This window comes from Lynx rufus, unplaced genomic scaffold, assembly GCF_022079265.1.
Source record: "Lynx rufus isolate CCGP_SWC_20201006 ecotype Redwood Valley unplaced genomic scaffold, mLynRuf1.p SCAF_1, whole genome shotgun sequence".
Classification (NCBI taxonomy): Eukaryota; Metazoa; Chordata; class Mammalia; order Carnivora; family Felidae; genus Lynx; species Lynx rufus.
In genome coordinates, this window is record NW_025814823.1 from 49,996,860 (window position 1) to 50,118,755 (window position 121,896).

General features: G+C 38.0%; 2 protein-coding genes across 3 annotated transcripts; one reads left to right on the forward strand and one right to left on the reverse strand.

The window, feature by feature from the left end:
• Window positions 1-49,291: 49,291 nt before the first annotated feature.
• Window positions 49,292-67,595, reverse strand: COMMD6 (COMM domain containing 6). Its single transcript, XM_047080701.1, has 4 exons — window positions 67,506-67,595; window positions 67,405-67,416; window positions 51,303-51,455; window positions 49,292-49,499 (listed from the first exon to the last, which is right to left on the reverse strand). Exons 1-4 carry the CDS (start codon window positions 67,545-67,547, stop codon window positions 49,449-49,451), a joined length of 258 nt encoding a protein of 85 aa, XP_046936657.1. The 5' UTR covers window positions 67,548-67,595; the 3' UTR covers window positions 49,292-49,448.
• An 11,039-nt stretch (window positions 67,596-78,634) lies between these two features.
• Window positions 78,635-121,109, forward strand: UCHL3 (ubiquitin C-terminal hydrolase L3). Of its 2 annotated transcripts, XM_047080713.1 has the most exons (10): window positions 78,635-78,727; window positions 78,845-78,856; window positions 86,331-86,459; window positions 90,720-90,876; window positions 91,275-91,360; window positions 93,185-93,232; window positions 110,254-110,445; window positions 114,731-114,806; window positions 120,275-120,333; window positions 120,898-121,109. In XM_047080713.1, the coding sequence occupies exons 1-10, from the start codon at window positions 78,686-78,688 to the stop codon at window positions 120,979-120,981; spliced, it is 885 nt and encodes a 294-aa protein (XP_046936669.1). In that variant the 5' UTR covers window positions 78,635-78,685; the 3' UTR covers window positions 120,982-121,109. The 2 variants fall into 2 exon arrangements, with proteins under 2 accessions (XP_046936669.1, XP_046936677.1); XM_047080721.1 differs by lacking the exon at window positions 110,254-110,445.
• Window positions 121,110-121,896: the final 787 nt, after the last annotated feature.

Below are 121,896 nucleotides of genomic sequence, written 5' to 3' on the forward strand. Positions count from 1 at the left end.
GAATATCCAAATAGCCAGTTGAGTTACACAAAAAGGTGCACATCATTAGTCATCTTAGAAATGCAAATTCAAGGGCACTCGGGTGCCCTTAACTCAGTCAGTTAAGTGTTCAACTTTGGCTCAGGTCATGATCTCACGGTTTGTGAGTTGGAGCTCTGTGTCAGGCTCAGTGCTGACAGCTCAGAGCCTGGACGCTGCTTCAGATTCTGTGTCTCCCTCTCTCTCTGCCCCTCCCTTGCTCAGGCTCTGTCTCTCAAAATTGAATAAACATTAAAATTTTTTTAAATAAAAAGGAAATGCAAATTCAAACCTCCATGAGATAATACTACACTCCCACAAAAATGGCTAAAATGTAAAAATGACAATCTCAGACACTAGGGAGGAAGCAGAAATACTAGAAAGGACACCCACTGCTGGTGGAATCTGACTCTCTGGAAACCTGTTTGGCAGCATCTACTAAGGCCAAACAAACCCTATGGAAGATCCAACAATTCATTCCTAGAAATATACACGAGAGAAATGATTGCCTATATCCACCAAAAGACATATACAAGCATATCCACAGAAGCTTTAATCACAATAGCCCCAAACTGGAAGCAACACGTGGCTGTCAGCAGTAAAATGGATAACTAAATTGTGGCATACATACTACAGCATAAAAAAGGACAAACTTCTGCTTTATGCAACAAGAACCTATCTCCCAGGAATAACGTTGAACAAAAGAAGCCAGACACAGGAATACATACTGTATGATTCTATTTATATAAAGTTTAGGCACAAACAAAACTCTTCAATGGAGACAGAAATCAGAATGATTTCTAAAGGGGAAATGGGTATCTATTGGAAGAGGGTACAAAATACCATTCTGTATAGTGTTAGAAATGTTCTACATCTTGGGGTGCCTGGCTGGCTTAGTCAGAAGAGAATGTGATTCTTGATTTTGGGGTTGTGAGTTCAAGCCCCACATCGGGTGTAGAGATTACTACAAAAAATAAACTTAAAAAAATGTTCTACATCTTAATATGGAAGGTGGTCACATGGGATAGATATTATATCTCAATTTAAGACTTAATAAGCTATTTATCAATTAATACAGACAGACATACCTTAAGGGCTAATCAGGGTTTCTAAACCTTGACACTATTGATTATTGGGGCCAGAATAATTCTGTTTGTGTGAAGTTGTCCTATGCACTATAGAATATTAAGCATTCTGGCATCTCTATCCCCTAGATGCTTGTAATACCCACAGTGCCAGTATGGCAGCCAAAAAGCTCTCCAAATAACACCAAATGTCCCCTGGAGATAAAAATCCATGGCCCTCACCACTTGAGAACCAAGGGTTAAACTCCTGGATTAACTAGGAGAATACTGTAAACATTGCTGATGACATCTCAAAGTCTGAATCAAAATACAATCAGACCATAACTTACAAATTAAATACTAGAATCCTTGATCTACAAGGATAGAAAGATTTAGAAGTCCTTCATTTGACAAAAGCAATATTTAACCAAGTTGCCTGATCATAAGAAGTACCTAGGATGTTTATAAACATGAATTGCCAGGTGCCTTCCATAGAAATTCAGTAAGTGTGGGTGAGGTCTAGAAATCTATTGTCTAACAAGCACCTGAGGGAATTTTTATAAACATGTTAGTCTGAGAACAGCACTCTAAGACAACTATATTTAACGTCTACAACACAGGTAGCAAATCTTTTGACTAGGGGTGCCTGGGTGGCTCAGTTGGTTGGGTCTGACTTCGTCTCAGATCATGATCTCACGTCTCCTCAGTTTGAGCCCCACACTGGGCTCTGTGGTGACGGTGTGGAGCCTGCTTGGGATTCTCTTTCCCTCTCTCCCTCTGTCTCTCCCCCACTCCTGTGCTCCCTCGAGCCCTCTCTCTCTCTCTCAGAATAAAGAAACTTAAAAAAAAAATCTTTTGGGACACCTGGGTGGCTCAGTCAGTTAAGACTCTGACTTCGGATCAGGTCATGATCTTATGGCTTGTGGGCTTGAACCCCATGTCGGGCTCTGTGCTAACAGCTCAGAGCCTGGAGCCTGCTTCAGATTCTGTCTGTCTGTCTGTCTCTCTCTCTCTCTGCCCCTACCCCACTCATGCTCTGTCTCTCTCTCTCTCAAAAATAAATTAAAAACATTAAAAAATTTTTTTAATAAAAGAATCTTTTGGCTATATTAATGACAAAAACCCTCAGTGTTTTCATAAGCATAACAAATAAGGCTTTCTTTTTTTATCTCATGCTTACAAAATAATACAGTAAGATAAAAATCTACTGAAGTGGAGACACTGGACATAGGAACTGTCTAATATTTCGAGAAAGACGGGCCAAGCCAGTGGCTGTGGACTCCTCTAAAGGCCTCTGAGTTTGACACCATCTCTGGATTGCATGACCTTGCCTTTCAAACCTACAAGTACAAAGAGAAAGCACTATGTCAATTTAAACTGTGATCCTGTTTCCCATGAACTTTCTGCCATTCTTTTACCTCAACAATCTCCCTACTGACCTCCACGCTACCCTATCTCCTGTCACAATCTGCCCCTGCTGCAATTCCTCACTTTCCACACCTCCCCCTAATTACCAGCTTACCCATTCAGCACACCTGCTCTCACCAGCAGGCCCTGGGTTTGTCACACTCAGTGATTCCCCCCAGGCCCAGCAGGAAGCAGGGAAGGAGGGATAGAACTGCAGCCATGTTACAAAGTTTGGGGTAGAGCCAAATTCATGCCTTCAGTTTTTCGCCGGCCTAGGGTAAGCATTGCCTTAGCTTCAAGGCCATCTTCATTGCGCTAGTTCTCTGTGTCCAGTTCTCAACTGTAAATGTTTCTGCCTTTCTTTCCCATCCCCCAACACTGATCTGATCCCAGTTCATTCCCAGTTTCCTTTTCACTAATCTGATGTCCGATTCCTTACCTTTATCTTCTCCAAATGCATTTCTGATTGTTTGGTTTCACTCTCTACCAGTTCCCTCATGAAGGTGTGTGTTTATGCCTGCCCACCACAATGGAGTGATAACAACTTAATAATAATAATAGTAAGAGCAACAAATTATTATCTTGTGCTTCCTTTGTTGCATGCATTCAGCTTTTTTTGAATTATCTCACTTCTTTTTTCATAATCCTGTGAGATAGGTACTAACATTATTCCTACTTTATAGAAGAGGGGGAGAAACTTAGAGTAAGTTATTTGCAAATGCTTCCAATTCTATCTAGTCTTTACAGTCTGGCCCTGCTTCTTTTTTTTCTTGCTTTTCCTCCTCTGAAACACATGCATACACTCTATCTCACTTCCCTATATCTCTTCTCTTCTGTATAAATCTAGCATATTTCATCCAATTCTCTATTGACGACCTATATCCTTTCTCTGTGTTCTTTTTCTTAAAACAGTGGTAGAACCATTCCCTGTTTTTAATTATTTAACATTTTCCCTGCGTGTCTTTTCTCTTACAACTGCAATATAAACCTCTCAAGGTCCAGGTCAAATGTCACACTTCTTATATGCCTGGCCACATAGCACAGACCCACTCAGGAAGAAAATACTCAAAAGTAACAACAGCAACAGCAAATAAATAAATATATATTTGGCTGAAAATATTTCAACAAAGCCCATAATGAATGCCCCATACATATTAGTCATTGTGATAGATGCTAAAGATATAAAAATGACAACATCTCTACTTTCCATGAGCTTACAAACTAGGAGTGGAGAGAGGCTTGCAAATAAACAATAAGCATACTAGAGAACCACTGTAATAAAGTTATAAATAAGGAACATGGGAGAGCAGAATCAACTTTCAAATAGGGCATGGGGACTGACAGAGAAGATTTTATAGGAAAAGAAGTGACTTTTAAGGGGTGTTTGTAAAGATTAGGAGACCACACTGGCAGGATACTGGATAAAAGGATATTCCCAACAAAAAGACCAGTGTGAACACAAAGATGTGAAAGGCCAACTGGGCATGAGAAATCCTGAGAAGTTCAGAGAAGGCTGGAAGACAGAGCTGGCATGGAGGAAGGAGGGATAGAACTGCATGTTACAAAGTTTGGGGTAGAGCCAAATTCACGCCTTCAGTGACTATCGTCTTATAGACTGGACACCAGCATTATGCAATATTAAGTTGCAATGATTCATGTTCCCATGAATAGCCAATATGATTTTTCATCATCATCTTCAATACCACCATGATTACTTAAGCCACCACCTTACAAGCGTGCATCTAATACCGTACTATATATTTGGGGGCAAGTGTGTGTCTGTACCACAGGAAGTAAGCAGTAAAGTGATCAGGAGCTCATATCCAGTTTACCACTTTTTTTTTTCTTTTTTTTTTTTTTTTTTTTTTTTTTTTTTTAAGTAGGCTCCATGCCCAGAGTGGAGCCCAATGCTGGGCTTGAACTCACAATCCCAAGATCAAGACCTGAGCTGAGATCAAGAGTCAGACTCTCTACTGACTGAGCCACCCAGGCACCCCTCATTTTACCACTTTTTAAAACTATTTTTCCCCACACCTGTTAGAATCTATGATACACAATGGCATAAAGAAATGCAAATAATGGCTAAAAAGAATAAAAGGTTTAAAGACCATGTTTATTTGTTCTTCACCATATCCCAGAAAGGACTCCAACTGAAGGAATATCTGTGGATTTCAATTACTATATGTTCTCAAACTCCCATTTCCACATATAATGGAGCTGTAAATGTCTCTAATACTACACCTTCCAAAATTACTAGGTGCTGTAAACCTGCCAGCTCTACGAAGATGTTTCTTCAAAGTGGCATTATATTTCTGAGCAACTCGGAAATCACCATGGAACCATTTTTTTTAAATTAACTTGGCTAAATCCATGAATGCCATATCCTTTACAGGAATTTAAGAGTGACAGAAAAACCATTAAAATCTCCTAATCACTAAGTTCTTTATCTCCTACATACAAGTAGGTGTATTGATTTTAAAAAGTCAACAGATTGAGCAACACTTCATTAAAGAACAAAAACCTACAAAAACCATTAACTATCTATTATTTTCCTCTAAACTCTAGAACCAGGCCCTGAAGCTTCCACATTCCTGGAGACTAAGTCCAGATCTCATGTCAGGTAATATGAAGTGCCCCAGAAATGTATATTCTCTCAACAGCTTCCCCTCATAATTAACGCAAACTTCTGCTACTCCCACTGTTTAACCCTTTTTGTAGAAATCACTTAAACCTCTTTTTCCCCAGCTGCTAACTTGAGAATTTTACACTTGGTTGGCCTCAGACAATATTTGTTAATGGCCGTGGTGGAGCTGATAACAAAGGTGGTGAGAAGGAAATTCAAACACTGACAACTGCAAGATAGTCATGGCCTCCACTGCCTAACACACAACCAAAAATCGTCTTCTAAAAATCCTCTCTCACACCATTTTATTTTTTTTCTCAGATGAACAAATTTTTCAATAGAAAAGCCACTTCAATTGTGGACAGCAAATTGAATCAAAGGAACAAACGCAAATGTGTCCAGTGTTCTAAAGTTTAATATGATACCTCCAAAATAAATACGCAAAGAGAAGAATGCTATATTTACACCTTCCTTTCTTTCTGGGGAAGTCAACTCAGAAACCTATCTCTCTCCAGGTAAAAGAGTTAATTTGTTGCCTCCTTCCAGAACTTAATGTTCTCCTTCCCTCATTCATAAACCTATGAAGGTCCAGGGCTGGGGAAGGGAGGGAACATGAGGCAAAGCAGAACTCAGTTTCCCTCAAAATGCCTAAAGCATCATTTTCCAAAGCTGAGAGCATCATTACCACCTAGGGCAAATTGCCTGGCTGCCAATGCAACCCCAAATGACCATAAATAAAGCCTTAATTATATTAATTGGAGCAATTGCTTCCTGCTGAGCATCTCATTATTTGGGGGCCCTGTCTCAGCCTTGGAGCCAGTCCCCTCCCTCCTTGGCTCGCCCCAACACAGACATCTCACTTCCGCACTGCTTATAACACTGCTCCTAATTATGCTTCGGTATGTCCTTGGCCCATTTCTTCTCACTATCTGACAACAGATGTCATCTGCGGCTATTACCTAGCTTTGACAGAGCATGGGTAGTAATGTCCATGCAGTAACTCGAGAACATGACCTATGATTCCAGGCTGATCTACCACTTGATTGCTCATGGAATTTACCCAGCTCCTGACATGTAAAGTGATATTTTAACAGCTGTTTAAGTAACAGATGTTCTAATAACCACCAAACACCTAAACATTGTGTAACTGTTAAGACACTCTCAATATTGCCAATATGCCTCCAGTCACAGGCAGCGTTTGGCTCTCACTGTAGAAAGAAAACATGTAACGACGTGACCAGAGGTAGTATAAGAAGCCGTGGTTTCCCCATGGCAGCTGGGGCATTTTAACAACACCATGCTGTGGCTACTCCTATGGTTCGCGCGGTGTCCTGAGATTAAGTTAACGGACACTGGTTCCTGGAGTTGCTAATTAAAAGTCAGGTACAGGAAGGGGCGTTGCATCCCTGATTGCAGTGATTTCCCAAATTAGCTGCATGTAAGTGCCAGGCTGGTTCCCAGTTCTTCAACAGATCCCCCCATCTCACCCTAGAGACTCTGAGTCAACATATCTGATAAACATGTACACTTCTCTTAAACTCTGCACGACGCTCTGATGTGCAATTGGGTTGGAAAACACCCACAGAGCACCGTCTGCACCCCTGCTGAAGCTGTGGTTTCAATGGCCCCGTTGCTTGTAAAACTGGTTGGCAATGGTTTAGAAATCATAATTACTGATGGAAGGAAGTCATTTCTCTGAGTATATTCAGTCAGAAAAAGTGTGTAAATCACTGCTAACATCCGGCATTCTCAAATGAGAACTCCTGATTTTTACCCCTGAAACCTACTTCTCCCCCAGTCTTCCAACCAGCCTTCCTCATATCTACAAATGTTATCAAACCCACCCATCTGTAAAAGAAAGAAAGACAGGAAGGAAGGAAGGAAGGAAGGAAGGAAGGAAGGAAGGAAGGAAGGAAAGAAGGAAGGAAGGAAGGAAGGAAATCAGCAAACTTAGGAATCATCCTTAATAGTCATGTCCACAAGAAGCCTTCTCTGACTCATCTCTTACTTTTGGCTGTAAGAAGCAAAAAGCTCAACTCAACTCACATAAACTGAAAAAGTGTGCAGGCAGGTGCTAATCAGGTTGTTCATACCAGAGTTCAGATGCAGTTTTCCAGGCGTCTCCAGACTGCCCTCCTCAGTTTCTTTATCACTCTGGTAGTGAAATAACTGTAACAGTTTCAGGCTTTAACTCTACACACAACAACCAAGGAGAAAGCTTTCTTAGGAGTCCCAGGCAACTTTCTCTCCTCTTGCACTGTCACAAACTGACACGTTCCCTGGGACCACTAGATCTCCAGGTTCAAACTTATCAACTGGCTTGAGACTGGATTCTTGGACAAATCAGAAGCATTTCCCACCTTGGGGCTGGGACCAGCTTTCCTGTGGCATACGGGCTGACTGGCAGAGGGAGAGATAACTGAAGAAAATACAAGATTTTATTAAGTAAAGAGAGCTGGAGAATCTATTACACAACCCAATCTAGAGTTAAGTTTTCTCCTCTTATTCTCTCATATGACCACATTCTTTTTCATCATAGCCCTTATTACAATTCCAGGCAATATTTACAGAGTACTTATTTTATGGCACTGTTCTAAATGCTTTATTTGAATGGATTCACTTAATCCTCACAACAATGCTATCAGGCCCATATTACACATGAGGAGTTCAAGGTACAGAGGGGTACAAGAACTTGCCCTGGACCGTGGAGCCCACCCGTGGTACAGCTTTGGGTCCCAGAAGTGAGATTCTAGAACCCAGGCACTCAGAAATGACGCCGTGCAGTTCTTTTTACTTAGTTTTGTCTCACTCCTCCACAAAACTGTGAGATACATGAAGCAGGGAATGAATCTGTTTTACACACTACTCCGTATCGGTGTCCAGTGCAATACCAGGTGCACAGGGAACATTCGATTCATCTAATAACTGAACAAATGAATAAATAGGCAGTTGAAGGAATGAGTGAGTGAATGAATGAATGACTGAGGTAATGAACAAAGGAACAACTAGAAAAACCATGACCCAGACTAACAGCTTGTTCATATTGTACGATTAATTGCAGAAGAGTGGGGTCCAGACCTTCAATTTCCTGTGTCAAGTGTGGCTTCTCTAGCTGAATGCCTCTTATCTCTCTTCCACCTGGTCACACCTGCACAGCCAATAATAAATGGTCTTTTCTCCTTGGCAATGAAAACTCAAGCAGGAACCACTCACTTCTTTTGAGACAGATTACACATGAACATGTTCAAAACAGAGAATCATATAACAATGGGATTTTCCTGCATTTACCTTATCTGCAGTAGACAAACATTTTGTTCACTGAGGATAAGAATCAAAGCCTGAAAACATGCACAAAGCCCTTTACAGTACATCATCAGGTACTGAGGAAATGTAACAAATATTTTTCAAATCAACAATTTTTAGTAAACTCATCAGTTTGATAACTTATCACTTGATAAATGGAGATCTAAAGATATGTAAAGCGTTGCTGTGATTCTCTTTCATGATGGCAGCATGACATTTGAAAACAAATCATCTGGAAAATATAAGCAGCTAAGAAAAAATTACAGGGCATATGTATGTCAGTTCCCACTGTCCGGAATTAATTCTGCTCTCAGAAAAGAAAACAGCAAAATCATAGTAAACAAGGTTTCCAGAGAAACTATTAATTGGTACAATCAGATGCATACAAAAGCTGTTACACTGACTGGTTCCTAGGTAAATGGGGTAATGTATTGTGACTCAAATCCAGCACTAACAAATATCAGTTCCCATACTCAACACGTACAGTTCAGCTTCCCCCTCTACAGAAGTGACTTGCCAGTTCATCCTCCATTCCAGACGAAAAGAAAACCACCTTCCTAAGTGGGCAAACATGTTTACCTTTTGCCTAATAAGCAGCTATGACTACTGTTTCAGATAATGTGCACTTAGCAACATCCACATCTTCAATGGACATACTGATGGAAAGCAGGTTTTCAAAGATAATTTTTCATAAAAGACAACGATAAAACAGAGATGCTCATTTAAAAAACACAGGCTGGCTCATCACTGGAGCAAAATGGAATCTCTTACCCCATGCAAGGGACCAAAAGTTTAAGAAAAATCTGGAGATAAATAAAGTTCAAAGAAAGGCAGATTATGCCTAAAGGTAATGAAAGAGTGAGAAGAAAATACCCGCTTTGAGGAAGAGGCAGAGGGCCGATACTTATAAAGGCAAATAACTGGCACTTTTAATTCTTCCTGGAAAAATAAAGCCATCTTTCCTTTTGTTGTTTTCTTTAATTTTTTTAATGTTAATTTATTTTTGAGAAAGAGAGAGAGAGAGAGAGAGAGAGAGAGAGAGAGAGAGAGAGAGAACAAGCGGGGGGAGGGGCAGAGAGAAAGAAGGAGGCACAGAATCTGAAGCAGGCTCCAGGCTCCAAGCTTTCAGCACAGAGCCTGATGCGGGGCTCGACCTCACAGACTGCGAAATTATGACCTGAGCCAAAGTTGGAGGCTTAACCGACTGAGCCACCCAGGCACCCCTCCTTGTGTTGTTTAAACTAGAAGGCCAACCCATGGGAACACTGCAGAACATGAATACTATCTTACTGGTGGCTTGTTTCATGCCCCAGTGGCCACTGAAAACTATAATCAACCTATCAGTTGCTCTTATTATAAACATTACATAAAATGAATACAAGGTAAGTAATTACTCTGTCACAAGGGCATGCTGTTTAAGCAAAGAAATCCAGAATACAATCCTACATCTTATTATCGGTCAATAATTCACTATGGACATTGGCCATGGTTTTTTCATTCTCATCCCTGGCTTCACCCTGGTGGATCCCCTCTCCAGTTCCTCATTTCCCTTTCTGAATTAAAAAAAAAAATTTTTTTTTGAACACCTTTTAGGCCTTCGCGGTCCTTTCTAGGAGAAGGCTTAAAAATCAGGGCCTTCAAAATTGGCTAATTTTAGATTTGGAAGTAAAAACTTACAGAAGCCATCCAAAGTATTGTATAACCAAATAGCTTTCCAAATGAGATCATACTTCCACTGAGAAGCCTAAATAACTGAACTGAACCAAAACTGAAGAATAATCCGATTATTGCAAGGATGTATTCACAATACCACTCATGCTAATCATCTTCCAGCTTCCCAAAAGTTTGTCTCATGTCATTCAAAGAAAAGGTCATGGATACACCTGTTCTCATGATGGAAGCTTTAGTAAACTTCCCCTGTTTTGATACGGGGAAAAAAAGTCCATCTGAAATTAGTCTCCAATTTTTTTTCAAAAACTACACAACTTTCTTATTTTTTTTAAATGCCTTCTTTATAATTCCATTTAATATTATAAGCAGTATGAAGTCTCTAAAATTATAAACAATCATAACAAAAAATAAAACTGTGCAAACAATACAATCAATACTTGTTAAAGTTAACAACTAAAGGCAACATATATGGGAACGCACGCACATCCTTGCAAACAGACTTTAGACTCTCCGTGGCAGATCTGAATTCCTTGAGGGCAGGTACTGATTTCCTAATTTCAATCTGTTGAAATGAGTCTCTATTATAGAACTAGGTCCCGGGCACGCAACCATGAGCAGACAAAAGCTATCTCCCTATGAAGCTTACATTCTAGAGATGGAGACATACCTCCAGAAAGTGTTTTTTAAAATTAATTTAGGGGCGCCTGGCCAGCTCAGTCGGTAGAGCATGTGACTCTTGATCTCAGGGTCATGAGTTCAAGCCCCACATTGGGTGTGAAGCCTATTTAAAAAAACATGTAATGTGTTAGTGCCAAAAGGAAAACAAATAAAGGGCTGAGACAGAAGTGATAAACTGGGATGCCTATCTACTTTAGATAGAGAGAGGGTCATTAGAGGCCAATCTGACTTAGTGACGTTTGTGATTTAGGCAAAGAACTAAGACCCGAGAAAAAGCTAATCTAGCAAGAATAGGGACCACACATGCAAAGGCTTTTAAAGTGAGCCAGGAGTTAGGCTTGTTTAAGGACAGCTAAAGTGTGGAACAGGAGCTGGAGAGCAGCAGTCTGAGCTGGAAAGACTAACTGAACCTAAGGAGGAATTTGCATATTATTCTGAGCGCAAAGGGAACCTGATCAGGTTTGCATTTTACATGCACCATTCCTGCGGCTCCATGGAAGAAGCCTCTAACCAGAGAAAAAGAGCAGAGCAGGGAGAACAGCTGAGAGGAGAAAAGTCCCAGGGGGACACCCCAGAGATCACGGGGGTCTCTGCCACCTGTGTGGTGGCAGTAGTGATGGAGAGAGGTGACATACTAAAACTAAGTTTTAGAGGCAGAATCAACATGACGTCCTTCCAGTACTGTAACTGGGGAGTGAAAAAGAAGGACTCAAATATGATTCCCTGGTTTACCAGCATCAGCATCTACATGTTCAAGTGTGGATGTCAAGTAAGCATTTAGATACTGAAAAAAGCTGGAGCTCAGAGCAAGAGCTGGGCTATATCGATAAATGTGGGGGCCATCCATAAAAATTTATGAAGTAGGTTTTAGAAAATGCATGAAGTTTGGAATCCTAGACCTGCTACTTGCTAGCTTGTGTCCTTAGGAAGATTACAGACTTAGTTTTCTCACCTATAAAGTGGGGATTTAAAAAAAAAAAACTAGTTTAGAAGGATTGCCTAGAGCAGATGTCAGCAAACTTCATTTGCAAAGGGCTAAGTAATAAAGATTTTAAGTTTGGTGGCCATAGAGTCTCTGTCCAAAATACTCAATACTGCCACAGTAGCACAAAAGCAGCCACACACCATATGTAAACAGATGAGTGGAGATGTGTTAAAATAAAACTGTATTTACAAAACTAAGGCCAAAGTTTACCAACCCTTGGTCTAGAACAGTAGTTGTCAAAGGTAATCCTGTACCAGCAGTATCAACATCACCTGGGAACTTGTCAGAAACACAAATTCTGGACCTCACCCAAGGCTCACAACTCAGAACTCTGGGGGTGGGGATCCAGCAACCTGTCATTTTCACAAACCTTCCAGGTGATACATGCTAAGGTTTGAGACCCCATGGTCAAGAAATAGATAAATATATATTGGTTAGCACTATTATTATTATTGATAATATATATCAATTATTATTATTAACCTGGCTCCTAGAAGCTTAGAGTATAATTCCTGACACAGAACCAAATGCTGGATAATTGTGGTAGATCAAGCAAAAGAGAGACAACAAACTGTTAAGGTATAAGGTAGGCTTGGGACACCTGGGTGGCTCAGTTGGTTAAGCATCCACATTCAGCTCACATCACGATCTCGTGGTTCATGGGTTCAAGCCCCACATTGGGCTCTGTGCTGACAGCCCAGAGCCTGGAGCCTACTTCAGATTCTGTGTCTCTTTCTTTCTCTGCCCCTCTCCTGTTCTCTCTCTCTCTCTCTCTCTCTCTCTCTCTGTCTCTCAAAAATAAATAAACATTTTTTAAATTTTTTTAAAAAGATATAAGTTTGGCTTAGGTAAGAATACTTGGGAAATCAAAGACTTTTTATATATTCTTCATTCCAAAGAACTCCTATATTTTCTCATATATTAATTAGGGCACATATAATTTAGTCTTGCTCACAATCCACTTATCAAAATAAGTAATACAATTGCAAATATATATCTCCAACCTAACTTCCAATAGGAAAAAAAAGGGTTTAATGCTAATTAACTCCAAGATCCTTAGTGGCATATTACTAGCTATTAGTTTTTATTGCTATAACTAACACGCTGTACTTACATGAACATAGAATAAAAAATTTATCAAATGCCATTTATTATTTTAACAGAATAATCTGACCTTTGAAAAAGGTTTAGGATCAATGGGGAAGTTAAATATAAAGAGCTGTGTCAAAAAATAGAATATGGGGCGCCTGGGTGGCTCAGTCGGTTGAGCATCTGACTCTTGATTTCAGCTCAGGTCATGATTTAGCCTCAGGTCATGATCCCAGAGTTGTGGGATCCAGCCCAATGTCAGGCTCCATGCTGAGTGTGGAGCCCGCTTAAGACTCTCACTCTCCCTGCCCCTCTCTACGGTTCAAGCACTCTCCCTCTCTCTGAAAGAAAGAAAGAAAGAAAGAAAGAAAGAAAGAAAGAAAGAAAGAAAGAAATAGAATATGACACCATCCATTTTCCTATCGCTTTTAATATTTCCATTATAACCAGAGATATGCTTATATTGAGGCATACTGAACATGCCTCAAATTAGATAAAAGAATTATGGATGAGGGGTGCCCATCTGGCTCAGTCAGTAGAGCATGCAACTTTTGATCTTAGGGTCATGAGTTTGAGCTTCATGCCGGGTAAAGATTACTTAAAAAAATAATAAATAAACTTAAAAAAATATAAGTATTGGTGAACATAGAAGGGCCATGCCCACTACCACCACTAGGCTATGTTCATGTCACCAGGCTTTTCAAACTCCCAAGTGAAAACTAAAATAAAATTAGTACATAATGGTTAACTGCCTTGGAAGAAGCCAACAGGGAAGGGCAAGGACCAGGCACCAGATCATCTCTCAGAAGAGGGAAAACTAAATTCCACAATTGAAAAACAATTCAATCAAGCAGCCAGTGCACAATATTTAAAGAGTTGGGCAACAGGCACTGGCTGGTGTTCAGAGCGAGCAGCAGGACTGGGGAGGTCCAGCACAGAGTAACGAGGTACCCCAACAGGCACAGAGCATGCTACTATAGACCTGAGAGGAAGAAATATTTAGAAACCAAGCAAGAAGGCCATCAGTTTAATTTTAGGTATACTCAAGAAAATCTCTCGGGGTGCCCAGCTACTGAGAATTAAATGGCTGAAACCAGGGCAAGAGGTTAATTGAAAAAGCTGGGAGCCGTTTAGGGCCTGAAAACAAATTAGCTTATTGGTTTATAAAAGGTCTCGGTCATAAATGTAGTTTTCCAAATTATATAACCTATTACTGAAAATGTCTATGAAGATACAACTGTGAGAGGCAAAAGAATGCCCCATTTGCTCAATCAGAAGTACAGTTTGAGTTAGAAGCTAAAATTGATAATAAACTACTCAAAAGTTACATAAAATTGATAGTACAAAGTTCCATGGTTTTAACTTTGAGAACTTTAGAAATGCATGTAAAAATTCACAACAGTTTCAAAGTGGAAACTATTGAACTAGTTAACTAAAATAAAAGAACCGAAGCAGCAAATTTAGGCTTCTATATTTAGCCGGGAAAATCCCATTACTTGGAGATCCTCTTTCCAACCCAACCTCTTACAAGAAATTAAACTTGGAAGAGATCAGTAACTTAAAAAATAGTAACCCCCATATCCTTTTGGCAGGGCTGCCAAAACCTGTGTTAGATTATCTGAAATTAAACCTACCAAAATTTTAATCCCATATTTTTTCCCTTTCTATCTTGTGATTATGGATTATGAGGAATACATTAAATAACATCCAAAAGCTTTAACCTAGAGTTTTCCAAACTTAAGGGTTGTTCAAAATCAATTTTCAAAATCCCCATAAACACACGTATAAAGCCAGTAACATTTATATTAACATGTGAGGTGAAAGATATACTAATCAGCTTGATTATGGTAACCCATTTCATTTGATATAAAAACATCACATTGTCCCTTTAAATATACACAATTTTTATTTGTTAATTATACCTCAATAAAGCTGAAGAACAAAATAAAATAAAACTACTATATTTTTAAAAAGTGACAGTGTAAAAGTTTATAATACTAACAACTAAAAACTCATTTTTCAACAACTGAATTCTACAGTAAAAGGAAACAGGCTTTAGAATCTGCCTGGACTATTACAAACCTTGTGTCCTTGGGGTAACAATGTAACCTTTCTGTACCTCAGTTTTCTCATCTGTAAAACAGGAGGAATACTGGTACCTACTTGGCACAGTTACTGTAAAGATAAAATGTGAGGGGTGCCTGGGTGGCTCAGTCCATTAAGCACCTGACTCTTCATTTCAGCTCAGGTCATGATCTCACAGTTCATGGGTTCCAGACCTGCATTAGGCTCCACGCTGACCGTGTAGAGGCTGCTTGGGATTCTCTCTCCCTCTTTCTCTGCCCCTCCCCTGCTAAAGCTCTTCCACACGTGTTCTCTCTCTCTCTCTCTCTCTCTCTCGCTCTCGCTCTCTCTCTGTTGAAACAAATTAACTTAAAAAAATAAAAAAGATAAAATATGATAACCTGGGAAAAGCACTAAGGTAGCTACCATCACCGAGCAAGAGCTCAATAAACATTAGCTTTTAAGGAAATGCATTGAAAAGCTACTCAGATAGACATGGAATGATATATGTAGTATCACGTTATAACCTTAAAGTAACAAGCCAATGACATCCTTAGTTGATGCCCCCTAATGAGTTAATGTTATATAGACCATATTTCCAGCAAAATCTTTTTCTTGCTCAATAATTCTTAATATACTATTAAATTAAGTTATAATCGATCTGTCCCTCATCTTACAAGGGGCTACGTCTAAGTAAGTAAGTGCATGTTGACTTGGTTCATACATGTCAACATGGCCCAAATGAGATGGGACTCTAAAACAATCACCCTGATGATTTTAACAAAGTCCCTGGGATTGAAAACCAAAACTGAGTAAACATTGTTTGCAATAATTATTCAGTGTAGCCATCATCTTATTCACCAAACAGTCAACTCTATTTCTTTTTGCCTGGTTTTCTTAACAGCCAATATATCAAACATGCTGAATGCTGTTACTTCTCTGGATGCAAACAAATAAAACTTTAGTTTTTGCAAAATCTTATCATAATGTAACATTGGGATGTACTCCTAAAAAACTGTCTATTCCAGGAGCACCTGGGTGGCTCAGTTGGTTAAGTGTCCGACTTCAGCTCAGGTCTTGATCTCGTGATTCATGGATTGGAGCCCCGTGTCAGGCTCTGTGCTGACAGCTCAGAGTCACGAGCCTGCTTCGGATTCTGTGTCTCATTCTCTCTCTGCCCCTCCCCCACTTGTGCTCTGCCTCTCTCTCTCAAAAAATAAATAAATATAAAAAAACTTTTTTAATTGTTTATTCCATCTGCAGAACTTAAAACTTTGGCTTGAAAGGTAAAGTTTTCATTCAACATATGGATAGTCTGAGGATACCTGGCAGAATAATGTTTATCTTGGGCAGATATGCAAAGCTTTAAGCTAGACATTGAAGAGTTCCTTAAAAATCTGCTATAGTCAGATTTTATCCCTCCTCACACTCATCTTGAACTTTCAAGTCTGAGTACAACTGCAAAAATAACCAAGGAAACAGAAGTGGTCATATAACCCAACAAATGGATAAAATCTTTGAGGGCAGTGGATCCTCAAACTGTGGTCCCCAGGCCAGTAGACTGAGCATCACGTGGGAACTCGTTAGCATCAGAAAGTGAGTGCAGGGGTGCCTAGGTGGCTCAGTTGGTTAAGCATGTGACTTCGCCTCAGGTCATGATCTCACAGTCCATGAGTTTGAGCCCCGCTCTGTGAGTTCGAGTTCGGGCTCCGTGCTGACAGCTCAGAGCCTGGAGCCTGCTTCAGATTCTGTGTCTCCCTCTCTGACCCTCCCCCGTTCATGCTCTGTTCTCTCTGCCTCAAAAGTAAATAAACATTAAAAAAAATTAAAATTGAAAAAAAAAAGAAAGAAAGTGAATGCAGTGCTTTAACAAGCCTTCCAGGTAATTCTGATGCATACTCACGTTTGGGAACCAGAGCTCCGGCTTATGATAAACAAGTTCTGATACTGAACAGTCTCAATATTCATTATAACTAACACTCCCTCACAACTGGGAGGTTCTGGGCACACATTTTTACCTTTCCCCCAGATATCAAAGTCAAGACTCTACCATGGAGCCAGGGCAAATTAACCTCCAACTCAGATCAGGAGGAGGAGAAGGCGCACACACACACACACACACACACACACACACACACACACACAAAAAACTATAGCAAACACAAAAGGAGAGAGAGCTACCTGTCTAGAATGGCACAGTCTACTCAGGAGGCAAGGAGAAAAATATGAAAACTTCCAGATTTCTATTCCTCCAGTTTCCTGACTAGTATATTCCCATCCCTCAACTATGAGTAAGAATTTCTGAGAAATGACCTTTTGAAAAATACCAACAAAAGTAAATTGAAAATCGGTTACCTGAATAAAGCTCAGAAAATGCTAAGTGTTTAAGAACAACAACAACAAAAGTATAAATTTAAAGGACTTAGAGCTGGAAAAAACTGGTGGCAAGTTCTTTCTTTTTTTTAATGTTTATTTATTCTTGAGAGAGAGAGACAGAGGAGGAGCACAAGCAGGGAAGAGGCAGAGGGAAAGGGAGACACAGAATCTGAAGCAGGTTCCAGGCTCTGAGCTGTCAGCACAGAGCCTGACGTGGGGCTCAAACTCACAGACTGTGAGATCATGACCTGAGCTTAACCGACTGAGCCACCCAGGCACCTTGCTGGCAAGTTCATTTTTAAGAATTTTAAGAACACAATTTATAAAACCTCTTTGAAATTACATTATTTCAAACTTCAATAAATATGTACATTAAAAAATCAACAAAAATTAAAGTAATAAGGTTTTTGTTTTTAAATGGTTGCTCAGTCTATACTTAGGGAATATAATTTTCATGCAGAGTCTCATGCTAATGATAATTCACCTCTTTAATCTCTGACAATATTTATATAAACACTAACAACTGTTGATTTTTTTATATGGTAAAATAGGTATAACATGATACAATTTCTGCTTTTTAATTGGAAAGTTAAGATAATGCTATATAGTCTCTTTCTGAAAGTAGATAAAGATAAAAATTTGAAGAATATTAGGGACCTACCCTAGGTCTTAAAGAATCACATATTCTTAGTTCTTCAACCAGTTTTAAGTCTATAGCTCAATTTATTCCAATGGGAGTTTTAAACTAACATATAGTTAAGTACTTTTACTAGTTGAAATATCGAAATTTGGCCGAAATAAGGCTGACATTCCTCCTGTGCAAGACCACACAGGCTTGAATAAATGGGAACCAATCTGCACAGGCATATATTTGATCTAGAACTGGTTCATTTGCTCCTGACCTCCTCCTCTCTCTGCACCTGGGAGAAACAGTTCACTAGGCCATTCTGGCTGAGTGCTCCTTCAGACCCCACGTCCTTAAATTGACTCTGACCCACCAAGAAGGTGTGGAGACAGAGGGCACATCACTATGGCAACTCCCCACAACAGACCCAAGCTGCTAGCATAGGACTCCCATCTCAGAAGTCACATGTTGATCCATCCCCCAAAAGATATGTGAGCAGATACTCGGCAAAACCTTATCATTTTATATACGGAAACCACAATCTTCCATCTCAGTGGCTGGGCTTGAACACAAACCGCCATTTAGCTGTGGTCACCGTATATCCTGGTCTTCCCTACACAGTCCAGGTTTATACTTGTTATGTCTGTGTAATTATTAGTGGTACCTCCTTTCTCAATAAAAAACACTCTAGATTAAACAATGAATTTTATGGCCTCCTCCAGACAGGCCTATTTCAGGAAAGGGACAGGCATGAGAGACAAATGAGAGGCAAGTTTATTCATGGATGTTTGCAGGCCTACCGCTCTAGGCTACTTTCCATACTTTGTTCAGTGACTGGACACCTTTTAACAATGATCTTAAAGCCCAACTAAATAATTCTCCACTACAAATGTAGAACTCAGAGGGGGTGATGGGTGGCTCAGTCGGTTAAGCATCCGACTTCAGCTCAGGTCATGATCTCCCGATCTGTGAGTTCGAGCCCCACATTAGGCTCTGTGCTAACAGCTCAGAGCCTGGAGCCTGCTTCAGATTCTGTGTCTCCCTTGCTCTCTTCCCCTCCCCCACTCATTCTCTGTCTCTCTGTATCTCTCAAAAATGAATAAACATAAAAATATTATTACAAATGTAGAACTCAGATGCAAAACAAACAGTAGGTCTCTTTCCTTCTGATCTCAAAGGTGTCCAGAACCATCCAAAGCCTACTCTATGTGAGGCATACCACTAGATGATAATAATGCGAGGAATCCATCCCTTTAACCAGTTCAGCTGTAGAATCATCACTTCTGAGAATTTTACTTCTAAATTCTTCCCCCCAAATGGCCCTAACTCTCCCTACTATGAGAGCCATACCAAATGGATTCAGATGCTCACACGGAAATGTGGCAAAAAGCACACAGTGTCTGATGACTGCACTTGTCCATTTGACAAATGTTTATGAAAAAGATAGAAAGTGGCAGCCCTTAAATCTCTGAGGCCAAACCTCAGATGTGTTTTGTTTGGTCCAGATAGAAATCTTAAATGTTTAAAATAGTCGCTAATCCTTTAAAACATAAAGTCATATATAAAAATCCAGACTTCCACTCTTACGAAATCAGAAGCTCTGACAACACCAGGCCTGTATCTTTTTAATACAGTTTGCAACTGGTGCTGTGTAAGTAAGTCCTTAAGAAATGATGGCCACTGTCTAGGCCTCCACAGTCCTCACTCAACCATTCCCAGGCATTTGAGTTCGCAACCACTTACATACTGCTGGAGATAATCCTTAAAGGAACAACATCTGGCCTTTCAAATTAAGGATCCTCTGCCAGGATTCTCTATGTTCAGAGTAAACTGGAATCCATATCTTTAGATCAAAGACTTAACTGGGAAATGGCAATAAACAGGAAAAGTTTTTTTTTTTCTTTTATCAAAAGGACATATGGTTTCCACTGCTCCTACAGGATCAAAAGGGAGAAATGAGCCTAAGCATGTTATTATTTGTAAAATAATAGCACATTCAGCCTTAAACACCTAAATACATAATTAAGGTAAATAAAAGGGCATGTTTTTAATTGATCCCCTAACAATGAATCTGGGAGGGACTCAAAAGCCACAGTGAAGAATTCAAATTGCCATGACCCAACCCCCCCAACATAAATAAATTTCTACAATCAGTGAAATTAGCAATGATGTATCATGTATCACATCTGAACAAAATGACTTCAACATAAAGTACCAAAAATCATAAAACATTCCTCAAAGTCCTGGAAAATGCAACTTCTTCCTCCTTACTGACAGAACCAAAAAAATCTTAATAAAAATGGTGAGAACTTTCAGACACAAAGAACTGCTGCACTCCCATTTTGACAGGGGTGAAAGCTAAAAATAATCTTGGAACACATAAGCACAAAGTGATGTTCACTTTAATCATGGTTGGGATGTTTAGATTATCTGTAAAAAGGTATCTCAACATACATCTAACAGTGTCATATATGTTAAAACTGCTCACTTCATAATGGGAGCTCTGGATGTGGATATTAACCTAGTTTATAAAATAACTGATTAAATCTAAGACAATAAACTTTCATTTTCTTCAATTCAAAGGCTACAGGCCTTTGGTGAAAAATTACTGGTCTTTCACTTACAGTCACCAAAATAATGAACTAAGGGGAGTCCAACTCTGGATTTCCATTCAGGTCATGACCTCCGGGGTTTGTGAGATCCAGCCCTGCATCAGGCTCCACAATGACAGTGTAGAGTTGGCTTGGGATTCTCTCTCCTCTCTCTGCCTCTCCCATCCCATGCTCCTGCCCACTTTCTCTCTCTCAAATAAATACACGTGGAAAAAAATAACGAATTAAGGGCGGAAAAAGCCTTATTTATAGGATGTTTTTCTCCTTTGTTGTTAATTTCCCAGCTACCAAAGGAACTGCCACGTGTTGCAACTGAGACTATATTTAGATCTAGATAACATGACTTTTCTAAAGAATCTAAAGTACTTTGCAAACATCAAATAACTATTTTTAGAATAGCACTTTGGGGTTTATCATATAGTAAAAACGCTTTACACTTACTTTAAAACCAGTTTTCAAAGACATAATCACTGTCATAAGGTTTTGTTTAGATTCTTGTCGCCATTCAATAGAAAAGCGCGCCTGTTTTTAAGGAAGTAAAAAATGCACTGTTTGGTAACAGGGACCTCGATTTAGTAGACTTTGGGGAAATCTTAGAAAACAGATTTTGACCTCTTTTACGACACTGCTGTTTAAATCACCCAAGTTGATACTGATTCTGTCTCCAATGAGTGCATAAAAAATTGCAAAAGGAAAAAGTTTTCTTTCCACTCAACGAATCTAAACGCAGATTCCTATTCTGCTCGCTGATAATCTGACAGAGTCCGCTAACTTCTCCGCTCCGAAATAGCCTCCCAGCTCCCAGACCAGCAGGTGCTGTAGTAACTAGGACTCCATGGTCCAAGTGGGTTAAGGTGCAGAACTCGACCAAGACCGAGAGCGAGTACAGGGCCTGTGGGAACCCGACACTCTTCCTTGTTTTACACACACACACACACACACACACACACACACACACACACACACACACGGCCGGGTTTGCCATCTCCAGTCACACCCCAGACACCACGGTCCTCCCCAGACGCGCGCAGCTCGCTGCGTCCTCCTGTGGCGCGCACTCTCCACCATCCCGGGACCACTCTCCGCCTCCTCCCCTCTCCCCTGCTCCTGCAAGGGTTTCATTCCCGCCGTCCAGCCGGCCCGCTAGCCCCGCACCCAAGCTCCCGACTCCTGGTCCTTGGGGCAGGAGGAGTGGACGCTGGAGCGTGCCACGTGGAAGGCGCGCGCCAGGAGCCCTGACCACAGGTCCTTCCCGAGGGGTCCCAAAGCCTCCAGCCCTGCTCCTCCCCCCGGGTGTGCCAGACCCGCCCCCGCGCCTCCAGACGCAGTCTTGCCTGGTTGGGGTCTGTAGCGCGGAAAACGTGGCAGGCCATCTGCGACTCGGGGTCGTCTGGCTGCGCCTTGATCAGGTAGGCAAAGTAGGTGAGATCGTGGCTGTTGTGAATGAAGCGCGAGACGTGCTGTGCCTTGTGCTCGAAGATGAACACGGCCGGGTTGGGCTGCGCGGCCGCGGGGCCGACGCCCCCCGCGGCCCCGGCGGCGGGTGCGGGGACACAGCGCAGGAAGGGCGCGCTGAGCACCAGAAGCACCTCGCGGGCGGCCGGCGCCCCGCAGCCGCCCGCGTCGGGCTTCTGGCTGCGCCGCCGGATCTCGGCCATGAGCCAGGGCAGCATGGGCAGCGTGGTCCTGTGGTCCAGGCACGACCCCCCCACGTACCACAGACGGAACCGCTTGTCGCCCGGCTTCCCGGGGCCCGGCTGTGCAGGGGCGCCCGGTTCAGGCTCCAGGGGGTGCGGGAACGGCTCATCCTGAACGCAGCTGGGGGACTCCATAACTCGCGCCTCTCGAAGGCACCGAGGCGGCCGGGTAGGCGCGCCGCGCCCCCAACTCTCGCGCCGAAGGCGCCGCCGAAACTGTGCCAACTGCCGCACCGGCGCCCGCGCCCGCTTTTGGCACGGCGAGACACCGAACTCCGCGCTTCAGCGGCCCTGCCCCATGCGGCACTTCCCCGGGCGAGGCTCGGAGACTCGGGCGGCGGGCACGGCGGGAGCGCCCCGCGGCCGGACTGGCAGGAGAGGGCGGGTTAAATCGTCATCCTCCTTCCTCGGGCTAGCGCCGAGGGGCCGAACTTCCCCCTTCCTCCGCCGAGGGCCCCGCGCCGCCGCCGGCCGCCGCCTGCTCCAGCGCTGCAGAGCCGCTGCGGCCGCCGCGCTCGCCTCGGGCAGGCGGAGGGAGGCTGGCTGGGCGGGGAATGGGCTCTGGGAGGGCGGGGTGACTTGGGGCGGAGCTGACTCCTACCAGGGTGACCGGCTGTCACCTGGAAGGTCGGGGCCGCCGGGCTTCGGCGCGATCAGCCGTGCCTCAGGAAGGGCGTGCGAGAACTGTTCACTGGAAAATAACCAGACCCAAACGTGGCCACGCTGGGCCGCTCCCCCAGCCGTCGCCGCGGCCCAGCTCGCTGCTCCTCCTCCCGGCTGCTCCCGTCCCCGCCTCGCTCCTTCCTTCCTTCCAGGCTGCTACTTTAACCGAGCTGCTACCCCGCCTCCCGTCCAGCGGGCGGAGAGAGCCTGGCCCCTAAAAGCTTTTCGGTGAAGTCACCTCTCCGCCTCTTCCTCCGGCCCCTGTGCCAGCCCGCCCTTCCAATCCGCCCCTGGGGCAGCGACCCCGCTGCAGGCCCGGCCACTGCCGGGATCGACTCGCCCTCTCCTTGGTCCCCGACGTCTCGGTCCTCCCGCGCGTCTCTGCTGCCCCCTGGAGAGGGGGCCCCCTCTCAAGAGGGCGTTGGGATTTCTGTTTTTTTGAACAGCATTTATTTGCGTGGCTTCAATTCCTTCTCAAGCCTGCGTAATAAGTTCTGAATCTTATTCCAAACAATATCCAAAAGAATCCTATTTTATTCATTCTACATACCCAGCTCAGAGGTGTAGAGATTTCTCACTCTTTAATGTGCAGTAATCTGTAGTTCCACGGAACTCGAAAGACATTTAAGGGATAATTTGATCATTCTAACTTTAAACCAGAAAGAAAAGTATTATTTTTTTCATTTGAGCAAATTAGATTCTCGTTCTTTTTACTCTTACTGAATTGTAATGAATTCGATAAGAGGTAAACAAAATAAAAGGGAAAGACTCTGAATGTTCCCACCTCTCTCCAAAGTACTTACAGGAAGAATGAAAATCCGAAACCCAAAGGTTTCTCAGTGTTTTCAGTTTAATGATATTCTCACTTTCTATAAAGCCTTGGAACTATTTTTTATCCTATTTATGTAAGATGGCTATGGTCAATTGTCACTTTTCCTGTGTTCAATTTCTGGGTACATCCTGGTGATTTTATTGGAAATAAACATCCGAGCTCCAAGATGGAGACCTTATTAATTGTTTAGGTTTAGTCATTTGATTTAACCACTCTACCACTTTGTGCAAAATAGACCCATGTCCTCAAGAAGCAGTGAAAAGTTCTTGGAATGTAGATTGAAACCTTCTAGAACCTTACCAGTAACTCTCTTATTCAGATCCCATTTTCCTAGGCTACATATGTGGGATCCATAAAAGAGAGGGAAAAAAGAACAAAGATCTGGGGAGAGCATCGTTCCACCAAGTCAAACAGCTTGGGAGCTGGGATTGAGTTTGAAGTCCCAGCAGACCATTTCCTACTGGTCAAAGAAAGTGAAGCAATAAACTTGCACTCATTGATAGAAAAACAGAAGAATTGTCTTTTATCATTGCCTCCTGCTCTGAAAGCCTTTAGCCTTTTCTTTGTAACTTTTTTGTCATGCTTGTCTTAGTATGCATTGAGTATTATTACTGCTTACCAATATCTGATCCTCTCTGCATACCGATACAAGAGAAGGCAGCTCTTCTCTGCCCCTTAAAGTTGGGCACGGTCTTAAGACTTGTTTTGGCAGTGATGACTTGGGCTGCATCTTAAGCAGAAGGATTTAATTGCCAGTAGTCTCCACTCCAGCCCCCTTTCAGCTCCAGGGATCATCATGGAAACATGTGCATACGGAGGCTGCTTGTAATCAATGCAGCCCAGAATGCTGAGCCAGCACAAAGAGGAGAGCTGTCCTGCAAGAAATATCTCCTGAATAGTCTTATAGGCATCACCACCTATGACATCCACCTTCCATCCAACCCAACATCTACTTTTTCCCCTACTCACACATCCAGACACCACACATCACCTCCATCCCCAACCGCATACCGGGCTCACTCTCCATGGGGCTTCACAGGTGCCTTCCTCTCTCTGTTGCTCTTCCTGTCGCTCCACAGCTTGAACTTCCCTCATCCTTCGCTACTTTAGTGTCCATTCATTAAGGCGCAACTCAAAAGTCACTCTTCTGTGAAGATGTTTCTCACCAATCCAGAGTTAGCAGGCCTCTCTTTGCTCTTTTTTAATGCATTCCTCTATTATAGCTCTTAACGCATTCTTTGTAATTCTCAAGTGATTTGTCTGTGTCCCCCACCACAAAGAGGGCATCTTGAGAGGGATTATTTTTTTGGCCCATATTTTCCTCCAGCAAGGTAGCCGATATGTAATAGGTTCTTAATAAATGTTGAATGAATGAACAAATGAATAGCAAATTAGAATTTAAGAACCCGAAGATTCAAATGAGAGTTTTAATATCATAGAGGTGATGTACCAAGTGATTTAGTTAGCTAATTTCATAAACATACTAAATGTATCTACCAGCTAATTATCAAGTACTAGAAAATAATAGGATGCCTCCCAACAGTTGTAATGGAGCTCCGAATGGAGTGGCAAATAGAGCGCAAGCATTCGTGACTGAATAAAATTTTGAGATAATAACAGGGTTTTCCCTCTATTGTTCCTTTGTTCCCTGTGACCTTCCCTCAGCCCGGGCAGCCAGGGCACTGCATCTCCTCTGCTCCAGTGGAAGGATGACACAGCAGAATACAGATAACAAAAGAGTCCATTCTTAGCCTTCAGGTTTCAAAAACTAAAGACTTGGCAAAGGCAAAAGATTTAGAGTATGTGCTCAGAGTCAGTTTCTCTTGCTCTAGATACTTAGAAAAGTTTCCCCAAACTTGGAAGATGGGGATGAAGAAGGAATAAATAAGAGGTAACTACTAGGAAACCAAAATACAATGTATGACTTTCGAACCAGTAGAATATTTATCCATTTGGTGGAAAAGGGAAGAGAAAAAAAAGAAAAAAAAAACAACAATGAAACAAAAATAAAGTGTGATAAGTAGAAAACTGAAAACAGTATGGCTGCAGTAACTCCAAATAGCAACTATAATGTAAATTAGTTCACCTAACCCACAAAAAGGTAACAACGTCAAGTTATCCAGGAATCTGTTGTTTACAGAATCGGTTTTACTTATTTTTGTTTATTTATTTTGAGAGAGAGAGCGAGGGGAGAGGCGAGAAAGGGAGAGAGAATCCCAAGCAGGCTCCACACTGTCAGCCTAGAGCCCTACCTGGGCTCAAATTCAGGAACCATGAGATCATGACCTGAGCTGAAATCAAGAGTTGGAGGCTTAACTGACTGAGCCACCCAGGCACCCCTACAAAATCACTTTTATCTGTTTTAAAGGATATTTTTTATTTTATTTGTTTATTTATTTATAAACGTTCTTTGAATTTTTTTTTTTTTTAATTTACATCCAAATTAGGTAGCATATAGTGCAACAGTGATTTCAGGAGTAGATTCCTTAGTCCCCTTACCCATTTAGCCCATCCCCCCTCCCACCACCTCCATAACCCTCAGTTTGTTCTCCATATTTATGAGTCTCTTCTGTTTTGTCCCCCTCCCTGTTTTTATACTATTTTTGTTTCCCTTCCCTTATGTTCATCTGTTTTGTCTCTTAAAGTCCTCATATGAGTGAAGTCATATGATTTTTGTCTTTCTCTGACTAATTTCACTTAGCATAATACCCTCCAGTTCCATCCATGTAGTTGCAAATGGCAAGATTTCATTCTTTTTGATTGCCGAGTAATACTCAATTGTATATATATATACCACATCTTCTCTATCCATTCATCCATCGATGGACATTTGGGCTGTTTCCATACTTTGGCTGTTGTTGATAGTGCTGCCATAAACATGGGGGTGCATGTGTCCCTTTGAAACACCACACCTGTATCCCTTGGATAAATGCCTAGTAGTGCAATTGCTGTGTCATAGGGTAGTTCTATTTTTAGTTTTTTGAGGAACCTCCATACTGTTTTCCAGAGTGGCCGCACCAGCTTGCATTCCCACAAAATCACTCTTAAAAACGCAATCATACAGAGGGGCACCTGGGGGACTCAGTTGGTTAAGCATGGGATTCTTGATTATGGCTCAGGTTGTGATCCGAAGGATCAAGCCCCTCTACGGGACTCTGTGCTGACTGCTGGGAGTCTGCTTGGTTTTCTCTCCCCTTTTCTTTCTCTCTCTCAAAATAAATAATAAATAAACGTTAAAAATAATTAACACTCATATAGAAACAGTGCAATAAACAAATAGAAGAAAGTATATCAGGCATAGATAAGTGAAAATAAAGCCAGGGTAGTGGTTTCAATATCAAATTAAATAGAAAGTAAACTAATGAAGGGGGTCACAAAGAAAATTTTGCCAGTGAAAGTACTAAGAAGATACTATTTTTTAACACATAGACACTAAGGAAATTGATTCCAAATACATAAAACAAATAAAAGACTGACAGGAAACATAAATACATCAACACTTTTAGTTGATGACTTTAACAAATCATTCTCAGATACAGTAAAATTAAATAAACTAAGAACAATCAAATTTATAAGTTTGATGAGTAGAGAATGCAAAATTTTTATAGAGTACCTGTGAAAGAAACAAAAATTGGCAGTGCACCGTGTCACACAAGAAACCCATAAATTCCAAAGAATTGCAATCATATAGATCATGTTTTCTGACTATTATTCAAGGCAAATCAAAAACAAAAACATAGGTTTTAAAAATCATTATGTCTGAAGAGTAAAAACATAATGTTGGATAATCCTGATCAAAAAGAAAATTATGTAAGAAAATTCTATTATATGGAATTAAGTGATAAAATGATTTTATGCCAAAACTTGTCAAATATAGGTAAATGTATTGATTAATAAAATAAATAATAATAATAAATAAATAATAAATATTAATAAATAAATAATGATAAGTAATAATAAAACTAAAATAATAATAAATAAAATTAATAATAAAACTAAAATTTAAAAAAAGAATGAATGAAAGTAAATTAACTAAAAATTCAACTTAAAAAAGTAGAAAAACTGTCATGGGGAAGCCCAAAGAAATAATTAAAGAGAAAGTAATAGAGATCAATTTAGATATTAGGAAAATAATAGAAATTAATAGCAAATAACAATCTCTTCATGTCTATAAATCATCTGTATTTCTCCTTGAAGTATTTGGTGCTCATATCTTTGCATTTTTTTCTTAATGTTTTATTTATTTATTTATTTATTTATTTATTGAGAGGGAGAGAGAGAATCTAAAGCAGACTCCACACTGTCAGCACAGAGCCCAATGTGGGGCTCAAACTCACAAAAGAACCCGCAAACCATGAGATCATGTCCTGAAGTTGAACACTTAACCAACTGAGCCACCCTGGCACCCCGCCCACCACTTTTGGTTAAGTCTGGGTCAAATTACAAAATTATCCTGTATGTGGGCATTAAGGATAATAACATTTTGTCCAAAATATATTTCGTATGTTTTTCCCAGTTTATCATTTATCTCTTTTGAACATAACAAAAAGAAAGAATACAGATTTTTTGTTTCAAACATTCATGGAATATTCAAAGACATTAACCACACCTTACCTTTTGACATTAAGATGTCTTGACAAAAATGTAGGTAATTATTCATTTACGTCAGCCCACACCTCAAATACAGGCATTACTTATTAACACTCTTGACAGATAAATGAGTGGTAAGAATAGAGAAGTGCCATTTTTTTTAAGTTAGGAAACTGAAGCACAAGCTAAGTAGGTAATGAGAGGAACGTGGTAGAAGACGAATGGAACGCATAGCGACTGATGGCTAATCAAATGCACAGTCCTTTTGCACACAGAAGGTGATCAATAAATGTCTAGTGGATGAATGGATTTACAGCTCTCTCAAATACCAAAGAACAGAATCAGTTAGTTCCAGAAGTTAAAAATTTTTACAACGGAAACAGATTTTTCTTCTACCATAAGGCTGGGATAATTTTACAATAGCTATTTTTGTCTTATACTGTGTAATTCAGAAGTGCCTCAAGTGGTCTGAAAAATTCTGTTGTCATAAAACCTGCTTGAGGGGTAAAAGGAAACAGTTAAAAAGAACATTTATTGGGGCACCTGGGTGGCTCAGTCGGTTGAGCGTCCAACTTTGGTTCAGGTCATGATCTTGCAGTTTGTGAGTTGAAGCCCCTCGTCGGGCTCTGTGCTGACAACTCAGAGCCTGAAGCCTTCTTCACATTCTGTGTCTCCCTCTCTCTCTACCCCTCCCCTACTCATAGTCTGTCTGTCTGTCTCTCTCTCTCTCTCAAAAATAAATAAACATTTAAAAAATTTTTAAAAAAGAACATTTATTTAGTGCATGCTTTCGGGTCAGCTACACCTCAACCAAGGGTATGAAATCAACCACAGGTTTTGAAGTACTATATATTTGAGTGACGATATTAGTATAGTGAGATTAAACATTTTCCCCACTAGACACTCCTTTATCACTGAATGAAATTTCACATTTATGCTCTTCAGAATTATGTAGATTTACATTGATTTAATTGACTATTTCCTCTCGGACTTTGTGAATTTTTTTTGCAACCAAAAGCATATTAATACTGAAAAAAACTGTCCACCTGTAAAAATCGTCTTATTTAATTACTATTTCTAATGGGCTCTAACAAGATTAAAAAGAAATCTATTTTAAGTCTGTCATGAATGAACTAGTTCGTATTTTCCTTGCAGATTTTACTTTTTAATGTTTATTTATTTTGAGAGAGATAGAGACAGCATAAGCAGAAGAGGGGCAGAGAGAGAGGGAAAGAGAGAATCCCAAGCACAGAGCCTGATGTGGGGCTCGAACCCACAAACTGTGAGATCATGACCTGAGCCAAAACCAAGACTCAGATGCTTAACTGACTGAGCCACCCAGGTGTCCCCATTTCCTTGCTGATTTTAAAATGGATCATTCAAGCTTCTAATACAATAGAGATTAAAATGAACAAATATATAAGTAGTATTTTTAAAACCTATAATTCTTTGGAATAGGCAATATATGTAGATGGTAGAAAATTCAAAAGTTACAAGAAATATAAATACAGCTAAATACAAGCTTACCTTCCACTCCTTTGCCCAGCAACCCATTTTCTTTCTGGAAGCAGCCATTTTTACAGGTTACTATGCATGGATCTGAAAATGAGATAATAATAATGGCCCCCATTTGTTGAATACTTACCTACTCTGCATGAAGGATTTTCACAACAATCATCTGGGATAAGCAGTACTATTTTTTTTTTCCTTTTTTACTAAGGAGATGTATGCCATTTTTGATGTGGCCTCTTCTCTATGATTGGCTGTGGAGAGTCTATTCTGCGAGTCTTTGGGTCATTTTCTGGGCTATTTACACTGATATGGATGTTATCTAAGTGTATCTGTGGAATGAGGTGATCTTAAAACCCTCCTTTTCTGCCATGTTATCTAGAAGCCCCAGATAAGTAGTACTACTATTCTCATTTTATAGGTGAGAAAATAGTCATACAGGCATTAAGAATCATTTTAAGGGTCACACTTTGTATGTAGGATTTGGTTCAAACAAGGGCCACTGCACATATTTGTACAGATTGTATCAAATAGGTAGTATAATAAAGACAACAGTTAAGAAGAAACTAGCTGACAGGTCGTGATCTCATGGGTTGTGAGTTCGAGCCCTGCATCAGGCTCTGCACTGACAGCACGGAGCCTGCTTGGATTCTCTCTCTCTCCCTCTCTCTCTGCCCCCCTTCTCTCTCTGTCTCTCTCTCTTTCTCTCAAAAATAAATACATAAATAAACATTAAAAAAAGAAAAGAAGAAAGTAGCTGAACTAGAGTAACAGTTTCTATGCTAATAGAGATTTGATAAAACTTACAATGATGCCCTAAAAGCCTCTTTAGCTATTAAGAGTTACTTTTTTACTTATAGGTGATATTTATTGGATACCTACTGTGGTCCAGGCATTGGAAACATACTTGCCAGCTCCATGGTGTTTGTCCAGTGAAGGTTGCAGATGAGCGAAATGGGGCCATGGGAAGATGCCATAACAAAACTCTAAAATATGTGACTTTGATTCCAGGACCAGGTGGCACATAGGAAGGAAACTGTTAGTGGAGGTTGGAAAAATACCAAAATAATTATTTCTGGAGACTGGAGAAATGGTGAGAAAACCGTTATAGAAGCTTAAAAAATAGTGACTCATGTTATGTAGCAGGCATTCCCTGCTGTAACTTGAAAGATAGTGTCTTGATGGACTTTGGGGTTTGAGCAGAGATTTCTAAGCAGAAAACTGAGAGTATCAGCCAGTTTATACTAGCTGAAGTATAAGGAGCTTCAAGAAAAAATGGACTTAGAAAAGAACTGGCCAATTTGTAAGCAGAATCTAGAGATTCAGAGAGGCTAGAACCTGCCAGTCTGGAATATAAATTATCTCTTATTTACAGCTTCTCAAGCAAGTAAGATTCTCAAATTAAGACACGGCCCAAGGATAAAGGTCAAATCAAAAGTATGGATGTAAGACACTTTTTAAAGGCTTCTAAGGAATTAAAAAAAATTTTTTTTAATGTTTACTCATTTTTTGAGAGAGTGAGCCTGAGTCGGGGAGGGGCAGAGAGAGAGGGAGACACAGAATCTGAAGCAGGCTCCAGGCTCTGAGCTGTCAGCACAGAGCCTCATGTGGGGCTTGAACTCACAAACTGTGAGATCATGACCTGGCTGAAGTGGGGCGCTTAACCAACTGAGCCACCCAGGCGCCCCAAGGCTTCTAGGGAATTTAAATTGGTACTTTATCAGCTAAATAAAATGGTTTCCTGAAAGCTTAAAGATGTAGTCCCACAGAAGCCTGATCCCAAAGTAGCAGTAAATCAGTCTAAAAGGAGAAAACTGTGTTGAAAACAATTGTGGCTTTGGCTTCTAAAGCATGGAGTGGGATTTGATCTGATATATAGAAAGCCCCCAAAGTTCTTTAGGGAATTGTATTAGCAAAAGTACTGCCAGCCTAGACTCATAGAGACCATGACTATTCAGATTGTAAAGAGGTTTCTGGGCCCCTAACTTTACACAGACAGGAACAGCAGGAAAGTTGTTCAAAGGGCATTTGGGGGGATGCAATGGAATTGGGCATTTGGATTTGAAGTAACTGGGGGATTTTAGAGCAGAGAAATCAGAAGATACTCGAGCAGAGAAATCATACAGTTCTGAACCCTGAGAGACAGATCTGGCCTACATATATAAATTTGAGAGTCATTAGCACATAGTAAAAATACAAAAGTACAAATCCAAGCTTTCAGCCTTGGTTGAAGTATAGGTGAAATCTTGGGACCCCATATCACATTATTCAATGAGAATCCTAATAGAAGCAGAAAATGGCTGACACAAGTGAGAATGCATGGCACTGGTTTAGTTATACAACACTATCCTATCACGCAGGTGTTTGGAAAGAAAAAAAAATCACCCAAAGTGAGTTCAAATTAAGACGTGAATGAAAGGAGTAACAAAGGTGTGGGCAGATATGATGGAAAAAAAACAGAATATCAAGGCATGGAAAGACTTGCAACAATGGGAAACCATTATTACACCTAGAACCAAAAAGTCAATAGTAAAAAATGTCAGTGGAACCTCACAGGAGGCACAGCCCAGAGGAGCCTTTAGTTGGGGAGCCACACAGCTACTGCTAGAGATATGACACTGAGCAGGGAAGGGGCAGAGAAATACTCTGACCTTGCTGGCCTCCTGGTTTGCATCTCCTGCTGATATACCTCCCATGGGACAAGCCCAAGGAGCACAGGTGATATAAAGGACAACATTCCAGGGCATAAGGCAAGGAAGAGAAGGGCAATGTATCCAATACACAAATGCAGAATAATAAGCACAGGATTTAGGGTAAAGGTGAAGATTTAATAATACTTATAAATCACATATCACAAACCCGCTAAGGATATGTAGCACTAGCCAGGAGGGAAGGCAGCTATGTTCAATGTATGTATACAGGTTCTGTCCCTTATAAATATGAATTACTGAAGGCACCTGGGTGGCTCAGCCGGTTGGGTGTCAGACTTTGGCTCAGGTCATGATCTCATGGTCCATGAGTTCAAGCCTCACGTCAGGTGCGGACAGGTTGGAGCCTGGAGCTTACTTCAGATTCTATGTCTCCCTTTCTCTCTGCCCCTTCCCCGCTTGTGCTCTGTTTCTCTCTCTCTCTCTCTCTCTCTAAAAAATGGATGAACATTAAAAAAATTTAAATATGAATCACTGGACAGTTTGCTGAGAACAACAAAAAGAACCTTTTTTGTGTGATAGTCTACTTTTTCATTACAAAAGGATTATCATCATCTTCTTTGGAATGCAGCATTAACTCAAGACAATAAATACTGCAAAGTTTGTTTTTCATTTTGTTATGATAATGTGTTAATGCACCGCATCAATGTTGCCTGAAACTTCATTGTTGTAACAGTTGACTCCACACAGCTACGTTGTAAAATATCCCCAGCATTGTGATGACTAAGATACTACTATAAACCTAGTAACTTTCTTCTGTCACTCCACTGGTATTTAATTGGCATGAAATAGATTGTTCATCAGGGTTCGTTAACAGATTTATTTTTTCCTTCCCCTTATAGAATTATTTAAACAAAACAGTCTTTGAGATTCCAGCAGCTTCATGTCAAGACAATGTCAAGTATCTTTCTTACTTGACTTGGATGATAATAACAGTCTCAGGAGCTGATGACATCAACCATAGTGTGCTGACAAAGAGAAGGCAAGATTGCCGAGGAAACCCTGAGGAACGTCAACACTTAAAGGAAATACAGACCAAAATGTAGTGTGCAAAAAGCCTGGGAAGGATGCACCAGAGACATAGGGGGAATGTGGTATCAGGGACACCCTGTTTAAGAACTGGTCCACATTTTTAAATGCGGCATCCAGATCAGACCAAGTGAGAACTGAAGTGGTTCCATTCAGTGTAGCCACAGGCTGGTTTTTGATGACCACAGCAAAAGCCCTCTTACTAGAGCCATAACAGCAGAAGCTAAAATGCTGTAGATTGCAGAATGAATGTGACATGCAGACATGAAAACACTGAGTATGGATGGTGTTTTAGGGATGTTTGGCTTTGAAGAGAAGATAGGGTAGTCGCTGAAGAAGGGGGCATGGTGAAAGGAGGGATTTTTTTCTTTTTCGGTTGGTTTGGTTTAGTTGGTTTTTCGATGGGAGAGAGCGTTGAGCATGGTTAAATGCTACTGAGAGAAGTTGAATCCACAACAGAGAGAGGAGCTGATCAATGGATGGAGCATCATGTCCGTTACAGAGTGGGTGCTCAGTGTTTATTAAATAAATGAGCAAATCCCTTGAGAAGCAGGGAGGCATTCAATCCAGAAACCAGGTGAAAGGCTTATCTGTAGACAAGAGGTAAGATATCTCTTCTATCAGAAAAGCAAACAAGAGGAAATAAGTGGAGATGCAGGTCCTTTGGTAGATGTGGTATGAAGAACTAGAGAAATTTCCATCAGTTTCTTGAGTGTCTCTTGATTTCGGCTCAGATCATGATCCCAGGGTCATGGCATCAAGCCCTGTGTTGGGCTCCACACTGAATGTGGAACCTGCTTAAGATTTTCTCTCTCTCCCTCGGCCCCTCTCCCCTACTCGTGCATTCTCTCTCTGGAAAATAAACTAAAAACATTTCCATCAGATGACTTCTATTTTCTCTATTAAATGAAAGATGGGATCATCCGAGGGAAATAAAAGTAATTGGAACCACTGAGAATAATGAAAAAGGTCTGTGAAATACTTTCATGTTCTGGAGAGATGCTTCAGAGGAATGCCCCTTTAAGCGCCTGCCAGCCTTTGCAGTATATAGTGGCTCATGAAAAGGGTTGCCCTGCATATACTCCCGGTACTGGGCCTCGGTATCGAATCCGGTCATCTGGCACCTTTACCTTTTCCTCACTCACTTGAAACTCTAGACCACAAACTTCAATATTTGCTCTCTCCTTTATTTTCCTGATAGTGCTCCACCAGACTTGAAACATGATGGCTCCTGGGAGTCCATGGCCTTCCACAGTTCTGGAAGTGTTACATCGTTCCACCTTGAGGGCATTTCTTACAGTTCATTATGGTACTGAGACCTGCCTACCAAGATACCCACCCAATCATCGGGGCACCCACCAGCCTTCAAAGGAGCAAACTGAGCATAATGTATAAGAAGTAGGGTAGACCCACTTCATTGTCCACATAGTCCCTTCCCACAGAACTTGAGTCGTCTTTGGGCAGAGTTACAAGGGCCATAGAAACCTCCCCATAAGCCCCTGCTCTAGCCTCCCAAGGGCTTAAACCCTCTACTGTTTCCTGTGGCTGATGGTGGAAAGGACTTCTCTAAGAAGAGATCCTGCTCAAAAGCTACAGCACTATGACCTTAGCCCATGGCGTCAAAGGAAACCCGATCAGGATATTCACAGAAAACCTAACAGCCCCCTGAAAGAGAACATAGTCATAAGATGAGTGGTTTTGTTACACAATCAGAGGAACTGCCAAATCTATATAAGGATAAATATTATAACCCAGCATGAAAATGGAACAGAAGATTCAGTAAACTATATGTTAATTTGCAGTCCTTACCTAACCAATAAACAACATGTGTATAATGCATTTGCTTACAAATTTTAGGGAATCTTAAATCAGTTCTCAAAATTTAGCTTCATAGAAAACTTGGCCAAAATAGCTGATTAACTAGCAGTGAGATTACTGAAGAGAAAATACTGAAAAAGGTGGCCTACAAAATTCATTTTTAAGCATATGGGTTGAAGGATAGGATGAAAGAAATAAAAACTGATGGCTGAGGAGTTAAAAACAAAACACTCCAGGGAAGCAGTGGGATTTCTTCTGGATTAGTTACTAACTTTCCTCATCAATTTGCTCTAATATGTGTGGAATAGGTTATGTAGATGAGGCAATATTTTTTATGGTTATGGCTACAGCTCTAGAGTAGAATTATTAATCTGTTTTGGATCATTAAACTCTGTACATACCTTTTATTAAAATTCCACTCCCTTCTCAGCTACCCATTATGATATTCCATTTTAAAGTAATTCTCCTTGGGACATCTGGAGATGTCCAGTCAGTTAAGCTTCTGACTTTGGCTCAGGTCACCATCTCCCAGTTCATGAGCTCGAGCCCCACGTTGGGCTCTGTGCTTATAGCTCAGAGCCTGGAGCCTGCTTCAGATTCTGTGTCTCCCTCCCTCTCTCTCTCTCTCTCTCTCTCTCTCTCTCTGCCCCTCCCCTGCTCACGCTCTGTTTCTTTCTCTTTCTCAAAAATAAAGATTAAAATAAAATAAAGTAATTCTCCTTTGTTAAGTGATCCATTGCTTTCCTCAAAAAAAAAAAAAAAAAAAAAAAAGGCAGTGAGAGGCAGATCTCCAAAAGAGATCTTCCTTTTTCCTCTTCTCTTTTTCCTTCTTCTTCTTGTTACTTTCCAATAACAGAAGGATTCCTGGAATAAGGGATGCTAGAAAATCTGTCTTTTTGGAGTTCCCCATTATAAAAGTGTGGGAAAACTGATTTCATTTTCCAAACAAGCAGTAGAAAAGAATTGTGGCCAAATTTCATGCAAAAAAATATTATGAGAAAAGAAGAAATAAGGAGACTAAAACCCACACACACAATGATGAAAACTCTTCAGAAAGATATGCAAACACATTGTGAAACTGTAAAATCTAATATTTCCAAATAAGTTAAAAATTTTTAAGAAAATATAGCAGCCATTTAAAAAAGACCCACATAGGGGCACCTGGGTGGCGCAGTCGGTTAAGCGTCCGACTTCAGCCAGGTCACGATCTCGCGGTCCGTGAGTTCGAGCCCCGCGTCGGGCTCTGGGCTGATGGCTCAGAGCCTGGAGCCTGTTTCCGATTCTGTGTCTCCCTCTCTCTCTGCCCCTCCCCCATTCATGCTCTGTCTCTCTCTGTCCCAAAAATAAATAAATGTTGAAAAAAAAATTTTTTTTTTAAAAATAAAAAATAAAAAAAATAAAAAAGACCCACATAAATTAGCATCAGAAAAACTCAAAAACTGCAAAACAAGAACCTGGGGTTCTAAAGCGGGAAACCAAGATTTCTGCTAATCTTCTTTCATCTGTCCCTTCAAAGACCAACTGGAACCCATTCATCTCTGGGTTAGCTTGGCCTTTGCCATGGCCCTCAGCAATATAGATATGTCATAGCAGATTAAGCACATGATAGCCTTCATTGAACAGGAAGACAATGAGAAAGGAAAAGAGGCAAAGGCAATGTAAAACATTAGAAAGGTGCAATTTTGTGCAAACAAAAAGACTGAACGTTACAGAATATTATGAAAGGGAAAATGCAGATTGTGTAGCAGAAGGAAATTTAAATGTCCAACTTGAATCAAGAAAATTTAAAAGTCCTCTGAGCCAGAAGTGACCTTCTTACTGACCCAAGAAAAGCAAAATAGATGCTCAGTAAGGTGGTAAAAGATACAGCCAGGCACTGAGTGCTGGAAACACTGGTCATCAAGGGTTTATACCAGTTGCTGTAGCTTCTAATGACTGTTTGCTGCAGGAATCAGGATCTCCTTCCATTAAAGGCAGCTGAAGTGCAAAAACTTATCCTTGTAGACAAAATCCCACGAAAAAGATCCTGAGGTCTAAATTGATCAGAGGCCTACTTGTCTGACTAAATATCTGGCAGTGTTGAAATCCATGATGAGGTCACAAAATAAAGGTTTCCAATACCCTAAAAAGCCAGCTGGATCTCTTAGGTTCAGGAATGATGCCAGAAATACGGTGAGCCTTGTTTGGCATGAATAGCAACAGAAAGGTTTTGGATTAAGCCTTTGGGAGGTGGAGCTTTCTCCACTGCATGTAACTATAATAATAAAGCATCTGATATTTGAAAAAAACAGGATTTTCTAGGTCACTTCCTTTTTGATGTTCTGATATAGTTCTCTATTCATTAGTGGAATACCTCTTCCATAGCTATTGCCTTTGTTCTAATCATTAACATGGGGAGAAAGATGCCCTTGAAATACAGGAACATGCCTCCAATTCTAGAAGTAATGTAACTTTCAGGGGTTCTGAGCATGAGGTAGAGGAGATCAGACAATGGTTGTAGGACTTTCATCCAGTTTTCTGCCCTTTTTCTACTTCCAGAGATCTAATTCAGAGAATTTTACGTGAGACAGACCAGGGACTAGACTTGAGTCCCCTCAGTCCTGACCACAAAATCCAGTGTTCTTGGACAGCTGAAACCCTATGCCTGTTGAGTAGCATGTTTGCAGATATGCAGAAGCAGGATGCTTCCCAAAGAAGGGATTCTACTAGGAAGACTGGCAAAGACCCAAGCAAACCAGTCTGCACGAAGGTGGACTCCAGTGCTGCCCTTTCACCTATTTGTTCCCTCATTACAATACTAAAAATCACGCCCAGAGGTGGGGATTTAATGCGCTAATGAGACATGTGGTACATGATGAAGCATGTTTTGTCCGCTGTACCTGCATGCCGAACTTCTTGTATTTCCCCGCCCCTACATGCTTAGATGTCACTCCTTTCCCACGTCAGTTTCTTTAAAACCTTGCCTCAGCCTTTGTTTGGAGAGCCAGCATGAAGGACCCTTTTGTTTGTGCTATGTCCCTTGCAGGGGAGCCCAAGCCCCAATAAAAGCCTTGCCTGGAAACTCCAGCTTGGCCTCTAGTAAATTTCTGTTGCTTGGAGAGCCCAAGGTCCTGAGTGGGTGACATAAGTACCTTTAAGTCTCTGCTCTTTTGATTTAAAATGCATGTGGCAAGCATTCATTATTGCAGTAGTAGCTTCACTGTTACTTGGGCCTAGTAGTTTTCCTCATAAGTAAATGTGAAACAGGTTTATGTGAGGAGAAAAATGAAAAAACTCAGGACATAACTAAATATTTCTTAACAAAGCATAAACAAGAAGGAACATAGAGCATATAAAAGCAACAAATAGTGTCTTAACAGAAATAGAACTATAAGAGAAGAAAAATGCTAAAAATCAAATAGAAATGAAGGAAAGGGTGAAAAGGATTTGAAAGTAACAGATAAAGAAGACAAAGAAAGTTCCTACATATGTATATCCAGAAATACCCAAAGAAGAGAACCAGAGCAATAGAACAGAACAAATGTGAAAATAATCTAAGAAACTTTTCCTGACCAAAAAAAACCACACACACACACACACACAAAACCACAAGAAAAAAAACAAAAAGAAACCTGGAAAATCTATTGAAAAGCAAATCATGTGCCTGAAAAAACTGACCCCAAAATGGCCGACATCAAGAATTATTCTAGTAAGATGAATGAATTTTAAATGCTTATTTATTTATTTTGAGAGAGAGAGAGAGAGAGAGCCAGCAGGGGAGGAGCAGAGACAGAGAGGTAGAGAGAGAGAATCCCAAGCAGGCTCTGTACTGTCAGCAAAGAGCCTGACACGGGGCTCAATCCCATGAACCATGAGATCATTACCTGAGGCAAAATCAAGTCAGATGCTTAACTGACTGAACGACTTACACACCCCACTAATGAATTTTAAAGAATAACTTTAAATATTTTCTTATATCAAGGAAAAAAACCCAAAAACAAAAATGCAATCACTTATAAGAGAAATGATATCAATTGCCAGATCTTTCTACCTCAACCCTTTATGGGTTAAAGATAGTAGGGTGACATATTTAACACACTTAAGGCAAGAAAATGTGACCTAAGGGTTCTGTACCATGCAAACTTATATTCAAGTATAAAGACCATAGACAAATTGTTATGAACATTCGTGAACTAAAGAAATATTGTTTCCATGCCCCTTCCTAAGATATCTACCGGAAAGTAAGCTTCCAACAACCAAAATGACTAGACAGACATCAACATCAGGACTGGTGGGAACCATTACATATATATTGACTTATGGAACTAAGACAAAATAATGGATACAAAGGACAGGGTATAATATGTTATTGGTCACATGCTCTAATGAGGTGGAGAGTACAATTATCAAACATAGGAGGAAGGGGTTTGAAATGGGGAGAACATAAGAAAAGTAGAACAGGCAAGCTGACTGCCTTATAGTTATTACCTGAAAATAAGAAGATATTACTTCACATCAGATGCTGGGAGAGAGTAAGAGGAGGAAGGAAGAAAAGGTGGTCAGCCAATTTTGATTATTTCTCATAGTAGATAATAGAAAATTACTAAGGGTACAACATAATGGTATTAGTATACAAGCAGCCATCCAAGCAAAACCAAAAATTTTACCAGTAAAAGAAAAGCTGAGGGGGGGGGGGTAATGGAAGGGGAGAGGAAACAAAGATTATTTGTATAGAGCGCTTAATATGTATCTATTAATATAATATAAAGATAATATGGCAGTATGAGAGCCCTTGCCAGAGCAATTAGGCAAGAAATCGAAATGAAAGCCATCAAAAATTAGAAGGAAAGACGTAAAACTGTTATTTGCAGATTAAATGATATTATACATAGAAAATCCTAAAGACTCCATCAAAAAACTATTTTAACTAATAAAAGAATTCAGTAACATTGCAGGATACGAAAGTAATATACAAAACTCTGTTGCATTTTTATGCACTAATAATGAACTATCAGAAAAAGAAATTAAGAAAACAATCTCATTTGCAGTTTCTTCAAAAAAGAATCAAATACCTAGGGATAAATCTAACCAAGGAGGTGATAAACTTATACATTGAAAACTGTAAGACATTAATGAAAGAAGTTGAAGAAAGCATAAATAAATGGGAAGATATTCCATGCTCAGGGATTAGAATAATTAATATTGTTAAAATGTAATACTGACCAAAGCAATCTACAGATTCAGTGCAATTTTTATCGAAATTCCAACAGCATTTTTCACAGAAATACAACAAACAATCCTAAAATTTGATATGGAACCACAAAAGACCCTGAACAGTCAAAACAATCTTGAGAAAGAACACATCATGCCCCTTGATTTCAAACTACTACAAAGCTATAGTAATCAAAACAGCATGGTATTGGCATAAAAACAGATATGTAGATCAATGGAACAGAATAGGGACACCAGAAATAAACCCATTCTATATGGTCAATTAACAAAGGAGGCAAGAATATAAAATGGGAAAGGGACAACCTCTTCAATACATGGTACTGGGAAAACTGGACAGTCACATGAACAAAGAATAAAGCTGGACCAGAATCTTACACCATACACAAAAATGAACTCATAATGGATTAAAGATTTGAACCTAAGACCCATAACCATAAAACTAACACCCCTAGAAGAAAACATAGATGGTAAGCTTCTGCAGTTCTTTTCTTGATAGTAACAGTTTTTTTAAATGGCACATCTTAAATATTCCTTTGCCCTTTCCCGTGGCATAGGAATGTGAAATACAATAAGACATGTAAGTGCTTTTCTTTCGTCAGTGTTCCTCATGTGCTGAAATAGTAACTAGCCAAAGATGAATAGCTACTTTCTTCTAGGGGCACTTGTAATTCAAAAGAACATAAATCAAAATCAAGTTAATCAAGCTATGCAATCCATTATATTTAGTATTTCTTTGTGCTATGAAATAGTGGTTAAATCCACAGCTGGAATACCCCCTTATCAAATAAAGACCCTAGTAAAATCAGCATACTTGTTTGAGAATGACACATGAAATTATAAAATTCCATTTAACCTATTTCACACGTAAGAAGTTTCTTATTCAAATTCGAAAACGTAATATTTAAGTTCCGAAGTTCTTGATCAGTGAATTCTTAATCAGTATAGTAGAGTATATAGGCTAAATTTACACTAGCATCATTCATTACTTGAGAACTAATAAAATTAATGAACTAGCACTAAAGCTGGTAGATTATTTCTTTAGGCAAATATATAAGGAACTATATAATAAGTTATTTCCAGAGTGTTTAGATAAGTTTAATTATCTGGGTGTGGAAAAAAAGTTAACATAGCAGTCCTAACTGCTTATACTTTAAAAATCCTTCTTGGGGACACCTGGGTCACATAGTCAGTTAAGCGTCCGACTTTGGCTCAGGTCATGATCTCACTGTCTGTGAGTTTGAGCCCTGCATGAGGCTCTCTGCTGAGAGCACAGAGCCTGGAGCCTGCTTCAGATTCTGTGTCTCCCTCTCTCTTTGCCCCTTCCCCACTCACGCTCTGTTTCTCTCTCCCAAAAATAAAGAATAAAAACATTTAAAAAATTAAAAATCCTCCTTATAGTGTTGGCCCTTAGTTGGCATCTGGGCACATGGATTTCAAGAAGCTTCCTACCACTAACTGGTATGAGTGGTTCAGTGTCTAAACTGTTTGTACAAACAAGATCGTCTTCTGCTTTTCTTCTAAGAGATTGAAATTTAGGTATGTGCAAGACAGGGAGTAATATGATCAGACCCCAATAGAAACCCTGGGTGTTCAATCTCTAATGAGTTTCCCTGATTGGCAACATTTCCCACAATTTGTCCCACCTTGTTGTTTGAAGAATTAAGCTCATCCTGTGTGACTCCACTGGAAAAGGAATCTTCAAAGTTTACATCTGGTTTACTTAGCCCCATGTCCCTTTTCTCTTTGCTGGATATGCTCTGTATCCTTTCACTATAATAAATCATAACCATGAGTATAACTACATGCTGAGTCCTGGGAGTTCTCCTAAGGAATTACCAAAACTCAGAATGGTCTTGAGGACTCCCAACACAATCCCCTAATCTACTTTTACAAGAATCATTCAATTTGATGATTAGTTGTGTATACCTCAATATAGGAAATGACTTCTACAGGCATTACTAATGAAAATGTAGGGATTCCCTAAGCACTACAAATCAAGAAATCTACACAATTGATTTTAATTGTAACTTAAGAGTTTGGTTACAGTGGTGTAACCAATGTTATGAACCATTGGTAAGAAATTCTCTTTCAGCTGTTGTCAGGATGTTATCTAAGACGACATCCTGACATTCTAGAGTACCCTCTATTAGGTGGGAGCCCTGGGCAAAATTCTGATCTCTTTTGACTAAATTATGCTTACCTTGAACTGTATGTTTTGCTTTTATTATATAGTGACTCTAATGAGCGGTTGAGGATTTTTTGTTTGTTTTTTTTTTAACTAGAAAACTAATAGTCAAATTACAATCCAGTCTAAACCACTGTACAAGATAGTATCTTATACATATTTCTCTGCACTAAACTCAGCTATACTATTTTCTGACTCATATTTTTTTTAAGTTTATTTATTTTGAGAAAGAGAGAGAGACAGTGCAAGTGGGGGAAGGGCAGAGAGAGAGAGGTAGAGAGAATCCCAAGCAGACTCTACACTGCCTGCACAGAGCCTGACGTGGGACTCGAATCCATAAATCATGACATCATGACCTGAGCCGAAACCAAGAGTCAGATGCTTAACCGACTGAGCCACCCAGGCGCCCCTGTTTTCTGACTCGTATTTTTAACATGACCTAAATTCCTCAGTATTTTTCTAACTCTTTTACTGTTTATATTACTGCCAGACATTTCAAAACTTTTCAGATGAGGCATGCAGGAAGGAACTTTTCAGATAAGCTGTACAGGAAGGGAGAAAAGAAGTACTGAATCTGTAAAACATCCAAAGAAAGATTAGTGGGAAAAAAACAGCAAGCAGTTAACACTGGAAAATGGGAACCAAAGACTGAAAATTCTAAGTGATTAAACGCTTTTAAAATAAAGGCAGCATGTTGGAAGTTTCATTTCCTTTAAATAAATATGACTATTTTACCTTTTTTCCTCATAAATCTGATACTTATGTTAACTTGTCAACAGCAGAATATATGAAGACACTTGGGTTTATGCTTGAACTCAAGGCAATTCCCTTTTGGAAACTAAAAGTTCATTAATACATATTCCAACTTAAGAATACATTTTCTTTTTCTCAAAAGTTTACATATATTTAAGAGCAAGTGTTTGAAACTTGGAACACATTTTTCCACAGAAATGTTATTACAAACAGTGGTTAATTCCCAGGCATCCCAGTAAACTCAATAAACTCATAAAGAACAAAAGTAGACATTTGTAATGAAAATGGTATAAACATGAAAAGATGCTCAACGTCACTCCTCATCAGGGAAATACAAATCAAAACCACACTGTGATACCACCTCACCCCAGTCAGAGTGGCCAAAATGAACAAATCAGGAGACTATAGATGCTGGAGAGGATGTGGAAAAACGGGAACCCTCTTGCACTGTTGGTGGGAATGCAAACTGGTGCAGCCACTCTGGAAAACAGTGTGGAGGTTCCTCAAAAAATTAAAAATAGATCTACTCTATGACCCAGCAATGGCACCACTAGGAATTTACCCAAGGGTTACAGCAGTGCTGATGCATAGGGGCACTTGTACCCCAATGTTGATAGCAGCACTCTCAACAATAGCCAAATTATGGAAAGAGCCTAAATGTCCATCTACTGATGAACGGATAAAGATGTGGTTTATATATACAATGGAATACTACTGGGCAATGAGAAAGAATGAAATCTGGCCATTTGTAGCAACGTGGATGGAACTGGAGAGTATTAATGCTAAGTGAAATAAGTCAGGCAGAGAAAGATACCATATTTTTTCACTTATATGTGGATCCTGAGAAACTTCACAGAAGACCAGGGGGGGGAGTGAAGGGGGGGAAAAAAAAGTTACAGAGAGGGAAGGAGGCAAACCATAAGGGACTCTTAAATACTGAGAACAAACTGAGGGTTGATGGAGGATGGGGGAGAGGGGAAAGTGGGTGATGGGCACTGAGGGCACCTGTTGGGATGAGCACTGGGTGTTGTATGGAAACCAATTTGACAATAAATTATATATAAAAAAATAAATGAACACTTAAAAAATAAACGTTAAAAAATAGTGTAAAACCCTACTATGAAAAAAACCTTGCCTTTTAAATTCAAAAGTTAAAATTAAACATGCAATTTAAATTGAAAATAGCATAACCAATGTTACACAGTGAGCAGGGCCTCACTTTGGGCCTCTGCATATCCTTAAACATTGCAAATGGGGAGGGAGAAGTGGAAGATTTTGAACTCAGGTAGGTGGGACTTGGAGAGACCCTATGCACAGTCTGGAAAGGAAAGTACGTTGTATTTACCCAGACTGGGGTGGGGGTGGTTTCTACTCTGATTTCTGGGAGTACAATGATGTTGGTACACCATAGGAGAGTAAAAGGGATGGAAAGGGGATTTTGGCTTCTCAAAATCCTAGAATCATTACTGTGCTACTATCTAGAGCCGGGGTAACAGGGTGTATCTCTGGGCTGCTGGTAAGCATGAATGACCAGTTGGCTAACTCTTCAAGCAGGGGGGACCTAAGTACCCAGGTGGGTAGCCGCAGGCTGTGGATCTGGGCATCTCTAGCAGAGAAGCAACGTGGATTCACACAGGAGACCTGTGAAAATGCTGACGGTGTGAAGAAGACATAAATAACCAACATGGAAGATCAGAAGAGGAGACAAAAGTGTAAGAGGTGTTTCCTGCGTGGCGCCAGCCGACGTTAGCCCCAACTGGGCTCACCGTCTCTAAAACATGGCTAGGCCTGTGTTTGATGTATTTCAGGTTTGTCTATCCTGGTTTGGGGAGGCACTTCACAAGTAATCCTCATTCTAAACACTACACATTTGTTAAATTAAAATAAGAAAATATTATACCATAAAAAGAATTATAAGAATTTTTCAAAAGCATATTTAAAACAAATATTTTTAAAACTCCTGTATTTTTGGGGCACCTGGGTGGCACAGTCGGCTAAGCGTCTGACTCTTGATTTTGGCTCAGGTCATAATCTCATAGTTCATGAGTTCAAGCCCTGCGTTAGGCTCTGTGCAGACAGCATGGAGGCTGCTTGGGATTCTTTGTCTCTCTGCCCCGCCCCGCCCCGCCACCTCTCTCAAAAATAAACATTTTTTTAAAAATCTTATGTTTTCAAGTATTAAAAAAAACTTTTTAATGTTTATTTTTGAGAGAGACAGCATGAGTGGAGAAGGGGCAGAGAGAGGGAGACACAGAATTGGAAGCAGGCTCCAGGCTCTGAGCTGTCAGCACAGAGCCCCACGTGGGGCTCAAACTCACGAACCGCGATATCATGACCTGAGCCCAAGTCGGACACTTAACTGACTGAACCACCCAGGTGCCCCTCCAGTATTTTTTTTTAAACCATACTTATCATGAACCATAAACTTAAACAAGATAAATTTTTTAACTTGCTCTTCTTCCCCCTCTCCAGACACCCTCTCCACTAATGCTTACAAGCTGGTAGACATCCTTCTGTACGTTTGTAATTTTCCACTAAGTATTCAAATACATATGAATTTGAATAATTCATTTTTATGACATAAAAATATGTACTAATAATATCTCAAAAGCAAATCTTAGTAGATATATGATATGCTATATAGCATAGAGAGGCCAAATTTATTTAACCATTCATTTATTGACAGGTATTCACTTTTTTCCTTTGTTTTGCATTTTTGCCACTGGAAATACTACAATAAAACTCTTTATACATGTATTTTCTGTTATTCAAGTTTATGCTCACTCACCCCAAATATCTCACCAGCTTATGACAATAAAAGTTGGCTTCTGGTTCCCACCACTGCCTAACTCAAGGTGGGCTATTATTACGAGGCATTTGCCTCCAGTAGTGATTCAGGGATCCATCTTACGGTTTTGCTATCTTAGAGTCCTTCATTTCCAGCAGGAAGGATGTGAGAGAACTTGGAAGATGAGAAGGATTTTTTTAACTAAAATTCTTTATTTCAGTGTATTGACACAATGTTACATTAGTTTCAGGCGTCGAACACAGTGACTTGACAAGTGTGTATGCTACGCCATTTTCACAAGTGTAGCTACCATCTGTCACCATACGATCTCATTGACTATTCCTTATGTTGTGCCTTTTATTCCTGTGACTTAATCATTCTGTAACGAGAAGCCTGTATCTTCCACTCCCCTTCCCCCATTTTGCCCATCACCACCTTCCCTCTCCTCTAGCAGTCATCAGAGAGTTCCCTGTATTTACAGGTCTGATTCTGCTGTTTATTCATCTGTTATGCTTTTTAGGTTCCACATCTGAATGAAATCATGTATTTGCCTTTTTCAGTCTTATTTCACTTAGCAGAATACCCTCTAGGACCATCCATGTTGTCACAAATGGCACAATCTCCTATTTTATGGCTGCATAATATTCACACACACACACACACACACACACACACACACACACACACCTTATCCATTTGTCTACTGACAGACACTTGGGTTGCTTCCATATTTTAACTATTGTAAATCATGCTGCAATAAACATAGGGGTGCGTATATCTTTTCAAATTAATGTTTTCATTTTCTGTGGGTAAATACCCAGTAGTAGAATTATTGCATCATATGGTGTTCCTATCTTAAATTTTTTGAGGAATTTCCATACCGTTTTCCACAGTGGTCATCCCAGTTTATATTCCTACCAGTGGTGAGTGGGAGTTCCTTCTTCACATCTTCATCACTTGTTATTGTCTTTTTGATGTTAGTCTTTCTGACAGGTGTGATATCTCGTTGTGATTTTGATTTGCATTTCCCTGATGATTACTGATTTTGAGCATTTTTCATATGTCTGTTGGCCAGAAGATGAGGATTTATGAGGAAAACTGGCTGTGGCTTAGGATGCTTCTGCCCAGATTCCATTGGCTACAACCCAATCATGAGATCCTTACCTAATTGCAAAGGGAGGCTGGAAAATGCAGTCTGCCTGTGAGGGCAAACAGCGGAAATGGATGAGCATTCAACCACTTTTGCCAAATACCCCTTTACATACTCGTAACTTTATTTCAAACGGTTTATTTCTGGACTGACATTTCTGGACTATGAAATTGCTACATCGTGTGCGTGATCACTTTGCAAAAGACCATAATAACTCCTATTTCTGTCAGCGGATTAAAAATGCTCAGCACCATTCTTGCTGTTCTAAATCTCCCCTCTTGAAGTGCTAAAAGACTAGAAACTGAATTGACTAGATTCTTATGTCAACAGGGTCCTGGTTTACCTTCCACCAATGAGAGGCATTCTTGCTGTGACATTAGGAAGGGCAAAGAAAGCAAGCAGCTTTTATTTCATTGCACACGTGGACAGCAGAAATGGCACATGCACCGGCTTCCAAGTAATGTTCTGCATTGTGCAGTTTATTGGCAACGGTTTGGCCTGAAATTCCTGCACCACTGGATTTCTAGAAGCCAGGAGGAACTTCTACTGACTTGTTTCCTTAGTCTGACGGTTTAGGGAGCGTATCATTTCTTATATAAAATCTCTTCCTACTTGAAATATTTAAAGTAATTTGTTTTCCAGACCAAGAAGTAACTTCTACATCAACCCAGCATGTCTTTTGTCTTTAATGACCTTTTTTTCCACATATAATTTTTTACTTCTTGTATTTTAAATGTATCTATGTTGTACATTATAGTTGTGGAGTTGTTTACCTTAGTTAACATAAATATTTTGTAAAACTTCTAAATTTTATAATTTAAAGTCATTTAATCTATCTGGAATTTACTTTTGTCTACATTGTGACAGCTAGTATAATTTATTAAATAAATCACATTTTCCCATCCAACTGAAATACCATCCATGTCCCAAATGCCTTGATCGATTTCTAGGCCACCTAGTATATTCTAGTGGTGTAGTTGTTTATTCCTAAGCAATGCCATATAGTGCTGATTGCTTTGGCTTTATGAAATATTTTCACAACTGCTTTATAAATTTAAATTCAACAGAAATCATCTAACACAGTAATTTGTGCTACCAGGTTAACTCAGTTACATAGAGAGCTCAAAATAAAACTTATTTTTCTATCTATGAGCATGTACTTGAACTTCCTATAAATGTTAATAACAAACGACTGTTTTAAGGCAACAATGGTCATTCCTAACCTCATCTAAATGCTTGAGAGGGAGCAGGCTCACTATTCTCACCGATTGCTGTTATTATAAGTGAATACTGAAAAACTGAATTTGAAATGTTATAATAATCAAATACTACCTTTTAAAAAATTTATACATATTTTATATATAGGACTCCATAAAAGATTGTTTATAAAATGGGTAGCATTATTAATAAAATTTAAAACTCTTGGTCTAGGGGCACCTGGGTGGCTCAGTCAGTTAAGTGTCCGACTTCAGCTTAGGTCATGATCTCACAGTCCATGAGTTCGAGCCCCGCGTCGGGCTCTGTGCTGACAGCTCGGAGCCTGGTGTCTGCTTCAGATTCTGTGTCTCCCTCTCTCTGACCCTCCTCCATTCATGTTCTGTCTCTCTCTGTCTCAAAAATAAAAAAATATCAAAAAAAAATTTAAAAAATAAATAAATAAATAAATAAATAAATAATAAAACTATTGGTCTAATACATAAACTTGTGTTGCCTTCAAAATCCATCACTTAACTCTGATTTTTTATTGAGATATAGTTTACAAAACAGAGTTCACCCTTTAAAGTGTTCAATTGAGTAGCTTTTAGTATATTCACAAAGTTTTGCATTGACCACCACTATCTAATTCCTGTTTGTGTGATTTTTTATTATTAAAAAATAGAAAAACAAAAGTACAATTTTCAGTCAATAAATATCATTGGATCCATATACAGTTTGTTACAGAAAGTGAAGTCCACGATTTTAGAATGATGGCCATAACTTATCAACCAAGTAATCCGTTTTCACACAGTTTCAATAACTGCAGCAATTTCCTTGAACTGTCTGTAGAAATTCTGCAGAGAAAAAAGGAAAATATTAACTTTGCTTTTAGACGATAGGTTAAGTAGTTCTTTTACTTATATCTGACCACTAGAGGCTATAGGACATATTAAGTTTATATGTTAATGTCTATATCACAATTATTGGAAAGTTATACAAAACAAACAAATGCAATTTGCAAATTGCAAGCAAAATTACTATTGTAGGGTTGGATAATTAGCTCATGATTAAACTTTTCAGAGGAGCACCTGGAAGGCTCAGTCAGTTAAGCGTCAGACTCTTGATTTTCAGCTCAGTTCATGATCTTAGGGTCATGAGATTGAGCCCCCCATTGGGCTCCATGCTGGGTATGGAGCCTGTTTACAATTCTCTCTCTCTCCCTCCACTGCTCATGCTCTCTCTCTAAAAAATAATAATAAATAATAAAAACAAAATAAAGCACAAAACAAAATTCTTTTGATACTATACCAGAAAGCGTTATTAAATACCCAACATTGTACTAGGCAATGAAGATAAAAACAAAAATGAGTTTGGGGGACACCTGGCTGCCTCAGTCAGTACAATATACAACTCCTGATCTCGGGGTTATGAGTCTGAGCCCCATATTGGGTGTAGAAATTATTTAAAAATAGAATCTTTGAAAAAAATGACAGTTTGGTTTCCAGGCTTCAAACCACTTTAAATTTAGTGAAAGACTGTATTTCAGAATGATAGGAGCTGCCTTGTTTAAGATATGGGTTTAGTTACAATAAGAGAAACCCAACAATGACAATGGTTTAAATGGTAGAAGCGTATTTCCCTTTCATTTAAAAATTAAGATGGTAGGGCGCCTGGGTGGCTCAGTCAGTTGAGTGTCCAACTTCGGCTCAGGTCACGATCTCACCACTCATGAGTTCGAGCCCCGTGTCAGGCTCTGTGGTGACAGCTCGGAGCCTGGAGCCTGCTTCGGATTCTGTGTCTCCCTCTCTCTCTGCCCCTAACCCACTCACATTCTGTCTCTGTCTCTCTCAAAAATAAATTAACATTAAAAAAAATTAAAAATTAAGCTGGCATGGTTGTTCTCCTATAAAAGTCATCTTTTTTTCCAATCTCCCAAATCTCCAATAAGAGAGGGAGCAAGCAAATTCTCTTTTCCTTTCTTCTCCTCTACCCACCAGGAAGCTAGGAGGCAAATTTGAAACTTAACCTCATCAATTAGGATACTCTCTAATGACTTACATATTTTCATTTTCCTTCTTATTTGGTCTTAATTCTCTATTTTACTAAAGAGTATATATATTTCGTTTTAATTTATATGTAAACTCATTATGGAAAGAAGTTGGATGTCACTATTTCCTTTTTTTTTTTTTTTAAGTTTATTTATTTATTTTGAGAGAGGAAGAGAGAGAGTGCAAGTGGGGAAGGGGCAGAGAGAGAGAGGGAGAAAGAGAATCCCAAGCAGGCATGAAGCCTATTTCAAAGTTAAGATTCATTTAGCTTATCATTCTTGAAATTAAGCCTAAAAAGAATAAGAATAAAACAGTTAAATGCAAAGTAAGTATCCTACCAGAGAAGACAAAAACGTCCTAAATATATTCACAGAGGAGCACTGTGAAAGTGATCAAATGTGACGGTACACAAATTCAGCATTATATTGAAAGTACTGAAATTTATCAAGTTCCCAAAGAAAAAAAATTTAGATCTTTTGTGTGTACTAATAAATACACATCAAAACAACTGCAAATACAAACAATTAAAATTTTCCCTCAAGAAAGATTGCGTGTTTAAGTAGCAATTACAGAATCAGGAACTACAATTGAATGAGTGAAATCACAAACCTGAAACTGTGGAATTGTCATTTCAAAGGACTTGTTCTTCACTTGGCCTGAATGATCCATCACCTTCAGCAACACTGCAACGTAAGGATACTTGAGAGATCTGCAACTGTCTGAGCTCACTGCCATCCCCAGTTTCCACTGAAAATCTACAAGCTGTAATGAAACATTACAGAACAATACATTGGTAATAACAATGCCATGAATGCAGATATTTATTCAGTTTTACTGCTCTCACATTGAACTTTTAGTTTCAATGCTGGTCAGAGTAAAAGAAAATACCTTCATTTAATACTGTTATGGGAACAATAATCAAATGAAAATGGAGAGAGGCAATAAGGGATATAAAGAGCTGGAAAACAATACTGTCATAATTACAACAGTAAACACACACACGCACACACACACAAATCTTCACCAGGTATAAAATGGAGGTAGAAGGAAGATGTGGTATTCCTAGGTTTCCTTTCATTTTGCTCTGGCGTTTAAGGGGACTCCCAATGCCTTGTGGCCTCTCTTACCTCACTTTCCTGTTCCACATATGCTTTCTCCCATCCCACAACCCAAAAGTCCTGAAGTGGAAGGTGAATTAAATACCATCTCCTTATGTGACTGAGACTCACATGGGAATCATTCCAGTTTCCTTCTTCACGAGGATCCTCAGCCTAAAGCCTTACACTGACATAAACACTGGGTGATAAGGTGGTTTTAGATTTCATCACTGAGGATGATGAACACTTGTCAGGTGAGGTGCTATGTAGTTTACATGTATTCAATGCCTCACTGAATCATCATAACATCATAGGCTATTATTTCTATTTTGCAGATGACAAAACTGAATTTCAGAGAGCTTAGATAACGTGTGCAAGGTCACACATTTCTGTGATCAGAACTGAAACCAAAGTCTGTTTGACTCCAAAGATTACTGCTTATTGACTACTAGCTGTCTTTACTTTTAATCTATTTTCTATCAATGACTGCTCAGTGTTGCTGTGGCATAAAACAAGATTGGATAAATGCAGCTCTTAAAACTGACTCTAAAACAGCAGACTGTGAGTAGAGGAATTCTGTTTCTTGTTTTCAAAGCTTAGACAAGTAAATGGTACACAGCAGGCACTCACAAAAAATACTTGTTGACTACTTTTTTTGAGAGAGAGAGAAGGCAAGTATGCATGTGCACATGAACAAGCACTCGTGTCGGCGGGGGGAGGGGCAAAGGAAGAGGCAAACAGAGACTCTTCAGCAGGCTCCGTGCACAGCACAGAGTCTGATGCGGGGCTCAGTCTCATGACTGTGAGATCATGACCTGTGCCGAAATCAAGAGTTGGATGCTTAACCAACTAAGCCACCCAGGTAACCCTTGAATGATACTTTTTGCTACCAAATTAATGCTGATAGGACAAAAAGCTTTCCTTGTTAATAAATCTCTTTTTATAAAATTTGGGATCTTTTATAAACAAGATTTATCTGTATACCACCTAGACGAGACATGCTCCAGAGGTAAGAAGGCAAACAGAGTGAAAATGAAGGATGGAAAAAGAATTTCCATGCAGATAGAAACCAAAGAAAGCTGAGGTAGCTATGCTTAATACCAGACAAATAGACTTTAAAACAAAGACTGTAATAAGAAACAAAAAGGAAGTTACATAATGATAAAGTAGTCAATCCAACAAGAAGATATAATGTGTAAATATTTATGCATCCAACATAGGAATACTAGATATACAACGCAAATATTAACAGACCTAGAATGAGAAATAGACAGCAATATGATAGTAGGAGACTTTAATACCCTTCTTATATCAATGGATAGAACATCCAGATGGAAAATCAATAAAGAAACATCAGCTTTAAATAACATGTTAGCCCAAATGGACTTAACAGTTATTTACAGAACATTCCATCCAAAGGCAACAGAATACACATTCTTCTCAAATGCACATGGAACATTTGCTAGGATCGATATCCTCTGAGGCATCTCTTCCAACCACAATGGTATGAAACTAGACATCAATTACAAGAAAAAATCTAGAATATCCACAAATATGTGGAGACATAACAACATGCTACTAAATAATCGACGGGTCAAAGAAGAAATGAAAAGAGAAATCTAAAAAATACCTTGAGACAAAGCAAAATGCAAATGTAGCATGCCAAATTGTGTGGGATGCAGCAAAAGCAGTTCTAAAATAGAAGTTCATGGTGATAAATGCCTACATCAAGAAACAAGAAAAATCTCAAATAAATAAGCTAACTTTACACTTCAAGAAAACAGAAAAGGAACAGATGCCCAAAGTCAGCAGAAGAAAGGATATAACAAAGATTAGAGTAGAAATAAATGAAATAGAGACTAAAAAGACAATAGAAAATATGAACAAAACTAAAAACTGGTTCTGCAAAAGACAAAATTGAGCATTTTAACTTAAAGATTAAATAAAAATTAAGGCTTTAGCTAGACTTACCAAGAAAAAAGAGGAAAATAAAATCCAAAATGAAAGAGGAGATGTTATAAGTGATTCCACAGAAATACATAGGATCATAAGATACCACTGTAAACACTTACATACCAACAAATTGAACAACCTAGAAGAAATGGAAAAATTCCTAGCAACATACAAACCACCAAGCATGAATCATGATGAATTAGGAAATATGAACAGACCAACTACTAGCAAGGAGAGTGAATCAGTAATCAAAGACTTCCCAACGAACAGAAGTCAGAGACCAGATGGCTTCACTGATGAATTCCACCAAACATTAAAACAAGAATTAATATGAACCCTTCTCAAACTCTGCCACAAAACAAGCAAAACAAAACAAAAAACCAGGGAGAACTTTTCCAAACAAACTTATGAAGCCAACATTACCCTGATACTAAAAGGAGACAGGTATGCCACAAGAACAGAAAATTACAGGCCAATATTCCTGATGAACATAAATGCAAAATTCTCAAAAAAATATTAGCAAACTGAATTCAACAGTATATTAATAGGACCATATACCATGATCAAATCAGTTATTCCAGGGATGCAAGGTTGGTTCAACATCTATAAATCAGTCAATGTGATACACATTTAAAAAAAATAATAAAAAATAAATAAATAAATAAAAAGATAAAAGATAAAAATCATATATAATCATCTCAATAGAAGCAGAAAAAAGCATCTGACAAACTTCAATATCCATACATAAAAAAAAAAAAAACCTCTCAACAAAGCAGCTATAGAGGGAATATACCTTAACATAATAAAGGCTATATATATGTATGTGTGTGTGTGTGTGTGTGTGTGTGTATGATAAATACATGACAAGCTTACAACTAACATGATACTCAATAATGAAAAGCTAAAAGCTTTTCCTTTCAGATCAGGAACATGATGATGATGTCCACCCTCACCAATTTTATTCAACATAGAATTAGAAGTCCTAGTCAGAGCAATTAGGCAAGAAAAACAAGTAAAAGGCATCCAAACTGGAGGGAAAGAAGTAAAACTGTCACTATTTGCAGATGACATACAAAGGAAACCTTAAGGATTTCATTAAGAAAGAATAAAAAATAAATAAAAATTAAAAAAAAACTGGTAGAACTAATAAATTCAATAAAGTTGTAGGGTACAAAAGGAATACATAAAAATCTGTTGCATTTTTATGCACTAATAATGAACTATCTGAAAGAGAAATGTTTTCTCAATTTCTCTTTCAGATAGCTCATTAGAAAATAATACCATTTATGATTGCATCAAAAAGAATAAAATACCTAGGAATAAATTTAACCAAGGAGGTGAAAGACCTATACACTGAAAACTACAAGACATTAATGAAAGAAATTGAAGACACAAATAAATGGAAAGATATCCTGTGCTCATGGATTGGAAGAATTAATGTTGTCCTTACTACCCAAAGCAATCTACAGATTCAATGCAATCCCTATCAAAATCCCAATGATAATTTTCACAGAAATAGAAAAAACTCCTAAAATAAGTATGAAAGCACAGAAGACCCCAAAGAGCCAAAGCAATTTTAGAAAGAACAAAGCTGGAGGCATCACGCTTTCTGTTTTCAAACTGTATTACAAAGGTATAGTAGTTTTAAAAGTACGGTATTGGCATGAAAAAAGACACACAGGTCAAATGCAACATAATCGAGAGCTGACAGAAATAAACCCATGCATATAAGGTTATTTAGCTTATGACAAAGGAGGTAAGAATATACAGCAGTGAAAGGACAGTATCTTCAATAAATAATACTGGGAAAACTGAACAGCCACATGCAAAAGAAGGAAACTTGACCACTATCTTATACCATACATAAAAATTTACTCAAAATGGTTAAGACTTGAAAGTAAGACCTGAAACCATAAAATTCCTAGAAGAAAATGTAGGCAGTAAGCTCCCTGACACAGAAGTCTTGGCGATGATTTTTTGAGTTTGACACCAAAAGCAAAAGCAGCAAAAGCAAAAGTATGCAAGTGGGACTACATTAAATTAAAAAGCTTCTGCACAGCAAAGGAAACCACCGACAAAATGTAAAGGTGGGGTGCCTGGCTGGCTCAGTCACTTGAGTGCTGGACATCAGGTCAGGTTATGATCTCATGGTTCCTCGGTTCAAGCCCTGCATTGGGCTCCCCACTGACAGTGCCGAGGCTGCTTGGGATTTCTCTATCTGCCCCTCTCCCACTCTCTCTCTCTCAATAAATAAATAAACTAGCAAACAAACCTTACCAAAAAGGCAACCTACTGAATGGGAGAATATAACTGCAAATCATAAATGACAAGGGGTTAATATCCAAAAAATGTAAAGAACTCATACAACTCCATACAAACAAACAAACAAATATCGGACTTAAAAATGAGCAGAAGTGGGGGTGCCTGGGTGGCTCAGTCAATTGAATGACCGACTCTTGGTTTTGGCTCAAGTCATGATCTCACAGTTTATAGATTTGAGCCCCACGTCGGGCTCTGCTGTCAGTGTACAGCCTGCTCAGAATTCTCTCTCTCCATCTCTCTCTGCCCCTTGCCTGCTCATTCCTCTCTCTCTCTCTCTCTCATTAAATAAACTTAAAAAAAAAAAAAATGAGAACACTAAATAGACATTGTCCCCAAAAAAAGACACCTAAATCTCCAATAGGTACATGAAAAGATGCTCAACATCATTAATCATCAGGGAAATATGTGTCAAAATCATAATATCACCCCACACCTGTCAGAAATGCTATTATTAAAAAAAAAAACAACAAGAAATAAGCATTTATGAGAATGTAGAGAAAAGGGAACCCTCATGCACTGTTGGTAGGAATATAGATTGGTGCAGCCACTATGAAAAACAGTATGAAGCTTCCTCAAAAAATTAAAAATATAACTGCCAAATGATCTAGCATTCCCGCTTCTGGGTAGTTATCTGAAGAAAATGAAAACACTAATTCAAAAAGATATCTGCATTCCCATGTTCATTGTAGCATTGTTACACTAACCAAGATATGGAAACAACCTAAGTGTCCATCAGTGGATGAACGGATAAGGAAAATGTAGTATATACAAACAATATTATTCAGCCATAAAAAAGAATATGCAACAACATAGCTAGACCTTGAGAACATTATGCTAAGTGAAAAAGAACAGAAAAAGACAAATACCGTATGATCTCTTACATGTGGAATCTACAAAAGAAAACTAAGCACATAAAACAGAGCAGGCTGGTGGTTGCAAGAGGGGGTTGGGGGAGTGGGAGAAATGGGTGAACTTTTTTATTAGTTTAAATAAACTGAACTTTTAAAAATTTAAATTTAAAATTAAAGGAGGGATTGGTGGAGACCAAAATTTTCTCCCGTCTCAGATGCACTTTGGGCTACTCTGTTAATATAATAAAGCCAGGCTAGTGCTATAGAAGGTTAACATCTTTAATAGGTAAAAAGATTGTGTAATTCCATTTTAAATAAAAGTTTTCTATGTAAAAATAAAGGAGAAGATAACAGAAGAACTACAAATGGTTAATAAACTTATGGAAAGGAACTCACCTTCATTAGGAAACAAAGAAATGCAAATTTGAACCACAATAAGATACCACCACACACCTACCAAAATGGCAAAATCTTTAATCTGCCAATTCCAAGTACTGGCAATGAAGTATGTGTCACATGCTATCGATGGAAGTCTAAATTGGGCTAATGTTTTGGAGTATTGGTTTTATCTAGTAAAACCAATGTTACGTATACCTCTGATCCAGCAACTCAATTACTAGAGATATATCCTAGAAAAACCTGTGCATATGTACACACAATACATGTATGTTCTGAGCAACTATATCCCTAATAGCCGTAAACTGAAACCACCCAAATATTCATCAGTAGTAAGATGGATAAATGAAGTATGTGCAGCAATGAACTTCAGCTACACTTAACACCAAAAATGTTGAAAGAAACGAAGTCAAAAGTTATGTGATTCCATTCACTTAAACTTGAGAAATAGGAAGTATAATATTAAGGTTGCATACACAGGTGGGAAAACTATACATAAAGGTCAGAACATGATTATCACAAAAGGATCGTCATTACCTCTAGGGAGGAGGGAAGGGAGGGGTTTGATTGGGGAAGGGCATGTGGTGGGCTTCTGGGATACTGGTAATGGTCCATTTCTTGAATTTGATTGTGGTTACAAAGGTGTTCACTTTAAAATTATTCATTAAGCTGTCCACGATAATGCACTTTTTTTGCCTATGCTATCTTGTAGGTATCAGGTGTGGGAAGTGAATATAAATCAGTGAGTTTCACATTTCTGGTTGAAAGGAAAATTTTATTGTACAATACAGTGACCAAGGGAATGCTTTACAGAGGGCATAAGCTTTCAGCTCAGTTTTGAAGATTAAATACAACTGAATATGAGAGGAAAATGTGTTTTCTTTATGTATTCCATAAGTATACATGTAACAAAAAAATAAATGTTTAATAATATTTAGCTGAACCAACTAGAGATGGAGATAGTCAGTATCTGGTATAAGAGATAGAGCATTGGGGCGCCTGGGTGGCTCAGTCGGTTAAGCGTCTAACTTCGGCTCAGGTCATGATCTCACAGTTCGTGAGTTCGAGCCCCACATCAGGCTCTGTGCTGACAGCTCGGAGCCCAGAGCCTGCTTCAAGTTCTATTTCTCCCTCTCTGCCCCTTCCTCTCTCATGCTCTGCCTCTTTCTCTCAAAAATAAATAAAAATTAAAAAAAAAAAAAAAAGAGAGAGAGAGATAAAGCATTTACGTGCCTTAAAGGGGAAGGCTCCTATAAGGAAGTATGGAATATAAAGCTGACAAAAGAAGTCAAGAAGCCAATAAATCTTTTCGAATTCTGAGTTTTCAGAGGTTTTCAAAGTATTCTCGAATACTTGATCTCATGGGAAATATATCATATTAAGTCATTTAAATGTTTCCTGTATGCAGTGGGGACTCACTGAAACTTTTCAGTAAAAGGAATGATATGAAAGTATTGATTAAAAAACATTCATCTGGTGGCAGCAGAATACAATAATCCAGGTGCCTGATTATTTTAAGTGCCTGAACTGAGGTGGTAAAGGTAGGGTTAAGCCGATCCTTAAAGAATGAATCAGTAGGCCTTGATTATTTTCCTCATAATTATGGGACAGATCCAAGACAACTATGAAAATCCGAGTGCGGATGATGAGAATTCTGATATCATGTATCAATTAGGACTCTACATATCCAGTCCAAAGGTATTATCAAGTGGTGATAGAGGATATTTAAATAGCAATGTTCAGTAAGTGGCTAAAAATCCAGGAACAGAATTTGAGTTCATGATTAGACATACAGTTTTTATATTAGATCAATGGTGATACTCATTCTTAAACTTATTCAGCCTGTACAATTCCTTGTTGCTTTCCTGTATACAGGAAAATGGTACAGAAAATCATTACCTATTTGACTTCGTCTGAAATAAAACTCTGGATTATTTAGACCATTTCAAACCAAAAAGCAATTAAGGAATACAATGTTGGAATCCACTGATCACTGCAACGGTGGAACGGGCAGATGAGGAAATATGAAGAACTTCCTGTGCAAAATGAGTATTCCTAAATAAAAAAAAAGCTGGGGTTAGGTTTATGAGATGAGAATTTTTCAAATCGGAACCTGAACATTTAAGTGCAAATTAAAAGCAAATTATAGGGGCGCCTGGATGGCTCAGTTGGTTAAGCATCCAACTTCGGCTCAGGTCATGATCTCACAATTCATGAGTTTGGGCCCTGTGTCGGGCTCTGTGCTGACAGCAGCCTGGAGCCTGCTTTAGATTCTGTGTTTCCCTCTCTCCCTGCCCCTCCCCTGCTAATGCTCTGTCTCTCTGTCTCTCTCTGTCTCTCTCTCTCTCTCTCTCTCTCAAAAATGAATAAATGTAAACAAAAAAAATTTTTTAAAGCAAACCTTCTAATAAATGTGGTTTAGCCTTAAATAGGAATTAACTGTATCAAGGATTTTAATAAGAAAAGAACAAAAGAGAAAAATCAGAACAGAACATGCTTCCATTAGGGAGAATATTAAGAATGAAGTAATATAGCCCAAAAACTCTTGTAGAATTACGAACGTGAATTAAAAATGAAAATGTACAAACTAGTACATGAGTAGTGAAAAAAATATGAGAACATCCCAAAGTAAAATGAATACAAAGAAAAAAAAATCACAAAACAAATATAGATATTGAAAGATAAACGAAGACATTAGCTGTAGTCAGTCACACTTAAAATTGATATGGTAGCTGCAATTACTTACACAAAACATCATATAAAAATTGTCCATAAAGAAAAAATATCGATAAAGACCACTTCGGTTTAAATTTAATTTTTATTTTGTCAAAATACGACATAAAATACTAGAAAAACAATCATGTACAACTCCATCCTAGAAAATATTTTCTTATTCCTGTATCCCCATTTCTAGTCCTCATATGTAATTTTTACAGAGTCATAAAATACACACTTCTATGGCCTCTCCTTTTTTAAGTGAAGGTTTGCCAAAGGAAGGAATGCTAAGTATTCTGCACACATTAATCTCTCTCAAAAGTATTGAAAGGAAAAGACTGGTCAAACAACACATCCAATGATCTCAAACTAATATAGCTGTTATTCCAACCCTAATTTGTCTGATGCCATATTCTATCCAGTTTTCATTATGCCTAGCTGCAACATGATTACTATCTGGAATTAAATTAAGTTGTAGTAGGTCAAGAAAGTAAATTGGTCTAGGGTGGCATGAGAACATTTATCATCTTCTAAATGCTAAACCTGAGCTGTCCAATACAGCAGGCATTACCCAAATGTGACTATTTAAATTAATAAAATAAAAATCGTTTTCAGTTCCTCAGTTGTGCTAGCCACATAGCAAGTGCTCCACGGCCACATATGGCTACTGCTCCCATACTGGACAGTGCCAACCAACATAGAACATTTCTGCCATCATAGAAGTTCTGTTGGACAGCGCTATGCCACACCCTGTGTTTACATGTGTAAAGTGATTAAGGCAGGAGTTATTAGCAAATTTCTACTTAAGAATTCATATTACTCTAGTCCAAGTATACATTTTCCAAGTCATTAGTCTTCCTCGTTTTCTTAAAGGATTTTTTTTAAGTTTATTTGTTTATTTAGAGAGAGAGAGAGAGAGAGAGGACATACACACAAGCGGGGGGAGGAACAGAGAGAGGAGAGCGAGAATCCCAAGTGGGGATTTGGTTGCAGTGACAGCGCATAGCCTGAACCTGAACTGGGGCTAGATCTCACAAACTGGGAGGTCATGACATGAGCTGAAATCAAGAGTCTGACGCTTAACCGACTAAGCCACCCAGGCTCCCCCTTCCTCATCTTGTTTACAGGCACCTTCACCCATACTCTTTTTAATGTTCTCAGTAGCACTCATCATTATCTGAAATTATCACGTTTCCTTATTTATCACCTGTCTCCCCAAAAAATGCAAACTTCCTAAGAGAAAGAACATTATCCATCTAGTTTACTACTGAATCTACTAGAACAGTATGTGGTACAAAGTGAATGTTCAAATAAGTATTTGTTGAACTAATATGTTTGGAACTGCTCAGGCATGTGGTAACTGGTCTCTAAAGATGGCTTCCAACAATTAGTATCACCCCTCCCTGTACATACATGTCACTCCTCATATTAAGTGGAGCTTATTCTCCCCCTGCAGCCATCTGAGCTGTCCCTGTGATTGCTTTAAGCAACAGAATATGACAGAAGAGGCTTTCTGGAATCTCTGAGCCTAGACCTTAGGAGAACTGAAAGTGTCTGCCTCCTTCTTCATGGAAGGCTGGCTCTTGGGACTCTCCCTCGTGGAACCCAGCTACCCTAATTTGAGCAGCCATGTAGGAAGAATCAAGTCACTCCAATTATTAGCTCTGGCTGAGCTCTTAGCCGAAGTTATCACTAGCCATGTGAGCCCCCTTCGTTTCTGGCTCAATCACACTCCTAAATGACGGGGAGTAGAAGCTAGCTAAGTCCAGGTAACCCCCAGAGTCTTGGAAGATCATTAAACTGTTGTTTCAAGTCACTTGAGTTTTCGGTAGTTTGTTACACAGCAATGATAACTAAAGTTATCATTAGTTATTCTCAGAGAATAACTTTGTCAATAAACTTAACATTTATTCGTTAATGACATCGAAAATTCATTCTCATGAGCAGAAGACATGAACAGGCATTTTTCCAAAGACATCCAGATGGCTAACAGACACATGAAAAGATGCTCACTCACCATCAGGGAAATAACAAATCAAAACCACAAGGAGATTCCACCTCACACCTGTCAGAATGGCTAAAATTAACAACACAATAAACAACAGGTGTTGGTAAGGAAGTGTAGAAAAGGGAACCCTTTTGCACTGTTGATGGGAATGCAAACTGGTGCAGCCACTCTGGAAAACAGTATGGAGGGTCCTCAAAAAGTTAAAAATAGAACTACCCTACAATCCAGCAGCTGCACTACTGGATATTTACCCAAAGGATACAAAAATAAAGATTCAAAGGGGTACATGCACCCTGATGTTTACAGCAGCACTACCAACAATAGCCCAACTATGCAGAGTCCAAATGTCCAATGACTAATAAATGAATAAAGAAGTTGTGGTATATATGTCTAATGGAATATTACTCAGCCATCAAAAAGGAGGAAATCTTGCCATTTGCCACAAAGTGGATGCAGACAGAGTGTATTACGCTAAGTGAAATAAGTCAGAGAAAGACAAATAGCATGTGATTTCACTCATATGTGGAATTAAAGAAACAAAACAGATGAACATATAGGAGGGGGGAGAAAAGAGAGTGGGAAACAAACCATAAAAGACTCTTAAAGATAGAGAACAAACTGAGAGTTGATGGAGGCAGGTGGAGGTGGGATGGACTAGATAGGTGATGGGTATTAGGAGGGCACCTGTTGTGATGAGCACTGGGTATTGTATGCTGGTGATAAATCACTGACTTCTACTCCTGAAACCAATATTGCACTTCATGTTAACTAACTAGAATTTAAATAAAAATTTGAAAAAAAAATTCTCATAATCATATAAATCTGAAATATATTAGTTTCTAGAAATTTTGACAAAAACAGCTAAAAGATACTTCATATTTGGTTAGTGAAACCTGTTATTTACCTCTGAGAGACGCTAATACCTCCAATAAAAATAATACAGAAGAACAAAGCCTTTGCCATTAAGCACGTTCACTACTAATAAATTCATAGTACATATGCCCTCCAACACCAGGTACACATCATCTTCCCTCAAAAGTGTTTTTCATCCTCATTTCATGTCTACTGATGAATGCCATTCCCATAGTGTCACGGGTTTGAAATGGTGGTAAACTGATTTTTCTCTCTCTTACTCAAAATATGTAAGAATTGATAGGTATTCAAATTTTATTTCAGAGAATGCCAACATTTATTCCCTTCTTCCGAGTCTCACTGCTATAGACCTACACAAAGTTGTTTTTGTTTTTTTTAATCTTGCCTTAAATTTTACCATAGCCTCCTAATTAGTTTCTCGCCTACAGTCTTTGTTGGCTCTAATCCAGATTAGAGTCTCCAAACACTGTTTATAGATGAACCAAATCTAATAACACAGGCCAAAACCTGTAAAGTCTACTGTCTCACGAGTTAGTTACCAACCAGGCACTTGAGTCATTGCCCGAAACAATCCCAGTTTTCCCACCCATATCCAAAAGGGACTGCCTCCCTTCTTTAGATTCTCATTCAGTCTTTACACTTATGCTCATACTGCTCATCCTTCTTGCAACAGAATTCTCAAACATCTACTTCAAACTCCTCTCAAAGTCTACCTGCTCCATGAAGTCTTCCCTGGGTTTACTCAACCTTTCTATGAATATTCCTGTCATTTCTTACACTCGACCATTTAGAACATTCTACCTCGTACAGGAGTCATTTGTGGATTTGTCTCCCACCTCTACATCCACTAGACTGTAAACTTCTTGGGGCGCCTGGGTGGCGCAGTCGGTTAAGCGTCCGACTTCAGCCAGGTCACGATCTCGCGGTCCGCGAGTTCGAGCCCCGCGTCGGGCTCTGGGCTGATGGCTCAGAGCCTGGAGCCTGTTTCCGATTCTGTGTCTCCCTCTCTCTCTGCCCCTCCCCCGTTCATGCTCTGTCTCTCTCTGTCCCAAAAATAAATAAACGTTGAAAAAAAAAATTTTTTTAATAAAAATAAACTTCTTAAGGGCAGTTCATACATCCAACACAATACACAAAAGAACAAAAACAGTCATACATTTATGAACCACTTTATAAAATGCACAATAGTTTAAGTCACTATGTCTCATATATGGGAAGAGGGAAAGTAACAAGATATTATGTGTCAATAAAACATCTTACGTTGATTTGTACCATACAACTGGTAAGAAAGAAAGCGATAACATGTGGCAGCAGTAGGACTAATCATTCACCTGTGAGGAAGAGTTCTAATTAGACATCTAAAGGAAAATCATGAACTACTTCGAAACACTATCAAAATATGTAAAAATGGATAATCTGAGACCTCTGGTGCTGGGTCATATGTAGCACTATGACTTGTTAGATTTAACAAACAGATTCTGAAGTCAGACAGACCTGAATTTGAATCTCAGCTCTGCTACCTTCTAACAATGTAGCTTTGGATAAGTTACTATGTCTTTATGCTCTAACATTCAATAAGAATTTACTGAAGAATACGATTTTCTAAGCACTGGGGATATAAAAAAGAATAAAACAAAGTTCCTGACCTCAGGATCTTAACTTCCAGTGGGGAAGGCAGACAATAAACAAATAAATATTAACAACAAGAAATAAATATAAAAAGTGTAAAAAAAATGCAGAGTAAGGGGATAGAATGACTGGGAACGTTATTTAGGTAGAGTGTGGGGGAGACTTCTCTGAGGAGTGGCTTTTGAGTAGAAAGGGAACAGAATAAAGGAAAGGAAAAAGCACATGGACCTCTGGAAGAGAGAGCATTCTGGACAGAGGGAGAAGCATGCCTGACACAACTAGGGAACAACAATGGGGCCCAGGTAGCTCGAGCGGCATGAGCTACAAGAGATGAGAGATCAGTTTTTGAATGGCCCCGCAGGCCATGGTCAATATATAAGACTTTTTTTCTGGTGTGACAGGAATCACTTAAAAGACTGAGCAGGGTAAAGACCTGGTCTAACTTAAATTGCAAAAGGCTCACCCAAATTGCTGGATAGGGCATCATGTTTAAGAAGGAAAGCTAGGAGACTCAATTAGGAGCCTATTGTAGTAGTCTAGGCAAGAGGATGAAGGCTTGGACTCAGGTGGTGGCAGGGGAAGATGCCTTTAGAGTATATTTTAAAGATGGAGAGAACAGTATGCTGATGGCTGATAGATAGTATGGGGGGGGGTACGTGAACTCTTACTGGAGGTGTGATCCCAATTAACCTAATTCATACATTGGTGAGAAATATTTAAAGAACAAGAAAAGGTATTATAGCTCAAGCCTAAATATTAGCTATATCTGGTGCATTTTAAAAAGCATATACTACAAACATAAATGACTGAGAGCTGGGTAATGGATTCTTCTTCCTTCAATGATATTCTTGAATAATCTACCCCCCTGCCCGAGCATTATATTTAGAACCACATCATAAACTAGGAATTAAAATGTTCAATTTAGGAGTTCCTGGAGGTGAAACTCACAAAAGTGTGAGGGTGCCCCCCACCCATGACTGGATCCCTGAGATTCTAATTCTCAGACTTGTCCACACTGAGCCTCTAGCAACTTATCAATCATAGTTTGGATGTTCCCATCCTGGCACTGGTTTCCACAGCAATTTCCATTCCGTTAAATTGTAATTCTCTGTATTCACCTCACTGTCTCTCCAATTTGGGGGCAGCAGTTTGTCCTGTGACCTCACTTCTCTGACGGATCTAAGACTTGTTCATTCTTCGGTTTGTTCCGCTTCTTACTCATGGTTAGGATGAAGTGACGTCTTCCATATTCCGAGCTCCATACATGCCAGACTAGAAACTGATAGTCTAGCACTCATCATAATTTTCTTCATAAAGGTTTTAAACATCTTTTGTTAGATATATTGCAAAGTACTTTATAATTTATGTTGTAAATGATGTCTCTTATAAAAATATTTTTCAGCTCTGTGTCTGAATTAAACAATTGAATCATCTTGCTAAAGTCTCATACTAATTCTAACGTTTGTGCATTATCTTGGCTTTTTCTATGTAAACGATCATATAACTTGTGAATGATTGCACAAAAGGAATGAGGAGTAGGCTGAAAACAGCCCCCTCCCCTGACCAAATGTCTGCATTCTAATCCCCAAAACCTGTGAATATGTCATCCTATATGACAAAGCAGACTTTACAGACAGGACAAAATTAAAGATCTTGAGATTGGGAGATTTTCCTAAATTATCCAGGTGGGCCCAACATAGTCATAACGAGGCAAAAGGTTCAGAGTCACAGGAAAGAGTTGTGGTGATGGCAGCAGAGGTAGGAATGCTGTGCCTTCAAGACAGAAGTAAAAGCCACAAGCCAAGGAGTGCAGACAGCCTCTAGAAACCGGAAAAGAAAAGGAAATAAAATCTTCCCTAGCGCTCCCACAAGGAACACAGCCCAGCCAACACCTTGACTTGAGCCCCACAAAACTAATTCCAGACTTCCACCTTCCAGAACCATTATAAATCTGTGTTGTTTTGAACACTACCCCCCCCTAAAGAGGTTCAATTTATTAAAGCCCTATAATCAATATAATTCAGCTTCAGCACGTCTTACTCAACTAAACATATGATTTGGTGTAAGTGAATGGATACAATGATTTATAAGAGACTGAATCAAAGTACACTAGCCCAATAACTCAGAGCAAAGCCAGATAAGGGGGTTGATTAATCTTTCTGAGTGCCCCCTACTTCCCAGGAATCCTCGGAAGCAATAGCATTTGGAGACAGATGACAGAGAGCAGTCAATGGACATCCCTCTGCCCTTTTATTTCTTATCTCATCCCTTTCTTACATTTTGTTTGGGCCTGGGAAACTCCTGACCTAAAATGCTCTAGTTTTAGTACTGTTCCTCTGGGAAATGTGTTATTAGGCTATCTGCCTAAAGATAATTTATTACCTGGAACAGGACAGGAACACTTAGAACAAAGAGGCATAAAAATATTTTAAAATTCAAATTCTTATTTCTGGCATAAAAAAGGTAGACATTGAAAGGTTAAAGGAGGTATACTTTCCAGCTACAAAATAACTTTTTTAAAGACTTCGAACATGTTTGCAGCTCTACCTTTGTATATTTTAACAATTTCTTCTCTTTATATAGCACACGCCACAATACTGTGTACCTGGCTTTGAATAAACGCTCAGCACGAACAGTAATTGCTCTGTCCGCTTTGGGCTGGAGTGGGTGGTGCAGGTTCAATTACAATAGCAGCAGCTACTGCGTCCGGGGCAAAGTGGAAAGAGCAATTCTAGGTGGCGGGACGAAAGTCACAGACTCGCAGACACAGGCGTTGGACTAGGGGGACAGCTGAGGAAGGCCAGGTGCGACCGCCAGCCCCTTGCCCAGCTGACGCCGGCGGAGGGCGGGGCCGCCCATTCACTCACCTGGTTGGTGACCTGAAATGGAAGCAGAGAACACAATTTAGGGAAAGATCCCTCTAGCTCCAGAGCCCCGCTGCCCCGGCTCCTCTCAGGACAGGACTTACCTTGGACTTGGCATCCAGTTGCGGCTCGCCGCAGTCCTCCATACCAAACCGCTAGGGCTCACACCACCTACCGATCAGGTGGTCTGTCCCCGGGCGCCAGCACTTCCGCTTCCTCCTCCCGCCCCTCGCGGACCGGCGCACGCAGCGGAAGTAGGGGGACTTGAAATAAACATATTTGTGTAACTCACCCTGAGTGTTAATTAAATATTAGTTTCAAGGAGACACTCAGCAGCAAGGAAATTTCTATGGGGGAAAGGTCCCAAGATTTTGGAGATACCTTATGAAGTGATGGATAGATTAACTTCAGTATGCCTCCTTCCCCTTCTGACCTGGAGACGTGGACTCTTCCGGTCTGGGCCCACAGCGCTTTTTGCGCGCGTGAGCTGGCTGGCGCGCGACTAATGTATCTCCACAAAGTTCAAAAACAGCCGGACCACCACACCCTTTCCTCCCACAGAAGTCGTTGGGCTGGGAGATCCCAATGGTAACTATAATTATATGATTAGCTTTTGTCACTCGGATTTACTGCACTGGCCCAGCTGCGGTGGGATGGGGATGCTATTCTTTATCACGCTGCCACTGACCTCCAGCCCTCAACGTGACCGCGGGAGTAACCTTCTCATCTGGTCTTCTTTCCTCCTACGCAGCTCACATCCATTCTACCCAGTAGCTAAAGCGACTTCTCTTTCTCGCCAAATTTTTATTTTAAATAACGCAAATTTTTGGAGAAAAGTTGCAAAAGCAGTTCAATGAACATCTCTATACCCTTCATCTAGATTCACCAACTTAACATTTTAACCATTTGCTTTACCTTTAGCTCCATACACGGTAATGATGGCATTTCATCTCTAAATACTTGAGCATGTGGCGCATTTCCTAAGTCATCACAATACTACCACAATACTACTACACAGATTTAACACTGACAAAATACTGGGATCTAACACGTCGGGCAAGTTCAAATTTCTCCAGTGGTCTCAACGACATTCTTTAAAACTTTCCAACCCTACCCACCCCCAGAATCTAATCAAGAACTACTTGTTGAATTTAGTTATTGTGTCTGCTCCGTCTCTTCAAATCTAGAACTGCACTATTGAAGGGTCCATCGGACTGCAGTGGTTTTTCACTGGACCCTCTGAGGGAGAATCTGTTCCTGGTTGTTGCCAGAACTCGGTTCAATGAAGGTCCCACTTCCTTGCTAGCTTTTGGATGGGGGTTCTCAGTGTCTAAAGGACATCAGCATTCTTTGGCTTGTGGCCCTTTTCCTCTGTCTTCAAAGCCATTAATGGCAGGTCAAGTCCTCCTCACACTTTGAATTATTCTGACCTCCCCTTCTGCATCATCTCTCCTTTCTTGTCTTCTTTCACCAATCTCTGACTCCAGCTTGAGCAGCTTCTGTCTTTAAGGTCTCAAATGATTAGACTGAGCATACTCAGATAATCCAAGATAATCTCTACATCTCAAGGTCCACAACCTTAAATAACCTACACAATCCTTTCAGAGCAGTACCCAGATTAGTGCCTGATTGAATAACCAGGGGAGGGGACCCTTACGGAGAGGGGCATCTTTAAAATTCTGCCTACTGCAAACAGTCATAGGATTGTTGGAGAATTACATTAGTTAACACATGTAAAACCCCTAGAATTGTGCCTGGCATGTAACACTGAGAATCTGTGCCAAACAGCCACTGACTCAAGGTTATTGGACATGATTAAAAGTCCTAACTGGCTTGGGAACATAGCACTGAATTAATCCAGTGGTTTCTTTCCTATGAAAGAAACCCTGGATAGGACACTGATGATGCATCCCACTGGTATGTGCATCAATTCTGTTTGTAAGGGAATATTTCTCTGAAGTTCTTGGTTGCCATCAGATTATGATCCATGTCAAGATTATGTTCCTTGGAGGGCTGCATGCCTGCACACACCCATGCACACACATACACACATACACACACTCAAACACTTCTTAATTACATAAAAATGCTTCCAAAAGGTGAAAAGATGATATAAAGAAGTTAATTTTTGTGTTTTTCACACAAAAAAGGTTTTTTTGTATGTTTTTTTAGACATAAGTGTCCCTTTTCAAAAATCTATTGATAAAATTTGGGGAGAGTAAGATGTCAGTAGAGTTCAGGCCAATCTTGGCCCATCGTTAATCTTGTTGTTGTGCTCTTGACACTTCATCAGCACATAGGATCAAGTGCTTATTTTTAACACCTCCATCTTATAAAAGATCAGAATGTATGCAAGCTTCAGACTTGAAAAACACAGATTTTATGAATAGAGTCAAGAGAAATGCTAAAATTAAAGATGTATAGGCATAACTTCTGCTTTATTTATATTTATTTTTTGTGATTATGTGTAAATAAGACATAAATAAGAAAACGTTTTTTTGGAACTGTTTTTTAAAAATTATTTTACTTATCTTTGAGAGAGAGAGAGAGAGAGAGAGAGAGAGAGAGTGTGTGTGTGTGTGTGTGTGTGTGTGTGTGTAAGCAGGGGAGGGGCAGAGAGAGAGGGAGACACAAAATCCAAAGCAGTCTCCATACTCTGACCTGTTAGCACAGAGCCCGACACAGGCCTCAAACTCATGTACCATGAAATCATGACCTGAGCCGGAAGCAGAAGCTTAACCAACTGAGCCACCCAAGCCCCCCTTTTTTTGAGCTCTTAAACAAACAAACAAACAAACAAAATGAGCACTGACCGATGTATAGGAGGATGTCCACAAAACTATGGCATGAACTCTGACCTCACAAGGGTTACAGTATAATGGAGAAAATATAATTGACACACATGAAGCAAGTAATACTTCAATCTAAGCTTTTATTTTAGGGCTTTTTTTTTTTTTTTTTTTTTTTTTGTGTGTGTGTGTGCCAAGTGGTATTAGCCCAGCTCAAACTAGCCTGAGCAAAATAGCAAAATCATCGTCTCACAGGCATGGCCTCTGAAATGTAAGGGTAGAGCCAACTGCAGGAATCTCATAGAATTATGAGACTTGAATAGCAAAGGGACCAAACTCTGTTTCTCAACTGTAATCTGACCTTCAATTTGTCTGTTGGCTTCATTCTCTTAGGCTTCTCCATATCTGCCTATGGACACATGACTTCTAGCATCTCTGAGGTCATAACCTGTGGTTTATAATCCAAAGGGAAAGAGAAAGCCGCTCTCCCATCTCAATTCTTAGAAAGGAGACCAATTTGCTTGTTTGGGTCATCTGCTTACCCCTTGGACCAATACTGGGTTTAGGGTGATGCAATACTATTCTTTCCCTATGTCCCCTGTTGTGGCCACAAGAGGTAGAATTGTATAATTGGCAGAGTCACTAGCAGCAAAAGGGATAAGAAGATGCACCCTAGGAAGTGCAGGTGAGGACAATGCCACAAAACTTGGATGAAAAGATACTGAAGGAACAAAAACAACAGATAACCACTAAATACATTTACTAATACTGTATTATACTATTCTACACAGTCAGTGGATGTGGTGGGCAGAATAATGGGCCCCCAAAGATGTGTTAAAAGATAAACTGAGGCCAATCAAAAATTTTAAGAGTTTATTTGAGCAAAAATCGATTCCAATTGGGCATTGCCATACCAGAAGTCGGTTAGGAACACTCCACTGATGGGAGCTCAGACAGAGATTTCAGAGAGAAATGGTAGAAGCAAAGTAAGGAAAATATTGATTGGCGGTGGCTTAAGCCTAGTTGTCTAGTTATGATTTGGTTGCCCTTAGTATTTTGATCACATAACCTTGAGGCATTTGTAGGCGCAGATTTTGGTTTGCTTACGTAGGCCACCACAGCATCAGAGCCATCCCAGTCTGATGGCCTCCATGTTTAATTAATTTAACAAATATTCACTTCTAAATTCCCAGAATCTATGAAAATACTGTGTTACATAGCAAGGGAGCATTAAATTTACAGATGGAATTAAGTTTGCTAATCAGAGAATCTTTAAAAAGAATTTTTTTAAGTTTATTTATTTTGAGAGAGAGAAAGCACAAGTGGGGGAGGGGCAGAAAGAGAGGCGAGAGGGAGAATTCCAAGCAGGCTCCGTGCTGCCAGCACAGACAGAGCCCAATGTTGGGCTTGAACCCCTGAACTATGAGACTGTGACCTGAACCAAAGTTGGATGCTTAACCAACTGAGCCACCTAGGCGCTCCTCAGAGAATCTTAAAATAAGGACATGTTCCCGGATTACTGAGGTGCCCAGTGTAATCACAATGGCCCTTATATGTAGAAGATGGTGACAGAGGAGTTAGAGTCAGAGAGAAAGTGTCAGTGGTGGAGGCCAAGAGCCAAGGAAGGCAGGCAGATTCTTGAAGCTGGAAAAGGAATGAAAATGAGTTCTCCCATCCAGGAGTCGAGCCTGCTAACACCTTGACTTTAGCCCAGTGAGACCAGTTTTAGACTTCTGACCTTCAGACTGTAAGATAACAAATTTCTGTTTTTCAAGTCACAGAGTTTGTGGAAATTTGTTCCAGCAGTAATAGGAAACCATGACAGTGCTGGAGGCTGTAGAGTCACTTAGGCCTGAATCTGAATCTAAATCTGTCTTCTCACACTCAGCTGTGTGACTTCAGGAAGGTGGCCTTCCTGAACAACAGCTTTCTAATCTGTAAAACCGAGGCTATTCATATTTGACTTACACGATTTTTATTAAACGTTAAATGGGATCACATATGTAAAGCACATAATTGGTTCCTATTATCACCATCATGCTATTCAGTCCTCAAAAGAAACCTATAAGCTATCTATATCATGCATCATCTCCATTTTAAAGGTGAAAAAACTGAGGTTCAAGAATGTTAAGCAACATCACCTGGCTGATAGGGAAAACTTCCAATTCCGCTTTTAATTTAAGGTCCGCAATCTAATTTGAGAGAACTCCAGAGGGACTCCCAGAGTAGGTGCCGAAATCCTTCTCAGCTGCCTTGTGCTAACTGAATGTTCTACTTATTCTCCAGGATATTCAAGAATATGAGTGATGGTGTGTGTGTGTGTGTGTGTGTGTGTGTGTATGTGTGTGTGTGTGTTGTGGTGGGGGTGGGAGGTTGGAGATAGCAGTAGTCATCAATGGTCAACATAAGCAAAGATGCAGAATTGGGAATAAACCATGATCACTGATCCTAGATTCATAGAGGTTTTAGAGTTTAAAGCAGATTACGCAAATTCTTAGCCTTTCGGCCAACCTGGCCTACCCATGTATTTAAAACCAAACAAGAAAAACAAAACAAACTATATCAAAAACTGAGTAAGAATGCATTTAGATACGTTTTAGATGTTACAGTGTGTCATTGTCCCCACATTCCTTTTTCATTTCACCCGGCCAATTGGCACATTTATCTGAAACTTGCAAGACACAGGTTTCAACTTTTGGCTGAAAGTGACCTTATAGAGTCTGTTATTTAAAATAAGACCTAAGTAGGTTAAGTGCCTGGCTTATAGAAACATGGCTAGATTATGGTAGTCATGACTTCTGATCAAGTGGGGAGAATTATTAAGCTGTCCCACAGGCAGATGAGGCCAAATAATGTAAGGTTAGGATATGTTCTTAAGTACTGCAAAAAGCGCATGTTTTGCAATGGTGGTTTGGCAATGAGATGCAGGTTCAAGGCAGGTGATGACAGGATCCATATCCATACAGTAGGAAGACAGCTAGACGTATTCCTATTTAGATAAATAATATAAGACAGTGAGTAGTCACAGTGGTACACCACAAATGAGTTACAGGTGTACAGAGAAATTGATCCCCATAGTTTTCTAGGGAAAACTGGGTGGCCCTGAGCCTAGAAGATTCCCTGGGCTGGTTAACACTGTGAGGACAACCTTATTTGATTGGCAGGTGTTATACAAATGCTGCATTTTATCCATTGTTAGATTCCTATTTTTTCACATTTGACATCTCAGCAATCACAATGCACATTGCATCAGATGGCTTCTTATAGTGACAGGTAGCCAGGCAGCAGCTGTGACCCAGTTATTTTTGTTAGTGCATGCATGAACTTGGTCACAGCTGATCAGCACTTCTACTGAGTTATGGGTATTGTTGGCTGTATACTTACTATATTTAACTGCCATGTAAAGTGTCTTTAGAAAGATTATGCTTTGATTTGGCCTAACAAAAGTTACTAGGTATGAAAATAGAACAATGGGTATCAGTAAGCAAATATGGCTCATTGGAGTAATGACCAAAAATCCATGTTTTCTTACAAAACAACCCAATAATTTACAGTTCCTAAAAATACGTAGATGGCCTTGAGTAGATAAAACAAAAAGGTAGTTTATTCCGGTTTAAGGTTGGAATAATTGCCAAATCGCTCAGAATATAAGAATGAAACCTATAAGGATGAGAGAGCAGGTTTTGAGACACAACAACTTTTGTTAAGACATCAAACATCACTTTGTCAGAAACACCCTGCTATTTTTGAGTAGAAGTTATTGAATTTTCATCAGTGGCTGAGAAAACGAATTAGTGAGTTTAGTCAAGTAAGAAATGGTGACAAACCTTGATATTCCTTGACAACCATCGAAATCAATCTGTCAGTGTTAAAGTCAATAAAAGTGCATGGATTATTTGATATTGCTGATCTGTATCACGTGGGGAGAAAGGTTGGGAAACACTGGAATACATAATAAATTCTACAGGGGCTTTAAGAAAGAATTTTAGGATGGATCAAGGATGAAAAGATGTGAAATTTCAGCCAAAAACAACTTGAAAAATGTCCAGACTCATTCATGATCAATGAAAATAAAATGAGATATTTTACAATGCACTAAGTTCTAGGATTTTTCTCTCTTTTAGACTCCTCTCTCATGCTCCTCACTTACCTCCTTTTTTTTTCTTTTTATCCCCCTCCTTCTCATCCTCTGTCTCTCTCTCATTGTCCCCTTCCTTCTCCAACCCTCCTCACACTCTTCTCTCAGGAAAAGACGTGTAGTAACGATATGCTGTTGCTTGTTTTCCTGCCAACTTGGATGTCCCTGGGTCTCAGTCTCCAACCTAAGTGGTTCATCAGTGGTGTGGAATTTTTCTGGATGGACAGTTCAGAGGAATTCTGGCACCTGCTGTTGTAACAATACTTTGTAGCCTCCTCCAATCCCCAGCCTATCTTCTGAGTGCCCTTCTCTAACTGTCAGCATGTTCACTGCTCTTGTCTCTTTCCGGCTTTGAAAAGAATTCTAGATCTGGCTGCAGGAAATATAGGTTGAAGTCCCATTCTGCCACCTGTGAAACCTTGGGAAACAATTTAAACTCTCCAAGCGGTAGCTACTGTATTTGTAATATGGTGACATCTCTCTCTTTCTCACCTGCCTGCTTGTCAGACTGTAGTGAGGATCAAACAAATGCATGAGAAGGGTCAAAGTTTCTATGAAGAGTAAAGCCTGAATTAAGTCTGAATATATATTATTGTTTCATTGCTATAATAACATCTCAGTTAACATAGTTGGACAGTTTACTAACAAATTAAATTGTATTAACATATACATTTAAAAATTTCTGGAGGTAAAACTACACATCTTTATTTGGCTATTAGAATTTGAGCAAGTGTATCAATTACCTATATTCCTTTTAATTTGATTATTTAAAGTTTTGGCAGGTATAGTAATTAGTTGCTGCTAATTAGTTTGTTCTCACAAACTACCCCTTCCCCAACACACACAAATTCCCAATGTCCTACTACAAGCAAATATTTATTTAGCTTACATTTCTCAAGGGTTAGTGGTGGGTTGGCCAGTCTAGGCTGGGCTCAGCTGAGGTGGTTCCGCTGTGCTCCAAGTGTCTTTTGCTGTGTTTCTGGGACCAGCAGGCTAGCCCAAGCACATTCTTCTCAAGGCAGTGGCAGAAATGCAAGACAACACGCAGAAATACAAGCTCATTAAGGCCTAGACTTGGAACAGGCACGCTATTATTTCTGCCCTACTTTATTGACTAAAACAAGTTACATGGCTGAACTAGGTGTCAAGGAGTGGAGAAATAACACACCTGATTTTCATTATTTGTGGTAGTTATGGTCTGTAAAGTCACCATGAATACTGCTTTAGTAAATACAGAACCACTGCTCCCAGGGGAAATATCGGTTAGGTTCCTGTGAGCCTCTGATAACATTTGCATCAACAGATCGATACATAACCTTGTTTTATGTGTTTCTTTTTAAAGACACCTCACCTGATATACATTGTTGAATCATTAACATCAAATTCCTGGCCGACAGCACCATAACTCATGCCTGAAGGAACAAATCTAACACATGTATTTTTGGTATAAGGCACATCACAGCCCTCTTGTGTTTGGGAACATCAGACAGAATGTCTGCACAATGCTTGGGGCCATATATACACTGAAATCATCAATAAAAAGTGCAAAAATGCAAAAAAAAAAACACATGGCACTAAATAGACTGCAAAAAGGACACTTGTTTCTAGGATGAGACCTGAAACAAGAAGGCAGAATATTGCCTGTTCACTCTCAGCTGGGAACTCAAGTTTTTTGCCACTACACATGTCTGCAAATAACTGTGGGAGTATTAATTTGGGGAACACAAATAATGTTAGCAGGTAGGCAGATTCAAAGTGCAGAATCCATGAATAATGGGGATCAACGCTACTTTGTCCTTTAGTGGAAAAATTTTAAAGGAGGTAGATGAAGGGAGAGTTAAAAAAAATAGGGCCTATAATGCCTAATCTTGAGATCCATCTCAGATGTATTGAATCAAATCTGCATTTCAGACCCCCAGATGTTTTTGTATGCCCATTCAAGTCTGAAAAGTACTTCCCTTTAATATGATGATAGGTACATTCATGCCAGAGAGTGGAAGTTAAACCCTACAAAAATTAGGGCCCTAGTGCAGAATTGTTATGAGTCTAAAAGTTTGGGGCATACAGGAACAACCTTTTTAAGGTGAAGAGTAACTTATTTCATCTTGCAACTCCTATAATGGAAAAGAGGCAGAGTAATTGGGCCTCTTTGGCTTTTCGAGAGCAGCATATGTGACCCTGGAAATTACAGCTATAACACATTTATTGGGTAACATGGACGGCTGACGGTTTGAGGGGGTCCCTGAGCAAGACAGTGCTCTGCAGCAAGTCCGTGCGGAAAGGCCAGCTGCCTTGCTGTTTGGCCCTATGTCTCAGCAGATCCAGGGGTACTAGAGATGTCCATGGTGAGTGAGTAAGGGTGTATGTGGACTCTTAGGTAACCCTAACAGGAGAATCACAGGGAAGAACCTCAGGGCTCTGGAGCAAGGCCATTCACTAAAAGCAGGCCATTTGAAAAGCAGCCCTGGCATGCCACTGAAAGCCTGGCCATAAAACTCAAGTATGATGCAACTATAGCTGCTTATCATGAGCTGGACATTTCAGACTTACCAACTCACTCTAGGGGGGTTTAACAGCAATCTGTCAGATGGATAAGGAGAAAGAGGAATCAAAGTTTTGGAAATTCCTTGGAGGTCAAACATCGGTGGCCAGAATATGAGTGGGAAAGTTGGAAGTTCTTCGAGAAAGGCAAACTCAGCACAGTAAAATTATTCCTTTTTTTTTCACTCGTAAAAGCTCCTCTCCCTGAATGCCTTCTATTGGGAGCAGAGTGGTAAATGCACTCTACCCCAAGTCAGATCTCTGGAGTTATCATTGACAATTTAGGCTCACCAAAGGGATATCCTATTAAAATGGTTTCTATTTAATTTGTGCCTCCTTCTCCATCTCCGTGGTTTATTGCCTTAATTCTCTCATCATTTCACCCTTGCAAATATCCTACATTATTGACAAATTAAGTTTCTGCATATCTGTTGATTCTCTTCATTCGTCAAGTATTTATCGAGCATCTATTATGTATCAGGCACTGGGGTAGGCTTTGGGGAAACAGTGTGAAGAATTTAAAAAGACACTCCTGCAAGCCTCATGGAATTTACAGGCTGGTGGAAGAGAGATATGAAAATCCTGCTTAAAAGCCTTCAGTGGTTCCCTGCTGTTTACAGAGTGAAGCCCAGATGTCTTGATGGGACTGTCCCTCCTTACCCCTCCAGCATCACCTCCAACCAAAGCCCTTCAACCTTGCAGGCTCTGCAGCCACAGTGCACACTTCACTTCTTCTGAGCATAATCAGATATGCAGAAACTTAATTTGTCAATAATGTAGGAAATTGCAAGAGTGAAATGAGAGAATTAAGGCAATAACCATGGAGATGGAGAACGAGGCACAGATTAAACAGAAACCGTTTTAAGAGGGTATCCCTTTGGTGAGCCGAAATTGTCAATGATAACTCCAGAGATTTGACCTGGGGTAGAGTGCATATTACATTTCAAGGGCCCTCTCCAGCTTTACACCTTTTGCAGGGAACCTCTGGACACATCTCCCCTCTTTAGCTGCACGTCTCTTCAGTTCTACATCTCATGCTACCACTATCATATATGTATCATACTTCGTTGCAATTTTTCATTCTTCTGCCCACCTCTTCTACTCTACGGTGAGTGCAGTGTCTGATTCATAATAGGTGCTTGACATTTTTTTCATAAATAACTAAATAGGTATATAGAGAGCAACCCCCCTCCCCCCTCCCCCCGACACACAAACACACACACACACACACACACACACACACACACACACACACACACTCTGCAATAGCAGATAAGGCTAACATACCACCTCTGCACCGTGGCAAAGGAGCTTTTGGGACTTGACTCCTGGGCATTCACTGGCCTTCAGGCCTCCTGATGCATGGCAATCCCGTTGTTCGCTCTTAGAATAGGACTCAGTGGCGCGCCCCCTAGCGCCTCCAGCTGAAGCTGCAGGAACGGGAGGGCTCCCGCGAGCATGAGGTCCCAGGCCCGCGCAAGGCGCAGGCGTAGCACGCGAGCGCTAGGCTCGGATGGGAACAGTCCAAGTGAGAGGGGAGCTAGCTGTGGATTCAGATTCTTTTTCCTTTTTCAGTACGGAGATGGCTTCTCTTGTCTTCTCCGATTGTATCTTAATTTAAAATGTAAGACTTGAGTGTGGCTCTTCAGGGAAGGAGAAAAGCACTAGAGTGTTTTGTCAAGCTGTTTTTCGTTCTTCAGCACCCCTCCCTGGGGGGGGTGGAGGAGGGTTGGACGGTCCCAGGTCAGAGCGCGCGGGGGCGGAAGCGGCGGCGGCTGCTGCTGTCAGAGCTGGAGAGGGGCCGGGCGGAGCGGCCATGGAGGGTCAGCGTTGGCTGCCGCTGGAGGCCAATCCCGAGGTGTGCGCTGCTTGGATCTCGGCTTGAGGCCGCGGGCATGGGCGGAGGGAAGCGGGATGCCGCGGCTAGTCCAGAGCAGTTTGTTTCTATAAATTGTGTTCTCTGTTCCGTTTTCAGGTCACCAACCAGGTGAGTGAGGTGTCTGTCGCTGGGGACCCCGGAGCCCTCCCTGCCTGCCTGCACCTCTGATCTTCCTAAGAATCTGGAATTAGATTCAGTGAGGGCCCCTCTTGCTCTGCTTCATACGGGTGTGACCCCTTTACGGCCGTATCCCTACCACCTAATTCCTGGAGATGCTCCCGGCTGTTTCAGCCCTTCCTCTGGGGCCATTCCCCTGTCATCCTGGGGTCTGGGTCTGAGGCTTGTGGCACATTGACCCTCTGTTCCTATTTCTCTTCCCTCTTCGTTTTGCCTCCTGCTAGTGCCAATTCCATAATTTCCCAACTCCTGTACCTTCTGGGTGACTAATTTGTCTACACTACCTGACTCCAAGCTTTGAAAACTCGCCCACCCAGTCCTTGTAATTTCATCCACCGCCTGCACTATGAAATCATCTTCCAATCATCTTCTCTTGCTCCATCAAGTCACTTGTCTTCCCCGCCACGCCCCCTTTCTCTTCCAGTCCCTTAAAACTGGAATTTAGTTGTTTCTATACCATAGAAAGCTCAGTATAATAGTTCCCACGCCATTCTTGGCCCACCTACAAACACTTCAAGTTCGTCTGGGTATTGAAGGTTCAAGTTTGGGGTGGGAAACGAGAACATCTCCCAGCCACTCCATTAAAAGTTATTGTGCTACCAGGTATAAACTTTTGATTTGCTCAGGTGTATTTTATCTTAACCTGTTTTAAATTCTCATCAGCTCATTTACTTTTTATGGCCCTTTTAGCTTGTCATCTGATGTACGTTCCCGCCCCCCCCCCATAATTTTCCTTTTCATCATCAAGGAATAATGATTCATCACATGCTTGATTTTTGGTTTTCAAAGCTTGTAGAAAAATTCCTTATATACAGAAAGTAGATAGAAACGCTTTATCTTAATGTTGACAGTAAATCTTTCACCTTATGCAGTTTATTTTATGTTTTTGAAATGACTCTGGAACTCTTGTCTCTTTAGTAATCCTGAGATGTACAAAACTTAAAACCCTGCATATATCTTTTATATTGTGCTTTAGATGGCATTCTCTATATGTATGTTAATTTTCTTTTGTTTCCCCCTTTTGAAATTTGCTGTTCATTTTTTCCTTAAAATAGTTTCACCCCTTTGTAAAGAGAGAAAAATCTTTAGGCTGAAGAAATCATTTGCACCTTCTGATTTAGTCCATAGGGGAGACCTAATCCAAAGCTATTTTTATACCTTTGTGAAAAATCAATTTACCGTATATCTGAACTTTGTTCTTTTCCATTGATCTTTGTGTCTGTTCTTTTCCCGATACCACATTGTTTTGATTATTGTAGTTTGGTAGTAAATCTTGAAATCAAATAGTATGAATCCTCCCACTTTGTTCATTTTTGAAATTGTTTTAGTTACTTTGCCTTCCCATATAAATTTTAGAATGGACTTGTCAAGTTGTACAAAAAAATCATGGTTTTGATGGTAAATGTGTCTAAATGTATAGATTTAGTTTGGGGAAAACTAACATCTTAACGATATTGAGTCTTGTATTCCATTAAGATAGTATATCTCATCATTTGCTTAGGTCTTTGATTTCACTCAACAGTGTTTTGTAGTTTCAGCGTATAGTTCTTGCATGTATTTTGTTAGATTTATACCTAAATATTTGTTACTATTGTAAATGACACTGTTTTAAAATTACAATTTCGAATTGTCCATTGCTATGTGTAGAAATATAGTTGATTTTTATATGATGGCTTGTATCCTACTACCCTGCCAAATGCGCTTATTCTGGTGGCTTTTTTGTCGATGTTTTGGGATTTTTGTATATAGACAATCATATTCTGTGTGAATAGACTGTTTTTTACTTCTTCCTTTTCAATCTGTGTGCTTTTTATTTCTTTTTCTTTTTTGCATTCGTTGGGACCTTTAATACAAAGTTTTCCGCCTTCGGTGGAAAACATTTGATCTTTCATCATTAAATATGTTAATTGTAGGGCTTCGGTAAATGCTTTTTGTCAGATAAAGAAGTTTCTTTCTTTTCCTAGTTTACTGAGAGTTTTTATCATGAATCCATGTTTAATTTTCTTAAATGGCTTTTCTGCATCCCTTGAGATACTCTTTTAAGAAATAATACCAATTGTATATAAACATAGAAGAGGAGGGACACTTACCAATTCATTTTATGGCCAGCATTACCAGACAAGCCATAATAAGAGTAACTGCAGACCAGTATCCTTCATGGGATCTAAAAATCTTTAGCAAAATATTAGCAAATTGAGTGTAGCAATGTATAAAAAGAATACTATTTCATGACTAAGAGCAGTTTATCCAGGGATCGCACAGCTGGGTTCACCATTCAAAAGTCAATCAGTGTAATTAGCCATATCAAGAGACAAAACTATTTTTGGTGATATTATTTGTTAATAAGATATAAATTTATTTAACTGGAAACATACATACTGTGATCCAGCTGCCAATGGACCTTGTTCCTAGGTAATCTTAATATTAACTATAAAACACATTCACTTTAAAGAGACACAAACAAACACACATGCACATTTACTTATTCACATAGATTAAATGATATTTGCGGAGCACCTTTTCTAATGCCAGGTATCTGAGAAGGAGCTGGTTATTCTTTGGTGATTAAAATATTCATGGTTTTCTGCTTTTCAGTGGGAAGATAGACAATAAACAAGTAAGCAAACAATTAGCAATTGTTTTAAGTGCAATGAAAAAAATTAATAGGGCACTGTGATCAAAACCATCAGGAGAAACATAATAGGTTAGTTGGTGACAGGAGGCCAGTCTGAGGTGGCATAAACAGGGAAAAAGATGTTATTTAGTGTATGATTTGACACTATTTCTGGCTTGTTTTGGCAGGGTTCAGTTTGTTTTAAATTTATTAAAGAAGTAATGTGATTTTAGGGCAGAATGAGCAAATATTTTAGAAGTGATTGGTTTTAACCAAAATTTTTGTGGTTGGTTTTAATTCTTTATATGTTAGTGACAAAACTGAGACTAGAAAATGGACAGAAATTTGATAACTGACTTAGAATTTGGAGAATAAATTAAGCCACAGATAAACCCGAACAATATCCATCCCCACACCCTCTATTTCTTCAACTTAATGGAATCTTAGGTATTTTACTTGTTACAATTTGGTAGTTGCATACGTTATTATACTCTTAGTTTTATGTTCTAATGATGCCTAGTTTGTAGGAAAATGATTGACATATTTATTATATAGAGATCATTATTAACTGTTAGACATTAACTAGTAACCATGTGTCTCAGTAGATGTGGTAAGCAGTGATTTTTCTTGTTGATTAATGTGCTGTCAATCCATTCTAAGGATATTTTATCATGTTACAGGTAGGACTTACCCAGAATAAAATCAGTTAGGTGATAAAAAAAAATTATTCTCATTTAACTTCTAGTTACTGTCTACTTCTTCTAGCAATTACTGCTTATATATATTTATTAGTAGTAATATCAAGTACTAAATAAGCATAATTTCTGTTACAATCTAAATCATTAACAAATGAGTAATAAGGTGGAGTCTGTCACTGCCCTGAGCATGCCATTAAAGACCAGAAAAAGTGGCTTAAAACAAATTTGAAAGGAAAGTGAATGTTATTTTTCTGTTTTCTTAAATTTACAGAATCAGAGTTTTTGTTATTTGACTGTCATCTAAAAAAGGAGGAAGAATTCATTGTAAGTTAGGGGCAGAGGGTAACAGTTTTTCAGGTAGAGAAGTCTAGTTTGTGTGCAAAGACCTGGAGGGAAGAGGTGGTTATAGACTCTTTGTTCATTGTGGCTAAAGTTAGAGAACACCGTATAAAAGAAGATACTTCAGTGAAAGAAAAGTAAATAGGGATGAGAGCAGCCTGGAGCTTTGCGCGTGGGTTCTGGCCATGTGAATTTGAACAATGCTATAATCTCCCAGACTCTGTTTTCTCATTGGTAAAAGGATCTAATAAAAGCTACCTTGCTCCTTGCAGTAAAGGTGAAGTATATTAAAGCTTCTAGCATGCTTTCTGATACATGACACTTTTTAAAAATATTTACAAATAATTTTAAATGGTGTTTATTTGGTGGAAAAATTTATCATTGGACCATAGAATTAAAAAAAAAAAGTTGCCTCATATTTTAAGGGCACATATCCTAAATTACTCATTTTTCTTGATTGGCCAAAATTACAGTGGCATTGTGAAAATTTAGTGGGCTAATCGGTCAGAATTTTGTTATTACCCAATGTTTAGAAAGGCCAGATTGGTATTAGGTTGTAAGTCCTTTTATCCTGCTTGATGCAAACTGCATGCTTCTATTGTGTAGAGATGGCTTTGGAAATGCATATACAGAATACTCTGTGGGTAGTCTGAAGAAATTTTTTTGGAATAGTTTTAAGGTCATTACTTTGAGTTTTTCTCCCAGTTTTGTAAATTTAACTAAAACGTGTATCAGTTCTATAGATTTTTATAACTTACAAACTACATATAACTATTATAAAAATAACACATTTTTTAAAACTGGAAAATAAGTTGAGTTCACATCACCCAAGCTAACTGCAGTCAATATTTTTATGTATGTATGTATGTATGTATTTTTAAGCAGTCAATATTTTAGAGAATTTCCTTCCAATCATTCTCTATTTACATAGGATAATTTTAAACACAGATGCGTTTGTTTAATTATCAAAGTAGGACAGCTTCATGATTAAAAAAAAAAAGAGAGAAAAGTTGAAGACCTTCTTCCCCACCCTTTCTCCACTTCCCAGAGGTAGTTACTATTAATAGCTGCTTTTGTTTTTTCATTCATAGATGACTTCCTGTGTGAATCTTACAGCAATCCGGAATCAGAGGATGCAACAAATGTACTTGATAGATATTGATTGGCCTTTTTATGTCAATCTCTTTGAGATTAGCAGTATGAGTAAAAATTTAAGTGTGATTCCAGTTAAAATGTAGCCATTTTTATGTTAATGTAGTCATTCATTCCTCAGTTACTAATCATTCTTTCTACAGTGGCTGCCTTGGATCTTAGTATTTTTCATCCTTAATAGCTTTGGCTGACCTGGAGTAAGACTGTCCCTAAAATGTTTCACTGTTACTTCCAGTTTGCAGCACAGATGTGTTTCTCTGTTACGTGTACCATGCTGTTTTATAATTTTATGACAGTATGACTTTTTGGGGTGTATAAAATTAACAAATTTAAATCCTCTTATCAGGATTTATGATTCTTTTCCCTTTAGAGCTTTCAATCCTAGGCAGATAGTATTCTCCTATCCAAGTTCTAACCAGGCTCAACCCTCCCTAGCTTCCAAGCTCAGGAGACCAGGGCACCTTCAGGGTGGTATGGCTATAGACTGGGCAGGCAGTGTTCTGTGTTGATTAAATGAATGCCTGGTTTTCGATTAGAAGCCAAATATATCTTTCCTCCTTATTTAACGTGACATAAATACAAATGAATATATTTTAAATTTTTAAAAAAATATTTATTTACATTTTGAGAGAGAGAGAGGGGGACAGAGAATCCGAAGCCTGCTCGAGCTGACAGCAGCGAGCCTGATGCGGGGCTCGAACTCATGAACCATGAGATCGTGACCTGAGCAGAAGTTGGATACTCAACCGACTGAGCCACCAAATGAATATGTTTTAAATATTCATGATAAACATAGCTTAATGGACATCCATAGACATACAGATGGCAAGATTATCTGTTAAAATAGGGATGTGATCTTCAGTTCAACAAATAAAACTTGAGTGTCTTTGGGTTAGCCAGGTACAGTGCTAGGTGATGGGATTAAAAAGATGATTAAGACACAGTTCCTTCCCTTGACTTGTGGGTCAGTTTTAATTCTTTCTGGTTTCTAGATCAAATTGAATATAGAGAAGGGCATAGACTAAGGATTTTGGAGAAAGTGGAGAACAGAGAGGGGAGTAGTTTGGAGTACTTGAGTGAACTTTATTAAAAGTGTAGAATCAGATGAAGAATAGGTATGCTATAGAAGAGTCCATTGATTTCTGTGGCCTCAGACTTTGGAAAGCATGTGACTTAAAGAAACTGATAGGTGTTGAGTACATTCTACCAAGAGTCTTTTAATTCAATATATTTCTTATTAAACCTATCTAGGACCTTATTTTTGACCAACCATATTATCGTTAGAGTTTCTTTGCCAGGCCGAGAAGCAGAGAGATGGAAAGTAGCTCTTTAACTGGGAAAGTCTTTTCTTACAGAACCTGACTGTGTGAGATTAATGGCACTGTTCATGTGACATAACATGCTTTCTGTTGGTTTTATAAGATCTCAATTGATGGTCCAAGTACATGTGATCATTCTTCAAGGAGAAATACCCAAGGCACCTTAGTTTCAAACTTCAGATAGTGTTAGACTGGTAGATAACTTATATTCTTGAGGTAAGGAATAATGATGCATTTTTTTTTTTAACGTTTTATTTATTTTTGAGACAGAGAGAGACAGAGCATGAACGGGGGAGGGGCAGAGAGAGAGGGAGACACAGAATCGGAAACAGGCTCCAGGCTCTGAGCCATCAGCCCAGAGCCCGACGTGGGGCTCGAACTCACGGACCGCGAGATAGTGACCTGAGCTGAAGTCGGACGCCCGACTGACTGAGCCACCCAGGCGCTCCAAATGATGCATTTTTAATACATTTTTTTTCCTCTCCTCCTTTTTTTCCCCTCTCACCTAAAACTTATTTTGTGATGGTGTACTTTTGTAAATCATCAGCTTCATTCAACACAAACATATGTTAAGACTTTATTGGGAAATTGACATTATTCACATTACTTTTTCTTTTTCCCTCTGCAGTAGATTAGGGTCTGACATTTTATTTTCCTGTGAAATCTTAACAGTTTAAAAAAATACTAATCTTCTGTTATACTCGTTTTACCAGGTATGAGAGACAGTGAAGTCGAGTGGGTTTCATTGTGTACTAGAGGTCAGGAAGCCAGTTTACTTCTAGCATTTTCTGGCATTCATATAATCACTTGGACTCTTTTGGCTTTATGTACTTTTTGCTCATTGATGTAATTTGTGATATCTGTCTATCTTTAAACCTCAGGCGTCATTTTTGGTAAGTAGGATAAACTGTGTTGATCATCTAATTGTTTATTTGAGAGAACTTAAAATACGTCTTCTTAAAAGTCATTGTAGTGAAAATGAGTTTAACATATCAACCAAGCTAAGCTGTATGTGTTTGGTGAAGTCCTGGCTTATTATGTTCAATCCCAAAGTAATGGATTTTGAAAAAAAGGGATTTTGCTTAATATAAACTTTTAATGTTTGTTAATTGATATAAATAAATTGCTATCTCTTCTAACCTTATTCGTGGAAAACCTTTACTTTTCTTGCTGAACATTAGTAATAAGTATACCTTGCATTCACTTTATTTATTAGATGTGCAGTAATACATGTTATTTCCCTGTTAATGTTGCAATGTTTGTTTGTTTTCAACTTTTACCAGTTTCTCAAACAATTAGGTCTACATCCTAACTGGCAGTTTGTTGATGTATATGGAATGGATCCTGAACTTCTTAGCATGGTACCAAGACCAGTGTGTGCAGTGTTACTTCTCTTCCCTATTACAGAAAAGGTACTTGTTAACTGAGATGAAGTCTCTGGTAAATATAATGTTCTCTTTCAATGTTGAGTTAAAAACATGGTCTGCTTTAAGAATAAATGACTCCCTTCTTGCATAAAATGAGGAAATCTAGGGGCCACAGGGTGGCTCAGTCGGTTGAGCGTCCAACTTTGGCTCAGGTCATGATCTCATGGTTTGTGAGTTCAGGCCCTGCGTCAGGCTCTGTGCTAACAGCTCGGAGCCTGGAGCCTGCTTTGGATTCTGTGTCTCCATCTCTCTCCCCCTTCCCTGCTTGGGCTCTGTCTCTCTCTCTCAAAAGTAAATAAACATTTTTACAATTTTTAAAAAATATGAGGAAATCTAAAAGATATCTTAGGGGCACCTGGGTGGCTCAGTCGGTTGACTGTCCAGCTCTTGGTTTCAGCTCAGGTCATGATCCCAGGGTCCTTGGATCAAGCCCTACATCGGGCTGAGTGTGGAGCCTGCTTGGGATTCTCTCTCTCTCTCTCTCTCTCTCTCTCTCTCTCTCTCCCTCCCTCCCTCCCTCCCTCCCTCCCTCCCTCCCTCCCTCTCCCCCTCTCCCTCTCCCTCTCCCTCTCCCTCACCCTCTCCCTCACCCTCTCCCTCTCCCTCTCCCTCTTTCCCTTTCCCCCACTCACATGCTCTCTCTCTCTAAAATTAAAAACATAAAGGACATCTTAGAAACTTAGTTTTATTAAAGGGCTGATATTTAGATTTTGATTTATAAATTCACAATAAAGCCTTGAATTAGACTTTTAAACTTGGGTAGTTTTCTTCTTTTATAAAATATGATTAGTTTGCCTCAGTGTGTTTCGGTATCACATTTAGTCACATTTTGATGTATATACTTTAGAAATGTTAAGTACTAGGATAATCTTAAATCTGTCTTAGAGAAGGTATAAATAAATAATATTCACATTTTAAGTATATGTGTAATTGTTTCCAATCCATAATTAAAAACAAGTCTTTAAGGAGGAAGGTATAATTAATGATAGGGGTTACATTATTTTCAGAATAAACTTGATATGTGTGGAAATCATTAAGTTTAAACACAGCTTAATTGGCAGGTTTAGGATGTGTTGGGGATTATAATCATCTATTTTTAGAGTTTGATATTTAATTTCAAATCTCCACATTTCAGCCTTTTCTTAGAATGTCATATAGATATATGCATTTTGAAACCAGCATTTTTAAGTTCATTGTGAAACAGCTTTTGAGACTATATCCTTCTGATTTCTGTTTTTAAACTTAACAATAGGATGAACTCAGTAGCTGTGAAAGATGAAGAAGTGAATGTTTGGGAAAATGTGGGAGAAGTGTTGGTGACTTTGTCATATACATGCTCAGGCCGTGTTATTTTTCAGGAATAAATGGAGCCAAGTCTCACAGAAATTAAGAATTAGGCTTTGTTCAGTCCTAGAAATTTCTGGATAATTTTCTTTATGCCATAACTAAGTAGCCTCAGTTTAATATAAATAAAAAATGCTGAAATAGTTCTCTTTTCTAGTTAAAGTTCTACCAAACAAATTATTTAATTAAAGAAGGGATATTTCTTGGGGCACCTGGGCGGCTCAGTCCGTTAAGCGTCTGACTCTTGATTTTGGCTTATGTCATGATCTCATGGTTTCATGAGTTCAAGCCCCATGCCACGTCAGGCTCTGCGTTGGTGGTACGGAGCCTGCTTGAGATTCTCTGTCTTCCTCTCTCTATCCCTCCCCCTCTCGCACTATCTCTGTCTCTGTCAAATAAATAAAATTTTAAAAAAGAAGGGATATTTCTTCATATTTGCTGTTTGTAATATAGAATTCAAAGTTATTAATTTCTTAGTGATTATACATTATTAGACCAAACTACTTTTAATGGTGAGGTTGTAATTATTCTGAAATTTGAGGAGGGGTTAGGACACTTAAGTTTACTCTCTTAGTCCAATGTTATTCTCATTTTTTTTTTTTATTTTTATTTATTTATTTATTTTTTGTTACTAAAGTAAGCCAATAGCTATCCCAGGACCCCAACTGTAAAGAATAATAAAAAGAAAAAAAAAAAAGCTTAAAGCTTAGGCTTTCTTAGTTGGTGTTATACAAATGTGAGTTTATGGTCCAAGTTGGAAATTTCCCAAAACATTGAGATGTATGACCTACCTTTTTTTTTTTTTTTTTTTTCCTTATTAAAGAATAAATTGGATTTGGTCTCCTTCATGTAGTGGGTCATCAGTTTTTAAAAAAGCATGTTGTCCTTATCAGTAGGACTCTTCATTTAGTGGATAACCCGTACTGAAAAGGTCATTGGACCCATTGTTAGAAAAAAAACCCACAATTCTAAAATATTAAAGCGAAGAATATAATGGCATCTGCCATGTTTGGTTGTTTCTTACAATTTGGCATATTTCCATTTCAGTTCATAAGGGACATATTAAAGTCACTCAAAGGGTATCTAGTGGATGTTTTAGGAGATACAAAGTGTTTCAGTCTTCTGTGTTCTGATTTAGAAAGTGATTATGTAATTGCACATGGCTAAAGCAAACTAATACCAAAAGAACTGTCATGGATACTTCGTTACTCTTTAAAGAAAGTCAGTTATGGTGATTTAAATGTGTGCTTCATTGTAGTGTTTACTCACCAATGAATTGCAAAGGAAGAGGCTATAAATTTCTCTCTGATATTTTTGTCTCTTGACCCTGTGTTTTCACTTTAGTCTGCTGTTAATAACTTTTTCTCCTATGCTTGCTCTGTGTCATTTTAGGATTTTTCTTCTTAAATGTTAAATCTTGAGAAGTTGCCAAATCTCATTTTGCTTTGTCAGCAAAGAACACTGATACTAAACAACGGTAAACTAAGCTGTAGGACCATATAAACATTTCAGCATAAGCTTACTATATTGAATCTTCTACAGTTTTTATCAGTTAAAGTCATATGAATGAATTAATGATTCAGAATTTATTCTGAAAATGTAAATTAAAAATTTGATTTTGAAGCAAATTCATAAAAATTATTATTTTTATTAATGTTTATTATTTATTTATTTATTTATTTTTGAGAGAGAGAGAGAGAGAGCACAAGTGGGAGAGGGGCGGAGAGAGAGGGAGACACAGAATCCAAAGCAGGTTCCAGGCTCGGAGCTGTCAGCACAGAGCCCGACACGGGGCTCAAACTCATGAGTCATGAGATCACGACCTGAGCTGAAGTCAGATGCTTAATTGGCTGAGCCACTCAAGTGCCCCCATAAAAATGATGTTTTAAGGCATATATACATTTGTTGTTAGAGGCAGTTTCTGAATTATGGGTTTACTGTAGACATCATTTGTCTCCTTAATTGCAAGGATCAGCCATCTTTTTCTGTGGAGGGCCAGATAATGAAGATTTTCAACTTTGCAGGCCTACAGAATCTGTGGTAAAACTATTGTACTTTGCTTTTTAGTGTGAAAACAGCCATAGACAATACAAAAATAAAACTTTTCTTATGAGAACAGGCAGCGGGCCAGATTTGGCCACTAGGCTATAGTTTGCAGATTTCCTACTTTATTGGATTCTGAACGTTATAGAACAAAACAATAAAATCATCTTTCTACTCTCTCCCTCCTCCTTCTCATCACTCGTTTTTTAACCTCTTTATTATTTTTTAACCTTTTTTTTTACAATTAGGAAAATGAGACACAGAGTCATTAAGTAACTTGTGAAATAATAATCACACAGCAAGTAATAATGGAGCCAGGATGTGGGCTTAGGCAGTCAGGTGTAGAGCACACACTTCTGACATTTATTATTCCCATATTGTTTTTAAATCAGTTATTAGAGATAATGGTGAACGTTTGTTTTGAATACAATATGCTAAGAATTTGTTAGTACAGTATGATTTAACAATATAGAAATGTAAAGAAAAGAGTGTTTTATTCTAAAGATGAGGTAAAAGTCCTCCAGTAATCTATGGTCACAGAGATAACCTGTTACATTTTTGTATACTCTTTCAGATTTTTCAATGCATACATAAAGTATATTTTTTAAAAACATGAATGAGAACCATGGTAATATATATTGACCTAGAACCACCCTATAATCATGGACAGATTTCTGAGTCAGAATATATAAATCTATTTTATTCTTTTTTAAGTGCTTTATAGGATTCCATTAAGATATGCTGTAGTATGTTAACCAAATGCCCATTAATGGGTATTTAGAACTTTCCTGGTTTTGTGTTTGAGTACTTTTTAACGTATTGTTTTCATAAGTAGACTATTGACTTTTTTTTTAATAGTATGAAGTATTCAGAACGGAGGAGGAGGAAAAAATAAAGTCTCAGGGACAAGATGTTACGTCATCAGTATATTTCATGAAGCAAACAATCAGCAATGCCTGCGGAACAATTGGACTCATCCATGCTATTGCCAACAATAAAGACAAGATGCACTTTGGTAAATAATTTTTTATTACTGCTTGTCCATCACCTCCCCCCAACACCAGCCACCAGAAGTCATGAGTTGACTTATTGAGCAGTAGGTGGTGCTGTGGTTCTTTCTTTTAAAGTATCAAATAAAGCATTTTCCTTTCTTTTTCTTCTTTTTTTCCCCTAGTGGGAATGTATATACTGTTAGAAGAAATATTAATCTTTCCCATTCTTTTATAATGTTGATAAAAAGAGGTTTCACAAAAAACTTAAAGCCTATCATTTATCCCAGTATTCTTATATTCCCAACTTAGCAGTGAAAGGGTTTTTATCTAAAAAAAAAAAGAGCATGCTTCTAGTATTTTCATATATCAGTGTCTTTGAGATAACAAACCTTCTCAATTTTATCTTCTTTAATATTCTCAGAATCTGGATCAACCTTGAAAAAATTCCTAGAGGAGTCTGTGTCAATGAGCCCTGAAGAACGAGCCAGATACCTAGAGAACTATGACGTCGGTACCTTCTTTCTGTCTCGATCTCATTTATGGGCAAAGTTTTGTGGGATTGTAGATACTTTTGGGATGTTTGTCTTGCAACTTTAGTTTTGAGCAATTATGGATTTTATTGTGTCCGTTAAAAAAGAACTTCTGTACTTCATGTAACATTACCTGAAATATCCATAAATGTTGATGAATTGCCACTTCTTTTCTACATCTAGAGCTGAATGACAGAAAAAAAGTTTGATTTACAAATTTTTTAAATATTTTATGCTTGACTGTTCCTTACCACTCCCTCCCCATAGTAAATAGATGCCTGCCAATGCCCTGTGTGTGTTTCACTGGGAATTTGGAACAAGGCTGAAGGCCAGTGGAAAAAACAAAGACTTAAGGCTAGATGTCAGATCATATGTAGCTATTCTATCAGCTTAGTAATGTTTTTGCCTGTGTGAAGACATAATCTACTTGTACCATTTCATAGAATTGTTTTAGAATGACATTTAAATCTTACTGGTTTTGGACTCTTATTTTTCTTTTGAAGGACTTTTAAACTTTAATTAACACTACTAGGTAGATGTTAAGTTCTTTGGAATTAGAAGGAGTATAATGTACAGATTATTTGGCTAGAAAAATGCCTTATACAGAGTTTGTGTCCAATAGATTCATTGATTTCATCATGTTTTAGCATTCTTACCTACTTTGACTATCTTAAATTGTTTTTTCTTTAAAAAACCTGCAGATCATAAAACATCTTTATTTTACACAAAAGTAAATTAAACAACATAAAAGTCACCAGTAATCCTACCAATAAGAAGTAGCCACCATTATTAATATTTTTATAGGGAGTATATGTGTATATACACAAGTTTTTAAAACAAAAAGTTGATCACACTGTAATATTGTTTTATAACTTGCTTTTTTCACTTAACTTATCACAAACGTATACCATACCAGTAAGTATATATTTGACATCATCATTTAATGGCTGCATAGCTTTCCATTGTACAGTATTTTATTTTACCAATAAATTATTGTTGGTAATTTAATACTTTTCCTCTTTATTCACTATTTAAAGAAATACTACAAGGTATATTATTGTAGCTAAATCTTTGAAAATGTCCTTAATTATATATACTTATGTACAGTTATATGTAAATACATAAACTCCCAGAAGAGAAATTGCTGGATCAAACAATTTGCATGTTTTTAAGGCTTTGATACTTATTGCCAAATTGCCATTCATAAAGGTTGTACTTTTCACCTGAAAATGACTACTTTTGCCCATTTTCTTCATGTTTGCTAATAGTGGGTACTGTAAGGGCATTTTTTTTTTCTTAAGTTCAGAAAACTGAAATCTCTAGCTTCTGATAAATGCATGCTTTTTGCTCCATATTTTTAAACTGCTGACTGAAGCTGCATGATTAAGCATAACTACAGCCAGAGCCGCAGAGGAGCATGTAACCTGGAGAAACAGATGAGATCAGCTTTTTCAGTCTCTATCTGTGAGATGCTTACTTTATTCTAGTCCCAGTTGAATAAAGTGTTAAGTGTTAGTTCTAACAAATAATTTAAATGACTCCCACTTAACACCTGGAAATTACAAATAATCAAATATTCAGTTTCCTAAGTCTTCAGGGATTTGTGGGTTAGAAAGTACAGCAATTCATTTGGTTACTCAGAAATCATTCTTAAATATGTAATGCTAAACTGTTCCTAAACTTCTTCCGATTTGTTGTTTCTTAACAAAGCTTTAGATGTTAAAACTTAGCATTGTTGTTTTCTTTTAGAAAGTTGGACACGGACATTTTTTCCTGTTAATTCCTTGTGTTCTCATTACAGGCTATCCGAGTCACTCATGAGACCAGTGCCCATGAAGGTCAGACTGAGGTATTTCCCATTTTTCAAAACTTTCCTTGCCATGTGTAAGTCTAACCACAGTGTTCTCATATGGCATGTAGTTTTAGAAAACCACTTGGACTTTTTTTTCCTTTGAAGGAATCTGCTTATGTAAAAGTCGTCATGAAGTAGCACAAGAACATATATTGGTAAACTATTAGTAGGCACTTTGATATCAGCTGTCTCAGTCTGTCTAATCATTTAGACAGATTGCAGGTTGTGGGCTGTTTGCGTTCCCTATTAGAGTCCTCTGATTTGTGCAAGTGTTTCGAGAAAAATACCTGTGCTATAGTATGAGCAGATGAGCCTGTATGATTTTTCAAGACTCTATCATGCCCAACGTGTGGCAAAAAGCTGCGTCATTCTCTTTGCTCGGTAAATCTGTTCCAGGGCAATATGATGGTTTTTTACCATTTTCACCCGGGTAGCTAGTTCCTCACCTGGCTCACCTCTCCTCTCCTTCTCTTGCCTCTTTTTTTCTTTCTCTTGGTTGTCTTCATTCCCTCTTCCATTTCTTTTCCTTCCCTCTAAGCCTCGTGCTCCTGCTCGTGGGAGGGGTGTCAAAAGGTGTTTCAGCAAGATGAATTAGAGTTCAATTGAAGTTGTTTGGTGAATTCATAGCACATCTGAGTGTTAACACCAGAGAATTATAGATTTTCTTTCTTATCCATCTGGGACTTGAAACCATAGTTTTTCGTGTACAAAGATCATATTACCTTTATGCATTAAGAGTACTTGAAAACACATTTGAAAAATACCTGATTTAAAAATATTGGTCTTAAATATTTACACTATCTGCAAAAAAATTTAAGGAGAAAACAATTTGATACTATGTTATGACTGCAGTTTTTCATAGATTGAACTGGATAACTGAGTGTTTATAATAAAGCCATCTAAGAATTTGAACACTAATTCCCCCTATAATTATATCTTCTTGGTTGGTCTCAGGTTCTACTTTCAGAGGTATGGACTATTGTTTTTTGACCAAGTTTGCACAAACACACACACACACATACACACACACACACTATCTCCAGATGGCTATAACACCAGATTGTGGATTAATCAAACACTCCCTTTTTTTTATTGCTTTGTATGATCCTAAGCATGTTCTTAATCTTCACTCTGCTTTGCTTTTTTGTTTGTACATTTATAGTGTTAGAATTAGCAATGACGGTAATCAGCATGAGATTGTTATAAAATACGAAGATAGCTATTTGTAATGAAGCAAAATTAAGTGTAATAAAGCAACATTAATACATGTTTACTTCAAAAATTTGTCTTTGCGTTACCTTATCTTGCCTTTTTTTGGTGGCTTTATCCATATTAGGGCTTCAGTAACTCCTTTTATTTTATTAAAAAATTTTTTTTAATGTTTATTTAGTTTTGAGAGAGAGAGAGAGATAGAGAGCAAGCAGGAGAGGGACAGAGAGAGAGAGGGAGACACAGAATCTGAAGCAGGCTCTGGGCTCTGAGCTGTCAGCACAGAGCCTGAGATGGGGCTTGAACCCTCCTGAGCTGAAGTTGGAGGCTTAACCAACTGAGCCACCCAGGCGCCCCTTCAATAACTCTTTTTAGATGATGTTCACAGCTCTTTCCAGACCTGACTCCACTTTTTCTAATCTTGGATGTATTTTAGATGTCACCTGAATGACCCCCAGTATTTTGGAATACGCTTGTCCTTGTTTGAGCTTATTATATTGTATTTTAAACTTTTCTTTCCTTTATTTTTTTCTGTTTCTTGTAATAGTTTCATCATACGTTTTCCCCACTGTCACTAATTTAATAGAAATTTGTTTAACTTCTTCCTGGAAGATCAGCTTTTTATGTAGATTGTCAATCCTTAATCTTTATTCTAATACTCATTCATTTCGGGGCGCCTGGGTGGCGCAGTCGGTTAAGCGTCCGACTTCAGCCAGGTCACGATCTCGCAGTCCGTGAGTTCGAGCCCCGCGTCAGGCTCTGGGCTGATGGCTCAGAGCCTGGAGCCTGTTTCCGATTCTGTGTCTCCCTCTCTCTCTGCCCCTCCCCCGTTCATGCTCTGTCTCTCTCTGTCCCAAAAATAAATAAAAAATGTTGAAAAAAAAAAAAAAATCTAATACTCATTCATTTTTACACAGTTCTCCTGGATTACCTTTCCTGAAATGTAACTTGAATTATTTTGGGTACTCGGATTTTTCTGAAGTGTTTTAGTGTATAGAAAACAGTGATTTTCAAGGCAAGGTAGAGGTAGAAGTTAGGATTTTCTGAATAGCTTTTTCTAAATTTACTTTCAGAAGAATTAATCCCTTTTGTTCATTTTGCATCTTTCATAGTTGAGAATCCTTGCTAGAGTGAACCCTATTTTTTTGTGTATTATAGCCCTAAAGTGTATCAGGGTAAAAAAAAAAAAAAAAAAAGAAATGTGTTTGAGAACCATTTCCCAGGCATATACAATAAATTTCAGGCTCTTTAGCCTAGCTGTAGTCAAGCTTTTCCTAACTCTTGTCTTTCTAACTTTTCAACAGTGTTCTCTCGTTAAATATGTCTCTCTTGCTTTCCTTCACTTAACTGTTGCTAGGCTTTACCTCTTGCAGTTTACTTTTCTAAAATTATTCCTTCTGTTCATCTCTGCTCTTCCTACTTCTACCCATCCTTCAAGATCTGGCTTAAATACTACCTTCTGCATGAAGCAATCCATTCCCTTTATGGACTCTTTATATGACTTCTATTATTTGCATTTAGCTATTTTCATACTCTTTTTCATTTATTTAAGATGTATATATTTTCACCTTTTAACAGCTCTGAAATTAGGATGTATTTTTGCAGTTAATGTCATAATTTACTCTTTAGTATCCCCTGATTAGTTGTGTATAAAGTGACATATCTTATAGCCACTGGTCCCTTAGCTTTGACGAAATGTGGTGTCATGTCTACCTTACTGTGCCTCTTAGACCTAGGATTGGTGTCTGATTCATTTGGACATGCTCCAAAATATCCACACTGTTCCTTGCACATGAGCACAGTACATATTTATTATTTCACCAAAATTCCCTCAGAACTATCCTTAGTGGTGTAAGAACTTAAAAAAAAAAAATGTTTTTTTCCATAGTCCCCTAGGTAAACAGGACATACCCATTACCCGTTGTTCTTCAATACCGCACTATTAACATTTTGGGAAGGGTTCAGTTCTTTGTTGTATGGGCTGTTTTGTGCATTCCAAGGTGGAATATATATTACTATAGTCCAGGGGCACCCGGTTGGCTCAGTCGATTAAGTATCCAACTCTTGATTTCAGCTCAGGTCGTGGTCTCACTGTCATAGGATTAAGCCCCACATCAGGCTCTGTGCTGAGCGTGGAGCCTGCTTGGAATTCTCTTTCCCCTCTCTCTGCCCTTCCTCAGTTCACGCTCTCTTTTTCTCTCTCTCAAAAAAAATTACTATATTATACTCACTATTTTATTGACTCTCAGTCACTGAGAGAACAAAACTTAATAGCATATATTTTCAAATCAAGTATGAACCAGCTTAAAACTTTTGCATCAGGTACTGTGTTTGTGATCATCTTATTTCAGGTTCATCTACCATCTATGGGCTGAAGAGTCTTTGACATATTATTACCTCCATTGCTCTCTATATTCTAGCACACTGGTTTTTGTCAGTTCCTGGGAAACACCTAAGTCTTTCCAGTTTGTTTTTGTTTGCTTGGGCTGCCATAACAAAATATCACAGACTGGATGACTTAAAGAACAGAAATTCATTTTCTCACAGTTTGGAGGCTAGAAGTCAATATGGTACCATCAGTGTTGGTTTCTGGTGAGCCTCTCTTCCTGGCTTATAGATGGATGCTTTCTCACTGTGTCCTCACATGGCCTTTTCTCTGTGTGCATGTGGAGAGAGGGAGAGAGAGAGAGAGAAAAAAAAAAAAATATATATATATATACATACACAGAGAGGGATCAATCAATCGATCAATATCTTGTATCTCCTCTTCTTCTTCTAAAGACACCAGTCCTATCCAAGGTAGAGCATTACCATTATTAACCTTATTTACCTCCTTGAAGACCCTATCTCCAAATATAGTCACATTGGGGGTTAGGGCTTCAACATTAGAATTTGGGGGGAACACAGTTAAATGTATAACACCACCTGACTCAGTACTCTCCTGGAAATGCCCCTCCTATTTGCATAGACCTCTCATCCATGGGGTCACTCCTTAAAAGTCATTTTTTAAGAGGTGTTTCTTTTATCACTCTCATATACATCCACCTCTGAATTTTCTGTCACAAAATCCTGTTTATTTTCTTCCTGGCACTTTTAAATGATTTATAATAAGGTTTTTTGCTTATTTGTTTCTTCTGTTTATTTATTAGACTGTAAGTGCCATGAGCTTTGTCCCATTCACCTTGAATCCCCAGGACAGTGCTTGGCATGTGTAGGAATTTATGAGAAATTACATATACAAAGGTAAGGAGCACAGGATGTAGGTTTGTATGCTGACTCCACTACTTAGCAGCTTAGGCAAGATACTTTCCTCAGTGTAAAATGGAGATAGCAGCATCTACCTTATGGGATTGTTGTGAAGATTGATGAGCTAATCATATAAAGTCCCTGGCATATAATGGACCTTCAATAAATTTTAGGTGGTAATTTTATTTTATAAACATTCAGAAAGATGAATATGAATGGCAGAGGATGAGGCAGAGGAGGAAGTTAACAAGGCGAAGCCAGACAAGGAGGGGGCCTGGATTTTATAGGCAACAGGAAGCCACCAAGGATGGTGTGTTTAGTTTAGTTCATGGGTCATCTGTGTGGAAGTTGGATATGGAGCCTCACGCTATGGGGAGATAGCTGAAATCTTTTGTATTTGGATAGTAGTTAGAGCCTTGAGAATTCTATAGAGGGGGAGTGGTGGCGGGCCATGATAAATCCCCGGGGCATGTTGGTGTTTACAGAGTGGGTAGAGGGGGAAGAGAAGCCAGTAATAACAGTGTCATAGCAATGGCAGTTGTCAGGGACATCTTTGTTACTCTGTCAGAACATGTCCATGGGAGTAGAGCAGCCCAGAGCCTTAGTGCATGCAGAGATTTATAGCCTGAATGAGAAATCAGTAAGTTGAGTCACCCAAATACAGTGGTATTTTCAGAAGACTGGCTTACTTAATAGGTTTCTGTAGACCAGTTGTCTGTTTACTCATGTGGTTTTCCCATCCCATCATCCCACCATGATCGTCAGGCAGCCTTTGGCTAATCCAGAAATTTGGACAGTAGCCCCACTTCACTTAAGTTTCATTAACCCAAACTGAAAATTATTGCTTTCGTTTTTCACTTAAGATAAAAGAACAATGGGATATGAGGAACTTAAATTGTGTGTTGTTAAAATTTGAACAAGTGTCAGTGATACAGTCAGTAATGGAAGCAATCTGCCAAGTCCAAGGTGAAGAAAAGAAAAAAAAATCCAGAAAGGTATTTAATTTGCCTTTAAACTCTACTTTTACTTCATTGATGCTTACCTAAAAAGCAGTTTCTCCCAAAATATTTGAAAAATTAAAAAAAAAAAAGCAATTTTAAAAGTTTGTCTTTTGTCCATATTAGTCTAGGAGCTAGTCCAGATAGGAGTAGAGCTCTCCTGATGATTTATTGTTTATTTAACTTTTTACAAAATAATACATTTATCATACTTTTCAGAGCCTTCCATTCAAGTTTATCACAACCGTGAAAAGTAATAGAAATGGCACTACTGTTTTATTTATGGTTTTAAATAAACATGCCAAAGTGGAAAGTGCTTTTTGACTTACATATATTCACTTCCAATCTTTTTTAAAAAATTTATCTTTAAAATAGTTAAGATCAAAGAATTTTGTGGGAATTTTTTTCTTTACATTTTATCATGAGCATTTTCTTGTTTCATCAAGACCTCTTCATAAAAAATTCTATGTGGCTATCTACTGTTATGTGAATGAACCATAATTTACTTTCCAGGTTTCTTTTTTTAACTTTTGATGTTTGTATTGTTTTCAGTTTTCCAAGTTAAAACGGTAACTTTACTGAATGTCTTTCTTTATCCAAGTATTTATTCTACGTTCTCTTTTTAAAGATAGTTTCCTATATGTAGAATTACTGAATCAAAGGGCTGAATATTTCTAAGTTTCTTATTATATAAAATAAAATTGTCTTTCTTTCATTTGATCAACTAAGTAACCTGTTTGAGTACCTGTAGTACCAGGCACTGGGCTAGGAGATGTACGTACAAAGGTGAATAATACGTAGTTTGTGTCTTTCAGGATCTCTTACTTCAGTGGAGATAGTCTCAAAAGTAACCCTTACCAGTGTTGAATTCTGTTTTTAAATTTTACCATGTGTGATAGAGGGAATATGTTTGATTGCTAAAGATAGTTCAGAATTCTTTACTAAAAGTTTATAGAAGGAATTTAAATCATGAAATTGAATTATAATTTATTTATAATGAAATACGTAGTAATGTGTTTTGCTTAGTGTTGTCCATTAAGCGGGAGTTTATTTGTTAGGTAAGCAGTAGATAAATTGTGATTTTAAGTATGTGTTCATATATGTATACACAGTCAAAGATAAAGTGTGTGTGTGTGTGTGTGTGTATGCATGTGTGTGTACGTGTGCATGCATGTATGTGTATCTGGTTGGCTTGGCCCTATCAATGCAGACTGTCAGTGGAGGAAAACAGTGTCAAGTCTCATTTTAATTCAGTGTGTAAATATACTTTGCATGGCTTCATTTTGCTCTTCAATACAGTTTTGAGTGATTTTGATTATGTTAGAGTAAATTAAAGTGCTTACATTTATTTCTCTTCTTTAAGGATTTATTTTCTTCTTTCCCATGTTTGAAAGAAGCTAAACCTGTTAGGAAGAAACTTACTTCTTATACAACATAAAGTTTAAGTTTCTAATATTCTTAGAAGAATCAGATGGAAACAAATGGAACTCTGATGCAAAGTATACTTTTTAAACTATATAGCCCGCTTTTGTTAGGAAATCTGAAATTGCACTTTCTGACTTTTTTTTCCATTTACTTTCCATGCCTCATTTTCTTTGTTTCATTCCAGTAAGACTTAAGGTAAATCTTTTTTTGGGCAGCTTCATTTAATTTCATTCTTAAAATTGAGAAATTCTCTGGAACTCCTGGTTCTTTATACTTTTGCCTCTGTTTCTCTTATTTTTCTTTTTTATTGTTGTCATTCCTTCTTAATATTATTACCCAGAGAAAGGCATGTTTTGAAAGTATATGTAAAGTTGAATGGGGGAGCTGAGTTGGAAGGAGGGAATACAATTAGAATTAGTCACATTTGGGAAAATGTTATTGGAATAGTTCTTTTTGTTCCTGTATTTTCAAGCACTGACACCATGTCTCCAAGCATGTAATCAGTTCTTTATCTAATATCACTAGAAAAAAATGTATAGATAGATTAAATTAGTTGTTGAAAGGTAAGAAATGTAAATACTACTCCATCCTGATTATACTTTTTTCCCCCTTTCTTAGGTTAAGTGCTTTGTCCTAAAATGGATCAAGATATTCTTATCTTTCTTCTTCGTCATCTTTTTAACTTATTTATTATTTTTTGGTACGCTGAGGGTTTTGGAAATAGCAATATTAAACTATTTTGGAGGAAAATTCTTAGACTGAATTAATGAGTATACTCTTTTAGATCTGACTAAATGTAACCCTTCTGTGTAAAAATGTCTTCAGTAATAAACATAGAATCAAGATTAGGTTTGAAGATGGTGAGGTTTTTGTTTGTTTTGTTTAAAACCATAGCTTTCCAAAATGAAGGGGATGATGCTAGGATTTAAGATTTTTTCATTTGTAATAAATGAGAACCTGTTCTCACGTTGTTAAAAAAAAAAAAAAAATCTGGGAATTAGCTTGACCAGCTTAACAATGGTAAGCTTGAATTTAATGTAACATGTACAGATATGTCATTATATTGATAGAGATTTCTGACATGGAGAATTGTAAATTGAAGTGAGGAAACACAGCTGTTTAGTAGAGGAAAAGTCTTTCAAGAATGTCTTGAAATCTGTGGGCATCTTGATTTATTAGATGAACAAAATGAATAAATTTGCCATCGTGCAGATTTTCCATGGAATATGTAGTGATATTTTGTGTATTTTGATATGTAGCCCATGTTTCACTTTGACTTCTTTGCCAGCTAAACATGGATACTCTGTAGGGAAGTTTGTATCTTTTGCATGAATATGGTTTTACTTTCCTATTTTAAATTTGGACCTTACCTTTAGTGCAATCCGATATATTGTACTGAGCTTTCCAAAAAAATCTACAGAAATCCATTTAGAATTAATTTATAGTTGTGATTTTAAACTTTTCAAGTTTTACGTATATGGACATATTCCCATGCATGTGCATATACATACTCATACATGAATGCACACACATTTACAATTTAACTTCTTTTCATAGCATTTGGCAGCCCTAGAGAAGTTCCTCATACCTTTTCTTTCCATGTGCCATTTTAAACTCAGCGATATTGCTGAGGTCTGAAAGGACATATACATTCAGGAAATAACTGTTAAATTTAATTGTGATCAAATACATATTTTATCAACAGGTCAATAAAAGGAGTCATGATTTCCAATGATCATATAAAGAAGCTAAAATTATTTTTAAAAGTGGAATTTGAATTTTTTACAGCATTTTATTCCCATTTCTACCCTGTAGAAGGAAAGGAGATATTATAAAGAAAATGCACATTGTTTTCTACTAGAGGTGCACAAATATCATAGGTTCTCAAGCCAGAAAACTCTCACTCTGAGATGACTGGGGATGCTTGGAGACATTAGGCGTCACTTTGGGTGCCACAGTGTCAATTGAGGAAGTTTTCTTTGTACTCTTGGAAATTGAGGCACTTATTAGCTTCCAAATATTCTCATCTTAATCCTCACTGCTTTTGAAACCATGTTTGTCATCTTCCTTTAATGATGGTTACATTTACTGAATGCATCTTACATGGTGGGCATTATACTAAAGGACAGGGGTCCCCTATTCTAATCTTCTAAATTCCTTAAGATCTTTGTTACCCCCATTTTACAGATGGGAAGACTAAGAAGTAATTCATCCAAGGTCACATAGCTAGTAAGTACTGACCATGCTATCAAGGCAGAAAAACAAAATAACTCAAAATTGCTAAAACAAAAAAAGAAGAAAGGGAGGATTTTTAATTTTAAATTTTTGTTTTTATCCTAAGAGCAAAGTTAAACACAGCTAATAATTTAATGCAAATATGTAATGCATCACAAGCGACCATTCTTAGTTGTACTGAATACTTTTATTCTTTGTTACCCTTATATCTAAGTTAGCTCTTAGTAGATTTTTCCTTATATTAAACATAAAATCTTCCCCTTAAACTAACCACAGTCTTTTGGTTATCATATTGTGTATATTTCAGAAAACAGTAATTATTTTAAGTATCTACCAGCTAATGATCCCTTCGTGTTCAGAAAATTACATGGTTATAATGATATTTTTCTTAATAACAGGATGCCTATTAAAATGAGAAAATGTTTTGGGTGTAAGCCAAAATCACTTAGTTTATTTTCGCATTTTAGAATAATTCAGATTTAAGCACTTACAACAACCTTCCAAACACTTGATTTCTTAATAGACAAGCATTTTTTAGGCAGACCCTTGGCCCCCTTTTAAAAAATGTGTGTATCATTTCTTTTTAGCCTTTACAGTATTTTTAATTCATTGGTTAAACAGTTTAAAGAGTAATCTTGTCATTTACATACACACAGGGACATGTACATTAATGGAAAGAAGGTTTTAAACAGACACACATCCTTTTTAAACAGGCACACAACCTCCACCTTTTAATTAAAGGTTTAGATCATTTCTTTGTAGCCTTCATGATATTTCTAATTTTTTTTTATTGTTATTAAACAGTTTAAAGAGTAGTTGACTCATTTTCTCACATACAAAGTGACATGCACATTAACTGTGAAGGAAAAATAATTTGGCTTTGTAGGACCTGGGTATTTTATTTTTGTTTTATTTGTTTATTCTGAACTAGCTATAAGTGTTTAAAAAACAGAAACATTTGAATTGTGTTTGAGGAATACAAATAGAGATAGTAATAGATTTCCCTCTATGAATCAGCTAAATTAATTGACAGTTGACGGGTGAGTGGCTCTGTATGCAATGAAAACACTGAAATTAGAGTTAGGAGTCATGTGTTCTGCCTCTGGTTTCGACTGTTACTAGTTGAATGCTTTGGGCAAGTCAGCTAAGTCCTTGTGCTTCTAAATATTAAAAAACAAAAAACCAGCTCCCCCCCCCAAAAAAAAAAAACACTGTCCTAATAAACCCACTCTGTGTTTGTATTTTACTTTATTATTGTTTATTTTTTTGTCTTTTATTTTTGACTCTGACAGGATTTAAGTTAGAATCAGAATGCTTAAAAATCTCTGAAAATGAGTGTTTATGCCTAAATCTTTCATGCAATAATAATTTATTAAATTCCTAAGGGTTCTTTGTGAAGAGCAAAACATTTAAGCTGCTTTTGAAATGCCTGGGGTTCTGAAAAGTCTGTTCTAGGTTTTCCTGAATATTATATAATGAAGAGATAGATTTGTTATTACATGTGAAGTGTTCTATATGAAGTCACCCTATACTGCTGCATTGCCTACACAGCAGAGGGGATGTAGAGTCAATGGTAAAGTCTGGCACATGTTGATATTTTTAATAATTTTAATGAAGTAAGTAATTTTTTAAGCAATTTTGGATTCTAAAAGACTATAAAATCACCATAAGCAGTCCCAAAAGGGAAGCTCTCATTCACTCCACCAGCCTCACTGATACTTATGAGATAGACTAGGGACAAGACTAGAGAGAGCTCTAAGGTACAAACCTGGGGAAGGGAGCAGTTTCTACTTTGGTTATGGCACGAAGTCTGGATTCTTCTCTACAGAGCAAAACCTAAAGATACTAGGACAAAAAACCTTCTTTGGGGAAGGGAATAGATAAAAACCACCCCTTGGGGGAGGGGCAGAAATCTATGAGACAAATCACTGGAGGAGGAAAGCCTGATTCTTGATATTCAGGGACAAACAGCCTACCTATAATGGTAGAGCCAATGGCTAAACCAGAACAATAAAGAATGTCTCTATCATCTCACCATTAAAGACCAGCATGCACCAATAAATGTCAAAAGTTTGAGAGAGCAAGAACAAGGAGAAAAACCTCTGAGCACAGGCTCCGAGAAAAATCCTATATCTGTCAGTGGAACAAGAACATTGAAAAAGAAAGCGTCGAACAACCCAGCTGCTACCCTAAGCACAGGGTAATGGTAGATGAATTTTAAGGTGGTAGGTTGGTAAGGTTAACCATAGCCAAATAAAACCCAAACAGCTCAACTCCTGACTAGATTGATTCAGTTCCACACATTAAGGCCTACCAGAAGGGACATGCCCATTCTCAGGCATAAGTACTATTTATCTCAGTTTGCTCTTCCACAAGATGTATAGCTTTTAACCAAAAATTATAAGACAAGAAACAAGAAAAATAACAGTACACTGTTATAAGACAAAACAGTCAAAAACCAGAGTCAGATATGATTTTGATATTGGAACTGTCAGATGCAGCTTGAAATAACTATAATTAACATATTAAAGGCTCATGTGAAAAAGGTAGACATGTACTAACAAATAGGGAATATCAGCAGAGAGTTTGAAAGGACAAGAAAGAATCAAATGGAAATGATAGTAATGAAAAATATGGTACCAGAGATGAAGAATGCCCTTAATGGGTTCACCAACCAATAGAATTGACGAAATTGAGGAGAGAATCAGTAAATTTGAGGGCACATCACTAAAAATTGCTCATACTGAACCACAAAAGTAAAATACACTGTGGTAGTGGTTTTAGGGGACCCAGGGCATCTCAGAGTTGTGGAGCAATCTCAAATGATCTGATACATGAAAGTAGAATCCCAGAAGGAAAAGAGAGAGGTGGGGGCTAGATGGAGACATAGGACAGTAAAAATATTTCAAGATCTAATGGCTGTTTTTCAAAGAATAATTAAAGACATCAAAGCACAGCTTCAAGAATCTCAACACTAAGATAAATACCCCTATGCTCCCAAAACCAAACACACATAGACATGGAGATATATAATATTCAAACTGCAGAAAATGAAAGCTCAATAGAAAATGTTCAAGGCAGCCAGAAGAAAAAGACACATTGGATACAGAGGAACAAAGATAAGAGTTACATCAAGCCTCTCAGATATTATACAAGCCAGAACACCATGGAATGATATTTTTGAAGATGAAAAAATTAAAATGTAACAAAAATATCTTTTAAAACTAAAGGACACATAAAGAGATTGAAACAAACAAAAACAGAGAATTCATTAGCAGGTTACCTGCACTACGATTTGGTACTACACAAAGATTTGTGGAGTGCTGAAAATGGAACAAGTGAAAGTAAATATAAATATTGTTCTTTTTTTAATGTTTATTATTTATTTTTGAGAGAGAGAGAGACAGAGTGCAAGCAGGGGAGGGTTAGAGAGAGAGACAGACACAGAATCCGAAGCAGGCTCCAGGTTCTGAGCTGTCAGCACAGAGCCCAATGCGGGCAGGACTCGAATCCACAAACTGAGATTATGACCTAAACTGAAGTCAGATGCTCAACCGACTGAGCCACCAGGCGCCCCTATTGTTCTTTTTAAAAATTGTTTTAGAAGACAATTGACTATCAAAATAAAAAATGATAACCATGTATTGTAAATTTATAGCATATATAAAAAGAAAATGTGTGACATTAGCACAAAGGATGGAAGAAAGAATTTGGAATACTGCTGTAAGATTTTTAGATGACTTACGATGTGGTATAATATTACTTGAAGGTACACTGTGACTAAAGATATGTATTTTAAACCCAAGCACAATTACTGAAGAAGTTAGAAGTATAAACAATAAGACAATAGTACATATTAAATGGAATCATAGAAATAATTCAAAAATAGGTAGACAAGGAACAAAGAACAAATGGAGAAAGTAGAGAACTGGCAAGATGATAGATTTTAATTCAACCATGTTAATAGTTACATGAAATTAATAAAATATAAATGGTCTAAATGTAAACACACAAATTGAAAGAAAGATTATCACATTAGTAAAAAAGCAAAACTCAATTATGTGTATCTACAGGAAAGTCACTTTAAATATAAAGACATGGAAATATTAAAATAATTGGGAAAGATACACAATGAAAACATCAAACAAAAGAAAGCTGGGATAGCTGTATTGAAATTAGGTGAAGTAGACTTCAGAACCAGGAATATTACCAGTGATAAGGACATTATAAGAATAAAGAGATCAATTCACCATACCTAAAGTTTGTGTATGTAGCTAAAAATAGAACCTCTAAACATATGAGATGAACACTGACAAAACTGAAGAGAGTAATAGACAAATTCACAAATACGGTTGGATATTTCAACACTCCTCTCAGTAATCAGTAGAACAAGTAGACCCAGAAAATTAGTAAGTTGATAGAAGACGTTAACAGCATTGTTATACAACTTGGCCCTATTAACAGTTGTGGAACATTCCATCCCAAAACAGCTGAATATACATTCTTTTCAAGTACACATGGGATGTTCACCAGGACGTACCATATCCTGGACCAGGAAATTAACAATTTTTTAAAACGTTGAAATCATACAAAGAATGCTTACTAGCCATAATGGAATTAAATTAGAAATCATTAACAGAAAAAATATCTGGAAAGTTACCAAATATTTAGAATTGAAACACTATACTTTTAAATAGTTCATGGATCAAAGAGGAAGTCAGAAAGGAAATTAGAAAATATTTTGAATAAAAATTTAAAAAATCCAAATTCAGCAAAAGCAGGGATTAGAGAGAAGTCGCTAACATTAAATGCTTATAGTAGAAAAGAAAAACAGGAGTTACAGAAAAATCTATAGCATTAAATGCATAAAGTAGAAAAGAAAAAGCAGGGATTCAAGATAATTGATAGTATTAAATGCTATGATAGAAAAGAAAAGAGGCTTCAAGTCAGTGATTTAAAGTTTTACCTTAAGGTGGTAAAAGGAGCAAATTAAACTGAGATCAAGCAGAAGGAAGAAATGATAAAAGCAGAAATCAGTGAAATTCATTATTGTATTAAAGGTCCTTGCCAATGCAATAAGGCAAGAAGAAAGAAAGGGCATATGGATTAGGAAAGAAGAAATAAAAGTGTCTGTATCCATAGCATGTTTTTTTATGTAGAAAATTATTTATGTAAAAATGTTAACTAACAAAATATGGGCAGTCTAGATAAGATATTATAACAATATAAAATCATGAAGGTGATAACTACACTGCTGTTATACAAGAGAGTTCTCTTGGTTATAGGAAATACTGAAGTATTTAGGGGTAAAGGACCAAGTATGTAACTTACCTTAAACCCTTAAATGGTTCAGGAAGAACATAACATAGAGAGAGCATAAATGCAGAGGACAAAGCAAATGGGGGGTAGGATGTCATAGGCATACATTTCAGTGTTTCCTGTACTTTCTGCTTTTATAACTCTATAAATGTGAATTAAGAGTTTTTAAAGGGTTTTTTCAAAAATGGCAAAAAAAGAGGGCCATTAAACTTCAAGTTGGAAATTATAGTAAGCAAACTTGAGGAATTAGGTAATATCTGCCTGTAGGAAAGAGTATGCTTGCTTACTGCTTGCTATAAAACATGTTTCCCCAAACTGAGTGTTCCTCTCCTGTAACACAGCTCACATGTGTGCAGCCATCCTTCTGGGCCCTCTGTGTTGCCTTGATGTGAGTGGACGCAAACATGTAGATGATCATGCTCCTGGCTGTGCTATAAGTAAAGTCCTGTTTCTCTGACCCAGGAGTCTCATGTCTTTTCCCAGGATCAACTTTTTCAATTGAAAGGGTAAAATCAAATCTCAGACCTCATGGTCTAGTGCTGTGAACATTTCCTACTTGTCCCTATTTCTCTTCTTTTTCTCACACTGAATTCTTTGCCAGGAATCCCTTTCCCATTTCACCTGCCCAAACCTTACACATTCTTTCAATGTACACCCTTCAGTTCTGCTTCTAGCTTAGTGATCACTCCCTCCCAGAATCTTAGAAGATTTTTGTTTTATTCCACTGCTCAGTCATCTTTCCTTCCCTTTCCTTTTTTACTCCATTTTCTTTTCCCTCTTCATCCATTTTTCTTCTCTTCCCCATTCGCTCCTCTCTTTTTCCTATTGAAATGTAATTGGATTGAATATGACAAACTTCTGATTAGACTATGTGAGAGCAGTTTATTCCTGTATAGAGCCAAGTATAGGTTTTTTTAATGTATTTCTTTTTTTTTTTAAGTTTTTTTTAATGTTTTATTTATTTTTGAGAGACAGCGTGAACCTGAGGAGGAGAGGGACAGAGAGAGAGGAAGACACAGAATCCAAAGCAGGCACCAGGCTCTGAGCTGTCTGCACAGAGCCCAAGGCAGGGCTCAAACTCACCAGCTGTGAGATCATGACCTGAACCCAAGTCAGACATTCAACTGACTGAGCCACCCAGGCATCCTTATTTATGTATTTCTGATTGACTGGTTCTTATTAAGAGCCACTGAAGTGTTCACAAACATGTTTTTTAAACCCTCATCACAGAGATAGCTTTATTTTAGGTTAGTGTATTGTTTATATAGATTGAAAGTACTAAGTAGGATCATAAAATTTTCAGGGTTCAGAGAGTCCTAGAAATCATTCAGGGAAAAACATTTCATTTTCCTGAAGAGAATAAGGTCATGGTTAGTGAAATTATTGCTTCCCAAGGACTCATATTACTATTCTTATTGCTGCTTCTCACTATGGTTATAAATGATTATAGTTTTTTCATACTGCTTTAAATCAGTTTTTTTTATTTCATGTACTGGCTGTATTTATTGGAAGTAGCAATCATAAAATTATCATTTGGATTACCATTAATAAGTTAGTTATTGTAATCATGTGCATTTTGTGGAAAACTGTTGGACCGGATTCAACGTTTGTGGTATAATTATGTTTGAAAGTTTCCACTCTCAAAGTATCTAATTTTAAGAGGATTATACTTCTTGTTATTAGAATCTAGTCTAATAAATTAGTAATAAAATCTTTCTTGTGGACAGTTGGGCAACATATCAAGGTGATTCTATACATTGCATTCCAGAACCAGATTTCCTGTATTTGAATCCCATCCCTGCCACTTGCTAGCACTGTGGCCTTTATATTGGTTACATTGGTTGTATTCATTAACCTCTATGTGCTCTGATTCCTCATTTGTAAAATGGGAATATAGTACCTATCTCATGGGTTACTGGGAGATTAATGAATTCATATATGTAAAGTGCTTAAAGGAGTGCCCAGGACAAAATAAGTGATACATATTTTAACTATCACTGCTGATTACTAAAAGATGGCTAATAGGTTGTGATAGTTTCCATTTGTCAGCCTAAGTAAGAGGATAGTTTATGCAAGCCATCAGCTTCAGAGGGGTTAATTTCACTCCTCTTTATATTCTGAAGGGGGTTTTTCCCCCCTTAGAGCTTATTCTCGCTAAGGAATTCTTTTCACCAGTGCCTCTGTCACCATTCAGTTTTCTTCTACACATTATTTTTTGTTTTGTATGTGTAACATATTGTGTGTTCTCCATGTGTGTGTGTGTGTGCCTGTTTTTTAAACCATTTGATGTAATAATTCCATTTTAGTGGCTTTTAAAGAATTCCATGAGTCTGTGTTATGCAAATGAGGATAGGTAAACATTTTAGATGGGTACTTACAGAAGCTATGGCATATAACCTGATACTTGGTTATATATTTCCACTTTATCTAGTTTTAACCAATATTCATATATAATTCTTTCTGGATTATGGTTGGTTAAAAGTACTAGACCATATAAATACAAATATGACCATACGTTGCTTTGAAAAATAAATGATCACCCAGTAACGTGGTCTAAGTATAATGTTCTCTTTTTTAATTATGTAGTCCTCCTCGCCATCCTCATCACAGCCTCATTCTAGCCACTGCAGAACGAAGGCCTCATCATTGTGTCACCATGCATCCCTGCCCTGGGTCAAACGTAACCATGTAGGCCCTGCAAAGGCTACCAGTCCATCTCTCCGTCTTCGTCGCTGGCGACCCTTCTTACGCCTACCATCTATGGGTCTCCATTCTGTTGTAAGTGTAGTCAATCTTCCATCTCTTCTTCCAGTGACAAGGATAGTCCATTTTTTTTTTCCCTACACTTCTTCAGTCTTCAAAGTGCTTTTCTCTTGGTTCACTCAACCATTAGCTTTTTCTCCCCCAATAAGATTGCAAGCATACCTCTATGCTTTGCAGTCTAGCTTGACTTTCACCAGTGCCTCGGTGAACATTCATCTTCCCACTCCATATCCCGCCAACATAAGGATGCCTGCCTTTTGATGAGTACTGATTGACGTTCATGGTAATGTTTAAGTTCCTGTCAGTTGTTAAAGTGAATATGTATTCTCTTACCCTTCATCTTTATGATTTCATTTAGTTGACTTAGGTCAACAAATGCTATGTACCTTCTGAGTTCTTTGCCATCTCTTTGTTTTTTTTTTTTTTTTTCATGTTTCTGAACATGACTATAGTCTCTTGTCATGCTCTGGGGTCACTTTACTTACTCTATCCTTAACCTAATCCTTCCATGGTGTAGGGTGTTTCATCTAAGCTATTTTATTCCCTGAGGTGTCTCAGGTACTTGGTTTAATCTTGATCCAATCTTCCCTGCCTATTCAGTTTCTAAAGATCTTTTCCAAGTAGGAGGTGAAGATTTTCTCCTTGTGAATTGATGTAGGCTTCCCACAAGTTTTATGATTTCTCCATCTTAGGTTGATAATATTAGCAAAGTATTAAAAAGTACATTCTTTCTTTTAATCTTGCTAATTATCTTAAATGTTGAGGTTGATGGTGGAATTCTAATAATTCTCATAATTGACATCAACTGCAGGGTTAGGCAACTCCAGCTCTATCTTTCTGCTGTTTTAGACTTACATAGCGATGACTTTCATTTGGCAGAGCCTACCTAGAAATGCTACCTCTGAAAGATTTGGTGTATGCCATCCATTTATGAAAAACTTCATGCTTCTGGAAATCATCATGACTTTTGAAGCCAGAGGAAGTCTGATTCCTCATACATTTAATGCTTCAATAAATTGAAAGTTGATGTCAAACATTCTTTCTTCCCCTTTATTTACTCTTTTAGAGCTATGCTCAAACCGTGAAGCAGAGTTTTGACAGTTTTCCTAAAATATGTACATCCCCCAGATATCAGTATGGTCATAAAATAGCCTTTCATTTGTGCTGAGTATCAAGCAACAAACTGGTGTCTCTCTATTTCATTTTCTTCATTGGATCACAACATGCATTTGCCATTTTTATTCATTTACCTGTTTAATATTTTTTGCTTCCCTACTGTGCCACACATTGTTTGGCATAGTAGGAGATATAAGGTGAATTACAGGATCAGAGTAAAACCCTAATTTTGTAAATTCTATCTTGGGCACAATTGATTCTAAATATTCCTTTGTACTTTTAAAATATTCTGAATATAAATGAACATATCATAAAGTTGGTGTTTCCAGTTTTATATGATTTTATATAAGTTTGATCTTTGCTTTCCATATTAATTGTTGCTTTATCGCTTCATAAATATTTTCATAGCATAGCATGGATTATGGAACTACCCTGCCTGAGTTTGAAACCAGATTCCATCACTTACTAGCTGTATAACAGTTTTCTTGAGAATAAATGAGTGTATTACCTGCCTCATAGAGTTTATATGGTGATTCATTGGTCAGTACTTTTAAGTACATAAACATATACCAGTGCCTGGTATATATTAAGTATCAGATAATTACAAATTAAATTTAAACTATATTTTCTACAATTTGAAATTTATATTTAATATTTAATTTCTATCTAATTGATTATGTGACTTTTTAATTGTTTGAGATAATAATAAGTGTTATATTATAAATTAGGGAACTTTGTAAAAAATAATATATAAAAAATAGGCAAAATATGATCCAATCTATAGTTTCTGGTTTCTGCCTTGGTCATTTTTTGAAATTGAAGACTTTGCCTTTTCTTTTATTGTTCTTGTTTTTAGTGGAATAGTTTTTAAGCATTTGGGATAATTGCAAATTTCAGACTAATGAAGTTGACCAAAGGGAAAGGCTCCTAGTAGGCACTGAGGTTTTGTGGAAGGCTTAGAAATTTTGAGCTTTACTTACCTTTTATAACAATTTGAAGGCTTCTCATACCCTCTTTGGAGTTTTATATTTTTAGTACACACTTTTGGATAAAAGGTATAATGACTCACAATTATGAGTCACTAGCTTGAGTGATTTCTTATATTTGTGATAATGGAGTATTAATATTTTTAACGTTACATAATGCTTTTATAGCACTTAACAATTTAGTTCTTTCATGCATTTCACTTAAACTTTAAAACAGATAAGAAACCCAGTGCGCACAGGGATCGGGTACATATTCAGGTCTAGAACTCCAGTTGTACTACTTTACCTCTAGAATGGTTGTATGTACTGACAGATTCTGAAAAATAGAAGCTATAAGATGTATTATTCTTAAGAGATGGGGTTAAAATAATTTATACTTTTTGAAAATACAATAGTTCTAAACACTTAAAATACTTGATATCCTGTTGGGAGAATTGTCTTAAAATGAGTAAAGACCACTTTCTAGTTGGATAAAAAATCATTTCTAGTATTTTTTGTTATAGAACTGAATGTATAGTTTGTAGAATTGCTTAGGTGTAGCCTTGAAAAATTGGAATTTTCTTTTGGTCATTAGTAAAACGAGGATATTGGATTGAGTGATCACTAATATTTTTTGATTCTCTGACCAGGAAAATAAGGGAACTCAATATCACTGTCTTTAAATATCTGAAGAAATACCATGTTCAAGAGGGGCTAGACTTTTTCTAACATAACGGAAAATAGTGGGAGACATATATTAGCCTCAGTTGAAGGATAACTCCAACAAACGGTCCAAGATGGAATGGGCTCCCTCCTAATCCATTCTCATAGAGGCCACTGCAAGACGGGGGTTGAGAGGAGTCTACTATTGGAGCAATAGTAAAAGTAGATAATTCTGATTACTACCAACAGTGGAATTCTTCATTCTAAATTGAAATTAAGAAGAACTAGTTTGCCACATTAATGTTACATTGAGGTTCTCCCATTCATAATTGGGGGGAAATAATCTCTGAAGAATAATGTGAATTTAGATGAGTCACACTATCTGTAAATGTTTTAGAAGCATTCAGTAAATCCAAAATAATGTTTATTCTGTAAATTTCAATTTTTGCATCTGAAAACTTCTTATTAAAACTATTTAAAATTATAAAATGACCTGAAGGTGAAAAAAAATTTTGCAGTTCAGATAGTGTTGTGCTACTTACAGGATGTTAATATGAGATGTAATTTGATTTATGCCTCTTTAAAATGTTTGTCTCTAAAATTTGTACTTGCATTTAACAGTGATTGTATTTTCTTTCAGACTATTTAGATTTGATATATAGCTAACACATAGTAGTGTTAAACTGTAAAGCTTACTCGGTATCATAGACAGTGCCAGTTAATCATGTATTGACCTTGGGTAATTTATTTAAATTTCTAAGAAATGTAGCAGATATTGCTTAATGAAAACTGAATTCAGTGAACTAAAACACACACACACACACACACACAAACAAAACAAGAAACAAGTAGACGTAATTTTAATTTCAAATAGTTTACTAAGAAAGCCGGAGAAAAATCATAGGTTATAGTTAATTGTATTTTAATTTGCTTTTATCTTTTTTTCCCTCTTTACTCTTTTGGGCTATTTTCCTGAATTTATTCATTTTTAAACCTTTTGATCTGTGATGAATAATGAGAGTTATTTTATTCTAAGACTATTTATATTACATTGTTCAAAAACTGAGATTATCAAGTTCAAATCATGAAGGAAAGAATTCACTTTCTTGATGTCTTAAAATTTAGCTTGAAAAGTTTCTTTTAACTTTATGCTATTATTAATTTTTTTAAAAACATTCTTATTTCAAATTTCAAAAATTAGACAAATCAGTTCACGCACCCATGTCATTCAGCAGGTATGCATCATGCATCCACTAGGCACCCAGCTTATACTAGGTACTGGGCCTTCCAGAGTTGGACAATACTAAAGGTTTTTAGATCTGTTGAGATTAAGAAAGATGTGCTTTAGTCGATGTTTTCCTGGTGGATGTTTTTCAGTGTTTCCACATTGTCATAAATGTGGTCATGTTCATTCTTTGTCCACCATATCAAAGATTAATAAGCCTTGAATTATGTTGGATAAATGTTCTCTCATGCCATTTCATATTTGTATGTGTTTACAATGTACTTGATTGACTACTAACATGTATAATATATATTTTTCCCTCCTATTTCAGGCACCAAGTATAGATGAAAAAGTAGATCTTCATTTTATTGCATTAGTTCATGTAGATGGGCATCTCTATGAATTAGGTAAGATCTATTTAAATTTCTTCTGGGGAAGGAAATGATAAATGGGAAAGTATTTATGATTAACAGGATTGTTGACATTTACTGTATTTACTTGAGTTGGCATAATGACAGTTTTCCATTTAAGATTTTTTACTAGAAAAAAATAATTTTTTTGACGTTTAAGCAACTTAAAATTCAAGAAAGTGTGCATACCACCTTTGCATCTCAAGCAAAACACAGAAGTAAAAATCATAGGAAACTCCTATAAATCACTTCAGCATTCTTAACTAAATTACTAAGTTAGTTATCATCATCTGGATGAACTATCTTGATCCTGAAACAACTTTTAAAACACCATGTAATATTCATAATGACTAATTTTTGTATTCAGTAATGGGTATTACTAGTTTCAGGCTTTTGTACTATCTCTTTGTGTTGCCTCTGATTTTTTAACTTTACAGGAGTTTGTGTTTTCTGGCAGCCATTCCTTAAGACGTATGTCAAAGTAACTGTGATTAATTATTTGGCATTCTGGCCTATAGCTGCACTTATTTTCTAGAAATTACCTGTAGGTCGACTACTTCAGGGAGTGGTGGAGGAGATCCTCATAGTGTTAATTGATCCATTCAAACATAACACACCTCTTAACGATTCTTTAATAGTTGGTATATAGTACTTATTGTGAGTCCTTCTTGTCTCCGCCATGAGACCTTCTTGGGCTAAAAAAAGACCAAATACAAAAGAGAAGTCTTTTCAATTTCTAGACACCATAATTTTTAGTTATCTTTCTTCTCATTTGCCATCTACATATTAACTTGCAACTTATTTAAAGGTGGAAGAGTTGTGAAAGAACTCCTGTGACTGTAAATGTGGTCCATAAAATTTAGGTAGATTTTATGTTTGGAAAATATAACAGAATAATATACTTGATTAAAAAGAATGGCTCTATTAAAGGGGTGAGGAAAGGAAAGAACACAATTGTATAGATACCTGTACCCCTGAGGGTTGTTTACAATAGTAGAGTGTTTTGAATTAGAATCAAGCTGAAGGGAAGTCATTGTCACGGGAGTATGTGACAGACCCGCATGGCTGCGTGGAAGACAAGCTTTGCTAACTCAGTCTACCAAGCCTGTATAGAGATAAGATGTAGCAGTGATTGGGGATCACATGTCTGGTTGCTGGAAGCTGAGTTTCTACTCTGAAGCTTAAATCATGAAGAATAGCTAGTGGAAATGGAAGTAAAGAGAGTGCTATGACTTACCAGACACATTTTGTTGACTTCAAGAAAGTAGACTTAGGAAAGGCCAGAGAAATAATAACTATGAGCCATAACCAAAACCATGAAAGTGATGATGACTTTCCTAATGAGAGAATTATCATTAGAACGAAAAATAACATCTAAGAAATATTTAGGGAAAAGAAATCTCTGATCATCTCAATAGGAAGGAGTTGACTAAAAAACTCTATTTGGTTAGCTAGCTCTCTGAGCTCAAAGGCCAAAAAAGACAGAAGGAAAGATGTGTATCAAAGGGTAAGCTACATATGAAGAATGGTTTTCTTTTGTAGCATGCCAAGATCAGCACAAAAGGATTTTAAAATCGGTTTGAACACCAGAAAAGGAAGAACATCAGAAAAGAAAGGCACAACTACTGAGGTCTTGTTTGGTTAGGTGTTCTTTAGCAAGAAGAATGATCATGGCTAATAGAGAATTAGAGCCCTCTGGGGATTACTTTCTTTAAATGTGTTTAAAGAATTTCAGAGTTCTAAAGAATAGCAGTAATCTTTTAGATGTCATAGAGAAGAGGGATAAGTACAAAACAAATGAAAATGGGCAGTTGCTGATTCACTGCAAGGGAAACTGGCAGCAAAACCCTGTTGAGAATTCCTAATAAATGTAAAAGGAATGTTGAGGGAGAAGACTATGGAGTCAGTGAATAGAAAACAGTGATTAAGAGAACAGCATGTGGTTTTTAAGGAAAAAAAAATCATTTTGAAGTAATCTTATTTTTAAAAATTAGGCTATCAGGGACTCCTGGGTGGGTGGCTCAGTCGGTTAAGTGTCTGACTTTGGCTCAGGTCATGACCTCACAGTTCAGGAGCTTGAGCCCCCTGTTAGGCTTTATGCTAACAGCTCAGAGCCTGGAGCCTGCTTCAGATTCTGTTTCTCCGTCTCTCTCTGCCTGTTCCCCATTCACACTCTGTCTGTCTCTCAAAAAATAAATAAACATTAAAAAAAATTAAAAATTAAATAAAAATAAGACTATCAGAGTGTAGACATAGTGCAAGTTAATTTCTACACGGTAATTATTCAACAAAGGATAGTGGTCATCTTGAATACTATCATTCTCTACTAAATTGTAAGTTTAGCTGATGAAAGGAATGGAATTATTCATATTTTTCTTATCACATCTTCCTTTTCCGTAGGGCTTCATGTCATTCCTGCATATGTAGGGTGAGGAAGAAGTACATATTTTTAAATAGATGTAATTAGTCTTTATGGATACATTAGAACAATGAAGTTTGAAAGTGGATTTAGAACTGATTGAACCAGCAAATTTGAAAACTGTTAACCAGAAAATTATTGTCTACCTAGAGTAACAAGAATACTAGTTGATCATTTAAAACATTTTAATTTTGAAATCATATTAATTTTCTATAAAAATGTATAGAAATTATATGAGTTCCCATAAACTCTTTACTTAGATTTCCCAGATTCAGTTAGTATGTCTGAACTATTTGAAAATAAGGTACAGACATGGTGCCCCATTATTCTGTAATATTTATGTATTTCTTCAAAACAGATGGATGCTCCCTTACATAACTACAGTGTAACTATCAAAATCAGGAATTAACACTGATCCATATTATCATTGAATTCGCGGATCCTAGTAAAATTTTTCTGATGTTTACAATATCCTCTGTACGTCCAGAGTCCAGTCAGTCCAGGGTTGTGTGTTGTATTTAGTTGTCATATTTGTCTCCTTTAATCTGGAATGGCTCCTCAATCTATTCTTAACTCTCATGTCTTTCACATTAATTTTTAAGCATATAGGGCAGTTACTTTGATATTATTTTCCAATTTGGGTTGTCTGATAATTTCCTCATAATTTGTACATTTTTAGCACATATACCGTAGAAGTGGTGCTGTGGAGCATCATTTCAGGAGGTTCATGATGTTGATTTGTCCCATTATTGGTGATGATAACCTTTATCATTTGGTTTAGATGGTATATGCCTGGTTTCTCCACTATAAAGTTAACAAGTATGTTAAACATTAATATGTTAATATGTTATACTTATTCATTAGGAAGTGATGAATAAATATTCAGGAGATACTTCAAGCCTATGTAAATGTACAGTTTCTCTTTAAGCCTTTATCAGATTTAGCATCCATTGATGATTCTTAACTGAATTATCACTATGATGGTTGCCAAATGGTGATTTGAAAAAAAAATTCCTCCAGCATTAGAAACGTTCCTTTTTTTTTCCTTCATTCATTCAATGTCAGAATGGACTCCTGGGTTCATATTTTACTCAGGAGGTTACAGTCCATTACCATAATTTATTTTCATCCTCAGATTTTCCCAGACTTGGCCTTGAAGGGAACCCTTTCAAGCTGGCTCTTTTGTCCTTTTGATATGTTTCTGTCATTCTTCAAGCACTTTCTACCTATCATGTAGAATAAGATGTTCTAGGCTCATCTTTTATTTTCTGTGCCCCAGCCCTCTCTTCAGTTGCTTTTCCATAGAGCCCTGGTTCTTTTTAGCAGAAAATGGTATTTAGAACCAACATCTGGGCGGTAAGTGTGCTCATTGCTACCAGGCCCTCTCAGCAGACAAAGCTATATTTGTGTGTATTATAAAAATACACTCACATATGTATATGTACATATGAGTATAGATGTACCCACAATTATATCTGTTTATATAGTTAAAAGCATTCATTTACATTAATACTTCTAAATCTAATCTAATACCATACAGTTTATTCTGGTGTTCTTCTCCATTACTCTTTGTGTATTTCTTGATTTACCCAATCGTCTTGTACATAAATGAGCTCTTGGCCACCCCAAGCCTAAAACTCAGACCCAGACACACTGCTCCCTGCCCCACCTGGCACGCTGATCCTGGCCAGGACAAAGAGCAACAGCTCTGCAAAGTGGGGAGCTACTTTCTCTCCGATGTTGTGCAAATTGCTGAACTCTGCTCTTGTTCTGCTCAGTCTCCTCATTAAGGCGATTGTGCTCTACTTGGGTTTCCCATTATGGACTTGGCAGGAAGCTACTATTACTCTTGGGCTTTCATACAGGCTACCTATTTTCTAATGTCTAAGAACAACTGTTTCAGCTATTTCGTCCAGTTTTTTAAGTTGTTTCTGGTGGGAGGCCTCGTCTGGTACCAGTTACTCCATCCTGGCTGGAGGTGGAAGTGGCCAAAGTATTATTTCTTCACTCCCCATGAGGAAAAGAATTTACTTTTCCTGTGTCACCCTTGTTCCTTACCCACCCTCCCAATCACAAAATAGATTATTTCCTTTCTCTTCTTCTAGTTCTGTTGTAGTTGTTTGTATTATTGTAACCACAGAAATACTATTCTAAGCTGAGCCATAATTAATGTACTTTTTAAAAAACTTTTTATTTCTCCAGACTTAGTATTTGTCTCATTTTGCCTTTCAGTTTGTTTGGTTAATCTTCCCTCATATTTTTCTTCCAAAGTGGTTTCTATCGGTCCAACTCTTATCATTGTATATGCATGTGGATTCAAACATTTTTATTACATTTGGAAGCCAGGAATTATAAAAGGGATTGTGTTTTATGAATTGAACTTGAAGTGCCACTTATAAGACATCTGAGATTTAGATTTGGATAGAGTATCAATTAACTTTTGGTTAGGATGAGTTTATATAATACTGGACTTTTTCCTTTTTTCATAGCATTCATGAAGGAGTAGTTTGTTCAAGATGTTTATATTTGTGTTTAATTAATTTTGGTGATCCGTGAAATGACCCTCGGTTGTTTAGATTGTGCTCTGTACTCCTGCCTTGGTGGTACACAATTATTGGTGGTAATAAAGAAATCTTGTGGTGGCTCCCTTTCATTGGTGTAAGCATGTCAGTCTCACTTAGGAGCCTTCTGATTCAGCTTTTAAAATGAAGCAATACATTTTTCATATTTATGAGAGTAGAAACTAGGATTTTAACTTTTTAAAAACTGGCTTACTAGTTTTGCTTTTCTTAGGGAAATTAAAACTGTGTATGTTTCTAAATCTTCTGTTTATGAAGCTAATTTAGACTTTCAAACATGGAAGCAAGGTTCTAATAACATTTAATGTAGAAAAATATTGATAGCACATTTGAAATCGTTTTTATAGGATATATCATTTCCATTATCTTTTAACTTTGCCTCCCTGTGGGAGGAGGAAGATGCAAGCTGGAAGTACATTGTCCTGTATAAGCAGCTAAACGTTCAACTGTTTCTTCATTTTCCACAGATGGACGGAAACCATTTCCAATTAACCATGGGGAAACTAGTGATGAAACTTTATTAGAGGTAACAACAAAACTTGTTGGCCACGTTAAGTGTTATTAATGTTCTTGTTATCCTTAAAATACCTCTAAAGATCACTTGTATAACATTTTCTCTGTATTTGGGTGCTTCCATGTCTTTCTTTTTTGAGAAAATCCAAAAAGAAAACTCTGAATTCGTGTTAAAAATCTACAGCAAATGAAGAGGTTTTCAGAGCTCTTTGTGTGAACAAGTATCAAATTTGAAAAAGACAAGAACAGTATTGAAAGAGGTGCACATCCTATCCCGTATTTCACTGAATCAAAATACCATCATTTGTGTCTTGATCCTCATTTAGAGATTTTTAAATTTATGAACAAATTGTGTGGCTGATAATCAACAAAATATGTATCTTATAGTTTTGTACTAAGCAAATTAGGCCACCAACCATTCACTCTTCTGGTATGCTTAAAGTTATTTTGCATTGGGAAAAAAGAGGGCTGCAATATAAAATTAGTACGAATTAGGAAAATATGAAACACTTATTTATCATTTAGTAATAAAATGCATGTTTATAAACTGAAAAATTACCCATTTTTGTCCCTATAGGATGCCATAGAAGTTTGCAAGAAGTTTATGGAACGTGACCCTGATGAATTGAGGTTCAATGCAATTGCTCTATCTGCAGCATAGCTTGTCAGTAATGGAAACACCAAATACTGTATTATTTGCAACAAAAATTAAGTTTCTGCTGCCATACACTAACTGAGAAATTTTGATATTTTCATTAACTTGACTGATTAAACTTTATGTGAATTAAACTTTGACTTAATCTGCGTTTTATTTTTGCCCCACATTACAGCTGCAGTTCTTTTCTTACCTTTCTTTCTTGTGAAAGACTTACCTTGTTTGCGGACTGGCAATAGCTTTCTTATTCTCTTTTTAATTTCATGGGAGATTTTGTACGGGGACACAGGCACAATTTCCATCTGCGTAGTATGAATATATGTTGTATCATAAATTTTGACATTTATTTAACGAGCATTTGTTGCGCATCTACTTAGAATGAGCTGGACACTGTTCTAGGTGCAGAAGTTACAGCAGTGAACACCATCCACAGGTTCCACAGTCATGGGGCTTATGCTCTTGTGAGAAGAGACAAATAACAAACACATCAATAAGAAATATACCAACGATAGGTACTATGCACACAAAGTCGAATTTGTTTTAGAAAATGACTGAGTGGGTACTTTAGATTTTATAGTCAGGGAAGGCTCCCATGAGGAAGTAACTTTGAAGTTGAGATCGGAACAGCAGAAAAATAGCCAGTCAGAGAAAGGTGAATAATTAATGCAGAGTCCCTGAAGTAGGAAAATCTCACTGTGTTGTAGGGCCAGAAAGAAGGTCCATATGGCCAATGACCAGAGCATAGAAAGTAATGGGGAAATTAGCAAGAGCTGAGGTTAGAGAAGGAGGGGCTTAGTGATACAGGACAACAGAAAAAGGTGTTTGGATTTATTGCAAATGTGACGGTAAGCCTTGGAAGATTTTAAGCAGGAGAATGACCAGATTTGATTTATAATTTTTGAAGATCACTCTGAGTCCTCT

What these genes read in the sequence shown, in the direction of transcription:
- COMMD6 (XM_047080701.1), bottom strand. Translation starts at nt 67,547, where the DNA reads ATGGAGGACTGCGGCGAGCCGCAACTGGATGCCAAGTCCAAG. An exon ending in TGACAATTCCACAGTTTCAG is followed by an intron (nt 49,500 to 51,302) that starts GTTTGTGATTTC and finishes TTTTCTCTGCAG; the next exon opens with AATTTCTACAGACAGTTCAA.
- UCHL3 (XM_047080713.1), top strand. Translation starts at nt 78,686, where the DNA reads ATGGAGGGTCAGCGTTGGCTGCCGCTGGAGGCCAATCCCGAG. An exon ending in TAAAGACAAGATGCACTTTG is followed by an intron (nt 90,877 to 91,274) that starts GTAAATAATTTT and finishes TAATATTCTCAG; the next exon opens with AATCTGGATCAACCTTGAAA. An exon ending in GTGATGAAACTTTATTAGAG is followed by an intron (nt 120,334 to 120,897) that starts GTAACAACAAAA and finishes TTGTCCCTATAG; the next exon opens with GATGCCATAGAAGTTTGCAA.